The 110,720-nt window shown below is 37.6% G+C and overlaps 1 protein-coding gene across 4 annotated transcripts; it reads left to right on the forward strand.

Annotated features, from left to right (window-relative positions):
• Positions 1 to 12,956: 12,956 nt before the first annotated feature.
• LOC126822586 (NGFI-A-binding protein 1) lies at positions 12,957 to 100,636 on the forward strand. 4 transcript variants are annotated; one of them, XM_050551551.2, is made up of 13 exons: positions 12,957 to 12,971; positions 16,641 to 17,238; positions 59,424 to 59,540; positions 72,567 to 72,704; positions 76,895 to 77,127; positions 79,054 to 79,227; positions 81,510 to 81,629; positions 82,317 to 82,450; positions 88,765 to 88,809; positions 91,295 to 91,370; positions 92,559 to 92,755; positions 93,411 to 93,454; positions 94,780 to 100,636. In XM_050551551.2, the coding sequence occupies exons 3-13, from the start codon at positions 59,441 to 59,443 to the stop codon at positions 95,205 to 95,207; spliced, it is 1,689 nt and encodes a 562-aa protein (XP_050407508.2). In that variant the 5' UTR covers positions 12,957 to 12,971; positions 16,641 to 17,238; positions 59,424 to 59,440; the 3' UTR covers positions 95,208 to 100,636. The 4 variants fall into 4 exon arrangements, with proteins under 4 accessions (XP_050407508.2, XP_050407505.2, XP_050407506.2 ...); XM_050551548.2 differs by lacking the exons at positions 12,957 to 12,971; positions 16,641 to 17,238 and adding an exon at positions 42,451 to 42,675; XM_050551550.2 differs by lacking the exons at positions 12,957 to 12,971; positions 16,641 to 17,238 and adding an exon at positions 51,056 to 51,301.
• The last annotated feature ends 10,084 nt before the right edge of the window (positions 100,637 to 110,720 follow it).

The following is a 110,720-nucleotide window of genomic DNA, read 5'->3' on the forward strand; positions in this document are numbered from 1 at the left end:
TCATTAGCCAAGTCGGAGCAGAACAGCAGGACGTTAAACTCCATTTCATTTCATTTCATTACACGAAGATCTGACAAGTTGTACTCGAAGGTCGTGTCAGGTATCGTAGTAGCGGCTTTTGACCCTATGACGTCATACATTGATTAATCAATCAGCGTTGACGTTTCTAGGCGTTTACCCACAGTTCCGTGCATGGCACGAAAAGAAGTTGTCGAAACAGACTGTTTCATTGGCTAATCCCTCACATCAATAGGAAGTTCCTGTTAGAAACATGGGTTATATAACAACTCTTCCAGATCCCAGTGTAGTAAAGACAAGTAAAACGAAATTTTGAACTATAAAAAACGAGACGAAATAGAATCTGTGTTTTAACCAGATTGTATCTTCTCAGGGTTAACAGTTCCCAGACTTATCCGAATTAAGAAAAATCATTACCCACAGATCCGTCGCCAAAATAAAAGAACGCTTGGTAGTTGAAATTCGATAGGATAGACGGACACGCCATTTCCCTGGCAAAATTCACTTTTAGATAATTGCACGCGTGACAACAGGAAATAATTAAGCGTGTGTGGACGAGACATTAATTCATTGTAAATTGTCGGACCTAACTGTTAAAAGATGAGGGAGAGGGAGGGAGAGAGAGAGAGAGAGAGAGAGAGAGAGAGAGAGAGAGAGAGAGGAGAGAGAGAGATAAATGGGATTTAATAACGTCCACTCGACACAAACTAGGTCATTTCGGGACTAACATATGGTTCAATTTTATTTCATTAATTCGCTTGCGCGTAGGGGTCTTTAGCAGTGGGAGGAAACTGGAGGACCCGGAGAAAACCCTACGAGGTTGGACGGGCGACCCTACTTCTTGTCACGTACAACCGGGGAATCGAAACCACGCCAGTTGACTCAATGACAGACCTTATGATACAACACGCACGTGCTAACTATTCGGCCATCCACCCCCCCACCCCCGTTAAAAGATGCACTATGTAAGAATTAAATCTGCCTCGCAGGTCTTTAATTTGGCTTTAAATGTTATATAAACTATTGCACGTAAATGATCCCTTGGCAGTTGGAAATCGATATAAGAGTAGGCGATAGTGCCGCTGCCCGGGCAAAATTACCCTCATAGCACACTGTATGGCGTATGTCTGTCTTCATTAGCCCAGTGTAGGAGCAGAACAGTAGGACGTTAAACCCCATTTCATTTCATTTCATTTCATTTATATAAACTATTATTTAGACAAGCCTATAATCAAGTCTCGGTTGTCAAGTATCGTTGCTACGATAATGGACGATCTACGCTACATCTTCAAACAGTCACAACTTCGCTCAGAATAAATTAATTTGAATGAAATTTTCAATTTATTCATTTTACATTATCTATTATTGAAAGGTCAGCTCTTTATCTAAATGTTAGATCATTCTAGTCCAAAGGGGGGGGGGGGGCTGGATGGCCGAATGGTTAGCGCGAGCGCGTTGTATCATAAAGTCTGTCATTGAGTCAACTGCAAGGTTTTGATTCCCCGGTTGTACGTGACAAGGAGTAGGGTCGCCTGTCCAACCTCGTGGGTTTTCTCTGGGTCCCCGGTTTCCTCCCACTGCTAAAGACCCCAACGCGCAAGCGAATTATTGAAATAAAACTGAACCATATACTAGTTCCGAAATGACCTAGTTTGTGTCGAGTGGACGCTAACCCCCCCCCCCCTCTCTCTCTCTCTCCCTTTCTCTCTTTCTCATTCTAGTTCAAGGACAATGTCTAGTCGTTCGGATGGGACGACAAACCGAGGTCCCGAGTAGGCCTTCGCGTGAAAGAAACCTACTCACATGTCTGCCAAAAAATGGACTCGTATGAAAGGCAAATTATGATCAATATTCATAATTGTACTATTTTCTTCTGTTCAAATGTAAAGTTAAAATATCCAACATAATGCGGCAGGTGTCGGAAACTTGTGTTTTCCTATTTCCAAATTTATTGTTTAAAACAGAAAAAACAACGTCTTGAAAGACTTCACGTTTTTCAGAGCAAAATCTGCGATCGACAAGTCGCCCTAAAACACACAGAAATTTCGCCTCCACGTGGCAGGGAAGAAAAGAGTTGTAGTTTTTTAGTGAAAGAAATGTGCTGCGGGTATGTCGAATGGAGACGGGTGTGTGTAGTTTTGTTTAAAGAAGTATTCTAGCTTAGTTTACCCGTATCGACAAGAGCGCGAGCCAACTGGAATTGTGTTTGCAGACGTATCGACCTGGAATGCTGGCGCGCGTTCTCGTGGGTCGGGAAGATTGGCACGCACCCCAGAGCCGCGTGCACGAGATGGAATGAATTAATTTTGGAGTAGAAAGGCGAGGGTTGTTTTGTGTTGTATGTGGTAGAGAGATGCCTGGGATATAAATGATTCGATTGAACTCGGCTTCATGTTACACACTAACAACAGGCTGCCATTTATTTCCTTTTACTCTCCCCTCCCTCATCAAATTACCGTAATACTCCAACTTGTAGTACACCCATAAAACATGGTGTTTTTGTTGTTTTAAATATAGAATTCATAATGGTGCATACAATATGGTCTTTGTAATTTATATGTTCTCTCGTGCACAATTAGGTCATCTGTTCTGTTGCACCTCTCTAAACTTTATTTACAGCAATCGTATACTCCATTTTGTGCATAACGGGGGGTCAGAAAAGGACAGCTGTCTAGTCGTTCGAATGGGACGCAAAACCGAGGGTCCGTGTACACATTGGCGTGCACGAAAAAGATCCCTTGACAGCTGGAATTCGATATAAGAGTAGGCCGTCCTGTCTAGTCGTACGGATGGGATGCAAAACCGAGGGTCTGTGTACACATTGGCGTGCACGTAAAAGATCCCTTGACAGTTGGAATTCGATATAAGAGTAAGCCGTACTGTCGCTGTCCGGCCAAATTTCCCTCATAGCACACTGTATGGCGTATGCCCGTCTTCATTAGCCCTGTTCGGAGCAGAACAGTAGGACGCTAAACCCCATTTTATTTCATTTCATTTCATATTCTCTATTTTGTCCTTTTAACACTTTACCTGTATGTCGCAACGTGGTGCTGCCGTGTCAGTACACCACTAATGTCTGACGCAAAATAGCCCTGTCGATGCTGTCGTGTCAGCAAACACCATTTCATTTCATTCTCCGCGAAGCTGACAAATGTATGCCCGTGTACACATGGACGTGCACGTAAAAGAACCCTTGACAGTTGGAATACGATGAAAAGTTAGCGGAAATGTCACCGCTGTCGGGGCCAAATTCTCCCATGGGATTGTAAATGAATTTTAACAAATCTTATGAATAATGTTTATATAAAACATGAAATTTTATACGAATTAAATCCATATATAGAAATTGTTGATGTTAAAAATCCTTGTGAAATTTATGTACGATTACTTCAACATACATTATACATGAGCTAAATCTGCCAATTGCAGGTCTTTCTTTAGGCCTAGAATGTTATATAAATTATTAAACATACATTATGCAAGAGCTAAATCAGTCTATTGCACGTCTTACTTTAGGCTTGAAATGGTATCTAAATTATTAATTAGGCATTAATTAACTTATCCAGACCATAATCAACTCTTGATGGCATCGCTAGTCTGCGATATTTACTGGATTATAATCCCATTTGCTGCTCGACTTCCATTCATAATTAATCATGAAGTGGATGATCGAGACTATGTTATTTATCGTACAGACTTTAGTAATGATGATCAAGGCTAGGCCGAAATTTCAATCGCTTAATTCTCGGTTCATAGTGAATCAATTTGACTGAAATTTTCAACAAATTCCCTTTACATTATTTCTTATTTTATGCAAATTCTTGTGCCTTTTTAGTGGTTGATTTTATCATTCAGAATTGTTTTATATTTTGACTATGATGAATAAAGTATTTATGATAGTAGAAATATTAATCTGTTTATCATGGGCTACGGGGGGGGGGGGGGGCAGACAGCGGCGCTATGGCTAAATCTATTTGTTAAGGTCAGCTCAATTTTTGTCAAGGTCGCTGAGATGTAAATAAGGTTAGAAGGTTAGGGCACGTGATTGTTGGCGAGATTGTAGGTTAGGGTTAGGGTAAGCATTGGCGCCAAGTCTAGGGTTAGGATTAGCGCTAGCCCTGTTTACATCTCGTGAGCTGGCCTTATCATTTAGCAATAACCGCGGCGCTATAACATACTCTGGGGTTTCATTTACAACTGCCAGGGGATGTTTAACGTGTTGCCTATAGTATACAAGGCATATAGGTTGTTTTCGTCCCATCGGAATGACTAGACACGTCTAGTTCTTGTCAGGTTTCGCGTCCTGACATGGTGAAGCCATGTAAGAACATCCCGAGGAACTTTCGCAGTCACCACCGGGATTGAACCCAGGCGACTTGGTTAGTGAGCAAGCACCTCACACACTGAGCCACTAGCGGGTCTATTTGGAGAGAGACAGCTCTCCCCACCCCACCCCCACCTCTCTCTCTCCCTCTCTCTCTCTCCCCCTCTCTCTCTCTCTCTCTGTTGTAATATAGGTCAGTTACCCGGTTGTTGATTACCTATATAGATATTGTTTATGACAATGTATAGCAGGTAGTAGAGGGTGTGATATATACAGTTACAATATTGATCGGTAATTAAACAGAAATAAAATGGGGTATAAAGGCCCCACCTTGATCAACGTTTGAATATACACAGGAACGGACCAAATAGAATCCATTTGTCAAAATTCCTGAGGGCTGGGCGCAACATTAGACTTACGCCTTTGTTCTTTATCCCCCCACCCACCATGTACTTGTCCCCGTTCCCCTAAGCTTAATCCGGTCCTTGCTCGCATTTATTTTAATGGCGGAGGGCGTTAATTGGGGTTTAACGTCCACTCGACACAGACTAGGTAATTTCGTGACTAAAATGGTTCAATTTATTTAAAAAATTCGTTTGTGCGAAGGGGTCTTTAGCAGTGGGAGGAAACCGGAGAAAACCCATGAAGAAGGATTCATGGCAGAGAGAGACAACATCATAATGTTGACCAAGGTTGAGAAGGACAAGTTTGACATCCCCCAGTCAAGTTTGACATCCCCCGAGCCAAGAATCGATCAGTCCATTTCTTTGTCCTCTGGGTTATTAACATTGATAAACATATCCTTACGCCTGGGAGGTTAGCAAAGTTTACTCCAGATTATCAAGCCAGGGGAGGTATTTGTTTTTCATCCAACCGAATTAAAGAAACCCTGTGTTCACCATCTACAACTTGGCCTGCTATTCGTTAGATACCCTTATTAAAGTCACAGAGAGAGAGAGAGAGAGAGAGAGAAAGAGAGGGAGAGAGAGAGAGAGATACGGTTCGATTTTATTTCAATAATTCGCTTGCGCGTAGGTGTCTTTCGCCACCTGATTAAAATACAGATCTTTATTTCGTTTCGTTTTTTTTATACTTTTGATGGCCTACACTACATGAAGATCTGACAAGTTCTACTCGAAGGTCGTGTCAGGGGTCGTACAAGCGGCTTTTGGCCCTATGACGTCAGACATTGATTAATCAATCAGCGTTGGCGTTTCTAGTGGTTTACCCACAGTTCCGTGCCTGGCACGCCAAGAACTCCCGTAACAGGCCGTTTCATTGGCTTATCCCTCACTTCAACCAAAATGCCGGTCATATAACAACACTCCCAGATCATTGTGTAGTTAGGAAGTAAAACGAAATTGTGAACTATAAAAAAACGAAACGAAATAGGATTTGTGTTTTAATCAGATTGGTGGGCAGTGAGAAGATACACACGACGTAGGACAGGCGAACGTACTCCTTGACAGACCTTGTGATTTCACGCGCAATCGAGGAATCCTTACAATGTTGCGAAAGTTGAATCTCTAAAAGGGGTATCAGTATAAAAGGGGTTCAATTTCGTCCGTATTTACAAAGTGCTGGGAAACATCTGTTGATGGGCCTCGTTTTCATCCGATTTAATCCACATCAGGAAATTATCGTCCGTGAACAATCTCCCCCCCCCCCACCCCCTTTTGAAAAAATTGTCGATCATAAAAACAATAGATATACATTGTCCGTCAATTTTACAGCACCCCTGAGAACACTTCCCACCCCTTCGTTGCTCTGGGCTAGTTACGGCCCTGGGACAATTAAATATTGTCCTAAAATAAAAATGGTGATAATTAGCTTTCATAGTTAAGCTATTATTATTGGAGTCATGACAAACTACGACTGTTAATAAAAAAGAAAACGTCCCCAAGAAGGAGAGAGAGAGAGAGAGAGAGAGAAATGGGGTTTAACGTCCACTCGACACAAACTAGATCATTTCGGGACTAACACATGGTTCAATTTTATTTCAATAATTCACTTGCGCGTAGGGGTCTTTAGCAGTGGGAGGAAAACGGAGGACCCGGAGAAAACCCACGAGGTTGGACAGGCGACCCTACTCCTTGTCACGTACAACTGGGGATTCGAAACCACACCAGTAGACTCAATGACAGACTTTATGATACAGCACGCACGTGCTAACCATTCAGCCATCCAACCCCCCTCCCCAAGAAGGCAGGCATAAGCTATGAGGTATTATTTCTTTCTGGTGATCGTCCCATTTGACCGAGTAAACCTAGGCCTAGGACTAGGCCTTCTGTCCTGCTTCATCGTCGAGGGGAAACCGGAGTTAGACCTACATCTATTTCATCATAGGTCACGAGATGTAGACAGGGCTAGCACTAACACTAACCCAAGACCTAGACCTAAGCCTTACAATCAAGTTTCCTAAACCTGTTTATGTCTCGTGACCTTGGGGGAATCTGCACGTCTGTAACCAGGGGTAACCAACGGACAGATGGGAAGACGAGGATGTCAATAAGTAATTACCCAATCTCCATTATCCCGGTTGGTGCAGAAAAGTAAAACGTTAAACCTCATTTAATTTCATTCCATGGCTCAGCGAGTAATGTGCTCGCTCACTTATCAGGGAGTCCAGGTTTCGATCCCGGTTGACCGAGAAAGTTCCACTTTGGTTTTCCCTGGTTAATCTGGAAATGAACAGCGTAGGGCGGGACAAAAAACACTTTGGCGTGCACGTAAATTAGAGAGAGAGAGAGAGAGAGAGAGATGGGGTTTAACGTCCACTCGACACAAACTAGGTCATTTCGGGACTAACATGGTTTAATTTTATTTACATAATTCGCTTGCGCGTACGGGTCTTTAGCGGTGGGAGGAAACCGGAGGCCCCGGAGAAAACCCACGAGGTTGGACAGGCGACCCTACTCCTTGTCACGCACGTAAATTAACCCTGTGTCCAGGAAAAATATCCCTCATAACCCACTGTATGGTGTATAGCCCGGTTGGTGCAGAAATGTAGGACGTTATTCATTCATTCATTCAGAATGTTATTTGGGTTTTATTTCCTTAATGTACGAGTACATGGGGTTTAAAACTGAATGTTGCGGGTGGGTAGTAGATTCGTGCCTTATCAAGTAGTATTATTTTATCGATCGTCCGAAATGTAGCTTGGTTTTTTTTTAATCTGTACTGATATCAGTTGTCCTATCGAGAGGATGTTTACGGTAAAATATAGCTTATCTCTTTAACCTGTTCTTACATCTGTTGGTCTTATCGAGAGGATGTATACGGTAAAATGTAGCGTATCCCTTTAAACTGGACTGATATCAGCTGGTCCTATCGAGAGGATGTTTACGGTAAAATGTAGCTTATCAGCCGGTCCTATCGAGAGGATGTTTACGGTAAAATGAAGCTTTCCCCTTTAACCTGGACTGACATCAGCTGGTCTTATCGAGAGGATGTTTACGGTAAAGGGTAGCTTGTCCCTTTAACCTGGCCTGACATCAGCTGGTCATATCGAGAGGATGTTTACGGTAAAAGCTAAAGTAATTTTCATGGCCTCTCCGTCAGTCAGCGAGAATCCCTGTTAGAAGAGGTAAAGTAACGTAGGTTCCCTGGAGTCGTGTTGCTGGTGGCCACCGACTTGGATAAATCAATAATTAGGTTTAACTGACTTCTGGCAGCTGAATATAACCAGTACCAGCCTGGCTTTCATTTTCGCTCTTTTCCTGTCCACACAGTTTTATAATATAACATTAACTCTTCAAATAAAATTCCAAAATGGCTTCAACAATCATAGAAAAATACCATATCAAATTTCACTGATGCTCAAGACTCCATCTGGAACAAAATAGAAATAAACGAACAAATCAATAAATAAATAAACAAATAAAACAGAAAAATGGAGATATTACAGAACCGATTCACCAAAATTGAACTTTAACCCCTGATCACAAGCACGTGCAATACTAATAATAATAGAAGTGATGGACAGCTTCTGCGTCGAGGCACAATGAATGATTGAAATGAAATAAAATGAAAATGAAAATGAAATGAAGTGGGGTTTAACGTCCTACTGTTCTAGCTGCCCCGACTGGGCTAATGAAGACGGGCATACGCCATATACAGTGTGCTATGAGAGAAATTTTGCCCGGACAGCGGCGCTACGGCCTACTCTTATATCAAATTCCAACTAAGGGACCTTTAACGTGCATGCCAATGTTTACACGGGACATCGGTTTTTCGTCCCATCCGAACGACTAGACAGCTTGCCCTATCAGGCCCTCCGTCCTTCACCTTTGGCAAGAGGAAACCACGCCGGAAAAATCCCAATGAACTTTCTCGACCAACACTGGGAGCGAACCCGGATTTCGCGGGTTCGCCCCGCCTACCTTGGGTCGATTTCCAACTGTCGGTTTTCTTTTACGCCTACTTCAATGTGTTCACGAGTGGACCTTGAATTTAACGTATTATCCAAACAACTAGACATATTTCCCCTGATTCGGGCCAGCAATATTCCAGTCTAGCGTTCGTTTTCCTAACTGGCGTGGTTTCGATTCCCCGGTTGTATACGTGACAAGGAGTAGGGTCGCCTATCCAACCTCGTGGGTTTTCTCCGGGTCCTCCGGTTTTCTCCCACTGCTAAAGACCCGTACGCGCAAGCGAATTATGGAAATAGAATCGAACCATTAGTCCCAAAATGACCTAGTTTGTGTCGAGTGGACGTTAAACCTTTCTCGTTTTCTTAACTCCATGTATATAAGGAATCTCAAATGTAATCGCTGCGATATTCGAACTCATCGACAATCTTCTCTCCTCGATATATTCCGGTAATAAAGAGAGAGAGAGAGAGAGAGAGAGAGAGAGAGAGAGATGGGGTTTAACGTCCACTCAACACAAACTAGGTCATTTCAGGAATAACGTAAGGTTCAATTTCATTCCAATAATTCGCTTGCGCGTAGGGGTCTTTAGCAGTGGGAGGAAATCGGAGGACTGGGAGAAAACCCACGAGGTTGGACAGGCGACCCTACTCCTTAATTGTCACGTATACAACCGGGGAATCGAAACCCCGCCAGTTGACTCAATGACAGACCTAATGATATACAGCAGGCACACGCTAACCATTCAGCCATTCAAACCCCCTTTTCCGGTAATAACGGGGTATATTTAAATCTTAGACCTTTAACAGCCCCCCCCCCCGAGATTTAACCAACGGTGTTTATAGATGACCTAATCTTCTATAAATAGCTTTATAAACAAATATCTTTTGTGAATCTGCGTCGTTTAATTCACACCCCACCCCATCCCGCCGCCCATCCCAAAATGTCGTGGATTCAACAACCAACGGCGTTTGTTAATGACATTCTATAAATAACACTGTAAGCAAGCGTGCTTTATATAGCGCATTATTCATAAAACTGGCTGCATTAAGCCGGGACATCTTGCCCTCCACCACCCTCTCGCCCCTCCTCGATTTAAAGTAGCTAACTCAATATCATCCAAAGTCTTCCACATTGAAAACGGGGGATCACGTGGCTAAGTGGGTAAGACGCAAGCTCGCTAGCCTGGAGGTCGGGTGTTCGATCCCTGCATTGGCCGAGAAAGTTCATCCATATTTTCCGGCGTGGTTCTCCCTTGTCAGTGATGTCGGACGGAGGGAGGGGCTGACAAGGAAAGCTGTCTAGTCGTTCGGATGAGACGAAAAACCGAGGTCCCGTGTACACATTGGCGTGCACGTAAAAGATCCCTTGGCAGTTGGAATTCGATATAAGAGTAGGCCGTAGTGCCGCTGTCCGGGCAAAATTTCCCTCATAGCACACTGTATGGCGTATGCCCGTCTTCATTAGCCCAGGTTAGGAGCAGAACAGTAGGACGTTAAACCCCATTTCATTTCATTTCATTTCCACATTGAAAACACGAATTATTTGTCAATTTAAATCAACTTGCGATCTTATTGGGAAAAGATGGGCTTCTCTCTGATATCCTTTGAATAATAGCGCCTAACAGGCAGCTGTGTTTAATTATGTTCTCCTGATTTTGATTGTTTCTGTGTGTTTGAAGTATATGTTTGTGATATGCGCTTAGAAACACTTCACGTGTAATGAAGCGCTATATAAATCGAACAATAATATCCAATATTTACCATTGGTACACGAATCCTGTACTATAATGCGTTTCAGTGCCATTTGTAACAAGGGACTCGAAGAACGAGGCTTGACATATTCCACAAGTCATGTCAAACGGTGACGTCATATTCTTATCTGGAGAGCATGCGCAATAAATACTATTGGTGTAGACTGGAATAATCAGACGCTAGAGATTGTCATTTGATGGGGACTTTTGGCGTATTTTGCCGTATATAACTGATTAGAAATTACAGTAAAACGAAGCGATTTAATGTAAATCAGTTTATTTACATTCATATTAGGCTACATTATTATATGCGTTGCGACCCATTTGTGTCAATTTCTGGGTTCCAAATATTGGCGATGTGGTTCCTTTAACCAATAACTTAGGTAGATGACCTCTTAACGTCTATAAATAGGCAAATATGATTTCTATATAATGCGGTTATTCATAAAATCGACAGTCCCCTTCCCTCTCCTCCCTATCCCACCATCCCTTCAAGGATTTCGGGGATTCCCGCAATGACATTAAGTTTATGGATGACCTATGGTTATAGTGCTAAATAATAAGGCCAGCTCAATTTTCCGTCATAGGTCACGAGATGAAAACAGAGCTAGCGCTAATCCCAACCCTAAACCTGGCCCCAATGCTTACCCTAACCGTAACTTACAATCTCGCCAACAATCACACGCCCTAAAATTATTTACATTTGACAAAAGTTAAACTGGCCTTAACAAATAGATTTAGCCAATGACGTATCTAAATTTCTATAAACAACCCTATACGTTTATACAGGGCAGTATTCATGAATCGTGTTCAAATAGGATTATTACAGTGCAGTATTAACAACATTAGTCGTATTCAACTATAAGATTGTATCGAGTGAATATAGGTCAACTATTAAATACAGATATAACTGATATGATATATAGGTCAATATATAATAGATATTGATTATCGATTTATAATAGGTGCATATATCATATTATATAACACAGGTGTGTTATTCACACTTATAACATTTTACCTGGGCAGCGTCATTTTACCTGGGCAATGTCATTTTGACTGGGTAATGTCATTTTGCCAGGACAGTCATTTTGACTGGGTAATGTCATTTTGCCAGGACAGAGTCATTTTGCCTGGGCAGTGTTATTTTGCCAGGACAGAGTCATTTTGCCTGGGCAGTGTTATTTTGCCAGGACAGCGCAATTTCGCCAGGAGAGAGTCATTTCGCCAGAGCAATGCCATTTTATCAGGGCAGTGTCATTTTTTTTTTAAAAGCAGTGTCATATTTTTAATGCTGTGTCAGTTTGTCAGGGCAGTGTGATTTTACCAGGGCTTATATTTGAATATATATTATTGAATATTATACAACTAATGGTTATTGAATATTATATAACTGGTGGTTATTGGCTGTAATATAATATTAATATATCACACCTTGTGTCATTGTATTACATTGTATACGTGTATAATATTACCCCATGATTTACCTATACACAGGTACATAAAGGTTGTAGTCTTTTTTATATACCGTTTATAAGGTAGATATTTTATACAATAGATTAGTGACAGGCGATTAGGTCTTTTTTTACTTTGTAAAACTCGGGTCGGGAATATTTGATTAGCAAAAAGTAGTGGCATATGACGTCCATAGAACAACGGAAACAAAATAGGGTTTAACGTCTTCGTCTTTTGCACTAAATGAATGCATGAAATCCCATAAACTGTCAGCGGTTCTTTACGTGCAATTGGGTGGGGTGGTCGTCATTGTCATTGAGTTAAGTGGTCTGGTTTCAATTCCCTACATGTACGTGACAAGGAGTAGGATCGCCTGTCCAACCTCGTGGGTTTTCTCCGGGTCCTCTAGTTTCCTCCCACTGCTAAAGACTCCTACGCGTAAGGGAATAATTGAAATAAATTGAACCATGCTAGTCATATATGAGCGGCTTTTGACCTTATGACGTCAGACATTGATTAATCAATCAGCGTTGACGTGTCTAGTGGTATACCCAAAGTTCCGTGCACCTCACGTCAAAAACTCGGCGTAACAGATCGTTTCATTGGCCAGCTAATCCCTCACAAAATCCAGGATGCCTGTTGTATAACAACTCTTCCAGATCCTAGTGTTGCAAAGACAAGTAAAACGAAATTTTGAATTATAAAAAACGAAACGAAATAGGATCTGTGTTTTTGTACTATTACATCGACTATACACTGTTCCTTATCACGTCCACCAATCTACATCACTGATAAGGAAGGAAACGTGATGTTTCTTGGTCAGTACCGGGATCAAAAAAAGGGACGTACTGGTTAATGTATCTGGCTTACTCACTGAATCACTGTGGCTCCCCTAGAACACCTTATAACTTTTCTCATATCTAACGTGATTTGAGTTCACAACTTATAATTACCATTAAGACGAGGGAAAGCGGGAACACAATCGGTAGTCGGTTACCCATGGGAACTCCCTGTTTTATACTGAATGGGTCAGCTGTCAGGCTGGAGTCAAGTAAGACGTTAACAAATCGATATTATCATGCATAAACAGGCTCGTTTGGGGCCATTTAGTGATCCTGTATAAGGCTATAGGTCACGAAGCTGACCCTTTGTTTGGCGAATTATTCTCTGTATTAAATTAAATGAAATGAAATGGGGTTTAACGTCCTACTGTTCTGCTCCTAACCTGGGCTAATGAAGACGGGCATACTCCATGCAGTGTTCTATGAGGGGAAATTTTGCCCGGACAGCGGCACTACGTCTCATCTAAATAACTAGACAGCTGTCATTGTCAGGCCCTCCGTCCTACATCACTGACAAGGGGGGAACCACGCCAGAAAATCTGGATGAACTTTCTCGGCCAATGCAGGGATCGAACACCCGACCTCCAGGCTAGCGAGCCAGCGTCTTACCCATTTAGCCAGCGAGATCCCCTCTCTGTATTAAAGGGAAATGGGATTTGACGTCCTCTCGACATAAACTAACACATGTTTAAGTTTCAATTTTATTTCAGTAATTCGTTAAATGTGAGAGGAAACAGGGGGACTCGGAGAAAACCCACTTGACTGGACAAGCGACCCTACTCCTTGTCACGTACAACTGGGGAATCGAAACCACGCCAGTTGACTCAATGACAGACCTTATGATACAGCGCACACCCGCTAACCATTCGGCCATCCAAACCCTCAAGATTTGTCAGAGAAAAAACCCATGGTAAAGCAGGGGATCACGTGGCTAAGTGGGTAAGACGCTGGCTCGCTAGCCTGGAGGTCGGGTGTTCGATCCCTGCATTGGCTGAGAAAGTTCATCCAGATTTCCCGGCGTGGTTTCCCCGTGTCAGTGATGCAGGAAGGAGGGCCTGACAAGGACAGCTGTCTAGTCGTTCGGATGGGACGAAAAACCGAGGTCCCGTGTACACATTGGCGTGCACGTAAAAGATCTCTTGGCAGTTGGAATTCGACATAAGAGTGGGCCTTAGCGCCGCTGCCCGGGCAAAATTTCCTTCATAGCACACTGTATGGCGTATGCCCGTCTTCATTAGCCCAGGTTAGGAGCAGAACAGTAAGACGTTAAACTCCATTTCATTTCATTTCATTTTGCACTCGTTCAACCATTCGGCCACCCAAGCCCCTCTCTGTATTAAGTATCCGGTCATAGATCATTTGAGGGATTTTGCGCCATATTGTCCGAGCGTAATTTTGATTTCTTACCGATATGTAGAAGCACCTGATTAACAACAAAGAATAGAAAGAGCCTCGAGCGGACCCAGCCAAATAAATTTATTCTAACTCTTTGAATCTTGATATATACAAATATACTTTTTACGTTTATATATAATAAAGGACATGTTGATTGTCGTGTCTTTTGAGATTTAAGTACATTTTATCTTTGAAGCTTGCACGATCTGTGAGTTTTATGTTTGTAAACTGACCTATAATGCGAATCACTGTTCTTAAACATACATAATGCAAGAGCTAAATCTGCCTATTTCAGGTCTTTCTTTAGGCCTGAAATGTTATCTAAATTATTAATAAGACATTAATTAACTTATCCAGACCATAATCACCTCTCGATGTCATCGCTAACCTGTGATATTTACTGGATTAAGATCCGATTTCCTGTTCGATTTCCATTCAAAATTTGATCATGAAATGGATAATCGAGGCTACGTTTTTTTTATTGTATTGACTTTAGTAATAATGATCGAGGCTAGGCCGAACATTCAATCGCTAAAATCTCGGTTCAGAGTGGATCAATTTGACGGAAATTTTCAGCAAATTCCCTTTACATTATCTAGTTTTTAACTATTATAGTGAGAACTGCCAGCTCTTTATCTAATCTTCCATAATGTATCTTTAATATCAGTTACATTTTAAGTATCCAAAGGATCGGCTCACCGGAAAAAACCCAATCCCAACTGTTCCCACAGTCCAGAATAGTTGAGCAAATTTAGTAGAACGACAGCCCAAAATATGGATAAATAAATAAATGAAGAATACAGTTATAGAGAGTTGACAAATAAATTGATGAGGATAATATCGTGAAGGCATATTTCAAACAGAGAGGAAGAGAGAGAGAGAGAGAGAGAGAGAGAGAGGAATGAGGTTTAACGCCCACTCGACACAAACAGGTCATTTTGGGACTAGCATATGGTTCAATTTTATTTCAATGTACACTTGCAGATAGGGGTCTTTAGCAGTGGGAGGAAACCGGAGAACCCGGAGAAAACCCACGAGGTTGGACAGGCGACCCTACTCCTTGTCACGTACAACCGGGGAATCGAAACCACGCCAGTTGACTCAATGACGGGCCTTATGATACAGCGCGCTCGTGCTAACCATTTGGCCATCCAACCCGACCATATTTTAAACAACATAGCAAATATAGAAGGGAGTGTCCAACTCTGCCCCACCCCCCCCAACCGCGCCTGAGGTTAACATCTTAAACTCTGTCTCATTTGAACGATGTGGGGTGGGTGGCCGAATGGTGAACGCGTGTGTGTTTGATCACAAGGTTTGTCATTGGGTCAAGTGGCGTGGTTTCGATTTCCCGTGGGTATTCTCCGGGTTCCACGGTTTCCTCCCACTGCTAAAGACCCCTATGCGCTAGCGAATTATTGAAATTAAATTGAACCATATGTTAGTCCCGAAATGACCTAGTTTGTGTTGAGTGGATGTTAAACCCCGTCTCTCTCTCACTCTCTTTCTCTCTCTCTCTCTCTCTCTCAAGAAAAACAATTCTCAATATTATAGTCGCATGGTTTCGATTTCCCGTTGGTTTTCTCCGGGTTCTCCAGTTTCCCGTAATTGTTAGTCCCGAAATGATCTAATATGTGTGTCGAGTGGGCGTTAAACCCATCTCTCTCTCTCTCTCTCTCTCTCTCTCTCTCTCTCTCTAATTTGAACGATAAACCACAGTAGAAATTGAACATTATGGTCGACTAAATTCAGTTAAAAAAGGGTCTTCGTCGCTGCCTTGGCAAAATTTACACAACATCTAATCAAGATAAAGAGGCTTAAGAATTAATTTATATTAAAAAGAATTAATTCGCTACAAGATTGTCTTTTTTAAAGAATATTTCTAATATTAGATCAAATAATGAAAAGGATAAAGTATATAAAAGTCGTTTATTTAAGAATAATAAAGATCCGTGAAAATAAAAATTTCAACTGCACGAGGATAATTAAATCCAAAAGGTACACGGAATAAAAAATTAACAATAAGCATACCTTGTCTCGTGTACGTCACTAGTAATTACACAACAAAAAACATTGATTTTCCGCATAATATTCGTTACAAAAAAAAAATGTGTATATGTTGTAAACGTATTTGTCTTTATCGTATCGATTTCATTTATTCAACAAATTTTTTTTTTTTTCTTAAACCTAACAAACTATATTTATTTTAAAATGTCATGTGTTCGGCAGTTAAAAAGCTTTATTTTTCACACCTACCACTACCATCGTAAAGGTCGTTTTTAAAAATTGCATATGATAAGTTTTAATCTTTTTCAAGTATTGCTGTTGTTTACCACAGTTGTGTCAACGCAAGTCCGAGACAGGTTGACAATTTAACTCCACATAAATCGTTAAAAATAGACTAAAAGTTCAAAAAAAAAAAATCCCACCCCTTCCTTCTACACAGGCCTTATATTATATTATTATACCTACATATTATATAGGTCTAGCGAACAGGTGCCCGTGGCTACAGGCAGGCGTTATGGATACATCCAAACATCGTATATAATATATACTAGCGGCCATATATCAGCATACAGACGTAGTGTGTCCGTCATGCTTCGTGATTTTTCCTTTTCCTTGTGTGTGAACTACCCCAGCCTGCCTGAAGCCGGTGTCTAGCGAGTAATCTTTATGCGGCTAGAGTACTGACTGTGTATATTATGGAGAAGTGATTGTGTGTAACGTCCCTGAGTCTCAGCCAACTACGCTCTAACTAGCCAACTATATATAAACACACCATACTACTAGTGAGGAGTGAACTCTGCGTTATATCCATTAGTACACGCCCTCCAGGGGAAATACGTCATTGCCACACGGTGCCTACCCACGACTCACAACACTCTTATTCACGTGGGTCGGCTACCCAATCAGGGCAGGGGCAAACGCGCGTGACGCAGATATACAGCCAGCCTTATATGGAAATCTAGTTGTCCGACCCCCACCCTACAGAGAAGAAACGGGGGACGGGATACGAATACACCTACACGAAAAAATATACGAACCCCAGGGATAAAGTGAAGAAGGAGCTATCGATATTTGGTGAGTACATTATCTTCATCATGGTTAAAAACATCGAGTTGTGGACGGTATAACTTATACGCTATCTCTCTCACTCCATCGACCGAACGGCAATATGGTTGCACGAGCTACAGCATGCACGAGGCCTGGGGGGTCAGGCAGTTAATATGGTCGCCATAGCAAAACGAGAGCTAACCGAGCCGATAGAAGGGACTTGGTTTCATTTATTAAATGGGGTAAAACTTCATTTGTTTTAAATTCTCTGTCATCATTTTCTCACAGTTCGGTGAAGGGAAAGAGTAAATATGGCCGAAGCTGAGCGGAAATCTGTTGAGAGATTAGTCAAAAGTGGGTGGGTAAGATAAGAACGTAGCGATGGAGCGAGGTGGTAGGGAAAGGCTGAATCGACCGACTCGACAACACCGTGGCCTTGACAAACATTTACAAAATTATTACCAACATTTCTCCATTTTGAATAAAAACGAAGTGTTTAAAACTTAGGAAAACAATGTATTATGCTATTGTTAGTGTAAAATCAATGGTAATCTAAGGTTCCACGTGTTGGAGTTAAAAATAGTAACAAATTACGTAGTATGTATATAATATTAAAGATGGGAAATACATCAAATAATGCACAGTTAATATACCACATTAATTTAAATACTTTTTGTACTGAATAATCAATTACATTATTCAAAATGAAAAATATATTACCCATCACGGTGTCTCCACTGTGAACCAAAGGTACAAATTATAAATAAGATAAAAAAAAAAAGAAAAAGTGTGATTTATTGCTGATAATGCACAGTAATTACTGTGATATATCACTCAATATGTAACAGTTGGAATTAATAAAATGGAGGCTTATTTTATTTTAATGTGTTAGAATAGACACTGGTGGAATAGAACATAGTCAAGTGCATTTATGATATATCGTGACCCCAGTTGACCCCAAATGGTTACAATTTTTTTTTTTCTCTATCAGTCAATTTTAACTGTGTTTTATTCATGACTTAGTTGAACAGGACTAGGTTGTTGGTTCATGCCACAAGGATAGGAAGTGGTTTAAAAATAAAAATATGCACTGCCCTGAGTTTTAGGAAGTGGTTTAAAAATAAAAAAATATGCACTGACCTAAGTTTAGTTGGACGAAATAAATGCTTAAATGATGGATCACATGACTCGAACACGACATTGTGCATTTGGGAAAAAATAAAAATCAGAATAACATATGTAGGGCCTAACTTTATTTATTATAAATTGGGCCTACAATCTTGGGTTATTTTGGGGTTTTTTTTACGGGTGGCGGGGGGGGGGGGGGGGGGAGGGGGGTTGGTGAAGCTGGGTTTAGAAACTGAACAGATTAAGATTATGAAAACAATTTTATAGAAAATACACAATAATGACAAGAGAACCATTATAGTAACTAGTATATTTATTTATGAATTTATGGCAGATTATATATAGGCCTACGATATATATTTTTTTTTTGGGGGGGGGGGATGGGACAGTGTTTAGCAGCGTTTAGTAATTGAACCTATTATAGTAATGAAAAGAATTTTATGGAAGACATAATTATTTGAAAATGACATAAGAATTATTATAGCAAAGACATAGCTCCAATTAAAATTGATTTATTGTCTTCCAGAAAACTGTTGTAATTGTTTTTCTTTCGTTTTGAAATAAGGATTCAAATTAGCTCTGTTATTTTTATCTTGGGGGGGGGGGGGCGGGGATGGAGAGCTTGTTTCCAACCTTTTCTTTGTTTTGAATCATATGCTAATCCAGAAATAACTAAGTTGGTGTCCAGTGGAGGTTAAAACATCATTTCTCTCTCTCTCTCTCTCTCTCTCTCTCTCTCTCTGAGATTTTGTTTTTCTGATTTCAGTTTTGTCAAGGAATATGTATTTTGCCTTTAAAGAGGTGGTTGACACGGTGGCTAAGTGGGGGGATCACGGTGGCTAAGTGGGTAAGACGCTGGTTCGCTAGCCTGGAGGTGGCGTGTTCGATCCCTGTATTGGCCAAAAAAGTTCATCCAGACTTTCCGGCGTGGTTCCCCCTTGTCAGTAATGCAGAAAGGAGGGCCTGACAAGGACAGCTGTCTAGTCATTCGGATGGGACAAAAAACTGAGGTCCTGTGTACACATTGGCGTGCACGTAAAAGATCCCATGACAGTTGGAATTCGATGTATGAGTAGGCCGTAGTGCAGCTGTCCGAGCAAAATTTCCCCTCATAGCACACTGTATGGCGTATATGCCCGTCTTCATTAGCCAAGTTCAGAGCAAAACAGTAGGACGTTAAACCCCATTTCATTTCATTTAAAGAGGTGTTGTCAAATTAAAGAGGTGCTGTCAATAATATTCAGGCTAATTAAAGATTTGTTTTTCTGACCTAAAAAATAAATCAAATTAATTTTCAATATTCCTTTAGAGGCATTTACAAACTGGATTGAGTAAAAAAAACCTATAACACATACTTATTGAAGAACAATTACTGATTTATTTGGGTGACGTTTTTCTCTCCGCGTTATCAAGCATATTCAAAAAAGATTTAAATTCTTGTTCTGTAATGATCGAAAATTGAAACTCGTTCCAGGTTAGACAACTCTTTAACGAATGTTTGGAAAAAAAACTTGATATAAAAATAATAGAAGTTTATGTAAATATGGGAGACCTGACTGACAGTGTGTAGAGAGCAGTTCTTGGCTATTTTAATGTGGAACTGTCTAGGAGGGAACATGGTAGTTTTATAGAGTGCGGTATGGGGAGAGACTATATTTGGCCGGACGACAACTTCAATAATTCTTTGTCAGACGTGAAGTGTTAGCTTTCTATAATTGTGTGCTTTCCCATCCTCGATTATTTGAACAACCAAATGTCCCTTCGTGCTTCAAACAGGGGTTATAAGTTTTCAAATTTTTTTACTGTTCTTTTCGATTGCCAAATTTTGCTGTCAGGGCGTCAAACTTTGTTTTTTTTTTGCTGGGTGTAAATTTTGAAATTTGTTTATTAGCGGACGTTTGGTAAAGAAGGGAGATAATATTGATTCATGAGATTAAAAGATTTTCTCATATCGTTGTTTGTCCTGCGTTAGCTTTGTTTTATAGTTTCTATGGAAACATTATTTTGTCGAGCTAAATGCTGAAAAAGACATAATTTTACATAATTTGTCAACCTGATTGTTAGTCGGGCGATTTTAACTCCTTTACAAACTACAATATTGTGAAAGTTGAATCTCTCAGGTCAGAAATGAATTAGGATAATAGTCAAAACAAGAATAGGATGAATTATAGTCAAAACAAAGATAGGATGAATTAGGATATATAGGATAATAGTCAAAACAAGGATAGGATGAATAAGGATAATAGTCAAAACAAGACTAGGATGAATTAGGATAATAGTCAAAACAAGGATAGAGTGAATAAAGATAAGAGTCAAAACAAAGGATAGGATGAATAAGGATAAGAGTCAAAACAAGACTAGGATGACTAAGCCACTAAGGATAATAGTAAAAACAAGGATAGGATGAATTAGAATATATAGGACAATAATAATTAAGTAGATTAGAACAGTTTGGCCATTTAATGATTTAATTTAAAAAAGGAGAAGTGAGACTAGGCCTGGAATATATACCAGTACCATGGTAACGATAATAAACAATCAATGCACATATTCTTGTTAAAACTACAAACAGAAATAACTTAAAGTAATCTGAATGAAATTTTCAATATATTCATTTTTCATTATCTAATTTGGAACTATTAATATTATGGCAAGAACAACTAGGTCTTTATCTCAATCTTACATAATGGATCTCTTTTTAATCCGGGGGGGGGGGGGGAGGGGGTGTGGAATGGCCGAATGGTTAGCACATGTGCGTTGTATCATAAAGTCTGTCATTGAGTCAACTGGCGGGGTTTCGATTCCCTGGTTGTACGTGACAAGGAGTAGGGTCACCTGTCCACCCATATGGGTTTTCTCCGGGTCCTCCGGTTTCCTCACACTGCTAAAGACCCCTATGTGCAAGCGAATTATGTAAATAAAATTGAACCACATGTTAGTCCCAAAATGACCTAGTTTGTGTTGAGTGGAGGTTAAACCCCATTTCTCTCTCTCTCTCTCTCTCTCTCAGATTGTGAGGTTATGATTTTATTTTGCTGATTCATCAAAAGAACGATATTTTCGGATAAAATTAAGTTTTTGTATGGATGAGAGGGCTTCATTATCTTCGAAAGAAGACCTTTAAATTTTATTTCAATTCAAAGGAAGCCATCTTTAATGTGTAATTTCAGAAAATCTACATTTTATAAAAATTTAAATTAGTAGGCCTAAGTATTTGTTCTGATGCAGAAGTGTACACACGTAGGTTAACGGGGGACCGCCTTCTTTATATATCAAATGTAATTATTATTTATGAATAGTCGCAAGTACTTTAAAATGTTAAAATGTTACTAAACCAGTGTTGAAATCAGTTTGTGTCGGCATACCTTTTATCTTTTCATCGTTTACCGTGAAACAAAGTAGTGCAGTTTTACGGTTGTGCTAATATTTTTGGATATATAGATATAGATATAAATAAAGTAAGCAGACGGGTAAATTCCCAGGGTGTGTCGTATGAAGTTTAGGGGTGACGTTAGCCTAAGGATTGGCAAGTCACTATATCAAACACAAATCTTTCTTTTATTAGAATAGATACTGTTCGTGATGACTTAAGTAGACATGATCATAAAGACACACTTCTTCTGTAGTTTAAAGTAACAGTTTCACTAGAATATGATTCTATGCTAGACACCTTGGTTATATCTACAGATGTAGGCCTGATCATCAAGACACACTTCCTCTGCAGTTTAAAGTTTCACTAGGAATAGAAATCTGATTCTATGCTCGACACCTTGCTTATAACTACAGATATTTTGTTAAAAATATAAATTTGCTATCTAATGTTGCATCTACTCATGTTCATCCACTGTATAGTTTGTAACGTCCTTGTTTTGTTCAACAGTTTTCCTGTATTTGTATCAGCTCTAGGAATGTCAGTCTAACCAGACCATCTTTATTGTATCATCTAAACTTGTACGTGACAAGGAGTAGGGTCGCCTGTCCAACCTCGTGTGTTTTCTCCGGGTCATCCGGTTTCCTCCCACTGCTAAAGACCCCTACGTGCAAGCGAATTATTGAAATGAAATTGAACCATATATTCTCTTGATTTTTTGTTAAATAATAAATTTGAGCACTATTTATAAGGAATATAGAAAAAAAAAAATTGATTCTTTTAATGTGGCCGTGTATATGTTAGCTGCTCGTAATACGTATTTGTTCGTTAAGCAGGATTTCACTGTAGGTTTTAGCGTGAATTAAGCCATGAAATATTTGATATTCAAATATAATATGACTGTGTTAGATATCATCCGAAAACAAAAGAAGGATATATGAATATATTATGACAGTATTCATTTATCTTGGAGCTAATATCAACACGTTGCGTGTTTCAGTCAGTCCATCCTAAATTTAGGGGTTTTCCCAATTATTAAATTTTATTTTTTATGTACTGAGATGACCACTGAATTCAGAGAAACACATAAATAGTCTTAACAGACATTTCCGTTATTGTGTAGGGTGAGCCAGTGTAGGGGAGAGGTCCACACTGTTATATAGTAATTAGTTTATAGCAAATGTAGATGAGGCACTCCTTTTCTCCTCAGGGTGGTTGGGTAGCCTGAATGGTTTAATGTGTCATTGAGTTGTGGTTTTCGATTCCCTGCTTGTACGTGACAAGGAGTAGGGTCGCCTGTTTTCTCCGGGTCTTCCGGTTTCCTCTCACTGCTAGAGATCCCTACACACAAGCGAATTATTGAAATAAAATTGAACCATATGTTAGTCCCGAAATGACCTAGTTTGTGTCAATGGATGTTAAACCCAATTTCTCTGTCTCTCTCTCTCCCCCCCCCCCACCCCTCCCTACTTCCGCCCCCCACTTTCTGTATTATTGTACTACATATATTTTAGTTTCAATATGTTATTTTGTGAATGGACTGATATGAATAATTTTGGGACAGAAATAAGCTTTAAGTAAAAGTACTTTTGGTTGTGGATGGTATGAATCTCTACATTGAACCTTTATTCTTGTATGTTGGGGCTTTAATCACTATGTAATAACCTTTATTCTAGTATATTGGTACTTTATATTTAACTTTATTCTAGTATATTGGTACTTTATATTTAACTTTATTCTAGTATATTGGTACTTTATATTTAACTATATTCTAGTATATTGGTGCTTTAATCTCTATATTTAACTATATTCTAGTATATTGGTGCTTTAATCTCTATATTTAACTATATTCTAGTATATTGGTACTTTAATCTCTATATTTAACTTTATTCTAGTATATTGGGGCTTTAATCTCTATATTTAACTATATTCTAGTATATTGGTGCTTTAATCTCTTTATGTAATAACCTTTATTCTAGTATATTGGTACTTTAATCTCTATATTTAACTTTATTCTAGTATATTGGTGCTTTAATCTCTATATTTAACTTTATTCTAGTATATTGGGTCTTTAATCTCTATATTTAACTATATTCTAGTATATTGGTGCTTTAATCTCTTTATGTAATAACCTTTATTCTAGTATATTGGTGCTTTAATCTCTTTATGTAATAACCTTTATTCTAGTATATTTGGGCTTTAATTAATTTTATTTGGTATGAACAGATGTATTGGTGCAGTAAATAAATCATGCAATTGTATGCTATATTTACATCAATATTACCCTGATAATCAGGTCTACAGTCTTCATTAACCAGACAGAAATGTAAATAGTTAATCAGCACGGCATGCATGTTGAATATCATATCATCCCAGTTTAAAAAATACCTTGGATAAAAAAACTAAAAAACACCAAACAAACTCCGGTTCAGAAGCTGTTGGCTGTTTGGTCGATAAAGTTCTATTAATTTTTGTAGTTGAGGAGTATTGAGGGAGAGTGCATTGTATGGCTTGAGTTTAGCTAGGGAGGGGTCGGTTTATTGAGTCACTGATGCGTGACAGTGTCAGCTTTATTTGTGAACCGCCCCACAGCTGTGGTATGAAGTAGTAAAATGTCGACAAGCCCCGGAGTCATTTATATCTAACAGCTACAAACGACATTAAACGCTATCATTTCTTCCTTTTTTATGCATTTTAACACGAGTTGTCATTTTAAACCCAAACAACATGGACTATATTTTATACTGAGAACAGTGTTAAATATTTTATATACCACGACAGCGAGCAGATATTCAACGCTTTTGTCGATATGACTTTACAAGTTTATTTACCAGACAGAAAAATAAAATAGGATTTTCAGGAATTGTAACATTTGATATTTTAAGTTCATTTTGCCATGGCAGCAACAATATACATGTATCCCTTTCTGTTTATTTTTTTTGGGGTTAGATGGCCGAATGGTTAGCGCATGCGGGTTGTGTCATAAGGTCCGTCATTTAGTCAACTGGCGTGGTTTCGATTCTCCGATTCTCCGGTTGTATGTGACAAGAAGTAGGGTCGCCTGTCCAACCTCATGGATTTTCTCTTGGTCCTCCAGTTTCCTCCCACTGCTAAAGAACCCTACGTGCAAGCGAATTATTGAAATAAAATTGAACCACATGTTAGTCTCAAAATGACCTAGTTAGTGTCGAGTGGACGTTACCCCCCTCTCTCTCTCTCTCTCTCTCTCTCTCTCTCTCTCTCTGTTTATTTTTAGGAAATAACTCTTTTGTTTATGACTGGATGCAATCAAACTAATGAGATCAAGAATTAATATGTTAGTCTCAATATACTCTAGTTGTTTTGAGTGGCTGTTAAATTCTGTCAAATTGTTTCTTATAAATTTGATAACAATTCCATAAAGATGGTCAAGAAACATTGTGCATTGAGCTGGAACTCCCAGATAACTTGCTTTCCGTTAACCTAATATTTCGCATCTCAATTAAAACAAGCCCATACAATTTCTAAACATCTTTTTTCCGGTCTCAGATTTCACCATTTACCCATCCCCGATACAAACTAGTCTTCGTGCGTCAAGTGGACTTAAAATTTCTTAGCTCAGGAACCAATTTGAAATATAAGAGGCGTTGCCCTGGCAACATTCGGTCTCTGTCTCCCACTACACCTGAATTGGAAAAAAAAATCAATATGGCTCCTTACAAGCGGGAGTTAACTGCCACAGTTGATGGGTACCATATATACATCATGTGTTTAGATGAACAGACGGGCAACGCTAATCAGTACAGTAGCCATGACGAAATATGATAGAGACAATGGTCAGGTTGTAGTTGGGTACAGTGATATAGAGGGGTTTAACGACGTCCCGGGTTAATTCGTTAATTGTACAAGTATAAACCCAAGAGTAAATAATAGGGGCCTAATACTTAGATATGCGAGAAAGGAAGCCATTTTAAATAGGCTATGGTAAAACAGTTAAAAATTAAACATATACATTATGCAAGAGTTAAATCTGCCTAGTACAGGTCTTTCTTTAGGCCTGAAATGTTATTTAAATTATTAATTAGACATTTATTAACTTGACAAGACCATAATCAACTCTCGATGACATTAGATACTTGAGATTTTAACTAAATTAGAACGTTTCAGCCATTTGATGATTAAATTTAAAAGTGGAGAAACCAGGCTTAGACTCGAATAACCAGTACAGTAATTACGATCAATGCACACATCTTGTCAAACCTTCAAAGGCTAATATTATCTTCGCTCACAGTAGAGTAATTTGAATGAAATTTTCAATATATTCATTTTGGATTCTCTATTTTTGAAAAATTATAGTGAGAACGGCCAGCTCTTTATCAAAATCTTAGCAATGCCCTTTTGAAATAAAGGGCATTATGCAAAGTTAAGGGTGAAAACTTAAAAAAACAAAAACTAGATTTAATATAACTCTTTGATTGGATGTTTCTCCGTGAAATGACCAAGTTTGTGTTGAGTGGACGATAAACCCCATTTCTCTCGATGTTCATTGTCTGTTCCCTCTGTATAATAGTGTGCAGTTCTCCAGAATTATTAAATGGAGATTACTGTAAATAACGTGGGTAGTTTTTAAGATGAAATCATGCAATTTGAATGAATTGTGTGATTTTTGTCTCCCAGAACGGTTATACAGATTTTTCCGTGGTGATGTTTTTGTTGATTGTGATTTGGTGAGTCACAATACAAGGATGTTACAGTGAAGTGATTTAAACCTAATAGTATAGTCATGATAACATCTGGTGACAGGTTCTAACAGTTCATTCATTCATTCATTCATTCATCCATCATTCATTGGCAATATTAATACTCTCATTGTACATTGCAGAACTTTAAACAGTTGTTGCAAGTTTAACCCAATAAATACTCAAATTGAATTTTTAACTAAATTACAAAATGGTTGGCGATGTGACATTGACATTTGTCATACATTTAAAGCCTTTGGATGGGATGAAAATAAACCAGGTCCTGTGTATACCGTTGGGTGCATGTTAAAGATCCCCTGATAGTTGGTCATGTGTATACCATTGGGTGGACGTTAAAGATCCCCTGATAGTTGGTCATGTGTATACCATTGGGTGCACGTTAAAGATCCCCTGATAGTTGGTCATGTGTATACTATTGGGTTCACGTTAAAGATCCCCTGATAGTTCGTCCTGTGTATACTATTGGGTTCACATTAAAAATCCCCTGGCAGTTTAAATTAAAAATAACAGCAGATCCCCGAGCAAAGTATCCCTCACAACACACTGCATGATATATATCCATCTTCATTGGTGCATGTAGAATGTTAAAATTGAACCATGTGTTCCCGAAATGACCTAGTTTGTGTCAGTGGACATTAAACCCCATTTCTCTCTCTCTCTCTCTCCCACCCTCTCTCTCTCTCTCTCTCTCTCTCTCTCTACTCTGAATACTCCCAATTTAACTGACCGAATCCTCCCAATTTAACTGACCGAATACTCCCAATTTAACTGACCGAATACTCCCAATTTAACTGACTCAATTCTCCCACTTTAACTGGATTAAGGATTTACAAAATGGTTGGTGGTCAAGCGATCTATTGCGTTTGATTTGATCATAAGGTCTGTCATATTACTTGACGTCACTCATGGAAACTGCCAATAAAAGGACTGACATTTGAAACTTTGTATATTACATAATAACATGAATCATGACAATAGTACAAGACAATCAGGAATATGAACTCATCAATCATCGGAGACCATTTATGTCTATTTCGAATCAAAAACAGCCATGTTTTAAATATCAAATGAAACGATTAGATGGATAATCAAGACTTTTAGTCTCTATTGTCAAGTACATGTACCATAGCTACGATGATGAGCAATCTATGCTACATCTTGTCAAGACTTCAAACACTCATAATTTTTGTTGATAACGACTTGTGAAATCTTGTTGAAATGTACGTCACAGTAAAATAAACCATAGTAATTGTTATCCATAAATCGTATGTTATTTGACTCATAACTTTGCTCAGAATAAAGTAATTTGGCTGAAATATTCAATATTGTCATTTTTCATAATCTATTTTTTTTGGGGTGGTTGGGTGGCCGAATGGTTAGCACGTGCGTACTGTATCATACAACCTGTCATTGAGTCAACTGGCATGGTTTCGAATCCCCGGTTGTACGTGACATGGAGTAGGGTCGCCTGTCCCACCTCATGGGTTTTCTCTGGGTCCTCCGGTTTCCTCCCACTGCTAAAGACCCCTGTACGCAAGCGAATTAATGAAATAAAATTAAACCATATGTTAGTCCCGAAATGCCCTAGTTTGTGTCGAGTGGACGTTAAACCCCATCTCTCTCTCTCTCTCTCCCTCTATTACCCGGTATCTATTTTTAAATAACAACCCTGTGATTGACACTTTCGATAACCCACAGATTTCTATCTTCACTAATTTTCTTCGAACTTTTAAGGAAGTTAAAAAAAACCCAACAACAGAATGTAGGAGAAATAAAAAGCGTTAATTCCGAGAATTATTAATAGGAAAATCTTGTTCTTGCTGGATGATAAATGAGGAGGTAAAACCAAAAAAATGTGTAATTAAGAAAAAACGGTAAATGTACGTTCAGCAATTACCTCCAGGATAAAATCCAGGAATAAATGAGGCAAAAAAAAATAAATAGTAAAATAATGTTTAAATAAAATAATTTTATTTCTGTCGTTTCATCTATAGAGGCTAAATTGATTAGAATATTCCCAAAAAAAAATTCTTACGATAAATTTATTCAGATGTTATAAAAAATAAAATACAAAAATTTCTAACAGAGTAATAAATTATATTTTTTTTAGAGCCGAACATTTTATATTTGAACTCTTTCATGTCCGTTCTGGATACATTTTTTTTTTTTTTTTTGCTGAATGAGGTTTTTCTGCGTGGTCTTATTAATCATAAGAGCGAAATTAGAAAATCAATTACTTGATGCTTGAGTGTCTGCTTTTCTGTAGTTTGTAATTTTTATTTAATCTTTAATTCAGTACATGAATTTTTTTCAAAAATTTATATTTTATGATGCAAGCAACACAAATTATATGTTAATACATGATTTTGAGATTTCTGATGAGTGCGAAATTGTTTTGTGAATGGAATAATGTAAAGATATTTGTACATGTATGTCAGTCGGGGGGGGGGGGGGGGTGTGGATGGCTGAATGGTTAGCACGCGCGCGCTGTATCATACGTTCTGTCATTGAGTCAACTGGCGGGGTTTCGATTCCCCGGTTGTCGCCTGTCCACGTACAAGTTTTACACACACATAGGCCCACGGTAGTAGTTACATGTACAAGTTACACAAACATAGGCCCATAGTTGCAGTTACATATAGAAGTTACACACACATAGGCCCATAGTTGCAGTTTGATTTATGCATTTCGTTAGTTTAACAAAGATCAGAACCAGGACATCATCATACATTTGTTACGGATAATTTGATACAAACAAATTGATGAAATTCAGAACTTTTGATGAATAAACCATATGAAGAGCCCCGGGGAAGAACAATCTAAGTCACTTTTTCAACGAACCCCAGTTAATGGCGCCATCTGGTAGCAAATTGTATAAGCTTTCCACGGAACAATCAATTTCAGGTAAAAACGATGGGAGTCACATCAAACCAAGGCCCTACTGAAATGGCCTTCCGGACAAATGCAAGTCCATCGTATTTATTTGACCATAATTTGGCTGAAAAGTGGAAGTCAGTTGTTGTACTGTAGTTGTACTGGTAATTATGATTCGTCTTAAACATCATTTTGAAGTTGTAATTAAACCCACTCGTTGTTTTATTCGCGTCAAGCATTCTTGTCCTAAAGTCTGTTTTGCCTTTTATGTGAAAAGACAAAAAATGTGACTTAGATCGTTCCTTCCCTGGACTCTTCATATGTAAATCTGAGATTATTTGTTAATAACGACAAGACAATTCGTGTCTTTAAGTAAAAGATGTAGAACTGATGTTTGACGTCTGCTTCTCCTTATTTTTATCACTGACAATATACAACAACAGGGGTGCTGTATTTTACAATGGAGGAGCTGAAAACTGGTCCACTGATGTGTGGAGGAGAGATTACACCCCATTCAGCCGTTTGACTGGTCATTTGTTGAAGATGTACAACAGATGTGACTGATGGTTGAGCTTGTAAGTCAACAAGGGGGGGAGTCTGGTGGTCGTTTAACTCTTTAATCTTTTGTCTTGGTGGATATATTGGTGGCATTAGCCGTCAGTATTTAACGTTTCCATGGTTACATGTTCTCATTCAGACAGATTGGGAAATAAGGGTCGAGGGGAGGGGGCGGGGATAATATAGATTAAAGAAAAGCAAACAGTAGTAGACAAAAGCGATTTTTTTTTTCCTAACTCACATTGTTAAATATGATTGTAGTTTGTTAGAAGCTGTACACCCCTGTCTGTCCCCTTTCCTATCCGGGGGGTCGGGTGGCCGAATGATTGTAGTTTGTACACCCCTGCCCGTCCCCTTTCCTATCCCGGCCGGTGGGGTGTCCGAATGGTTTAGTACACCCACTTTAGATCACAAGTTCTGTCATTGAGTCAGTTGGCCTGGTTTTGCTTCCTTACTTGATGTGGCAAGGCGTAGACTGCCTAACCTTATGTTTTTTGGGGGCGGGGGTCCTCTGGTTATCTACAAGGTTAAAAGAGACACAATCGAATTATTGAAGTAAAAAAATGTCCCCATATAATAGTCCCAAAATGTCCCAGTTTGTGGTTGGAAAACCTCTCTCTCTCTCTCTCTTCTCTCTCTCTCTCTCTCCCCCCCACCCCTCCCCTCCCCTCCCCTCCCCTCCCCTCCCCTCCTCCTCCTCCATTCTTTTCCCCTCAGAAACCCAGTGTTAAATGTACAATAATGTATGTGACGAGGAGTAGGGTAGCCTGTCAAACCTTGTGGGTTTTCTCCGGTTTCTGCCCACTGCTAAAAGACCCCTGGGCACAAACGAATTACTGAAATAAAATTATACCACATTGGTCTCTCTCCCCCCCCCACCCTTTCTCTCTCCCTCCCTCCCCTGAGACAGGAAGTGTTAACAGTAGAACAATTAGCGGTATTAGTGTCAGACATATAGAACAATGAAAATAGTGAACCATGATAATTTAATTGTACCTGGACAAAGGGACAAAGGGCTGGCTTTCCTACACCTGGTTGTGTTTATAAAGACCCCCACCAATAAATCAATCATAGTACAGCGACCATCATATATTATTAATCAGGTATAGAAGAGGGGATGGAAGCTTACCTTGAATTATTAATTAGCCCTAAAAATACCTGTCAAAGCCAATAAATCCATACTAGAGAGAGGTGAGATTAACGTCCATTCAACATAAACTAGGTCATTTAGGGACTAACATATGGTACCATTTTTATTTTAATAATTTGCTTGTGCATATGGGGCTTTTTATTTTTGAAACTTAATAACAAAATTTGAAAACTTTTCAAAATTTAAAAAAAGAGGTTGAATTGAAATTTGTGCATTTTTTAAAAGAGGAAATACATGTACCAGCAACAAATTTTTTTTTTTTTTTTTTTTTTTTTAGAATAGTACATTTGTAGAAAAGTAAGGTATATATCAGTATGAATCATTACTGTTAAAATTGATCAAATTATATACAGTTGGAATTTGATAGGTCATTCGGATGGGACAAAAAAACGAGGTCCCATGTATACATTGGCTTGCATGTAAAAGATCCCTTGGCAGTTGGAATTCGATATAAGAATAGGCCGTAGTGCCACTGTCCCGGCAAAATTTCCCTCACAGCACACTGTATGGCGTATGCCTGTCTTCATTAGCCCAGTTGGAGCAGAACAGTAGGACGTTAACCCCATTTCATTTTGTATTGAATCCAAGCCAGGTTATTATCAACCATGATATTTGGATTTTATATTCTTAAATGTTCAATAATTAATTTCAATATATTTTAGATAAGATAATCCTGTGGACGTTAAACAATGGAAATAAACAATATATTTGCTACAATAATAAGCGATCTACATTACACTCATAACTTTGCTCAGAATAAACTATTATCTATAAACTAAATATCTATTTTTAAACTGTTATAGCAATGACTGTCAGCTCTTTATCTAAATCTTACCTGATGCAAACTTTAATAAATATGAACGAACATATTTGCTATGATAATAAACGATTTAAGCTGTATCTTCAAAAAGTCGGAATGAAGTAATTTGAATAAAATTTTCAATATATTCATTTCGCATTATCTATTTTTTAACTGTTAAAGCAAGGACTGTCAGCTCTTTATCTAAATCTTACATAATGTATCTTTAATAAATAAATATGAAAGAACATACATATTTAATAATTGGGGAATATTACAATGTTTATCAGCTCTAGTTATACCGTTAACCTAAATCAAATTATATACATTATTTTCTATCGTATTATTTTTTATGACTAAATCCCAACACCACCCGAGGCCGTCTTAATTATTCCCTTTCATAAAAAAAACCCCGAGAGAAAAGCTTGTCTTGTGTTTTGATGGGGCTATATTAAGGGCAAGAGTTTTCTGACCCCAGGCTTAAGGTGAGAATCATAAAAAAAGGGAAAGATTGTTAAACAGGATTAGCGGAGACAAAGCCTTTGTATGAAGGGTGGAAGTTAAAGGGATTTTTGTTGTTAAGAAGAAAGGAAAAGTTTCCTATTGAAGCGGAGATCAACATATGGAATAAAGGGTTCGGTATTGTTTATAACGCTTTGTCAACAGGTTTTCGTGAAATTGTCAACAAGGGAACTGTATAAAGATGAGATTAGGGGTCAAACCATAAAAAGATTAAAGTTAATTGTATTATGACACTTATGTCACAGTGAATGATGTCATTATGACTTCACTTCATTGAACTTTATTTATTTAAGAGGTTAGAATTGGCCCCTATTTAACTTTATTAAGTAGTACTTTTGAAATGAGACATTTATTGATTTTAAATGATTGTTTGTTTGTTTTCTTCTGATGAGATTGGCTTACAAACTTACTCTTGGTGTTAGGGGATTGTTAAACCCCAGTTTATTGTAGGGGTGGGGGTGGTTAAACCCCAGTTTATTGTAGGGGTGGTGGTGGGAGGGATGTCATTGACTTGATTGTATCGAAGTTGAGCCATTAGTTGATTGTGTACATATAGATCTGACAGATGGTTTGTCCCAGTTTTTAAGTACAGGTACACGTACAAGCTGTTGTTAAGAGTAATTAATATAGTCCGTAATATACCTGAAACAGGTAGGTTATTTGGTTAGGGAAGCAGGTGGATTTGTTGGTCGAATGGTTTCGATTCCCCAGTTGTATGTGACAAGGAGTAGAGTTGCCTGTCCAACCATGTGTTTTCTCCGGTTTACTCCCACAACTGAAGATCCCTACGCGCAAGCAAAATATTGAAATAAAATTGAACCATTTGTTAGTCTCTCTCTCTCTCTCTCTCTCTCTCTCTCTCTCTCTTTCAAGGGATCTTTTACATGTCCACAAGTTAATTGTCCACGCGAGATGATTAATGCATGTTTAAATTAGCAGTCAGAGGAAACCGAAGGACCCGGAGGAAACCCATGAGGTTAGGCAGGCAAGCCTACTTCTTGTCACATACAAGCTTGGAATTTAAACACCACTAGATCCAGACCTTATGATCTAAAGTGGATCACTCACCAAGTCTCACAAGGATGGACAATTTGACCAATGCAGCAGTACACAATGGCAAATCCTTTTTTTTAGACCACTTCATACCACTTCTTGTTCACCTGAGAAATTCACATAGCTGATTTTTATTATCTTGGTGGCATGTTTTATTTCTTGTGTCTATGAATAAGAAATTTGGCAATTTCCCTCGGAGGTATGTTTTTATTGTGTATGTTGGCTGTAAGTTGAACATATTATTGAGGTGATCACAAACTCTCCTGTCATAATAAACACATAAATTATACGTTGTATACAGTCTTCAATATTCATATTAATACTGGTTTACATATACTATATGGTGGCAATCAGATTAAAACACAGATCATATTTTGTTTCGTTTTTTATAGTACAAAATTTCGTTTTACTTGTCTTTACTACACTAGGATCTGGAAGAGTTGTTATATAACCCGCGTTCTGGTTGATGTGAGGGATTAGCCCATGAAACGATATGTTACAGCGACTTCTTGAATCCACTAGAAACGTCTACACTGATTGATTAATCAATGTCTGACATCATAGGGTCAAAGTCCACTCGTACGACCCCTGACACGACATTTTAGTACAACTTGTCAGATCTTCGTGTAGTGTAGGCAATCGACAGTATAAAAAAAAACGAAACAAAATATAGATCTGTATTTTAATCAGGTGTTTTCGAGAAAACGGTCTTCAATAAACACAGCAGAACAGTAGGATGTTAAACTCCATTTCAGTTTTACGTTAAACCCCCATTTCATTTCCGTTTCGAGAATCTGTAAAAATATGGACATGGTTGTGGTCCTGTCTCCGTGATATCCCTTGATTTATATAAACTTTCCAATCTTTCAATGATTTCTTTCACTTTCAACATATTTCCAAAATCTTGTGAATTTTCCCGAGAAAATTGTTTAGTCAGAAATATTAAGCGTTTGTTAAAGAAAAAAGCCCAAAATTTAGAAACAACTTTGCATGAATTTATACAAGGCCACATACGTGAGTAGGGTCACCTGTCCAACCTTGTGGGTTTTCTCCGGGTCCTCCACTTTCCTGCCACTGTTAAAGACCCCTACGCTCCAGTGAATTTCAATAATTCACTTGTGTGTAGGGGTAATTAGCAGTGGGAGGAAACCGGAGGACCCGGAGAAAACCCACAAGGTTGGACAGGCAACCCTACTCCTTACCACATACAACCAGGAAATCGAAACCACGCCAGTTGACTCAATGACAGACATTATGATACAGCGCGCACGTGCTAACCATTCGGCCATCCAACACCCCTTAAATAAACATTAAAAAGAACCTAACCTACTATATCACTGTTTTGTCATCCCCTGTCACGTCTTCCCCTTTTTCTCTTCAACACAATCTCGTTTATGTTTTAAACATTTCTCCAAATAATTCATATTCTTCACAACTTGTCAAAAATTTTCTTAGCCTTGTGGGAAAAGAATTTTTGCGTTGAACTACCTTGCAATGTTATCATATTTATCGTGTTTCTGAAGATTATCCCTAGGGGATTATGGGTAAAGGTTTTTCTAGATAGATCCGCAGCCAGACCGGTCATATTGTTCTGCAAATATTGATTTAGAAATCTGCTTGGCAGAATTCACTGGTGAAAAATTTACCTTTTAAAAACTAAAACAATCGACACACATGATTTTTTTTTTGTTTTTTTTTCGGCAGTCAGCCATTTTAAGAAAATATTTAAGACGGTTTTGTTAAAAATAAAAATCTATTATAAAGATAAAATGGGATGCCGAGAAATAATATAGAATGGGGTTTAACGTCCTACTTTTCTGCACCAACTGGCTATATGTCAGACAGTGTACTTTGCCTACTCTTTTTAAATAAAATAAAATGGGGTTCAACATCTTAATGATGATAGAGGGATTCTGAGAAGCAACATGGGGATTAAATAGGCTTTGCCTGTTTCCCAATCCTAAAATTAAATAAATTAATGAATAATGTTTATAAAAAAAAAATTTGTATTAAAGAAATGGTGAAAAATTTGAAACAATTTGTGTTTTTACTATTAATTGGTGTCACTTTTCAAAGGTTTACTGGTTTTCCCGAGGGGCACTAGATCATTTATAAATTTAATTCACGTAAAAATATGTTCGTATTGAATGATTGATCGTCTTTTCTGAGTTTTAAAATTTATTGGCGATATATTTACTGATTTTCCGTGAGCATGAAAAAATTTGTTTCCAAAATACTGGATACAAACCTATTGTTTAATCTTGTATATTTCTGAAATAATTTAATAAAAGGTATTCAAGGGGCCATAGTAAGCAAAACCATACTCGCTTCAAGTTACTGTGTGTTATTTGCATATTTTGGAAAAAAATATCTAATCTTTCTACGACTTTTATCCACGCTAACTGAAATAAGAAAACAAAATCAAAACATTAGTGGAAGATTATCTTCTCAATGCCTGGGTTCATCGTGATTAACGTGGTTTCCCCTTGTCAGTGATGCAGGACGGAGGGCCTGACAAGGACAGCTGTCTAGTCCTTCGGATGAGACGAAAAACCGAGGTCCCGTGTAAACATTGGAATGCACGTAAAAGATCCCTTGGCAGTTGGAATTCGATATAAGAGTAGGCGATAGTGCCGCTGCCTAGGCAAAATTTCCTTCATAGCACACTGTATGGCGTATGCCCGTCTTTATTAGCCCAGTATAGGAGCAGAACAGTAGGACGGTTAAACCCCATTTCATTTCATTTCATTTCATCGTGATTAATAATAGGTATAGTCGGTTAAAGTTGGCCATGACTTTGGCGATGTCCGATTTATAACGTCTGCAGATCGAGGATTCTGGACGAAATAATAGGTATAGTTGATTAAAGTTGATGAGGACTTTGACGATGTCCCATTTATAACGTCTGCCGATCGAGCATCATATCTTCGTTAATACGGAACGAAATTAAAATTTTTTGACTGATATTCATTTTAGAGATTCAACTTTAAAGCGAGAATTTCAAATTTTCTAAGAAAGTCAAAACATAATTATTTCTATGTGTTTTGCTCAATAGTTTATCAAACTCACTATTATACGACCATGGGCATTATTTCCCACCCTTAAAAATCATTGACACAGGAAATAACAACACAATTACCTCCCCTGTTTTGCTATTGACAACATGGGGCAGCCATTTTCAGACGTTGGAATTTGAAGTTAAAAATGATATTTTTGCCAATTTCTCAGCTGGCAATAGCGAATTATAGGATTAATAGGATTATTCTTTAACAAGGTAGGACTGTTTATGGATACCATCTATTTTAAGGCTTTATTTTAATACATTTTAAAAATATAACTTGAAAACTTGCAATTGCAACTTTAACGATATTATAGTTAGTACAAGGTACAAATTTATGAATACACAATTACTGAGTTTAATATACTAATCAATGTTTGCTTGATAAGAACGATAGTATCCTTGTCTAAAAGCCGCTTAATATTAAACTCAATAATTGTGTATCCATAAAATTGTACCTTGTGTTAGTATGTTTAATTACTAATTGCCAATCAAAGAAGATATTGTAGTTAGTAAGGGATGATGAATCCCTTAATTGATGCTCAGAAATATTTTCTCCTCTTGTACAACAGTTTTAGGTGTACCTGACAAAATGTCAGACACTAGTGAAATAATACCTGATATTTTCAACTTATTGCCGGACTTGTATTAATAATATCAATAAAAAAGACAAATCAGTGGCGGACAAAATGACAGGCACCAGAGGTTTAGTGCCCGACAAAGCCTGAATCTGTGCCTGACATTGTCTGTGACAGGTGCCTTATTTCCAGGCTTGGGACACTGAAGCGTTTGAGCCTCTAAGCTTATGTTTATCAGATAGTAGGATATTGGTACCAACCAGAAAGACTCCAGTTAAGATTTAGCGGGTCAAATTGCCGAATAAGTTCAGAATGAATTAAACAAGTAAATTGTAAAAATTAATTTTAGGTTAAAAACTCATTGTATCTAATGGTAACGAGATAAGTTCCAGTGAATTAAATACTAAATCTAAAAATTAATTTTAATTTAGATTTCACTATGTTAGTAACTAATGGAAACAAAATATTAGTTTTAAACTCTAATCAATAAAAATAGAGTTTTCTTAAGTAAATTCATTAAACTCTTGACTCTATTAGACTTTATAAATTAGGTTTGAATTAAACATAATACAAAAGAACTGGTCAGACTTAAAGTAGCTAAGTCTCTAACTCAATATCATTCAAAATCTTCAACATTGAAAACACGATTTATTTGTCAAATTAAATCAACATTAATGTTGTGATCTTACTGGAATAAGATGGGCTTTTGATATCCAATATTTAAGACAAAATAAACATTTTACTATTGGTACACGAATCGTGTACCATAATGCGCTTCAGCCCCAGTTGTAAAAAGAGACTCGAGGGACGAGGCTAGACACATTGCACCAAATCGAACGGCGTATGTAGACTGGAATAACCAGACGCTAGAAATTTGCACTTGATTGAGACTGCTGGCTTATTTCGCCGAACATAACTGATTTGAAATTGGAGTAAAAACAGAAACCATTGAATGTAAATCAGTTTATATACATTCATATTACAGTATTATATGCGTTGCGACCCACTTTAGTCAATTTCTAGGTCCCAAATGTTAGCGATTTAGCTCCTTTAAGTTAAGAATTTACTCCATACTGTTGGCCTTATTTTAACTAAAATATAGCTCTTTATAAAACTTTTGTTGTTTTTATATACATCAACAAGAAACTATGTGAACAGTTTGGTGTTTCTGGATCAAAGATATTTCTCATAAACAGTGATTGAAAGTTGAATAAATTCTTAACGGAAGTCTGAGAATACTTTGTGATCTCGGAACCTGTTCTTTAAATTAGACAAAAAAATTTGAAACTTAAAAAAAAAAAAGTACAATGATAAATTTTGTTTTATTTTCATAAATTAAATTTATATTAAACTGTGCATATTTTCCTTGTTACAAGAAAAACTTGTTCTTTGAAATAGACAAAAAAATTTTAAAACTTAACAAAACAAAAAATATGAACAATTTGTTACCAAACCTGTTTTGTTTTTCTCGTGGCCGTATTAAAGATATCTTGATATGGACACGCCCCTTCCTGAGTGTGAGAAAAACAAATGTAGACTTTCAACCAATGGGGTTTGTTGTTGTATTAGCGATATTTTCGTTTACTCGGTAATAGAAACAAATAATCAATGAGCCGAGTTCTCTTTGCTTTCGTTGTTTGTCGTCAAGTTAGAAATGCACGGAGAGAGGAAATATTATTGCTATTGTCTTCATCAAATAAGATTTTATTCCGTTTTAACGTCAACGCTTCTTGGTTATTATTCGTCCACAAAGTTTGCTACTCCATTCGTTGCTATAGGCTAGATTTTAAAGTTCCCCGTCACCAGGCAATAGCAGACGGGACCATGTTTGCTTCTAATATTTGAAATTTCAAGGGTGCTTTTTGCCAGATGAAATTTGCTGCAGTTTTTTGGGTTGCATTTTAAATTTTGTTCTAAATTAAAATAAGTAAAATTAACTTTTGAGTCTTGGTGAATTTAAAGTACTTTATTTTTTTTTTAATAATTTACTTTTTTTTTTTACATGTATCAGAAGTTCATTAATATTAATTTTTTTGACTGTTTATATACAAAAATGTTTAATTTAATGCATCTGTGCATTGATGACTTTATTTTTCAACCAATCAGATTAAAGGAAATTAGCTATTTCTGCTACAGTTTACTGATATCGTAATAATTATTCGCTAGACAATACTTTCAGAAATATTTACTATAAATACAGAGTTCAAAACGATTGGCTAAATGAGTAGTTTTTAAAACAGAATCCCTCGTGTGTCAAATTAGATTAATTTGGGATTTATATGAAATGTATGTTGCCTGTGGGATTTTATAATTATTATCTAAACGTAATTTAATTGTTGTCTTCCTGATATTTCGTCAGATATTATCTAAATATTACGCTAGTAGCAAATCTCATCACCTTAATGTATCAATCTTCGTTTCATTAGCCTGTCCAACCTTGTGGGCCCTCAGATTTCACCCCATTGCTAAAGACCCCTATGCGGATGCGAGTTATTAAAATAAAATTGAACCATATGTTAGTCCCACAATGCCTAATTTGTGTCGAGTGGATGTTAAACCCCATTTCATTTCATTCCATTTCTCGAATAGATTGCACGCACATTGCGAATTCATCCACACAGTTGGTGCTGTGTCATTTCATTCCATCCATCAATTAGCTCAGTTACTACACACTGTAACCCAGGTACCGTTTAATCTTGTGTATCTAGCACTTATTTCTTTAACATTCGTTTAATATCAAATCTTTGTTTAAAAATTCGTAAAAATCGTTTAAAATCACCCAAAATCATCTAATTTGTACTTTTGTCCAGTTTAAAGCTGACCATTCAATTTTGATAATGAGTGTCCAATTAAAGTGACAGACAAAGTAAGATGTTACACCCCCAGGTCATTGATGTGGAATTTAAAATTTTTATTTTGATATTTAAGAATAAAGTTCTGGCCACGGATTGGGGGGATTGCAGAGAGTAATATTTCCATAATGATCAATATTTAAAAATAAAGTTTGTGGCCAGGGGTTGCGGAGCGTAATATTTACCCAATGAACGATATTCCCACACATTATGTGTATTATAACGATTGTTCCACCTGACAAATGGCCGTATGCTTGGTTACCGTGGATATCGTTACAAACCACCTTGTCATCATGTTACTTTCCACACCACGTCATGTTTGCGTTAACAATTTAGTACACAACTTCTAAACCCTGAGTCCACTCTCGACATTCCGGCCGATCACCGGTCATTTTCCCAGCCACTTAAAAGTTAAAAGTGAAGAGTGTGATATCCATTGATCCCTTCACAAGATTTGATGATTAGTCGTAGTTTTTGATCTGCCTAGTTCCGTGTTAATCATTCCTCTCGTAAAGGCGTCCATGTTTGGCAGTTCTGTAAAATAAATTGGTTTGCTTTCTCTTTGAGGTGATATCATTTTCTAAATTGACATTTGGTGACTCAAAGATCTTGTTTTCTTGTTCATGTTAGGTTTTGGTTGAGGAAAAGAAAAAAGCAAGGAGAGAAGAACTTGTTGAGTTTTGTGTGTTGAAATGATATAAAAGGAAATGAAATGGGGTTTAACGTCCTACTGTTCTGCTCCGAACTGGGGTAATGAAGACGGGCATACGCCATACATTGTGCTGTGAGGAAAATTTTGCCCGGACAGCGGCACTACGGCCTATTCTTATATCGAATTCCAACTGCCAAGGGATCTTTTACATGCAAGCCAATGTATACATGGGACCTCGTTTTTTTGTCCCAGGCACTACAGCCTACTCTTATATCGAATTCCAACTGTCAAGCGATCTTTTACGTGCATGCCAATGTGTACACGGGACCTCGTTTTTTTTCATCCCATCCGAACAACTAGACAGCTGTTTTTGTCAGGCCCCCCCATCCTGCACCACTGACAAGGGGAAACCACATCAGAAAATCTGGATGCACTTTCTTGACCAATGCAGGGATTGAACTCCCGACCACCAGATTAGCGAGCCAGCGTCTTACCCACTTAGCCACTGTGTTGAATATATGTGATGGTTTCTTTACCCTGGAGAATACAACCCTGAAACAAATAAACAAATAAATAAACACAAGATGGTTGGTGTGAAATGTCATTTATTAAATGGGGAGGGGTTTGATGGCTGAATGGTTAGTGTGCGTGTTGTATCATAAGGTCTGTCATTGTGTCGACTGGTGTGGTTTTTCGATTCCCCAGTTGTATGTGACAAGGAGTGGTGTCATCCTCATGGGTTTTCTCCCAGTCCTCTGGTTTTCCCCCACTGCTAACGACCCCTATGCACAAGCAAATTATTGAAATAAAATTGAACCATATGATAGTCCTGAAATTACCCCTCTCTCTCCCTCTCCCTCTCTCTCTCTCTCTCTCTCTCCATTGATAATTTATCAGGGTACTGACTGCAATGTACTGTTTGTTTTAGCTATGTTTTTTAACAATTTAGGGGGGTTGGATGGCTGAATGGTTAGCGTGCGCGCGCTGTATCATAAAGCCTGTCATTGAGTCTACTGGCGTGGTTTCGAATCCCCGGTTGTACGTGACAAGGAGTAGGGTCGCCTGTCCAACCTCGTGGGTTTTCTCCGGGTCCTCTGGTTTCCTCCCACTGCTAAAGACCCCTACGCGCAAGCGAATTATGTAAATAAAATTAAACCATATGTTAGTCCCGAAATGACCTAGTTTGTGTCGAGTGGAGGTTAAACCCCATTTCTCTCTCTCTCTCTCTCTCCCTCTCTCTCTCTCTCTCTATTTGTTCATCCCCTGTTAAATGTTAAACTCTATTTCATTTGATTTTATTTATTCATCCACTTTTCATCTTCAGTCATTCATGCATGTTAGTAACAGTTTGTGAAAACAAACAAAATATAAAAAACAGCCACAGAGAAACAAGATGAAATGAAATGAAAGAAACCACTGACTTCGACCTAATAACTATTATGTATTTGATGCCCTATAAATGTTTGAGATATTTGATAATGGCACATGTTTAAATTCAAATATATCATTCAGAGTTATATTTTCCTAACAAGCCATCAATATAAATGAAGCGATGAAAAAAAAAAACAAAACAAAACCAAAAAATATAAAAAAAAACAGTTAAAAGTTTGCATAATTTATACAGCAAAAATCTAAACAGAGAATAAAGCCAGAGAGAGAAAAAAAAGTCCATCACTCGACTTGAAACATTATGAGTCAAACATTTTGGTTTTTATTTAACCTGATTTTAAATGTTCATAGTTTTGGCACAGCTTTAACTTCTGCTAGCAGTGTTGTTTTTTTTTTGTTGAGTGTATTTTTTTTAAACCGGTTTTTATTTCTCTGTTGAGCTCATATCTAAAGCTCTCGCGCAAAAGTAAAAATAAAACAGAAAGTGATTTGGATTTGTAAGAAAAACAAGAAAGTTATTATTTATTATGAGTTTTGACTGGTTTGTATGAAGATCATGTTGTGATATTAATTTCTTACCCGCGATATATTCTCAGTCGAGGAGTCATGTTCAGCATGGGTATTTTACATAATAAGAGGAATACAGATTATTGTTACGAAGTGGAGAGATACTGTTGTCCACCGTCTGCTGACATGGTTATGTTTAACCCCAGCCCGACCCCACCTTACGTTGTCGGACAAGGTAAGAGGAGGGAGTTATCTGTTCCATCATACCAAAGAGTAATTAAATAATTTAGGGTTTAACGTCCTAATAAAGAGGGACATTTTGCCTGGACAGTGGCGCTATGGCCTACTCTTCTATCGAATTCCAACTGTCAAGGGTTCTTTTAAGTGTACGCCAATATTTGTCTATGAATACATTCTACTTTTCTGCACTAACAGGGCATACGAAGACAGGCTTGCACCAGTCATTGTGCTAATAGGGGAATTTTGCCTGGACAGTGGTGCTACGGCCTACTCAAGGGTTCTTTTATGTGCATGCCAAGTTCGTACATGAATACTTCTACTTTTCTGCATGGACTGGACGTTTGAAGACAGGCTTACAGTGTGCTATGAGGGAAATTTTGCCCGGATAGCGGCATTACGCCCCATTCTTATTTCAAATTCCAATTTACTCCCTGAGCCCTCGACTCTATGTTAAAGAAAATAGAGTGTAATGTTTGTGAGGAGTGAAGCTGGATGCTTAATGTTTGACGTCAGTCAAGAGGTAAATGACTTGGCAGCAACAAGTGTCTGTAATAAGTATATATGGTTGTAAAATGTTAAATAGATGAACGAGTTTCGCCTTGTTCTAGAGTTACTGGGCAGTGAGTATGACGTACCAAAATAATTTTGACATCATTAGAAAATTTTTTTTTTTTTTTTTTGAAATCAAAACACAGGAAGGTCATGAGAATAAAGGTGGATATATGTCAGTGTTATTAATGTTAATTACTTGTCCACCTATCCGTAGGACTATACACTTTTTTTGTGACAGTTCCACAGATGTTACCTTCACTTTTCGTTTTTGGTTGCGGGGTTGGATGGCCGAATGAATGGTAAGCATGTGCACGCTGTATCATAAGGTCTGTCATTGAATCAACTGGCGTGGTTTTGATTCCCTGGTTGTACACAAGGAGTAGGATCGCCTGGCCAACCTCATGGGTTTTCTCCAAGTCCTCCAGGTTTCCTTATGCACAAGCGAATTTATTGAAATAAAATTGAACCATCTGTTAGTCCTAAAATGACCTAGTTTGTGTTGAGTGGAGGTTAAGGAGATTAAACCTCTCTCTCTCTCTCTCTCTCTCTCTCTCTCTCCTATGCACAATCTTCATTCTGTTATTCTGTTTCAATGTACAATGTGTATATGTATATACAGTATATGGCTATTGGATATTTATAATATGCAACACCTTCCACTGTTTCAACAGGCTATGTTAAATATGTGACCCTTGACCCGATAACTGGTTTGAAAGGAGAAAGTATGTTATAATAATTATTTTAATGTTATTCAATGTTTTATACGGTCTATATATATATATTGGTACATGTGTACATAATGTTATAGATTTTCAAAATGAGAGAGAATCTACTAGCTTGTATTCAATCAAGTCAGGGGTGGGGATAGGGAGAGAGAGAGAGAGAGAATCTTCTAGCTTGTATTCAATCAGATCAGGGGAGGAGCGATAGAGGGTGAGAGACCCCAGAGCAAACCCAGGCGGTTTGATAAGCTACCCTACTCCTTGTCACATACATTGTTGTAAACTTAACACTGGGTTTCTAAGGGGGGAGAGAGAGAGAGAGAGAGAGAGAGAGAGAGATGTTTTACGTGACTATACCTTTTGTCAACTTTCATTGAAATCATTACGGGACTAACATATGGCAGGGATGTTTAGCAATGGTAGGATACCAATGGGTCGAAAGAATCCCTACGAGGTTGGACAGACAACACTACTCATTGCCTTGTAGGTACAAACTAGGTCATTTTGAGACTAACATATGGTTCAATTCTATTTCATTAATTCGCTTGCATGTAGAGGTCTTCAGCAGTGGTTGACTAAAATTTATGCTTTCAACCACTCGGCCACCCAACTTCTCTGTCGAATAAAATACTTAGGCCTAGAGGTTAAATAACAGAATTCGGCCTAAATATTATAGATGTGAGCTGTAAAAGGAACCGATAAAGTTGAAGAGTTCAGAGTGCGAGGAGGGGAAATGATGCACAAGTAGGAAGGGTTGTGACAGGAAGTACTAGTCTATCTATGTAAATTGACCTAGATTAGATTATCCAGTTTCTGTTAATATGATAAATATACGATATATGAAATTAACCAGGTCATGATGTTGTCGTCTTCGGTACAGGAACAGAAATGAAATGACGCACTGCTTATATAAGCGGGATTTTACTAACTTGCGTAACCCCAAGCGATTTTCTTCCACCTAGTGTTTAATGGAGTTCAGACAACATATTACATGTTAGTCCTGAAATGACATAGTTTATTTGGATGTTGTCAGTTCAAAAACAGAAATAAAATTACGCACTGCTCACAAGAGGGCTTTTACTAACTTGTATAACCTCGAAAGTTTTTCTCCCAACAAGCGTTTAATGGAGTTCAGACAACATATTATATGTTAGTCCTGAAATGAAGTAGTTAATTTGGATGGAGATTATTAAACCCCAATTTTTATAAAATGAGCTTTCATTTTCTGTACCAACTGGGCTAATGAAGGCGGACATATGTCGTGTGATGTGACGGAAACTCCGTCTGGACCACTGTGTGGCCTCCTACTCTTCAAATTTCATCTGTAGAGTGTTCTTTACGTGCAGGTCAATGAGGACATCATGTAAAACCCAGGTATCATGTACATGTTGGTGTGCACGTAAAAGAATCCTCGACAGTTGGAATTCGAAATAAGAGTAGGTCATAGTCAGTCATATACTGTACGGGATATGCCTCTTTTCAATAGCCCAGTTGGTGCCGCAAAATAGGACGCCATACTGCATTTCACTTCAGTGGCGTGCAGAGGTTGGATAAGGCTCTGGGGGGCGAAAACTCCTTGATTCATGTATAGGGCCTAGTATTCATATTAAACTTGGGCTGTCTATCTACAGTTAGCTCCACTTGAGTACAGACACTAAGCTAGTTGACAGACATTTTGAGTCCTAAATCAACGATTTTAGTCGAAAACACGAATTATACTTCGTATATTCTCCTTTTATTTAATTAATAAAATTAAAAAAGTTTAATTAGTCTTTGTGTATATGACAGGTGTGAAACGGAGTAGAACCACATTACAATACAATCATAGGCGTACAGGAAAATTTTTGACTGAGGGGGGGGGGGGGGCGGTGGTGGTTGGTGCCCAGAAAATGTAGTTAGGTTCTTAGTATGTTACATAATAATAATAAATTCGCTGTTAAATTGGACACATTCAAGAGTGCAATATTATTGTATACAACTTTTACAAAGTACAATTGTGTGCCCAAATTTTCCCAGCATTTGGTGCCCAAAATGGGGGGGGGGGCAGCCGCCTCCCCACCCCCCCAGCTGTACGCCTATGAATACAATATACCGTACTATGTTTTTTTAGATATGGCGGCCATTTAGGACAGAGATCTATTCTCAAAGTTTCAAGTAGATGGAACTCAACGTGCATAATTAATGCCCATAAGTTTGATAAAGAAAGACATTTTGAATCGGGGGGGGGGCGGGGGGGGTGAATGGCTGAATCGTTAACATGTGGGTGCTGTATCATAAGGTCTGTTTTTGAGTCAACTGGCGTGTTTTAGATTCCCCGGTTGTACGTGAGAAGGAATAGGGTCGCCTGTCCAACCTCGTGGGTTTTTTCCGAGTCCATTGGTTTCCTACCACTGCTAAAGACCTCCCACGCGCAAGTGAATTATTGAAATAAAATTGAACCATGTGTTAGTAGCAAAATGACCTAGTTTGTGTCGAGTGGCGGTTAAATCCCATCTCTCTCTCTCTCTCATATTTTCAATTTGTCAAATCAGATGATATAAACATTTTATTCAAATTCAGTAGGGATATTTAGTTTTGCTCTTTCATTGGACGCTACTCCCTTAATAGATGATCGAAGTCGTTGCCCCTTCTGACCCTCTATTCTATTTTATTTCGGTGTCACAGTTTTCATACTCAGTTTGTTCAAGTGTTAATTTTTAAAATACTTTTATAATATTCTAAACCCAAGTATCAACATCTGACTCTTTTAATGAGCGATTTCCGGTCTTGTATCCTGACATCTTTATCATTAGTACTCTCACTGTGACTGGCAAATATTATCTTCAATCTGGGTCTGTGTGTTCTAATTCTACTGGGGTTGTTGGATGGCCGAATGGTTAGTACGTGCGCGCTGTATCATAAGGTCTGTCATTGAGTCAACTGGAGTGGTTTCGATTCCCCGTTTGTACGTGACAAGGAGTAGGGTCACCTGTCCAACCTTGTGGGTTTTCTCCGGGTCCTCCGGTTTCCTCCCACTGCTAAAGTACCCTACGCGCAAGCGAATTATTGAAATAAAATTAAAACATATGTTAGTCCAGAAAAGACCTAGTTTGTGTCGAGTGGAGGTTAAATTCCATCTCTCTCTCTCTCTCCATCTCTCTCTCTCTCTCTCTCTAATGGGACTGATTTTGTTCTGTCTTTAGTACTGTCATCTAAATATTATCTAAAATTTTATTTTTATCCTGGGTCTGAGTTTTCTCTACTGATTTTATTCTAGGTCTGAGCATTCTCAACTGATTCTATTCTGGGTCTGAGTGTTCTAATTCTGCTGATTTTGTTCTGGGTCTGAGTGTTCTAATTCTGCTGATTTTGTTCTGGGTCTGAGTGTTCTAATTTTACTGATTTTATTCTGGGTCTGAGTGTTCTAATTTTACTGATTTTATTCTGGGTCTGAGTGTTCTAATTCTGCTGATTTTATTCTGGGTCTGAGTGTTCTAATTCTACTGATTTAATTCTGGGTCTGAGTGTTCTAATTCTACTGATTCTATTCTGGGTCTGGGTGTTCTAATTCTACTAATGTTATTCTTGGTCTGAGGTCCTGCATACGCATTGGCTTGCATGTAAAAGATCCCTTAGCAGTTGGAATTTGATATAAGAGTAGGCCACAGTGCTGCTGTCCGGACAAAATTTCAGTCACAGCACACTGTATGGCATATGCCCTTCTTCATTAGCCCAGTTCGGAGCAGAACAGTATGACCTTAAACCCCATTTCATTTTCTCATCCCAAAGAGCAACTTTCTAATATCTCGGGAAAAGATCGTTTAATGTTATTAAGACAGAATCACATTTTTGTTTTAAAAACATTTTTATGTTAATTATATCTAATCAGAAGGTTTCTTTCTACGCGAAAAATCTGCATGTTCAAGTTTGTTTGAGAAGAAATAGAAAGAGCGGGAAAAAATGGAATTGTAAGGTCAATTGCTGTTTTCTTAGAATGCCAGAAACGTTTTTTTCCTTCCTGGTGAATTGGTATCGTAGGTTTTACTTTCGACAACTATATTGTAATCACGGTTTTTCGTTTCCATCACTCATCTTATGCAATATCGCATTTTGTTAAAGGGACTTTTACACAATATCTCATATCTTATCTTGTTAAAGGGGCTTTAACACAATATCTCATCTTGTTAATGGAACATTTAATCAATATTTCATCGTGTTAGGGACTTTTACACAATATCTCATCTTGTTAAAGGGGCTTTGACACAATATCTTATCTTGTTAATGGAACATTTAATCGATATTTCATCGTGTTAGGGACTTTTACACAATATCTCATCTTGTTAAAGGGGCTTTGACACAATATCTTATCTTGTTAAAGGGGCTTTTACACAATATCTCATTTCAAGTAGCTATACTTCGAATTCAATATTATTCATAATATTTGTGATTAAAACCACACATTAATATTAGTCCAATTCAATCAATATTGATATTGTCATCTTGCTGTGAAAATAATCAATTATTTAAGACACAATGAACATTTTAAAAACAGTCTGCGACCCCATTTTCGTTACTTTTTGATCAAGCACCATTTGTAATAGTGTGCCTTCATGGCGACTGCCATTTAATTTGAACTGCTTGTGTATTTCGCTGGATATTACTGATTAGAAAATAAAATAAAAATTTAAATATTAAATGTAAATCAATTCATGTACATTCATATGTGCTTTTTGATGTATTTCGTTCTCTCTCTCTTTATTCTCTCTCTCTTTCCTACCCTCCCTCTCTCGCTTTCCAACCCTCCCTCTCTCGCTTTCCTACCCTCCCTCTCTCGCTTTCCTACCCTCCCTCTCTCGCTTTCCTACCCCTTTCTTTCCCTCTCACCATCTCGCTGTACCCCACTTTCTATCTCTCAATGACAGAAACAGTTTTAAAAACTTTTACTAAGTCAACAGATAGAAATACGGATAGTTTTCTCACAGAGTATTAAACCCAATCATTAAGGCATTGTTCGTTTACAATAAAATAAAATGTAGGCGTGGAATAAAAAATGGAAGGCTATTACATGTACATGACCACGATCAAACCGATCTCTTGTATTGACATTTAGATTTATATTTTTCAAACGTTCAATATTTTTTCACAAATAAATCATTATTACTATCAATGTTTTACACAAATTTTAGTTCCTAGGAGATTTCGTCATTTTTTAAAACTTTATAGTAATTTTGCTGAAGTTATGTAAAAGGCTTATTAACAGTTTTATGAGGAGGAAATATTATTTTGTTTTTGGCATCGAGAAATTAAATTTGATAAAACATTCCAATAGCTTATCTTTTTCTGATTGAAGAGTTAATAAAGGGGATTTTTATATTTTTGCGGAATCAACTAGATACAATCACCGCTGTGATAATAGTGGTAGAAATTTTAACAAGTTGACATTTATTTAAAGAATGATCCTGTTCGATGATTTGTTTTGAAATATGAAAGCTATTTAAAGATATATCTTTAGAAATGAGTGAAGAGTTAAGAACAACAAAATAAAATTTACATAAAATGAAATATCTAAAATACGAAAAAGACACCATAAAAATATTTATGCCTAAAATTTCACAGTCATACATACAAATGTTAAAATGGTTGAAGATTTCCCTGAAAATATGTTTTCAGTTTTGATTTAAAAAAATTGTGTGAAAACTCTTGCAATGTGTAGAAATTGATTACTGCTAAATATTCTCAATGATGATATTGATGATGATGATAATGGTAATAATGATAATGATACTAATAATAATGATGATAATAATGATAATAATAATGATGATGATAATGATAATAATACTGATGATAATTATGATAATAATATTAATGATGACAATGACAATGATAATGATGATAATAATAATGACAATGGTAATAATGATAATGACAATAATGATAATAACAATAATAACTATGATAATGATAATAATAATGAGAATACTAATAATAATGATAATGATGATAATGACAATGATGATAATATTAATGATAATGATAATATTAATGATAATGATTATAATACTGATGATAATGATAATAATAATATTAATGATAATGATTATATTACTGATGATAATAATTATAATACTGATGATAATGACAATGATAATACTATTAATGGATAATATTAATGATAATGATAATAACAATAATAGTAATAATAATAATGACAATGATAGTAGTATTAATGATAGTGATTATAATACTGATGATAATGACAATAATAATAATAATAATAATAACAATAACAACAATAACAACAATAATAATAATAATAATGACAATGATAATGATAATAATGACAACAATAATAATGACAACAATAATAATGATAATAATAATGGTGATAATGATGATAAAAATGATAATACAAATTTTAAACCTTGAAATTATATCAAGATAAGTTTAAACCTTGAAGTTGGTTAAAATTCATCAAGATAAATGAAAAAAAACCCACCATGACTTTTGTTAATAATTTTGTCTGCTTCCCCCCTTAATTAAAATTCAATTGATTTAAAACAGAATAAACTAAACAGATAATTTATCGTGTGGAATTGTTTTAAGTTCGTGGATTGAAATAGTTCAATTCAGCAAGATTAATAATGTTCCATTGATTTTAGTCTGCTTCCCCCTTTAATTAAAATTCAATTGATTTAAAACAGAATAAGCTAAACAGATAATTTATCGTATGAAATTGTTTTAAGTTCGTGGATTGAAATAGTTCAATTCAGCAAGATTAATAATGTTCCATTGATTTTAAATGGAATCAACCGAAACGATAATTTATTGTGGGTAATTGTTTTAAATCGGTGGAATGGAGAAATTAAATAAACACTTGATGATGTGGTTGTAGACATATCAAACAGTCTTTAGCCAGAAGTTAAACCCGTTACCTATGAATTTATCGCCGACTGTACAAGCGAACCCACTCGTTGTTTTTTGATTGTTTTTAACCAGTGATGTTGTTCTTACGTTAAGTGAAGAGGTTTAAAGGCTGGGTTAAAACTGGAGGGCCCCGAGTCACCCTTACTTTGTTTACTCTCGATGTAAACCCTGTCATCCAGCCAAAGGGATGAAGATACTCTTTGTGGATGACATTCCTTCGTTTCTAGCTAGGCCAGCTTTCTGTTTGTCTCGGGACATTTCACTCACGGGACGGACAGTTAACGCGAGCTGTGAGTATTAGATTGTCAGAGAGGCACGTTTTCTTGCCATTCCGGGGTAAATTACATCGGTTTAGTCACACGGTATCACAGTCGGGCAGGCTAATGGTAATAACAAACCGACCACCCTTTCCCTTGGCCATATTTAGCGCCACCTTAAAAGGTAGGATTTTTGTGATTTTTTTGTTTTAAATGATAACTTATCGTTGAGTTTATTTTTTAGAATATTTTAACATTTTAGGAAAATGTCATTCTTTTTTGGAGAACGATCATTTCTTAGATTATTTCATAGTTTTAAACTCTTCAGGTTTAATTGGAGAGTTTTGGGTTTTTTTGGTTGTTTTTTTTTTTTTTTACATAGGCCTAGATTCTCACCTTGCTGTCTGTCATATTTACTGATAACTTACATTCTCATCCTCTCTTGGTCAAATATTTACTGAATAAAAATTGTTTATGGATAAATAAACCCTGCACAATTAAAGTCTATTTCAATTCTCATTCAAATACAAGATACCATACACAACTTAATAATTTAGGAACAATTTAAGAAAAAATATATTACCGGTACCAGAAAAGTTTTTATGGTACAGTACTGGTACACAGCATTATTACTTATCAAAAATTTAAGAACAAATTCTGGAAAACTTTTTAAAGTACAGAAAACAGTTTCATAATTTAGGAACAATTTAAGAAAGAATATAATAACTAGAAAACATGTTAGTGTACAGTTCACAATTTTATAACTTACAGAAGATGTAAGAGAGAATGCTGGAAACATTTTTTTAAAGTACAATAAACGACTTTATAATTTAGGAAACTTTTTAACGTACAGAACACATCGTTATAACTTACAGAAAATTAAACATACATTATGCAAGAGGTAAATCTGCCCATCGCAGGTCTTTCTTTAGGCCTGAAATGTTTTCTAAATTATTAATTAGATATTAATTAACTTATCCAGACCATAATCAATTCTTGATGTCATCTTATGTGTCTGATTTTCACTGGATTTGAATCCAATCTGCTGCTCAACACTCATTGATGATTAAATCAAAAAATGGATAATCGAGACTATGTTTTTTACTGTTCCGACTTTAGTAATGATGATCGAAGCTGGACCTAAAATTCAATCGCTAAATTCTCTGTTCAGAGTGGATCAATTTAAATGAAATTTTCATCATATTCCCTTTACATTATCTAGTTTTTTAATTATTATAATGAAAACTGCCAGCTCTCTATCTAATCTCCCATAATGTATCTTTAAATCTTTTATAAAAATATTTTATTTCCTTTTAAATTATTTTTTTCCTATGAATATACATAGACATGTATTATCATTGCGATTAATCTAAAATCAAGAACTTGAACAAAAGTAAAAAATAAAAAAAATCTTTTATAAATTATTGAATATGTTTTTAGATGTTTGCCTTATTTTTTTTATTGTATTCATATTAATATGGTGCATATTTTACCAACTGATTTATTCGTTTTTCTCGGTGATGGATCTATTTGTATATAACAGAATTACGCTACAATAAAAAAAAACCCATCTTGATTTCTAATTTGAGATGTTACGTAAAATCCTAAAATCAAAATTTGGTATCGAGTTTTAGTGATTAATCCCACCATCAATAGAAAAATGTTCAGGAATTTGAGTGGGAGGAACCGGGGCAGAGGTCAGGGGGAATAACCTGAGAATTTTATAAAGACAGAAGCTCTGAGACAATATGTCTGTTTATTGAGGTACATGTATAGAGTTCAACTTGAGTGGGACCAAAACACCGGCAGCGCGACGTTATCTCCATGAATGTTGGCGGAAAAAAATATGCTTTGCTCAGCCCCCCCCTTCCCTCTTCTCTCTTCCATGGACACTCACCTGATTACCCTGCGCACATGATTTTAACCACGAGCGTCAGTCATATATACCACAGATTATCAGTTCGGTACCTGTCTTGAAATATTCCTTTAAAGTATGTTTCGAATTAAAGATACATTAAGGGAGATTCGATAACGAGTTGGCAGTTCTCACTATAATAGTTAAAAACTAGATAATGTAAAGGCAATTTGCTGGAAATTTCATTCAAATTGATCCACTATGAACCGAGAACAAAGCGATTGAATTTCTGCCTAGCCTTGATCATCATTACTAAAGTCAATACAATAAAAGGCATAGTCTTGATTATCCAATTAATTGTTAAATCGTGAAGGAAAGTTATGCAGTAAATCGGCTCACAATCCACTAAAGATCGCAGGCTAGCTTGACATTGAGAGTTGATTACGGTCTGGATAAGTTACTAAATGTCTAATTAATAATTTAGATAACATTTCAGGCCTAAAGAAAGACCTGCAATAGACAGATTTAGCTCTTGCATAATTATTATTATTATTATTACAGCATATATATATATAGTGCACCCTTTCATATAAAATGTTCAAGGGCACTTTACAAAGTGACAATGTAAATCATACATAAACAACAAGATTATGGACATGTTAACGATTGTATACAGAGTCAGTTTAAAGCCTGATTAAATAAATGTGTTTTAAAATGTTTAATATAAAACATGTTTGTTCATGCATAGTCGAGAGGGCCAAAAGTTTTCTTGGAGTCTCTTCCCGCCCACAAAGAATAACTAACTAGTAACTAGATCTTTGCCTGTAAACTTCAATGTGGGGGGGGGGGGGGGAGGGGTAGATGGCCGATTGGATAGGGCGTATGCGTTGTTTCATAAGGTCTGTCATTGAGTCAACTATAGTGGTTTTGATTCCCCGGTTGTACGTGACAAGGAGTAGGGTCGCCTGTCCAAACTCGTGGATTTGTTTTGGGTTATCCGGTTTCCTCCCACTGCTACAGATCCTTACGCACAAGAAGCGAATTATTGAAATAAAATTGAACCATATGTTAGTGCATACCTAGTTTGTGTCAAGTGGACGTTAAACCCCATCTCTCTCTCTCTCTCTCTCTCTCTCTCTTTCAAATTTACATGGGAATAAGGTTGGGGAATCAGAGGTCCTTAAAGGGAGAGGAAGAGGTGGAGGGGAAAGATCCTCCTGTGACAGACTATAATGAATATTATTTTGTTATTTTGGGTGATATCTAGTTTTATTTTAACTCTCTCTCTCTCTCTATGGTGATATCTAGTTTTAATTTAACTCTCTCTCTCTCTCTCTCTGGTGATATCTAGTTTTAATTTAACTCTCTCTCTCTCTCTGGTGATATCTAGTTTTAATTTAACTCTCTCTCTCTGGTGATATCTAGTTTTAATTTAACTCTCTCTCTCTCTCTCTCTCTCTGGTGATATCTAGTTTTAATTTAACTCTCTCTCTCTCTCTCTCTCTCTCTCTCTCTCTATGGTGATATCTAGTTTTAATTTAACTCTCTCTCTCTCTCTCTGGTGATATCTAGTTTTACTTTAATTCTCTCTCTCAGTAATATCTAGTTTTATTTTAACTCTCGTTATTTTGGGTGATATCAAGTTTTATTTCCCCCTCCCCCCTCCTTTGCTTAGTATAAAGTTAATATACCACAATATTAAATGCCATGTTTGTCATGTCATCAGATAAAACAAGAGATTCACTTGTTCCGATTTAATTGATAATGTCACAATAAAAACCCTTCAGTTTCAATCTACAAAAAAATTGAAGTATAATTTATTTCATTGCAGTTTTATAAAAAAAACTAATCAAGAACAAAAATAAGTTTATAGAAATGTCATGGCGATATTTTGTTTGAGAAATTTAATTTATATTCATTTGTTATTCACAATAAAAGAATGAATTATTTAATTTTTTAATATTAAGTGCATTGAGGAAATGTTAGATAGAAGCCACAAGTTTCTCCTAAAAATAATTTTTTTTCTACTGAGTGGTATGTACATGTACCATACACAAAGTTGATTTTTAATTATGCTTAAAGGCTCAATACCACTCTTGTTGTAACTGAATAATATGTCCCAATCTTTATTCTGGTCAACAAATTGTACTATTTTACAATATTCCAATTAATTGATGATACAAATTTCATCTTAGCACACCTAATTTAAAAAATTGGAAAAATTCAACTAAATGATTTGAAAAGCCTGACGTAAAGCTTTTCAAATGTGACTTGGATTAAAAAATATTTTTGAACCCTCTGGGCCCTGTTTCACGAAATTTTAACTAAAGATAAAATCCAAATTTTAGTAGATACTTCAATTTTGATTGGCTAAGCACTAAAATCAATCTAATATTCTCCAATCAAATTACTAAAATTTGGATTTTATCTTAGCTAAATTATCGTGAAACAGGCCCCTGGACAAGTAAAATAGGATTTAATGGATAATTTACACAACAGGTAGGACACTAACACATCTAGTACTTAGAATAAGGCTATTTTTTATTTTCTGGTGCTGTCAAGCCAGCAAGAGTGTTATTGTCCCTTTAAAGAGGCATTATGTGAGATTTAGAGAAAGAGAGAAATGGGGTTTAATGTCCACTCGACACAAAATATTTCATATTGGGACTAACATATGGTTCAATTTTATTTCAAAATTTCACTTGGACCATATCTAGTCCCGAAATAACCAAGTTTGTGTCGAGTGGACGTTAAATCCCATCTCTCTCTCTCTGTGTTTAGAAATGAAATGAAATGGGTTTAATGAAGATGGGCGTCAATCTTTATGACACTATGCAGTGTGCTATTCGGGACATTTTGCCCAGTCAGCGGCAAAATGGCGTAATCTTATTTCGAATACTAACTGTCAAGGGTACAAGTAAGGGGCCTCGACTTTTCGTCCTATTCGAACGACTATACATTGTCCCTTGCCAGCTCATCTGTTTTGCACTAATAACTAGAGGGAACCTCGCTGGAAAACTTGTATAAACACTGGGATCGATTGTCTGCGATATCACATCGGTGGAAGCGGATATTAAATAAAGCTATTTCACAAACACACACTCTGGGATCGAACACAGGACCTCATGTTTACTGAGCAGTGGGGGTTGGATGGCCGAATAGTTAGCACGTGCACGCTGTATCATAAGGCCTGATATTGAGTCAACTGGCGGGGTTTCGATTCCCGGGTTGTACATGTACGTGACAAGGAGTAGGGTTGCCTGTCTAAGCTTGTGGGTTTTCTCCGGGTCCTCCAGTTTCCTCCCACTGCTAAAGACCCTTACGCGCAAGTGAATTATTAAAATAAAATTAAACCATACGTTAGTCGCGAAATGACCTAGTTTGTTTCGAGTGGAAGTTAAACTCCATTTCTCTCTCTCTCTTTTACTCACTGAGCCACCGTGGTTACTTGATGTTTGAGATCGGAAGATTTATGAATAAGTGATTCGTTTAAAACTGTAACTGACTCATCAAATAAAATACGAAAAATTTCTTTTCCCCATTTTATACGATTATTTGGTTTTTATATGCTTGATAAATTTGATTCTGCAGAATCCACGCTCGCTATCGAACTACAATAGTGTAAAAAATAAAATACTTATTTATCTTGACAAAATAGAACTAATACTATTATTTAGAAGAAAGAAAAAATTTAAAAAAAAAAATAACATGGATTGTGAAAAAGGAAGTTATTTAAGAGTGGAGAAAATGGCTATGACAAAATTACAAATAGATGTATTTATTAAGTGAACATTAAGACCCATATCTCGTCTATTTTGTGTCTATTTTTTGACCATTTAACCAATATATCATTAGATCTATCTGTAGAAACAAGATTTTTTGTGAGAAATAAAAAATATAATATATTTTTTTTAAAGTTCAATGTGTAGAAGCTGATAGTTGTATGTGATTTATTAATAATTTCTAACGGGAGATGACAAAAGAGTTCTTTAAATAGAAATCAGAGAGAGAGAGATGGGGGAGGGGGAGGGGGAGGGAGAGAGTCATTTCGGGACTAACATATTGTTCGATTTTATTTCAATAATTTGCTTACACGTAGGGGTCTTTAACAGTGGGAGAAAATCTAAGGACCCGGAGAAAACCCACAAGCTTGGACTGGTAATCCTACTCCTTGTCACATACAACCAGGGATTCGAAACCATGCCAGTTCACTCAAATAAAATTATTTAGCAAAAGGATAAAAAATAAGCTCATAATTCCATCTTAAAACTTTGTCCATAACCAAAAAATGAATGAATGGCCAAAGAGATGACTTGTTGTCATGTCGTGCCCAAACCCTAATAATGTTTTTTTTCTGAATCATGGACCCTATTTTACGTTTAAACATATATTATAGACTAATGCTAGGTTCCCCACTATCACGATTCATGCTGCAAATGAAATTGTGGTTTTAATTGTGGAGATCCTATCAGGTCTGGGGGGGTGGATGACCGAATGGTTAGCACGCGCGCGCTGTATCAAACGGTCTGTCATTGAGTCAACTGGCGGGGTTTCGATTCCCCGGTTGTACGTGACAAGGAGTAGGGTCGCCTGTCCAACCACGTGGGTTTTCTCCGTGTCCTCCGGTTTCCTCCCACTGCTAAAGACCACTACGCGCAAGCGAATTATTAAAATAAAATTAAACCATATGTTAGTCCCGAAATGACCTAGTTTGTGTCGAGTGGACGTTAAACCCCATTTCTCTTTCTCTCTCCTATCAGGTCTTACCATAAATTGAGGTCAGTCGCAGCAATCATGTTGATCATATAGAACGTATCTGCACGAAGCAAATTGTGGGAACCTCATATTTGGAAAAATAAATTACTAAGAAAATAAATTTTTTTCCTCATTTAAGGTTTCAATTGAGCCTTCAAAAGATTTTTGACAGAAAAGGTCAACACATGGCCATTTAATGGGGTCGAGTTCTAGTGGGTATTATACATTCGGGTTCCACAAACTATCCCCATTCCTGCCTTAAAGATACATTATGGGAGGTAAGATAAAGAGATGGCAGTTCTCGCTATAATAGTTAAAAACTAGATAGTGTAAAGGTAATTTGCTGGAAATTTCAGTCAAATTGATCTACTATGAGCCAAGAAAGAAGCAGGTGAAATTTTTGCATAGTCTCGGTCATCATTACTAAAATCATTAATATAAACAGCTAGTCTCGATTATCCACTTTTTCTGATTTAATTATCATTGGCTATTAGCTGCATATAGGAATCTAATCCAGCCAACATCGAAGGCTAGCCTTGACATTGAGAGTTTATTATGGTCTGGATAAGTTAATTAATGTCTAATTGATAATTTAGATAACATTTCAGGCCTAAAGAAAGACTTGTAATAAGCAGATTTTGCTCTTGTATAATGCATGTTTAACTAAAAGTAACCTGGACTAAAATATCCCCAGTCCTACATAAACTATCTCCTAAAATATCCCCTGTTCTGAAACTATCCCCTGTCCATCCCCTGTCCTGCCTAAACTATCCTCAGTCCCGCTTAAACCACCCCTGTCCTGCCTAAACTATCCTCAGTCACGCTTAAACTATCCCCAGTCCTGCCTAAACTATCCCCAGTCCTACCTAAACTATCCCCTATCCTGCCTAAAGTATCTGTCCTGCCTGCCTAAACTATCCCCTGTCCTGCCTAAACTATCCCCTGTCCTGCCTAAACTATCCTGTGTCCTGCCTAAACAATCCCCTGTCCTGCCTAAACTATCTCCTGTCCTGTCTAAACTATCCCTTGTCCTGCCTAAACTATCTTCTGTCCTGTCTAAACTATCCCTTGTCCTGCCTAAACTATCTCCTGTCCTGTCTAAACTATCCCTTGTCCTGCCTAAACTATCTTCTGTCCTGTCTAAACTATCCCTTGTCCTGCCTAAACTATCTCCTGTCCTGTCTAAACTATCCCTTGTCCTGCGTATACTATCTCCTGTCCTGTCTAATGTATCCCCATCAAAAACAAAGAGATAAAATTAATTAAAAATGAAATTTGGGCTAATGAAGATGGGCATACTCCACGCTATGAGGATCATTAAAAAAAAAATCCCAAATACATCTGGCAGTGGATCTTTAACGTGCTGCTCATGGTATACACAAGATGTCATTTCTTCCGAAGGACTAGATAGTATACTTTTCTTTGCCAGGCCCTCGATCCGATCTTCCTTCCAATCTGCTGACATTTGTAAACACGGCTGGCTAGAAAATCCTGATGAACTTTCTTGACACCATTATCGAACCCGAGACTCCTTGATCGTAATGTTTCGCACTTGATTTCAAAACAACTCAGAAGAGCTTTCGATATTTTTTTTAATTTTATTTTTTTTATTTTTTACTGAATTGTCTCTGAATTAAATATTTTTTGATTACAATTAAAATATAAAACCTAATTTTACTTTTTTATTTTTTTCTAGGAAATATAGGGGTGACCATGACGACGGCACAGCCATCGAACTCTTCGGAGTGGCAGCTATATCGTGTCTTACAGAGGGCAAACCTGCTACAGTATTATGAAATTTTTATAGCCCAAGGTGAGCGTTTGTTTATATTTTCATATCAAATAAATATTGAGAGGACTCGGAATTCACACCGACAAACATAGTGTCGTCTGTTTGAGGCTTGTATTTCCTCGGCAAGAATTCAGAACTTTTTCTTTTACAGGATATCATATTTGATTTTATCCTCTATTTTTAGAGTTTTATTTTCTTTGTGTCTTAAAAGATGTATTATGTAAGATTTAGATATAAAGCTGACAGTTCTTGCTATAATAATTTAAAAAATAGGTAATGACAAATGAATATGTTAAAATAATTTATTTAAATTAGTTTTTATGAGCAAAGATATGAATAGTTACTTTTATTGGCAGTTAATGTAATTAAATTTATATTTAACTTATATATTACGTATTGTTTAATGGTCGAGTGCGAGTTATTGTGTAATATATTGGTATTGTACGAGTGCGATAGCATGAGACCATTAAACACCTTAAAATATAGACACTATCCAGCATGTGCATTTCAATGAAATACGTCATGCGGGTCCAATAAACAGCTTGAAATACAGACACTATTCGGCACGTGCATTTCAATGAAATACGTCATGCGGGTCCAATAAACAGCTTGAAATACAGACACTATTCGGCACGTGCATTTCAATGAAATACGTCATGCGGGTCCAATATTACAACTAGTATAGATAATGTACGATTGGCACATTGCTCGTACCATTATTTGAAATAATGATACGCCAACATCAAAGGATGACGTCACATCTGTATTTTAAATATATATAAGAAATGAAATGTGGTTTAATTTCCTACTGCACTGCTCCGACTGGGATAATGAAGAATGGACTTTCTCGGCCAATATCGGGAATGAACCCGTGACCTCCAATGTTCCTGAAGCAACGACTGCGAGTTTTACAACATCTGGACGTTGCTAGATTACTTAACAATTCCCGAACTTATAGCTACGTTATCTACAGGCACGTGATCAGTAACGTCCAATCAGAGGTTGTGACAAAAGGACCTGCTTGAGACTTGGTATTCGCGACGATCGAGGAATGTGATAGACTCCCAAGATGAGCTTGTACCCAATCGAAATATGCAGGGTATTGCGTGAAGGCCTTCATAAGATGTACGTAGTTAAAGTGAGATCAAGCCTTCTATTGAAGATGGTGACCTCCAAGCTAGTGAGCCAACGTCTTACCCACTTAGTCAAAGTGCCTCCCCTAGGCTATATATATAAGAATGGAAGGTATAAGTCTTATTGTCAGGTCTGTTATCAACCATATCCAGGCATTTTAAGACATTTTTTGAGACAGTATTATTTTGGTTGATTAATCTATATAGCACATCTATTAAAAAAAAATGGAAGGAGAGGTTATAGCTGATTAAGGTTAGGGGTCATATCTGAATACGGAGAGGATCATGGTCCAGATGGAGTGAGAGGGTCATGGCCGCTTGGTCATTGATTTACATACGAATAAAATAAAATGTAGGGTCAAATCTAATTGAAGTCAGTAAATGATTACCATGTAGATTAATTGTTGAGAATAGTTATATCATTTAGATAAGGGCAAAACAATTATATACAAGTTAAAGAGAGAGATAGAGACAGAGAGAGGTTTAACCTCCACTCGACACAGACTAGCGCATTGCTGGACCAACATATGGTTCTATTTTATTTCAATAATTCGCTTCCGAAGGTAGGGATCTTTAGCAGTGGGAGGAAACTGGAGGACCCGTAGAAAACCCACGTGGTTAGACAAGCGACCCTACTCCTTGTCACGTACAACCGGGGAATCGAAACCACGCCAGTTGACTCAATGACAGACCTTATGACACAGCAAGCACGTGCTAACCATTCGGCCATCCACACACCCCCAAGTTAAAGGTGCACCAAGACGAAATAAAATGAAATGGGATATAATTATCTACTTTTCTGCACCAACTGGGCTAATGAAGACGGAAATGAAATGGGGTTTAACGTCCTACTGTTCTGCTCCTATACTGGGCTAATGAAGACGGGCTTATTCCATACAGTGTGCTATAAGGGAAACTTCCCCCAGGCAGCGGCACAATGGCCTATTCTTCTTATATCGAATTCCAACTGCCAAGGGATCTTTCATGTACATGCCAAGGATCTTTAATGTAGCTGTCAAGGCCTTTGTTCTGCACCACTGGAAACCTCGTTGGAAAATCCCGATTAATTTTCACGGCCAATGCAGGGATCGAACATGCGACCTCCAGACTAGCTAGCCAGCGTCTTGCAACTTAGCCACCATGGCTCCCCTAATGGGAGAACGCTAGATCAGAGACGGTCCTGCTCATTTTATGACGTCATATGTGGATTATGGGTTAGGGTAAGGGTTAGGCTTGGCCCAGGGTTAGGGCTAGGGCTAGCCCTGTCTACATCTCAAGACTATGGCGATATCTGAAGGTCCTAGCCCTTACCCTAACCCACAATCCACATATGAAGTCATAAAATGCCCAGGACCGTCTCCGATCTAGCGTTCTCCCCACTAATGAAGACGAACATAAGCCATACAGTGTGCAGGAGGACTGCACCACACACAAACAAATATACAAGACAAATCTACGAACAAGACACAATATACGGACATCACAAACAACAATCGTACACATCAGATGAAGTGAGGGAAACTGTAGTTGAATAGCGATGCTACGGCCTACTCTTATAACGACTTCCAACTGTTAAGGGATCTTTTACGTGTACGCCAATCTGTACACAGTACCTCGTTTTTTTGTCCCATCCGAATGACTAAACAGCTGTCCTTGTGCACGCCAATGTTTACAAGACATGTCTCCAAAATAGGAAACTTTGCCCGAATAGCGACGCTACGGCCTACTCTTATAACGAATTCCAACTGTCAAGGGTTCTTTTACGTGCACGCAAATGTTTACAAGACATGTCTCAGAAATAGAAGTGGTCAAGTTGTCTAATAACTGAACTTTATATCATAAGGTCTGTCATGGAGACGAGTGACGCGGTTTCGATTAAAAGCTTGTATGTTACAAGGAGTAGGGTTGCCTGCCCAATCTCCTTGGTTTTCTCCGGGTCCACTGGTTCTCTCCCACTGCTAAAGACAATATGTTTATCCTAATACTACCTAATTTTTGTTGATTGGTTGTTAGACTCTCTCTCTCTCTCTCTCTCTCTCTCTCTCCCACACTCTCTCTCTCTCTCTCTCTCTCTCTCTCTCTCTCTCCCACACTCTCTCTCTCTCTCTCTCTCTCTCTCTCTCCCCCCCCCCTCTCTCTCTCTCTCTCTCTCTCTCTCTCTCCCACCCTCTCTCTCTCTCTCTCTCTCTCTCTCTCCCACCCTCTCTCTCTCTCTCTCTCTCTCTCTCTCTCTCTCTCTCTCTCTCTCTCTCTCTCTCTCTCATCCCATCTCTCTCTCTCTCTCTCCCACCCTCTCTCTCTCTCATTCTCTCCCTCTCTCTGTCATCCCATCTCTCTCTCCCACCCTCTCTCTCTCTCTCTGTCATCCCATCTGTCTCTCCCTCCCACACTGACAATGAATAAATCAAAATGTAAACATTAATTCATCCCACTGCCTCTTTAAACCACATGTTATCTCTGAGTGAAATGTACCTGATAAAAACCTTGATGAGATATATATATATATATACACCCTTTGTTTAAAACACATGTAATTGTTCGACCATTCCAGAGATTGAGTTGAATAGGTTCAAGATTCCAATCAAACTCAAAGACTTGCTGGCAGTTTGATCCCAAGATTCCTGCAACTGATTCTCTTGTGGAAAAAAAGTTTGCAAACTTTCATGTCAGTTTCAAGGTCATCTCACACTGCCTTGTTGCCGTGGCACTACATTATTATCGCGCTGGGGAAAAAATAAAAGAAATGGACAGTTTTCTGAATCAGTGAAATCATTAAAAGTATGCTATTGGTTAAAATAAACACTGAGTTGAAACAATTACAATTAAATTTCTGACCACGACAGAAAGAGTTATAACGTGAATACTACTCTATGCAATGTTGTACAATAAACCTTTAAATTCTTCTGCAGCTCAAAACAGTATCTGCAAAACGGTATAAAAAATCATGCAGCACAACTTGGACCATAAAAACACGTGGAATTGCACATCACGTAAAAAATGCTTGCAGCTCATGACAAACTTAAATTGATTAATAGTTTCTTCTACAGCCATTTTTTCTTGGAAGAATTTCTATTTCCATGACAACCAAGCAGATAATTTGCAAAAAAGTGTGCAACACACTGGTGTAGTAATGTTTTACAAAATATTCGCAGCTTGTGAAAAAACAACGCAATGTTCTCCTAATAACATTAATTCACAAGAGTAGTTATTCATCTTAGAAATTGTTTCAGTTTTTGAAATGAATTTAAACGGCCTACACAGTCTTTTTAATACTCTTTTATTAATTGATGTTGGTTGGTTTGTAGAATTCTTAAAAGATGTGCAGATAAAAATATCAGGCCAATAACAAATGACGTGTTACAGAAACAACCTCAATAAATCTTTTAAATATTGTTTCCGAGTTGTTATCTTTATTTCTGTCCGGTTTACGATTTAAGTACAATTCAGTGTTTGTTTTAATCGGGTTTAAATGATTTGAAGGGGGGAAGGAGGGGGGAGGGGGTTTTAATATAGGATTGATTGAAAGGTATACCAAGGGGAGAGAGACAGAGAGAGTTTTAAAATAGCTTTGAGAGAGAGAGAGAGAGAGAGAGAGAGAGAGAGAGAGAGAGAGAGAAAGAAAGGGAAGAGGAGAGAGGGTGTTTTAATATAGTTTAAATTGAGGGAGAGAGAAAGGGATACCAAGATATCGGGGATCGACCGAGGGGGACCTCTGGTACTTTACAAACTAGGTTCTCACACATCAGATTCTCTGACATATTAGTCTCAAAATATCTTAGTTATCAAGGAGGAAATGAAATGAAATAAAATGGGGTTTAACATCCTACTGTTCTGCTCCGAACTGGGTTAATGAAGACGGGCATACGCCATACAGTGTGCTATGAGGGAAATTTTGCCCGGACAGCAACGCGCTACGGCCTACTCTTATATCGAATTCCAACTGCCCAGGGATCTTTTATGTGCATGCCAATGTGTACACGGGACCTTGGTTTTTCGTATCCATCCGAAAGACTAGACAGCTTTCCTTGTCAGACCCTCCACTGACAAGGGGAAACCATGCCGGAAAATCCCAATCAACTTTTCTTGGCCAACACTGGGATCGAACCCGCGACCTCCAGGCTAGCGAGCCAGCATCTTACCCACTCAGCCACCATGGCTCCCTTTGCAGTCAAAGAGACATTAAACCCTGATTCTGTTTTTAGCTTTTCTTTGATTAATGTATTGTTGACACTCTGTTGTTTTTGCATAAAAGGAATTGATAGATGGAGATAAATTCTATTAATTACCGAGGATCATGTTTTTATCATGTCTTAATGACGTGAGTGTGTCGCAAATAAATATGGTTGTGTCACATTTGATCGGCGGATTTTTTAATTTAATGATTTATAAATTCTGTCATTTTTAATTGGATAACAAGGAAATCACGAGCCTGGAGACGTTTTCATCGAATTTAAGAACATTTCAATTTTTAAATTTTTTTTATTATAAAAATTATCGCGTTATAAAATTATCGCTTTATCTGAGGGAAAAATTGAGTGAATATGTCATACATCACGCTATCTGTGATTCTCTTGCACTTAGCTGGTTTAAGATTCTCGGAAAGTCATTCTCTGTGTCGCTAAAGAGGGAAACTGTTTCTAATATGTCAGCACAAAAACCATGAAAATAAATTGCTGTGAATATTCATCAGGAGTCAACAGAAACGAAGTCAAGTTGTTTTAAAGAACAGTAATACATTTACATTATCACTTCAGTAACAACTGGTAAACAGAGACTACATTTATATTCAGTATAAAAAGGACTTGATAATTGTTCTATTTCTTAAGCAATATGAATGTCAGGGTGACATATTTTTTTTTTAGTTGAATTTATATTTTTGTTTTGTTTGACGCCTGACATGATGTCAGGCTAAGAGTTGTTCGTGTTTAATTTTTTTTTTTTTTTTTGCCCCCTTAACTTAGTTTATTACATTATGAAACCTCGCGTTATTCGTGATCATCGTAAATTTTATTCCAATCTTTTCTTTTCAATCTTTATGCAACATTTAAATCATCTTTAAAGACATTGTAAATTTTTGATCGCCCAGTCATTTTTTTTTTTATATCTCCATATTTTGATTTTTACTGTAAATTTGGTCTGTTTGAGTCAATCAAATTATTTGTTTTTTCTCTCGTAAATTATGAAGAAAAAGGAATTTTGAAAAGTACAATATTTAGGATAATAGAATACTTGTGCTTCTAAGAGCAGTATAGCCGGGTTGGATGGCCGAATGGTTAGCGTGTACGCGCTGTATCACAAGGTCTGTCATTGAGTCAGCTGGTGTAGTTTTAATTCCCCGGTTGTACGTGACAAGAAGTAGGGTCGGGTCGCCTCCTCGTGGGTTTTCCTCTGGGTCCTCAGGTTTCCTCCCACTGCTAAAGACCCCCACGCGCAAGCGAATTATTGAAATAGAATTGAACCATGTGTTAGTCCCAAAATGACCTAGTTTGTGTCGAGTGGATGTTAAACCCCATTCCTCCTCCTCTCTTTCTCTCTCTCTCTCTCTCTCTCTCTCTCTCTGTAATAGAGTACATTGTTATTAAGAGCAATATGTCCTTAGTGAATAAAATAAATTATGGAATAATTGAAAAACATTTCACAAGATGCTTCTTGTTTTAAAGGAAACATGTTTCGACATCTTAACCTAAAAAAAACTTTAACATTATTGTAAGAGTTCAGGTTACTCTCTCGAACGATTTCTTTTTGCGTAATTCTTGGGAGATTTTTTTTCATGATGAATTAATTTATAAATTTCTGGATAGTTCGAATCTTGTGTTAAATTTTATGCTAAGGGAATTGTGGAACTAACGCACTGTAATCATTACATTTTATCTTCACGTTGGTGGCATATTTTTTTGTGGATATTGTTCTGTTTGTGGGCGATTTGGACTTTTTTCTCTGGGCAGCATGTGAAATATGTAATGGCATAATTAAAGGAGCATTATGGGAGATTAGATAAAGAGCTGACAGTTCTCGCTATAATAGTTAATAGATAGGGGGATCACGTGGCTAAGTGGGTAAGACGCTGGCTCGCTAGCCTGGAGGTTGGGTGTTCGATCCCTGCATTTTCCGAGAAAATTCATCCAGATTTCCTGGCGTGGTTCCCCCCTTGTCAGTGATGTAGGACGGAGGGCCTGACAAGGACAGCTGTCTAGTCGTTCGGATTGGACGAAAAACCGAGGTCCGCTGCCCGGGCAAAATTTCCCTCATAGCACACTGTATGGCGTATGCCCGTCTTCATTAGCCCAGTTTAGGAGCAAAACAGTAGGACGTTAAACCCCATTTAATTTTTATTCCAGGTCCTCCAGTTTCCTCCCACTGCTAAAGATCCCTACGCGCAAGTGAATTATTGAAATAAAGTTGAACCGTATGTGAGTCCTGAAAGTGATTCCTGAAAGTACCTCGTTATATCCAGTGGACCAGTGGACGTTAAACCTCTCTCTCCCCCCCTCCCTCTCTTCTCTTTCTCTCCCTCCCTTTCTCTCAATCAATAAAAAGATGCTAGTCCCAAAATGACCTAGTTTGTGTCGAGGGAATGTTAAACCCCATTTCTCTCTCTTTCTCCCTAAAATGACTATTATGGGTTTTATTATGAACGATGTTGAAGGGCGCTGTTTATCATTCAGTATCCAAGAACATTTACTTCACATCAACTTGATATTCGCTGATTGTTCAGAAGAAAACTATGATTGAAATCACACGGCATTTTAAAAGAAGATAAAAAAAAAATATGAAAGCATTTCTCTCAGATGAATAAATGTTTTTTTCAGAAAATTAATTATTTCCTTGAACATTTTTGTGGTGGGATTTTTAATTGTTGTAAATGTTTTAAGTTTTATAGACCTGACCTTCCAGTAACACTGATTATAGACCTGACCTTCCAGTAATGCTGATTGTAGATAACCTTGATGTATTATCACTTGACACCAGATTATTGAACCCATTGTAAAACAATTAAAAACTTCACACAAAACACGGGGGGGGGGGGGCTGTATCATAAAGTCTGTCATTGAGTCGACTGGCGTGGTTTCGAATCCCCGGTTGTACGTGGCAAGGAGTAGGGTCGACTGTCCAACCTCGTGGGTTTTCTCCGGTTTCCTCCCACTGCTAAAGAGCTCTACACGCAAGCGAATTATGTAAATAAAATTAAACCATATGTTAATCCCGAAATGACCTAGTTTGTGTCGAGTGGACGTTAAACCCCATTTCTCCCTCTCTCTCTCTCTCTCTCACACAAAACACATGTAAAGCTGCAGATCTTATACCAAGCCACATGTTGGAAGAGTCAGAACTGTCTATTACCACGCTGTCTATTACTGGACCCCCAACAGCTCCTGGTTGCCATACTTGACCCCCCACAGCTCCTGGTTACCATACTTGACCCCCCACAGCTCCTGGTTGACATACTTGACCCTCCCACAGCTCCTAGTTACCATGCTTGACCATCACAATTCACAACCGCTGGTTACCATGCTTGACCACCACAACGACTGGTTACTAGGTTTGACCACCACAACAACTGGTTACTAGGCTTGACCACCACAACCGCTGGTTACTAGGCTTGACCATCACAACCGCTGGTTACTAGATTTGACCACCACAGCAGTTGGTCGCCAGGTTTAATGACCAACACAATTAATCTGTTGTTTGAAATGGTCAACCGGGGGGGGGGGGGGGGGCCGAATGGTTAGCGCATACATGTTGTATCATTAGGTCTGTCATTGAATCAACTGGTGTGGTTTTGACTCCCCCGTTGTATGTGACAATAAGTAGCGTCGCAGGAAACTGTGGCAAATCCTTTGATTGACAGATGGAATTCGATATGAGAGTAGGCCATAGTGCTGCTGTCCGGGCAAAATTCCCCTCATAGCACAATGTATGGCTAAGCATGTAATGATTACCCCAGTTTGACGGATAGAGTGGACATTAAACACCCTTTTCATTTCATTTCCTTTTTTTGAAATCTTAAGTGTATGCTACAAAATAAGGTCAAATTTTTAAAAAGTATAAAATTAATTAACAGAGAATCTTTCTTCAATCGTTGAATCGAAATTTTTCACATGTAAAGTACCGTAATAAAAAGAATTGCTTTTAGGCTATTAAAGAAATGATTTTTTTTACCTGTTTGGTTTTTTTTTTACCTAATTGGTTTTGTACCTGTAATTAGTGCGGTTATCATGAATAGCAATCTGTATTTTGTGGTTTATAAGAAAAATAATTACCTAAAGAATTTTAAACTTGTTTTTAAATCTCTTTCTACGAAATGAAGAGGTTAGAAAGATAGAAAATATTGTATTATTTTCCGTAAGCAGCTTAAAGCGTTATTATTTGTTTATTTATTTTCTTGTTGGGTATTTTAGATAGAATTAAAATTCTTCTTCTCAATAAAATTATGTAATTCTTAAACAATATGGTTTTTTTGGAGATAATGCTTTTCTTTGGAAAGGTCACAATGTAATGACATCATAAACGTGAACTGATGGATCTGTTGTGAGTGTATTTCATTATCGTCATTTGAATCCTTCTCTTTGTAACTGCATCTAGTTTTTTTTAATCCATTCAGCTCAGCCTCGTGGGATTTCTCTGGGTCCTCCGGTTTCCTCCCACAGCTAATTTAAAGATCCCTACGCACAAGCGAACAATTGAACTAAAATTTGGAATAACTAGTCGACAAAGACTGCCATTCAATTGGGACTCTTTGCGTATTTCGCCGAATATAACTGATTAGAAATTAGTGTAAAAACAGAAACTATTGAATGTAAATCAGTTTATATACATTCATATTACATTATTATATGTGTTGCGACCCTTTTGTGTCCATTTCTAGGTGCCAAAGAATAAGGATTTAGCTCCTTTAAACTCCATTTCATTTCTAGATGCCAAAGAAGAGGGATTTAGCTCCTTTCAACCCCATTTCATTTTTAGTTGCCAAAGAAAAGGGATTTAGCTCCTTTAAACCCCATGTCATTTCTAGGTGCCAAAGAATAGGGATTTAGCTCCTTTAAACCCCATGTCATTTCTAGGTGCCAAAGAATAGGGATTTAGCTCCTTTAAACCCCATGTCATTTCTAGGTGCCAAAGAATAGGGATTTAGCCCCTTTAAAGTAATTAAAATAAAAGCACCTGTCACAAAGACAATTTGAAGCCATAATCTCTCTCGCACCTGTCATTCTTGGCTCGTACAGATGCATCTATGTTACATCATAAGTTCTGTCGTCGAATCAACTGGTGTGGTGTCGATACCCAGATCGTATGTAACAAGGAGTAGGGTCGCCTGTCAAATCTCAAGGATTTTCTCTGAGTAATTCCTGTTCCTCCAACTTTTAAAGATCTCTACGGACAATTGAACTATTGAAATGAAATTGTACCATATGTTAGTCCTGAAATTACCTGTTTTGTGTTGTAAAGATGTTACCCCATTTCTCTCTCTCTTGATATCAATTTGAAATCAGGGATGTATGGTGTGTGTATTGAAGGATTTGTGCGATTCTCATATCGATAATCTGTTTGTTGAGGTCTGCGGGTTCGAGTAAATAAGTTTGAATTTTGTGTGATCAGAGCTTGGGGTGTCTACATGTGATTTCAATTATACATTGTTCTGGAGTTGTCTAGTATTAAACTTACAAATCTTTGTCTGCTTTTAAAAAAAACGCTTCCATGTACTGCAGTATGGTGTTTAATATTCTTCCTTTCAATCCAGATTTAGTTTTCAATCAAAGTGTTTAAATTTTTTTTGACATATTTTTTTTAAAAATTTGGTTTATTATGTTCTGAGAATCAATTCTAAGTTAAAATCCATACTTTACGAATGGCCGTTTGCTATGGTAACCAGAAATACTAATATTAACTTTCAATAGATTATTATCAACTCAAGACAGAAAGTTACAAGTTTATCTTTTAAAGTTTTACAAGCTATTAGCTGGAGACAAATTACTGAATACTGTTGTATACGGCAGGAGTGAGTATTGAGTACTGTATTATACGGCAGGAGTGAGTATTGAGTACTGTATTATACGGCAGGAGGGAGTAGTGAATACCGTATTATACGGCAGGAGGGAGTAGTGAATACCGTATTATACAGCAGGAGGGAGTATTGAGTACTGTATTATACAGCAGGAGTGAGTATTGAATACCGTATTATACGGCAGGAGGGAGTATTGAATACTGTATTATACAGCAGAAGGGAGTATTGAGTACTGTATTATACAGCAGGAGTGAGTATTGAATACCGTATTATACAGCAGGAGGGAGTATTGAGTACTGTATTATACAGCAGAAGGGAGTACTGAATTCCGTAGTATACGGCAGGAGGGAGGAGTGAGTACCATACTAGACGTCGGGAGGGAGTACTGAGTACTGTATTATACGACAGGATGGATATTTTCTATTCCCTAGAGGATCTATACACTGTATGTAACCAGGGTATCATTTAATCTTGTGTATTTAGCATTAATTTCTTCCACATTCATTCAACATCAAATCTTTGTTTTAAAATTTGTAAAAATCGTTTTAAAAATCATCTAATTTGTACTTCTGTCCAGTTTAAAGCTGACAATTCAATTTTGATATTAAGTGTTCAATATACAAGTGTTTAATATCTCGATCACTGTTAAAAAATAAAAACCCAAATTGATACACACTAATACTGTAAATAAATATCTTGATGACAACTTGTCAAAACTTTGTGAAACGTTGCAGAGTAATAAACCATAGTAATTGTTATCCATAAATAGTGTTTTATTCGAGAAGTGAATTCGATCCCTGCATTGGTCGAGAAAGTTCATCTGGATTTTTCGACGTGGTTTCCCCTTGTCAGTGGTGCAGAACGGAGGGTCTGACTAGGACAGCTGTCTAGTCCTTCCGATGATACGAAAACCGAGGTCCTGTGTATACATTGGAATGCACGTAAAAGATCCCTTGGCAGTTGGAATTCGATATAAGAGTAGGCGATAGTGCCGCTGCCCGGGCAAAATTTCCCTCATAGCACAGTGTATGGCGTATGCCCGTCTTCCTTAGCCCAGTATAGGAGCAGAACAGTAGGACGTTAAACCCCATTTCATTTCATTTCATTTCGAGAAGTGAAATGAAATGAAATTGGGTTTAACATCCTACTGTTCTGCTCCTATACTGGGCTAATGAAGATGGATATTCGAAAAGGTGTATGTATTTATTGGTAATGTTCATGATGCACAATTAACTACTTTTACCTATTTATACAGAATCTGTTTATCCTTAGTTTTAGGGAAATTGTCGTTTTATGTTTTAAGATTTTTGAGTTTAAGATTGTGTATTCTACCAGGGTTTATTATTTTTATTGGTCAGAGTTCCATAATATTTTTCATGGGATTAATTAATATTTGGGGGGATTAATCAAGTTGTATTTCCGAAAGATTGATTGAGTTGTAGTGTTGAGGGATTATTCGAGTTGTAGTTTTGAGGATTAATTGAGTTGTAGTTTTGAGGAAATAATTGAGTTGTATTTTCGAAAGATTGATTGAGTTGTAGTTTTGAGGGATTAATTGACTCATAGTTTTGAGGATTAATTGAGTTGTAGTTTTGAGGGATTGAGTTGTATTTTCAAGGAATTGATTGAGTTGTAGTTTTGAAGGATTAATCGAGTTGTAGTTTTGAGAGATAAATCGAATTGTATTTTTAAAAGATTAACCAAGTATTATTTTCAGTGGATTAATCAAGTTGTTTTTTACAAGATTTTTTGAGTTGTATTTTCATGGGATTAACCGAGTTGTATTTTCACATTTTGTATTTTTGAGAGATTAACTGAGTTGTATTTTCAGTGGATTAATCAAGTTGTATTTTACAAGATTTTTTGTATTGTATTTTCATGGGATTAATCAAATTGTATTTTATTCTTCAGGCGGAGATGATGTACAGCAATTATGTGAAGCAGGAGAAGAAGAATTCCTGGAAATAATGGCACTTGTTGGCATGGCGAGTAAACCATTACATGTACGCAGATTACAGAAATCATTACAAGAATGGGTGACTAATCCAGGTACGTACAGAATTTCAAGTTCTTCCTTCGGAAGGGCTGTTAGCTGACCGAATGGTTCCAGACGTGCTCGTTAGATCACAAGGTTTGTCATTGAGTCAAGTAGTGTGGTTTCGATTCCCTGTTTGTAATAGGGAAAGGAGTAGGGTCTTGGGTTTTCTCCGGGTCCTCCGGTTTCCTCCCACTGCTAAAGACCTCTACGCGCAAGCGAATTATGAAAATTAAACCATACGTTAGTCCTGATATGACCTAGTTTGTGTCGAGTGGACGTTAAACCCCATTTCTCTCTCTCTCTCTCCTTCCACTGCCAAAGACCCCTATGCGCAAGCGGATTATTGAAATAAAAATTTAACCATATTATGTTAGTCAGTCCCGAAATGACCTGATTTGTGTGAGTGGACATTACCCTCCTCTCTCTCTCTCTCTCTCTCTCTCTCTTTCTCTCTCTCTCTCTCTCTCTGCAAATCATTTTATTTTGAGGCTAACTATTCAAATTGAAGTCTGATGTGAAGGATGTCGTGGACCCTCAATGCACAAGTTCTGTAACTCTACTGCTTATGTGATTCTAAGGGCAACTGAGTTCGATGATATATAAATGGAGGGAGAATTACTATTTTGTCAGTTTTCAACAGTATTTTCCATTCCTTTGTGTTATAAAAATGAAAATGAAATGAAATGGGGTTTAACGTCCTACTGTTCTGCCCCGTTGTCGCGGGGATCACGTGGCTTAGTGGGTGAGACACTGGCGCGCTAGCCTGGAGGTCGGGTGTTCAATCCCTGCATTGGACGAGAAAGTTCATCCAGATTTTCCGGCGTGGTTTCCCTTTGTCAGTGATGCAGGAAGGAGGGCCTGACAAGGACAGCTGTCTAGTCGTTTGGATGGGACAAAAAACCAAGGCCCCGTGTACACATTGGCGTGCACGTAAAAGATCCCTTGGCAGTTGGAATTCGATATAAGAGTAGGCCGTAGCGCGGGCAAAATTTCCCTCATAGCGCATGCCCGTCTTCATTAGTCCAATTTAGGAGCAGAACAGTAGGACGTTAAACCCCATTTCATTTTTATGTTGTCGCCAGAGGAAGTCGAATGTTTTCCAATTTTCAATTCATCATATGTTTGTAAGAACTCGATGGAATTGAACCATAGAGATTCAACTTTTTGATGAAACTTAAAGCGGAAATTGCAAATTTTTTAGTTAGATTTTTAAAATTTATCAAAATAAAGCCTGAAAATAGATGGTATCCATAAACAGTCCTACCTTGTTAAAGAATAATCCTATTAATCTTATAATTCACTATTGCCAGCTGAGAAATTGGCAAAAATATCATTTTCCTCTTCATTTTCAAACGTTTGAATATCGCTACTCCATGGTGGAGAATAGAAACAAGGGAGGTAATTGGGAGGTAATTTTGTTATTATTTCCAGTGTAAAGATGTGTAAGTGTGGGAATGACACCTATGATCGTATAATTGTGAGTTGACAACCTATTGAGCAAAAGACATAGAAATAATTATGTTTTGACTTTCTTAGAAAATTTGCAATTTCCACTTTAAAATATAAGTTTTTATCCCAAAGATTTTGGTTCCTCTTAATACTGTATTAGCACAGATTTTAACAGTCGATGTGAAGCATTAATTGGGACAAAGAATGGATTAAGCCTTTCATTTTCCCTATACTCCATCCATGTGGACAAAGAATGGATTAAGCCTTTCATTTTCCCTATACTCCATCCATGTGGACAAAGAATGGATTAAGCCTTTCATTTTCCCTATACTCCATCCATGTGGACAAAGAATGGATTAAGCCTTTCATTTTCCCTATACTCCATCCATGTGGACAAAGAATGGATTAAGCCTTTGATTTTCCCTATACTCCATCCATGTATTGAAAAATGTGGGCATGTATTAAAAAATGTGGGCATATCTTGCATGGCATTGTTTAGCAGTTGTAAAAGATTCAACTTCCACAATATTAAAGTTTGTAAGGATTAACAATTCTTCAAATTACGATCCGCAGCTTTAGCAAAATTCTCTCCCAAATGATCTTTAATGTCCTACTATTCTATTCTGGGCTAATGAAGACGGAGAGCCATGGTGGCTATGTGGGTAAGGCGCGTGTTTGATCCCTGCATTGGCCGAGAAAGTTCATCCAGATTTTCCGGTGTGGTTTCCCCTTGTCAGTGATGCAGGACGAAGGGCCTGACAAGGACAACTGTCTAGTTGTTCGGATGGGACAAAGAAAACGAGGTCCCATGTACACATTGGCGTGCACGTAAAAGACCCATTGGCAGTTTTAATTTGATATAAGAGTAGGCCGTAGTGCCGCTGTCTGGGCAAAATTTCCCTCATAACACACTGTCTACGTTAGCCCAATCGGAGCAAAACAGTAGGACGTTAAATCCCATTTCGTTTCATTTCATTTCATTTCTAAAGAAGACAGGCCTTTAATCATGTTTAGGGACCACAAAATAACAATGTTACTCGTTCATATTGTTTTAAATTTATTCAGGTTTTTTTTGGTTAGAATACAACAATAGCTTTGTAATTATGAATATTTTATGAATTTTTAAAAAATTGTATTTTTCCTTGTATAAATGTCAGAAAATGAAGTGAAAACTGTTAACTTGTTGTTGTTATATCATAGTTTTCAAGTTTTACTTCCTGTTAAAGTTCGTTTTTAAAATAATATCAGCATAGATTTTAGTTAGGGTAGAAAAAGAAGCGTATTTGAGAAGAAAAACGTGAATGTAGCCCAGAGAGATAAATTCAGCTATTCACATTCAGTTGTCAACCTGTCTTGCTTGTCTGACTCATATCCTGCGTAAATTTTTTTGGTTACTTTCAAAAACTATTATTTTGTTAGCTTTACTTGTATGGTAGACATTTTCATTTTTGGATATTTTTTTTTTAAATTTAAATATTTTAAAAAAGTTTTAATTTTGGATATTTTTTGTTTTAATTTTGAATTTAGATATTTATAAAAAAAATTATATTGATTTTTGAAATGTTTTTCAATTGTTTTTTTTTTTAAATTCGCTGTAAATGTAAGAAATTTTAATTGTGGTATTTTAAAAAACATTTGGTTTCATTTTTGGATATTTTTTAAAATTTTGATTTTTGAATAGATTCTATTTGAAAAAAAATATATATTGATTTTTTAATTGTTTTTTTTAAAATTTGCTGTAATTGTAAGAAATGTTATTTTTAAAAAACATTTTGTTTCATTTTTGGATTTAAAATTTAATTCATTTTTAAAATTCTCTTTAAATATAAGTAATTTTATTTTTGCTATTGTTTTAAAAAGTTCTCTTTAGTTGAGTTATCATTTCCTTTATAGTTGAATGAAAAACTTTTGTAATATGCATGTGTTACTTGGTCCACAAAACAAGAAAAACGTAAAATATTTTTTTGAATCGTAGATGATTTACAAAATTTAAAAAAATATGTTGAAATTATTTGCTGTGTGGTATAGTGTTTGCCAGGTAGAGCAGATAACTTGATTGTACAGACTAGCACAAATTTCTTCAAATAATTATCTGTTCAAACTTTGGAAACCGTATTTTTTTTTAGTGGATGTTTTACTCAAGATTCATAAAGTTTAATTTCGGAAGTTTTAGTGTTTTACGATCTTTGTTTTCATGTCACGATGAAGATCAATATTAGATACCTGTGTTTGTTAGATGGTTAGATACTGGTAATATGTTGTAAACTATGATACACATACCTGTAATATATTATACACACCTGTAATATATAATACATATCTGTAATATATTATACACACCTGTAATATATTGTACACTACATACCTGTAATATATTATATGCTATGATACACACTTGCAATATATTATACATACCTGTAATATATTATACACTATAATACACAACTGTAATATATTATACACTAGATACCTGTAATATATTATGCACTATGATACACACCTGTAATATATTATACACTCCTGTAATATATTATACACACCTGTAATATATTATACAATCTGTCTTCACAATCACAATACTGGGAACCATATTTATACAGAATAATGAACTACCAAAGTGGAGTCCAATTATCGTTAGCATGTGCAGGTGAGGCCAATGATATACAGGCAAAAGACTCCTTAAATTCTTACTTCATCTCAAATGTCCTAAAATGGTTATTTAGTTGTAAAATGAATATTCTTGTATTTGCAGGTAGTTTCCAGAACACAACTTCCACCAACCAGCCACCTGCTGCTGGTAGCATTACAGCCGTCATGAGGGACCAAGCCATGAATTACCAATTACATTCCACGACACCCAACTCGGTAGTCAACGCCCCTACTTGGAACCCCACACCCCGTAGTATAAGTCCAGCTAGTCAAGGGAATGCTGTCAGCCCCTCCTCGTCATCCCCACAAACGGATCAAAAAGATTCTATTTTATCGGTAAGTAAATGATGAATTATTTATGTCTGGTAGGGACACATCAAAACGACTCGTTGGTTTATTTATGTCTGGTAGGGACACATCAAAACGACTCGTTGGTTTATTTATGTCTGGTAGGGACACATCAAAGCGACTCGTTGGTTTATTTATGTCTGGTAGGGACACATCAAAGCGACTCGTTGGTTTATTTATGCCTGGTAGGGAAACATCAAAACGACTCGTTGGTTTATTTATGTCTGGTAGGGACACATCAAAACGACTCGTTGGTTTATTTATGTCTGGTAGGGACACATCAAAACGACTCGTTGGTTTATTTATGTCTGGTAGGGACACATCAAACGACTCGTTGGTTTATTTATGTCTGGTAGGGACACATCAAAACGACTCGTTGGTTTATTTATGTCTGGTAGGGAAACATCAAAACGACTCGTTGGTTTATTTATGTCTGGTAGGGACACATCAAAGCGACTCGTTGGTTTATTTATGTCTGGTAGGGACACATCAAACGACTCGTTGGTTTATTTATGTCTGGTAGGGACACATCAAAACGACTCGTTGGTTTATTTATGCCTGGTAGGGACACATCAAAACGACTCGTTGGTTTATTTATGTCTGGTAGGGACACATCAAAGCGACTCGTTGGTTTATTTATGCCTGGTAGGGACACATCAAAGCGACTCGTTGGTTTATTTATGTCTGGTAGGGACACATCAAAGCGACTCGTTGGTTTATTTATGTCTGGTAGGGACACATCAAACGACTCGTTGGTTTATTTATGTCTGGTAGGGACACATCAAAACGACTCGTTGGTTTATTTATGTCTGGTAGGGAAACATCAAAACGACTCGTTGGTTTATTTATGTCTGGTAGGGACACATCAAAACGACTCGTTGGTTTATTTATGTCTGGTAGGGACACATCAAAACGACTCGTTGGTTTATTTATGTCTGGTAGGGACACATCAAAACGACTCGTTGGTTTATTTATGTCTGGTAGGGACACATCAAAGCGACTCGTTGGTTTATTTATGTCTGGTAGGGACACATCAAACGACTCGTTGGTTTATTTATGTCTGGTAGGGACACATCAAAACGACTCGTTGGTTCATTTATGTCTGGTAGGGACACATCAAAACGACTCGTTGGTTTATTTATGTCTGGTAGGGACACATCAAAGCGACTCGTTGGTTTATTTATGCCTGGTAGGGAAACATCAAAACGACTCGTTGGTTTATTTATGTCTGGTAGGGACACATCAAAGCGACTCGTTGGTTTATTTATGCCTGGTAGGGAAACATCAAAACGACTCGTTGGTTTATTTATGTCTGGTGGGGACACAACAAAACGACTCGTTGGTTTATTTTCAATCATCCTGATTAAAATACACATCTATATTTCGTTTCGTTTTTTTATACTTTCTATGGCATCTACTACATGAAGATCTTACAGATTGAAGTGAAAGGTTGCATCAGAAGTCATACGAGCAGCTTTTGACCCTATGACATCAGACATTTAATTAATCAATCAGCATTGATGTTACTAGTGGATTACCAATTATTTCGTGCAACTCACGCCAAAGACTCGCCGTAACAGACCGTTTCATTGGCTAATCCCTCACATTAAACAGAACGCGTTTGAATTTTAGGTCTAGCCTCGATCATCATTACTAAAGTTGTTACGATAAAAAACATAGTCTCGATTATCCATTTTTTGATTTAATCATCAATGAGCATTGAGCAGCAAATCAGATTCAAATCCAGAGAAAATCTGACACACAAGATGACATCGAGAGTTGATTAAGGTCTTTTCATGTTAATTAATGCCTAATTAATAATTTATATAACATTTCAGGCCTAAAGAAAGACCTGCAGTAGGAAGATTTAGCTCTCTGGCATAATGCATGTTTAATTGTCATTTAACTTTTCAGTCACATCTCCCTCCATTACCCAATCTCTCCTCCCTGTCACCCATGATGACTCCAGTTCTCGTAGAAAGTCAAATCAACGCTATCGCTGATGCTGCCGCCAAATTTGCCAAGGAAATGACAAATTATGAACCAAAAGATTTAAATTTGAAGAAACAAATTAATAGAGAAATACAGGTATTGTTTATTTTTAAATTTTCTTTTTAAATTCCAGGGGGTTGGATGGTCGAATGGTTAGCGTGTGCATGTTGTATCATAAGGTCTGTCATTGAGTCAGCTGATGTGGTTTCGATTCCCTGGTTGTACGTGACAAGTAGTGGGGTCGTGGGGTCATTTGTCCAACCTCGTGGATTTTCTCCAGGCCTCTGGTTTCCTCCCACTGCTAAAGACCCCTCCGCGCAAGCGAATTATGTAAATAAAATTAAACCATATGTTAGTCCCGAAATGACCTAGTTTGTGTCGAGTGGACGTTAAACCCCATTTCTCTCCTCTCTCTCTCTCTCATTTCCAAAAATTTTGAAGAAAACGAATCAAAAGTATTATTCTGATCTAACTTTAAAAACTGTTTTGTCATTTTATTTCAATTTTTGTAATTAAAAAATCATATCCTTTATTTCAAAATTTTATATAATTATTTTCTTTTGACTTTCAAAATCATTTTCGACAACTTTTTTTCCGGATATACGTATTCTTCATCTTGTAGTGCTACAAAAACAATGTTAAATATTTGTTTTCAAAGAAATCTGCGATATTACTTCCTGTTTTTTCTGCACATTCTTTGTTCCCGAGATAATTCTTTGTGACGTTAATTTCAAATTAACGTCTTCTCGCAAAGAAAAACAAATTTTCTTTGAGTCTGTATCTTTGTGTTTGGTATTGCTTTTTAAAAAATAATTTCAATTCCAACTTGGTTACTTCGCAAGTTTTCTTTGCTTTTTCATCTGTTCTGCAGATTTATCAAAAAATCCTGATTTTCATAATCTTTCAAATTGACAGCAAGTGCTGTAGACTAGAGTTACCTCCCTTGAGACTTGAAAACATATATATTTTCTCACTTTTCCTAAATAAACAACACTGCTAAACATTGGTCTGGTAATTTAATTATTGCCGCGGTTAATTAATTGTTTGTTTCCCAGGTCATGAGAAACTGACAATTAATTAACCGTGGCCTTATTGCCGAGTCTTGCAGTTGCGTTAGAGGCTGTTGTTGGGGTTAGTACCTCTCAGACATGACTCAAACGATATCACTCACGACGGAACGAGGAATTTAACCCACACAAACCAACCTTTAATTTCGAAATGTTGAGATCACCCACAAAGGAATATCAAATTTGGTAAAAAGAATATTAATCAGTGACCATAGAGACTGAATTTTCTGTAAATATTGTAATTTTAAAATTTTGTTTTTGCTGATGGTCGATGGAGCTAGCTGAGAGAATTAACCAGGAAGAAGTTTTCTGTTTTAATGGCTTATAAATTAAAACTGAAATCACTAGAATCCATTCGTAATGTTTTTTAGATTATATTTTAATCTTCAAATTCTTCTTTCTGATTTAAAGTCTTAATATCTTAAGGTGATTAGGGACATATTTTTTAAACATGTAATGGAGAGAAATAAATCATTTTCAATTTAATGTGTTTAATTTAAATTAGAGAATAAACTGTGGTTTTTATTTATGTTGTATTAAATATCTTTTTGATTATTTCTTAAATAAAACAAAACATTATCTATTTTTATATTTCTAAAAGAAAAAAGTATAAAGAGATTGTTTTTTCTGCTGGACTTTTCTTTTTTTTTTTTATGTATGTCCAGATTTAAGTGGTTAAAACTATCTTTTATAGTATTTAACGGTTCGTAAAAACGTACTTCCTCAAGAAAACACATGTACGCAAATGTTATTCAAATGATTTTGGATTTTTTTGGTCTTTATTTTGATTCAGATTTGGGTCGTGTGTTCGATACCTGCATTGGCCGAGACAGTTCATTGGGATTTTCCGGCGTGGTTCTCCCTTGTCAGTGGTGCAGGACGGAGGGTCTGACAAGGACAACTGTCGAGTTGTTTGTCTTGTCAAAATTTCCCTCATAGCACACTGTATGGCGTATGCCCATCTTCATTAGCCAATGTTAGGAGCAGAACAGTAAGACGTTAAACTCCATTTCATTTCATTTCATTTTATTCAGACTTGATATGAAGTATAATGTCGTCAGTCCGGCATCTGGCGTCATTTGGAATATTTGACATGTCAGATTTCTGGATGAACTTTCTGTTTTGTTTGACCAAATGGTCAATGTGTGCGCGTTGCATCACAAGATCTGTCATTGGTTTCGATTCCTCGATTGTACGTGACAAGGAGTAGAGTCGCCTGTCCAACCTCATGGGTTTTCTCTGGGGTCCCGTATACATATTAGCGAGCACATAAGAGTATAATTCTGACATTTGATTTTTGTTATTTTGCAGGCAGTGATGTTGTTACCGGAAGATGATCCGAATCGAATGGAGGAACTACGTAAATATGCTGCCATATATGGTAGATTTGATTCCAAGCGTAAAAACGATAGACCAATGTCTCTACACGAAGTATGTATAATAAACTTCCCTAACATCAAAAATGTAATGGGATCGTTTCCATTAACCCCCCCCCCCCCCAAAAAGAAGGTGCCTGATGAGCAACTTTTTCGCAGCTTTTCAGGGATTACCCAATCTTTTCGGAGGCGGATTGGATGGTTGATTAATTAGCATGTTCACGTTGTATCATAAGATCTGTCATTGAGTCAACTGGTTTCGATTTCCCGGTTGTACTTGACAAGGAGTAGGGTCGCCTGTCCAACGTCTTGGGTTTTCTCCGGGTCCTCCAGGTTCCTCCCTCTGCTAAAGATCCCTATGCTCAAGTATATTATTGGAATAAAATTAAACTATATGTTAGTTCCGAAATGATCAGGTTTTTGTCTTGTGGATGTTAAACCCCATCTCTCTCTCTCTCTCTCTCTCTCTCTCTCTCCTGAAGACATGTTATTCTCCAATGACACAGTAAAGCATTTTTGCAATTTTCTTGGACATTTGAACTCTATACAGATCTATATTTCAGTTCGATTTTTTTATACTTTTAATGGCCTAGATCACATGAAGATCTGACCGGTTGTAGTGGAAGGTGGCGCTATAGGTCATATGAGCGGCTTTTGAACTATAAAAAACTAAACGAAATAAGATCTGTTTTTTAATTAGATTAACCCCATTTCATTTCATTTCCTTGATGTTTTTCTTCAGATGTCTGTAAATGAAGCCTCTGCTCAGCTGTGTCGGTATATGCCATCGTTGTTGACAAGGAGAGAAGATTTATTCCCCTTGGCGCGACAAGTTGTACGAAACAGTGGCTATCAGTATTCCAAAGGTCATTCCAGGTGAGTCTGCAAAAACGAGTTTATTTATTCTATAGATAAGGTGTACCAGAAAGATTTATATCTGAATCTGTTCACGATTAATCAACAAAAGAGGTAATATTACTTCCATGAGACTACCTGGTCTTAAGTAAGTCCGATGGGGTTGTTGTCGGTTAAGACAAGTACTCGGGATACCCTTTGACACCACTGACAAGTACTCGGGATACCCTTTGACACCACTGACAAGTCCCCGGGATACCCTTTGACACCACAGACAAGTCACTGGGATACCCTTTGACACCACAGACAAGTCCCCGGGATACCCTTCGACACCACTGACAAGTACCCATGATACCGTTCGACACCACTGACAAGTCCCCGGGATACCCTTCAACACCACTGACAAGTACCCATGATACCGTTCGACACCACTGACAAGTCCCCGGGATACCGTTCGACACCACTGACAAGTCCCCGGGATACCCTTCAACACCACTGACAAGTACCCATGATACCGTTCGACACCACTGACAAGTCCCCTGGATACCCTTCGACACCACTGACAAGTCCCTGGGATACCCTTCGACACCACTGACAAGTCCCCGGGATACCCTTCGACACCACTGACAAGTCCCCGGGATACCCTTTGACACCACTGACAAGTCCGCGGGGTAACCGTCGGCACCATTGACAAGTCCCCTGGATACCCTTCGACACCACAGACAAGTCCCCTGGATACCCTTTGACATCATTGACAAGTACCCGAGATACCCTTCGACACCACTGACAAGGGGAAACCAATCCAGACAATCTTGAGAGACTTTCTCAGTCAACACCAGGATCAAACCTGTGACCTCCGGGTCATATGCAGATTGTGTATTAAGGGTTACGCTTGGTCCAGGGTTAGGGTTAGCAAGGAGAAGGCTAGATTGGAGATTGTGCGTTAAAGGTTAGGCTTGGTCCAGGGTTAGAGTTAGGGGTAGCACTAGCTCTGTTTACATCTATTGGACGAGATCTGCAGGTCCTAATCCACAATCCACATCCACGTCATATGTGCTAAAATGTGCCGGACAGCCTTTACGATCCAGCATACTCGGCTTAGCAAGCCACTGCTGCACTGACAATGTTAGGTTCTTGTCATAGCGTGACTTCTGCGTTACAATATCTGAGGGGTTTTTTGGGCTGGGATGTTGAAACTTTCTATTTTGAGATTTTAATTCTTAGAACTTCATTTGCTACCAATAAATGAAATTATTAATGAAAGTTGAGTGAGGTTGAAATACATCTTTCTGGTACATATTTTTAGATAGTTCACAATTAAAAACCAAAAAAAAAAAAAATTGTTTTCTGTCACCTGCTGTTTAAGTGAAAGGAAAGTTCCGCACATTCATAACAAAAAAAGGAGAGGAATGAAACTTAACGTCGTGCTTGAAAAGAAGAAATTGTTATATTTTTATTCCTTTGGTGATGGGATTAGGATGTCTAGTGGTTTAACGTGTACACATGAAAACGCATAGTCTGTCATGGAGTTAAGTGGTTGGATTTTATTGCCCGCTTGAATGTGACAAGGAGTAGAGTCACCTGTCCAACCTCATGGGTTTTCTCCGGTTTCCTCCCACTGATAAAAAGACCCCTACAAGCAAGCGAATTATTGAAATAAAATTGAACCATGTGTTAGTCCCGAAATGAACCCCATCTCAATAGTAAAATAAATTCTCGGTCAAATATTTTATATTACAATTTGTAATAAACTATAACACATACTTATGGAAGAACAATTACTGATTTATTTGGGCGATGTTTTGAAGAGTATTCTCTCAACGTTTTCAAGCAAGTCGCCTAACAATTACTGATTTATTTAGGCGACATTTTGAAGAGTAATCTCTCAAAGTTTTCAAGCAAATGTTGCCTAAATAAATCAGCAATTGTTTTTTTCCATAAGTGTGTGTTATGGTTTATTGCTCTATCCAGTTACTAAATGCCTTTAAAAGATCATTACAATTTGTGGATGACAGAAAAACAATTTAGTTTTTTTTTAATTTAATTATGGTTAGCTTGAATGTGGTCTATATATTTATATACATATAGCTTTTCTTTTTAATTTTAATTAGTGAGGTTCTGCAGGCAGTACAAACTCTGAACTATGAAGTATTTTTGTGCCAACGTCATTACTCCATGTGGTGTCATTGACATAAGCAACGTTCGGTTCGTCCATTTTCTACAAAGAAATTGGGACAAGTTGGTGGTTAAAAAACGAAGTACAAAATCGTGATTTTGTCGCAGATTTGTAGATGAAATTCGTATTTTTGCTGATTTATGGAAAGCTTGAACAATTCAGTGGAAGGTTGATCAGCGTCAAAGTTGTTCTGATTTTGGGCATATTTTCGGTCTGTGAAATTTGTTTTTTTTCGACAGTCGGCGATATACTGTGGAACTAAACATCGTACTTCGTAAATGAAAATCTGTCAAAAACAAAGTAAGAGTACAAAGCCGTGTTCGTAGTTCATACTGGTTGCGGAACCTCTCTATTATTAAATATGTAACTCTTAATTCTTTTGTTTAATACTATCTAGTCTGTTCAGTGTTTTATTTCTGTTTCTCGAAACAAACAGATTCTGCTTTCTAGAATCATATTATTTAAATATTGTTGGCATGTCCTTTAACAAAATTGATGCATTTGTTATTTTTTCTAATCTTTATATATATATGGTTATAACACAAAATAGATAGGAAGCGTTATGTTTATTATTTTAATTATTATCAAATATGGGTTAGGGTTAGTTAATCTACTGTGATAGATGTCAACAGATATGTACACGAGTAAAAAAAAAAGTATATTGCATTATAACAAGAATTTGGGTTAAACATACATTATGGAAGAACTAAAGCTGCCTATTACAGGTCTTTCTTTAGGCCTGAAATGTTATCTAAATTATTAATTAGACATTTATTAACTTATCCCTGCGATGTTTAATGAATTAGGTTCCTATTTGCTGTTCGACGTCAATTCCTGATTTAATCATGAAATGGATAATCAAGACTATGTTTTTTATTGTACCGACTTTAGTAATGATGATCGAGGCTAGGTCGAAAATTCAATCTCTAAAATCGCGGTTCAGAGTGGATCAATTTAACTGAAATTTTCAGCAAATTCCCTTTACATTATGTAGTTTTTAACTATTATAGTGAGATCTGCCAGCTCTTTATCTAATCTCCCATAAGGTATGTTTAAGGAATCCCTGATTTTGATGTAAGCATATTTACAGCATATATAGAGCACCCTTTCATATAACATGTTCAGGGGCACTTTACAAAGTGACAATGTAATCATAAATAAACAACAAGATTATGGAAATGTTAAGAAGAAATATACATAATCAAAAATAGGCCCTAAAAGTATCCATTACATCTTAATGTACAGATATTTGGGTTAGATAATATCCTGATGTTGATGTAAGCAGACATTTAAATATGGTCTAAATAGTATTTAATACATCGTAATCTTCGGCCTTGGATGTCAACAGACGGTTAATTAGTTCAGTTGGGAGATTGAGTTTTCATGTGATCGAACAAGGATTTGAGCGTCGTCCGCCCAAACGTGCGTGCTTTCATCGTATCATATACCTAAAGTTAGTCCTGAAACGACCTGCTTATAGCGGATCGGTCTTGAACATTTCAGGGGGAATAACAATCATCTTGTGTTAATTCGAAAGCACATTAGCTCAGTGAATATGACGCCAATTCTATAATCAGGATTTCTCGGTTTCAATCATGTCCGTGGTTCGGGGCCTGGCAAGGAATAAATTGTTTAGTTGTTTGCCTAGATTGGACCTGTTGATTGCGTCGGGGGAATCACTGTGGCTATGTGGGTAAGACGCTGGCTCGCTAGGCTGGAGGTCGGGTGTTCGATCCCTGCATTGGCCGAGAAAGTTCATCCAGATTTTCCGGCGGGGCTCCCCCTTGTCAGTGATACAGGATGGAGGGCCTGACAAGGACAGCTGTCTAATCGTTCAGATGGTACGAAAAACTGAGGTCCCATGTATACATTGGCGTGCACGTAAAAGATCCCTTGACAGTTGGAATTCAATATAAGAGTAGGCCGTAGTGCCGCTGTCCGGGCAAAATTTCCCTCACAGCGCACTGTATGGCGTATGCCCATCTTCATTAGCCCAGTTCGGAGCAGAACAGTAGGACGTTAAACATTTCGTTGATCTCGTCAGAGTTCAAATAAACGAAACTCTTGCGCGCGTTGGAATTTGATTAAAAGTAGACGGGAATGCCGCTGTCTGGGCAAAATGTCTAAAGTATGCTCATCATCATCCTTAGGATGTTAACCTCCGTTTCATTTCATTTTAAACCCGGCATTATGGGACATTCTTTATTTGTTTTTTTCTTACTTATGAGTTAATTGGCATGTGCATGATTTCTTTGTCAGTAGATTTAGAAATAAAATTATTATTTTGTAAAATGTATTAATTATGTATATATTCTGTATTTACACATGTTTTCATGATTTGATAATTCTACTATTATGTGATCAGGTTCAAGGAAATATTTTAAGAATAAAGTCATTTCATTGGTTGAGAGATGAGAGTGGTTTTAAATCCTAACCAATGAAAAGATTGTATTCTTACTACATTGTAGTTCAGGTTTCTTGAATAAGGCTCCCATGACACTCACCGAGTTTCTGTTTAAAATCTACCTGTATTTTTACTATTCAAACAATTGGTTTTATTTGTGAGGTATTTTCTCTTATTAAACAAGGGGGTGGTCTAACACATGTGCTTGGATCATAAGGTCTGTCATTGAGTCAGCTGGCGTGGTTTCGATTCCCCGGTTGTACATGACAAGGAATAGGGTCGTCTGTCCAACCTCGTGGGTTTTCTCCGGGTCGTCCGGTTTCCTCCCACTGTTACAGAACCCTACTCATAAGTGAGTTATTGAAATAAAATCATAGCTTATGTTAGTCCCGATATGACCTAGTTTGTGTCGAGTGTCCTAGAAATAGTAAGACTGCCCTAGCTCATGCTCGAAACTTGGCGATTGAGGGGGGATTTTATCCAAAAAGGTAGATTTTAGAAAGAAACTCTTGGACTGCAGATGGCGTGGTTACAGGGTTCACAAGGAATTTGTGTCGATTGTTTATAAATTGCATGAAAGATCCCTTAACCCCTTGTTCCCATCGTTAGTGCACATAAAAGATCCCTTGACAGATTAGGCGTTGAGTCGTTACCATATAGATAACTATGATCAACCCAGGGAAATTGTTAGAGAGACATTGGACCATGTTCCATTTTGATTTCTTATAATACGCTGAGTCAAATTTGTTTAACCCTTTTCAAGATTTCGGAGTTTGTATAACAGGAAATTAGATTTAAACCCTTCCACCCCCCACTCACCACACCTATCCCCTCCATGTTCCCACCACACCCCACCCCTCCATGTCTTGATGTGTCCAGTAGGGTGGAAAGTACTTACAAGCTATTACGTCCAAGCCCATGTAAATTTGACACCCACGCCGATGCAGGTGACGTCTAATTCTTATAGAAATTAGACTTAAATTCCTTGGAACCCCTCCACGCCCCCCCCCACCCACAAAACCTATCTCCACGTCCCCACCTCACCCCTGACACAGTTCATGTTGAATTAACTGATATGATTGTATTAGTAAGTGCAGGATGACCGCACACCACACAAACAAAACCCAATAGTAAGACGAGCGCACGGACAATAGGATGAACAAACATTGCAAGTAAATCAGATAAATGGATCCGGACGCCAGCCGTTGGCGTCCACTCCTGAGCTTGTAGTTGTATTCAATCTGATTAAAACACAGATCCTATTTCGTTTGGTTTTTTTATACTTCAAAATTTCGTTTTACTTGTCTTTACTACACTAGGATCTGAAAGAGTTGTTATATAACCCGCGTTCTTATTGATGTAAGGGATTAGCCAATGAAACGATCTGTTACGGCGAGTTTTTGGCGTGAGGTGCATGGAACTGTGGGTAAACCACTAGAAACATCAACATTGATTGATTAATCAAATGTCTGACGTCATAGGGTCAAAAGTCGCCCTTACGACCCCTAACGCAACCTTCCACTACAACTGGTGAGATCTTCATGTATTAGAGGCCATCGGAAGTATAAAAAAACAAAACGAAATATAGCTCTGTATTTTAATCCGATTGACCAGAAAGAATTATTTCAGTTCTAAGAATTGAGGCTTACGTTATTGAAAATTCCAATTTTTTTTTGTTCAACTGTTTGTTGATAACGTTAAGACAGATATGGCTGTTTTTAAACGAATATGTTATTTGTAAACTTTTGTATCTAGGTTGAAATCTTACGAGAATGGATTCAATGAAGCCACCACAAAAATGTAAGCGGATAATATTAATTATTTATCAATGTACTTTTGTATCATTATTGTTTCTCTATCTCTGTCTTTTTCGGCTAAAGTTTTTAAAAAAAAAAAATGGAAATTAATTTTTCTGTTTTTTGAGAATCCAGCTAATTGTTTACTTTGTTGTTTTTTTTCTCTTTTTCGGCTAAAATAATAAATTTTTCTGTTTTGATTTTAAAATAAGATATGTATTTTTATATGAGAAGCCAGATAATGGTTTCGTTTGGTTATTTTGATCTATTTTCCTCTTTTTCGGCTAAAAAGAAACTGGAAGTTAATTTTTTTTTTCAGTTTTTGGTTTAAAATAAATCTGTATTTTTTGATGGATTATTTTGATCTATTTTGTTGTTTCTATTTATTTCTAATTAACCGTACTCTCTCTTGTTCAATTATTGTCATGTTCCAAGTTTTTTATTAGAATGTTAATGTTAATTTCTTATTTGATGGAACAAATAAAATCAATGCAAACTGCTTTTTAATTGAATTCAAAACAGATTTTTGTTGAATTACGTTTTTTTAATTTCATTGTAGACATTAATTGTAGTTAGTCTGAATAATGATGTATGTAAAATGTTGTAATCCTTGAGCAAACCAAATGTATCTGATCGTCATTTCAGTGATCCGACGTGGTTCCCCTTGTTAGTGGTGCAGGACAGAGGGCCTGACAAGGACAGCTGTCTAGTTGTTCGGATAGGACGAAAAACCGAAGTCCCATGTATACATTGGAATGCACATAAAAGATACTTTGGCAGTTGGAATTCTATATAAGAGTAGGCCATAGTGCCGCTGCCTGGGCAATTATTGCCCTCATAGCACACTGTATGGCGTATGCCCGTTTCCTTTAGCAGAACAGTAGGACGTTAAACTCCATTTTATTTTCATTTCAGTTGAGTTCAATCTCTAAAAACATTATCCATTAAAAAAATGGTTCAATTTCATTCTTTATTTACAAAGATATTGGGGGGGGGGGGGGCTTCAACACTCCTAGCCCCCTTTGGTTCTGACGGCCCCACTGCAGGAACTGGTTGTTCTTGAGACAAATTTTAAAATGATATGGGAACTGGTTATTCACGGGAGGTTGGATGGCTGAATGGTTAGCAATTGCACGCTTATCATAAGGCCTGCCATTGAGTCAACTGGCGTGGTTTCAATTCCCCAGTTGTATGTGACAAGGAGTAGGGTCGCCTATCCAACCTTGTGGGTTTTCTCCGGGTCCTCCGATTTCCTCCCACTGCTAAAGACCCCTACGCGCAGGTGAATTATTGAAATAAAATTGAACCATGTGTTAGTCCCAAAATGACCTAGTTTGTGTCAAGTGGATGTTAAACCCCATCTCTCTTTCTCTCTCTTTCTCTGGTTATATAAAGGGTTAATTCTACATTTATCTATCCATGACAATATTTCATATTTTACAGAATTCACTATTTTTATATTTGTAAATTATTGGTTGACAAGCCAGGACAGGGGTTTATTGTTTAATTTGTTTTTCGTACAAATTTATAATAAGGGTTATAAAAGCATCAATTTTGTTTTAAAAGGACATCAAATTTAAACATTGAACTTCATAAATGCATTTTTCTTGTATTTAATTTGAAGTTAATGTTTCTATCCAAATATATATTATTGTTTAAGTTCCGAAGTAATGCTGATTTTTTTTTGTGTTCGATTTTTGTTTTGCTGTGTGCTTGTGTTTCTTGCAATCGTCTTCTTCATCCAGATTCTAGCTTCCTGAAACTAAACGAAATACAGAGGGATGCTCGTTTGTCAGTCTGTAACATTCCAAATTGGCGGAATTCAGTCACAGTTGGGTGGGGGCGTTGGGTTGGGGCGTTGGGTAGTCTACTGGTTTCATAAGGTCAATCACTGAGTCAGGTGGCTTCGGTTCCCTGCTTATATATGACAAGGAATAGGGTCGCCTGTCCAACCACGTGGGTTTTTTCCTGGGTCCTCCGGTTTCCTCCCAGTGTTAAAGACCCCTAGCGCAATCAGATTATTGAAATAAAATTGAAACATATGTTAGTCCCGAAATTACCTAGTTTGTGTCGAGTGGACGGTAAACCCCATTTTTCTCTCTCTCTCTCAGTTGTTGGGACTGGCAGAAGTGTGACAGAACTGACTTCCACACCGCTCCATGTCAATTCAGGATATTCGTGACTGACAATGAGCATCCCAAAAATCTTAATTCTTAGTCCAAGGGAGATAATTGAGAAATGTATTTGGTTTCATTCTTTCCAGAGTGTATGTTACATTTTCAAGTGGGACCACAGCAGATTTTAAGGATAACTGGGATTAAAGTTCAGACTATGCTTACAGTTATGTAGTTTGTTCTTTTCCTTTCAGAATTTAATGTTTTGGAAAGGGCTGCACACTGTATTCATCCTAGAGTTTCCATGGAGATTTCTTGTACTCCATTTTGTTATTATTTACGTTGAATAACATTATTTATATTTTATATTTTCAGGGGAGCCGATATAAAGAAGTTAAAACCCGACAGTATGTCCCCGAAACAATCAGAATACGATAGATTACAGAGAGAGGTAATTTCATTGTCCCTTTAGATCAAGTGGATTGGTTTCGATTCACAGCTTGTACGAGACAACTGCATGTTTTTTGTAGCTGGGTCCTCGGATGTCCGGGGGGTTGGATTGCTGAATGGTTAGCATGCGCGCGCTGTATCATAAAGTCTGTCATTGAGTCGACTGGCGTGGTTTCGAATCCCTGGTTGTACGTGACAAGGAGTAGGGTCGCCTGTCCAACCTCGTGGGTTTTCTCCGGGTCCTCCGGTTTCCTCCCACTGCTAAAGACCCCTACGCACAAGCGAATTATTGAAATAAAATTTAAAAACCATATGTTAGTCCAGAAATGACCTAGTTTGTGTCGAGTGGACGTTAAAACCCATTTCTCTCTCTCCATCCCTCCGGTGTCCTCCAACTGCTAAAGACCCCTATGCATAACGTTTAGATCATAAGGTCTGTCATTGATTCAAGTGGATTTGTTTCGATTCGCAGCTTGTACGTTACAAAGAGTAGTGGTCGCCTGTCCTCCAGCTTCCTCCCACTGCTAAAGAACCCTACATGCATCTGAATTATTGAAATAAAATTGAACCATATGTTAGTCCCAAAATGACCTAGTTTGTGTCGAGGGGACGTTAAGGGCAATTGACTAATATGAATATAAAATACAGCAAGACGACTTGATCATCAACATCTTACCCAATATAGATAACAAAAACTAATAAAAGTCAAATAAGTTGCCATGGAAACACAAAAATCATTTAATCCGAGAAACTTCTAACCTCAAAAAGACCAAACTGTGGACATAACAGACAAGATACACAGACGACATTACAAGCAATAAACAATAAACATCAAATCATGTGAATAGATATTATGTTATGGATTATTGTTTTATGTGATTGGGGGTTGGATGGCCGAATGGTTAGCGTGCGCATTGTATCATAAGGTCTGTCATTGAGTCAGCTGGTGTGGTTTTAATTTCCCGGTTATAGTGACAAGGTTGCTTGTCCAACCTCGTGGGTTTTCTCTTGAGTCCTTCGGTTTCCTCCCACCCTGAAAGTTCCCTACACGCAAGGAAATTATTGAAATAATTTGAATCAGACTCGAAATGACCTAGTTTGTGAGTGGAGGTTAAACCCTCTCTCTCTCTCTCTCTCTCTCTCTCTCTATCTCTCTCTCTCTATTTATTTGATGTGTTTTTGTTCCCAGGAGAGACTGACCGCCATTAATACAGAATTTCTCAAACTGAAAAGTCAAGTGAATAAAGTTGAGAGAGAAATTGAGGAAACACAGGAATCAGGAGACGTAGACAGACTACAGAAATTAAAAGCCGAGATGGATTCGTGTAAAACGCAACAAATGTACTTGATGAAAGAACAGAGTGAAATAATACGCAGACAGAAAAGGTATGATCTGTTTTAAAAATGTCTTCCTATAACACACCGACTGGGCTAATGAAGATGGTATGGTCAGTTTTAAAAATGTCTTTCGATACTGTGCCAACTGGACCGAAGAAAATAGTATGGTCTGTTTTCCAAATGTCTTCCTATATCGCGCCGATTGGGCTAATGAAGATGGTATGGTCAGTTTAAAATAACTTTGAATTAAATAAGATAGAAGTGTTCTCATGGGTGCTGTAAAATTGACCGATAATGTATATCTATGTATTTAATGGTCGACCATTTTCTCACAGGGCGTGCGAAACTTTCTGCAAAGCCCCCCCCCACCCGCCCCAGTTACGGGCCTGGTTTGAAAGAAATGAAATACTGACGAACATCCTACTTTTCTGTGCCGACTAGACAAGCGCTATGCTGTGTGCTATGCTGTGTCGACTAGACAAGCACTATACTGTGTGCTATGCTGTGCAGACTAGGCAAGCGCTATGCTGTGTGCTATGCTGTGCAGACTAGGCAAGCTGTGTGCTATGCTGTGCAGACTAGGCAAGCTCTATGCTGTGTGCTATGAGGGAAACTTTGCTTTGACAGTGTCTAACTCTTATTTCGAATTACTTTGTGCTTATTACTGATATATAAACAACAATAATATGTTTGTTTATTTCAGATATTTAATGAAAAGAAACGGTGAATTAGGTTATGATGGTGAAGGTACGTTTAAAATTGTTACACATTATTGTCCCCTGCCTTTCAAAGAAAACTGTTAGGGACTGTAAAAAGGAGTTCATCTTTCTGTCTGTGACATTTTTTAGGACACAAAGTGAGCTAGAATGTACAAATTTGGTGTAGGTATCCACATGCCTTGACTACGCAGTGATAAGCCATTTTATTGGTCGAAACTAGTTGCACATGTATACGTGAGTGAAGTATAGTGCCTTCAGTCCAAAATTACACTCATATTCAAAGTTGGTAAAAATTAGTCAAAGTACACAGACTTTATGATCACCAGGGTAAGACACCCGAGTAGCTAGCGTTTCCATGACTATGTTGTGTAAAGTATACACATCACTAGTGTAAGCTTGGCTTTAATGGTGTACATTGCTGATAAAACAAAGTTAAAGATACATTATGTAAGATTTAGATAAAGAACAAGCCATTCTTGCTATAATAGTTCGAAAATAGATCATGTAAAATGAATAATTTGAAAATTTCATTCAAAGTACTCTTTTGCGAGCGGAGATATTAGTCTTTGAAGGTTTGACAAGACGTCTGCAATATTTTCAACCATCGTACTGGTTTTTCGAAGCTAAGACTCGCTCCTCCATTTTTAGCTTAAATCAAAATATGGCTAGAATATCGGAGAAATCCGATGACATTGAGAGTTGATTAAGGTCTTTTCATGTTAGTAAGTGTCTAATTAATAGTTTATATAATATTTAAGGCCTAAAGAAAGACCTGCAATATGTAGATTTAGCTTGCATAATGTATGTTTAATAAAGACGAGCATACATCAAGTAGTGTGCTATGAGGGATCTTTAACACGCAGCACTGAGGGACTAGACATTTTGATTTGCCAGACTCTCCTTATGGGAAACCAGGTTTGAAAATCTTGAGAAATTTATTTTGGCCAGCACGGGTCCTCGAACCCAGGACACATCATAGTTAATAAGCCATACTGACTAAACCAATGTGGGATGTGGCTGCCACCTATAAGCACAGTTGCACAGAAATGAAACAAAAATTGAATTTGACGCTGAACCCCATTACTTTTGAGGATATGGGGTTTATCGTCCGACTTATCTCCGCCAAGTGGGCTAATTAAGACAGGCATACACCATACAGTGGGCTACGAGAGAAACTTTGACCAAACTGTCAAGCGCTTTTTTAAGAGCACACCAATTTGTACACAGGACCTTGGTTTTGCATCCGATCCGAATGACTAGACACTGTTTCTTGCTACGTCCTCTGTCATGCACCACTAACAAGGGGAAACCACTTCAATGAAAATTATAATTGATCAAATTGTATGTTTTCAGATTATTCCTCCAGTCGGTCTCCTAATAATTCTAACGACAGTTTTAGTTCGTACTACACGGCCATCGCTGACAGTACACAAGCTACAGGACGATTTTTACAAGATACGCTTTTTGACGAAGGATTACGCATTGCTCAACAGTATGGAATGTCTGGTTTCGCAGAGGAATTAAAAGAGCTGCAGTCATCGAAACCAGCTTCTAGCATTGATGGAGAGAACTCCGGCAGTAGTGACGATAATTCGGATAGCGGGATGGAAGACGGACAGAATAAGAAACGGAAATTAGAAGTTGAAGAGGAAGAGGTCAATAATATAAAGCATAGTAAATCAGGCAATGGTGCATTTGACGTTCCGAAACAAAATGGTGAACATTTGATAGTGTGTAATACAAACTCAGTGAAGGTTGAAAACGGTGATTTAACGATTTAACGAATTGCCTGACCTCTTGTCTCAATATTACGTAAATTACGTGTTAAATGTTTTTGTTTTTCTCTCTTGTAAATGAACATCCTACATCGTCGCGTGCTCATTTCTATTCATCTATATCGTCATGTATTGTCACCATGGTAACTAGATCAAGATGGTGGATATTTTGATGGTCGTTCTTCCAATAATTGTCATATATATATATATTATATTTATCAATCAACCAATCAAATCAGTTGATATAATCACAACTCTATCTATATCACGATTATGTCACGATTTTCCTTGTATTCAACTTTGAATTTTTTTTTTTAAATTTAGTAACTTTTTGTCAGGTTGATGGAAAAACAAAAATGAACCTTAATCTTCACTTTACTCATTCACGCTGTTTGGTGAGTATTTGGTATAACTTCCAAATGGCAACCAGCGAACTACAAACTGCATGTCGTTCAGTTTGTTTATTCTGTTACTGCGACACCATTGTTAATGTCGCGAATTACGGACGACCAAAACAAAAAGGATTATGAATCTAATAATTTTTTCACAGCAGTTTGTGGTTTGGAAATTTGATCAAACGCCAGATTGTACATGTACTCTGTAGGACTGGTCGTACTGTAGGCGTGTGAAGATCATCCAGTCCATCGTACTGTAGACGTGTCAAGTCCATTGTACTTAAGACGTGTGATGATCGTCCAGTCCATCGTGAACACATGTATCATGTTCCCTGTAGGATTGGTCGTACTGTAGACGTGTGAAGATCATCCAGTCCACTGTATTTTAGACATGTGATGATCATCCAGTCCATCGTGAACACATGGGGCATGTACGTGTAATGTAGATTGTAAACGAGTACGACACGGACCAGGAACCAAGCATCACGCCATTGCCACCATCTTGACGTTATATCAAAAATCGCGTCAATCAATGCGCAAGGGTCCAAGGAACAGGTGTACAAAGTTTCATGTCGATCGTACTTCAATTGGTGGGACGTTAGGCTATTTTTCATGAGTAGCGGTTGGGGCATTAATTTAACACATAAACACATGGATCGCCAGAAACTGCTTCATCTACAGCATCAAATCGCTCTGTCAAGTGAATAACTGTGTGTTACAACACTGTAACCCGGGTATCATTTAATCTTATGTATTCAGCATTAATTTCTTTCACATTTGTTTAATATCAAATCTTTGTTTGAAAATTTGTAAGAATCACTTAATATCATCTGATTTGTACTTGTGTCCTGTTCTGTGACTTGGCGCTTTGAGACATTGTCTAGGGTGAAGTCACACTGATCAGCAGTGAATTTTCACTAGGCCGCTACAATCACTGATCAGGATGACATCGATGTGACTTAATAAGTCCCAAATATTAACTTTTTTCCTTAGACAAATATAATTCTAAAACATTTTTTTTTTATGTATTAGAAAAATAAAGACAGACGTTTGAATTATTTGTAGGTAAAAATTATTTCCTATTGAGAGTAAATGGGTATTAAAATAAGTATAATTCACCATTTAGCCTGAATCAGTAACGTCTTATGTAAACAATGCATGCGCTAATGATTGACGCCGCGTGATGTGACGTCACATGTCGAAACAGTCATCTGTTACAAAGATATTAGAAGATTGGGGTGAAGTAGTTTTGGGCGATTTCGTGAAATGGGCTACAAGGAGCTGGAGTACTCTATATCTACTTGTACCAAATACGAAAGGGTTAAAAATGTTGTACGACTTTCTTCACATAACTTGAACAAGCCTGGATATAAAGTACCTGTCACAGATTATTATATTATAACATATACCTTATATGATGACCGGGGGTTGGGTGGCTGAATGGTTAGCATGTGCGCCCGGTACCATAAAGTCTGTCATTGAGTCAACTGACGTGGTTTCGAATCCCTGGTTGTACGTGGCAAGGAGTAGGGTCGTCTGTCCAACCTCGTGGGTTTTCTCCGGGTCCTCCGGTTTCCTCCCACTGTTAAAGAGGCCTATGCGCAAGAGAATTATTGAAATAAAATTAAACCATGTGTTAGTCCCGAAATGACCTAGTTTGTGTCGAGTGGACGTTAAACCCCATTTCTCTCTTTATATGATGATTTCTGCCTGACAAAGTCGATGTTGTTCTTGGCTGGCACTGAGAGTGATATCGCAGACAAATTGTCATATTTTCATTATGATTATCATAATGCACGCTCACACCAGGGATCGAAACTATGACCGCAAGCCAAAGATGACCGGTCAACTAGAGCTTGAAGTGTGACACTCTACGCCATGGCAATACCCCGCCTAACAGGTGCCCTATGTCCAGGCTTGAACTTGAAGCTGTTTTTATACGCCCACATTGAAATGTGGTTGTATATTGTCGTCGCCCCCGTCCGTCCGTCCGTCCGTCCTGCGTCCACAATTGCTTGTGGACGCTCTAGAGGCTAAAGTTAATGTCCGATTGACTTTAAATTTATATACAGTGTTTCAGGCCATGAGACGAAGAAGCCTATTGATTTTCAGCGATTTCCGATCATTACTGCCAGAGTTATGGCCCTTGATCACTTCAAAAAATCTTGTGGACGCTCTAGAGGCTAAAGTTAATATCCGATTGACTTTAAATTTATACACAGTGTTTAAGGTCTTGAGACGAACAAGTATATTAATTTTCAATGAATCTTTATGACTTGAACAGCTAAATCCATGATGTTAAAAGTTTCGTATGCTTTTCTAATGGTTTTCTGATAATTACTCAATGAGTTGTTACTCTTAATCAGATTTTAATGTATTATAAATGTTTCATTACCGAAAAAAGTAAAAACATGCGACAACTCTTGTTGACTGCCCGGACGATATAGCTGCTGTGGGCATATGTTTCGTTGCCTGGCAACCTATCTTTGTTTTTATTATTCTCCGACAGTGAGAGAAATTTTAAAATGTCTTATGTAGGTATATTTTATTGACGACTGCTGTGGATGTAAATGATTAGTTACGATGTTACTAAAAGGAGATGTTTTATTTAATAATATGTTGATGGTATTATCCTGATTGTCATGTGATTGTCATGTGATCGTCATGTGATTGTCATGTGATCCGTTGTTTAATCATCAGTGTGATTTGTGTAAATACAAGGAAAACATTATATTTACATAATTTAAAAAAAAAAATATGGGTGTAATCGGTTGATGCCAACATCAGTTTTATAGTGACGTCGTAGTGTATTTATTACCGCTCGACTCATTTTATTATCACATGAATATTTCTTCGGCTTTATTCTCTTAAATTTTAAAAGTTTCTATTATTAAATGAAATTGTTTGAGATTATATATCAAGGCCCTGTTAATTGCCAGTTTTTAAATTTCTTATTCAGTTTTGCTGCCTTCTTTTGCGTTATTTTTTTAATTTATTTATAGAAAACACTTTATTTATCTGTAAGAAATTATGTAGCCAGTTATTTTTATTTATTTTTTTTTTTCATGTGTAGTTGGACAAACAGAAACAGTAGATTATATAAATATATATATTAACTTATAAACAAACAAACGTACATCAAATCGTGGAAAATTTTGTCTCAAACGTTTTTAAAACTTTGTATTATTATGGTCGTGTAGTAGCTACATGTATGTACTGTTTATATTTCTAGTAATAATTTTATTGTACAGACACCCCCCCATTTCCCCCTCCCCTCCCCCCACAATCCCCTTTCTTTCATCCCCTATTTCATCCCAGCCACGGCTCAGTTATATTTACTATTCAGACCTGACCGTTATTGAAGGTGACTGAGAAAATTATCTTAACTTTCAGACATGAAATTGGATTGTTTTTAAATCGAATTAACAGTTCAATGACATAAAGTTATTGGATAATTGTGGGCCTGGGGCCCGTTTCACGAAATTTTAACTAAGATAAAATCCAAATTTTAGTAGATTGATTGGATAATATTAGATTGATTTTAGCGCTTAGCCAATCAAAATTTAAGTATCTACTAAAATTGGATTTTATTTTTAGTTAAGATTTCGAGAAACGGGGTTCATTTATATGTGTAGATCTATAAGTGGGTTTTTTTTTTCATTTTTTTGTTAGTTTGGTAAAAAAACTTCAAATTTGGTTTAAAACTTTCAAATATTTATAAAACAACGAAAATGTGGCTTAATTTTCAGTTGTTAAAATTTGATTGATTAATTAAATATCTGACGTCATAGGGTCAAAACCGCTTGTATGACCCCTGACTCGGCCTTCCACTACAACCGGTCAGATCTTCATGTAGTGTAGGCCATCAAAAGTATAAAAAAACAAAACGAAATATAGATCTGTATTATAATCAGACTGTATACCTGACTTCATGTCGCTTGTCTCAAGTTCTAAATATAGAATGTTTTAAAAATGGTGCAACATTTTAAGTTCTATATCTTTTTTTTTTCAATGTTATTAACAGAATTAAAAAGAAAAAACCTAGTCATTTGTAATTATAATAATATATTAAAATAGTTGTCGTGATGATATCTTCACTTGGTTGTTAGCATCAATTATATTTTAGTAAAATTCCGTCTCTACATGGGTACCATGTAAAAGTATTTGATAAATATAATTATTTATTTTATGATCAGTAGTGGAATACCGCGTTTTATCAGTGAAATAAAAGTGTTATTCCACTGGCTAGAAGCGGACAAAGTAGTCCATGTTGCTTTTACCTAAAATGATTGTAAAATCATAAAATAAATAGAACATTTGTCGTTTTGTCGTGAATAACATATCTTATTTCATCTCTAAGCAAGAAAACGTTTATATTTTCACTCATGCTACGCATTCGTGAAAATATAAGTTTTCTTGCTTCTCGATGAAATAAAATATGTTATTCACTCTAAAACGACAAATATCCTCTATAAATTCTAAGGTATAACTGGCTTAAATATGGTTATAAATTCCAAGCTATAACCGGCTTAAATATGATCTGCTACAACCGGCTTAAATATGTTTATAAGTTCTTATCTAAAACTGGCTTAAATATATTTACAAGTTCTTAGCTAAATCTGGCTTAACTATATTTACAAGTTCTTAGCTAAAAGTTTATTGGTTAAGATTTCATTCCCTCACTGAGGAAAGTAACAAACCAAATAAACCTAATTTCAACCCTTTATGGTCCCATTTGGGCTTTAAACCTCCTTTCATTGGATTTGGGCTTTATTTGGGCCTAAATCAAAGAGGTTCAGTTTGTTTTATATCTGTCTTTGTAACTTGAAAGCATGCAAATATATCTGCTTTGACCTTTGTCTTTTGACCTTTGACCTATTGCACCTATATGTAAGTGTGTCAGTGACACCTCCCTACCCCACCCCCACTATGTGACCTATAAATAATTAAATGAATTTATATTGCATAATGACCAGCCAGTAAATATATATCATATTGTATATGTATAAAATAATTTATAAAATAAATTTATTCAAACTTCGTATATTGTTGAGTCAGTTTTTTTCTTACACAGATGGGTGATGTGGTGAGTTTGGGGCTGTCTAACTAAGCAAAGGGGAGAGAGAGAGAGAGTTTAGGGTCCACTCCACACAAACTAGGTTATTTTGGGACTTACATGGTTGAATTTTATTTCCATCGCTTGTGCGTAGGGGTCTTTAGCAGTGGGGGGAAACTGGAGGACCCGGAGAAAATCCACAAGGTTGGACAGGCGACCCTATTCCTTGTCACATACAACCGGAGAATCGAAACCACGCCAGTTGACTCAATGACAGACTTACTGATACAGCGCGAACGTACTAACCATTCGGCCATCCGAAACGGTCGTTCAGCGCTGAACGTAAGTCTCTCTATTCTATATGTTGAGTGCAGGGTCGGATCCAGAAGGTGGTTTTGGGGGTCCAAACCACCCCCTGTTCAACTACATAAAAGCAATTGTAAAACAACACTTTTATGAGAAAAGTGTCACGGCCGTGTGATTTATCCTTTATCATCAGATGGTGGGATGGGATTGACATTCAAAGCGCGAGATAATGATACTGATATATGTGATATCACAATTAATAATTTGCATCAATGAAACTGAATCATCAATGAAACTGAATCACAATGTAATTGTATTAATTCATAATAAAACTTGACGTCAAACGGGGTGTTGAATTTCTCTCTTTAAAAAGTTCAGTGTGCATATACGCCTACTTAATTTAGAGATGATGATGGCATCATGCATTGTCAACTCAAATTTTCATAACCGGAACCCTGCAAACCCCCTCCTGCAAAAATTCCTGGATCCGCCCCTGGAGTGTCAGGAGACGTGCGTTCCATACGAAATCAGTGAAACAGAGGCGGATCTACATAAAATTCCCCATCGACATCAAGGTTAATTCTCGTCTCTTTTCCCTACTCATTCTATTCCCAAAATCTTCCTTGGGCTGAATACTTTTCAGTAACAGCAGAGCAACAAATAGTCATGCCTTTGCACAAAAGTTTGAATTAGGTTGACTACTGAAATTTTGAGATGCACAAACTTTAAGAGGTATAGCATTAAACTATAATACATACTGATGGACGATAATCAACGTTTTCAAGTAATACTCTTCGAAAAGTCGCCAAAATATATCAGTAATTGTTCTTAGGCTATAGTTAAAGTAGCTAAGTCTCTAACTCAATATTATCCAAAATCTTCAACATTAAAAACACGATTTATTTGTCAAATTAAATCAACATTCATGTTGTGATCTTACCGGAAAAAGATGGGCTTTTGATATCCAATATTTAAGACAAAATAAACATTTTACCATTGGTACACGAATCGTGTACCATAATGCGCTTCAGCCCCAGATGTATCAAGAGACTCGATGGACGAGGCTAGACACATTGCACCAAATCAAACGACGTATGTAGACTGGAATAACCAGACGCTAGAAATTTACACTCGCTTGAGACTGCTGGCTTATTTCGCAAACATAACTGATTTGAAATTGGAGTAAAAACGGAAACCATTGAATGTAAATCAGTTTGTATACATTCATATTACATTATTTTATGCGTTGTGACCCACTTTTGTCAATTTCTAGGTCCCAAATGTTAGCAATTTAGCTCCTTTAATCACAAACTTGAAGTAGCATACTAAAAGCTATACACATGGTTAGATCTAATTGATAAGGTCAACTTCAAGTTTGGTCAAAGGTCACAAGATGTAAACAGGGCTGGTGCTAATTCCAACCCTAACCCTAACCCAGGACCTAGCCTTAACGCTTACCCTACAATCTCGCTAATAATCACGCGCCCTAACCTTATTTATATCTCGGCGACCTTGACGAAAATTGAACTGGCCTTAAAGGAGCTAAATCGCTAATATTTTTGATCTAGAAATTGACACAAATGGGTCGCAAAGCATATAATAATGTAATATGAATGTATATAAACTGTTTTACATTCAACCATTTCTGTTTTTACTGCAATTTCTAATCAGTTATGTTCGGCGAAATACGCCAGAAGTCTCAATCGAATGGCAATCTCTAGCGTCTGGTTATTCCACTCTATATGGATTGTATTTATTGCGCATGCTCTCCAGATAAGAATATGGCGTCACCGTTTGACATGACTTGTGGAATATATCTAGCCTCTTTCTACGAGTCCCTTGTTAAAAATGGCGCTGAAATGCACCATGGTACACGATTCGTGTACCAACGGTAAAATGTTTATTTTGTCTTAATTATTGGATATCCTTTCTGCCTTTATTGTCAAAAACTAGCAGAAAATGTCAATCGTAACCTTTATTGAGAGGATTAGGCTACAATTAATGGTGGTCTGAGGACCACGTGGCTAAGTGGGTAAGACGCTGGCTCGCTAGCCTGGAGGTCGGGTGTTCGATCCCTGCATTGGCCGAGAAAGTTCATTCAGATTTTCTGGCGAGGTTTCTCCTTGTCAGTGATGCAGGATGGAGGGCCTGACAAGGACAGCTGTCTAGTCGATGGGACGAAAAACCGAGGTCCGGTGTACACAATGGCGTGCACGTAAAAGATCCCTTGGTAATTGGAATTCGATATAAGAGTAGGCTGTAGCGCCGCTACCCGGGCAAAATTTCCCTCATAGCACACTGTATGGCATATGCCCATCTTCATTAGCCCAGGTTAGGAGCAGAACAGTAGGACGTTAAACCCCATTTCATTTCATTAATGGTGGTCTGCATCCAAATCGAGTGTTTTAAAACAAGAGTGATCTCCCTTATTCCGGAAATAGACGTCTTAAGATTACCCGTAACAATCCCAGGAAAAAATTGTGTTTTCATAAAACTGTTTGTGGAAGTTTTAACAAACAATAATCGCGCGTGACAAATAATTGCGTGTTTTCAATGTCGAAGATTTTGAATGATACTGAGTTAGAGACCTAGCTACTTTAATGTTATGTTAGTAACAAGTTAGTGCGCATCTGCATGATGCGCGTTAAATCGGAAATCTTCTGCACTCAAAAAAGAGAATAGAATATGAATATCATTTTTGTACAGTAAAGAAACAGCCTTGCGTACGTGCAACATTCCTCATAAACTGTTTATATTAACATGCCAGTAGCCGCCTTCATAGGCGCACGGGCTCGATAAATGTTAGGGGGAGAACTTGAATTATACCCTAAAAAAGTTCGACTTACAGACGGCGGCACCGGTCGTCTGCAACAGGTAACTGAGCGGAGCTTACAACCGCAAACGCGCTTTCCTGCCAATTCAAGGTGGTCTAATCGAATTCCAATCTAGCAATCAATCGTTCACAGTCCACGGAGACGGGAGAACATTTTAACTGCCGCAAACGCGTATCCCTGTTATTCCAGCCCGTGAATACAGCAACTCCCAGAAGTTAAAGTAGCGTATCCCAGCATTTCGTGGATTTAAATAAAAAAAAACTGTACAAAACATGCAAAAAAAGATAAACATTTATAGATAGATCAAATAAAGATAACATTTATTGGAGAAGAGATAAAAACAAATTGAAAAACAAAATATGATATATATCACTTTGTTGAACATTGTGAGTTTATTTCCAAAAAATAGGGTGTCTTAAAACCGGGTAAAAAATAAATGTTTTTCTTAAAAGCGATTTAGAAATAGATATGCATAATAAAATTTTGTAGGCTAAAAACTGGGAGTTTATTATATAAAAAAGAGGGTCTTTAAAAAGCGACAATTGAATGAGCTTGCGTTTGGTTGACGATGCAGAAACACGTCTGATAACGATCATAATTTGCTAGGATGGGCCGACAAATGATAACAACAATAGTCTCCGATTTTTAAAGTTGTACAATTGGCGGGGATGAATGTTTTGTAGTAATAGAAGAGAATCGACTATAAATAAAACGAAACGAAATAGGATCGGTGTTTTAATCAGAATGATCATCGGTGGCTTGAATATTCTATTTTCCAATGCTTTAAAGGAGCTAAATCGCAACGCATATAATAATGTCATATGAATGTATATAAACTGATTTACATTCAATCATTTCCGTTTTTACTGTAATTTCAAATCAGTTATGTTCGGCGAAATATGCCAGAATGGCAATCTCTAGCGTCTGGTTATTCCAGTCTACACCGATAGTATTTATTGCGCCTGCCTTCCAGATAAGAATATGGCATCACCTTCTGTCATGACTTGTGAAATATGGCTAGCCTCGTTTTTCGAGTCCCTTGTTACAAATGGCGCTGAAAAGCATTATGATACACGATTGGTGTACCAAAAGTAAAATGTTTATTTTGTCTTAAATATTGGATATCAGAAGCCCATCTTTTCCCGGTAAGATCACAGCATCAATGTTGATTCAAATTGACAAATAATTCGTGTTTTCAATGTTGAAGATTTTGGATGATATTGAGTTAGAGATTTAGCTACTTTAAGACTTGCCTTGATGCATTATATACTCACATTAAGATGGCACATACAGTTCGGATTGTTTGAAACACTGCCATTCGTCTGGTAGAGAATCGCCGACTTGTGGGTGGATAGGCGGAGAAACCGCTGTTTGGGCAAAAATACCCTCCCTAAAGCATCGATGAGAGCTTGATCGATGTAGCACACTGCTGTGATGCCGCCTCCTCTCCCGGACCAAGATTTTGGAACACCAAAGGACCCACTCTCTGGTTCAGGCCGATTCCACCCCAAACCATTATGCTTGGACCTCCCCATGAGTCTCGTTCCATGACACATTGGTCAGAATAATGCTGGCCACGTCGACGCCATATTCTGGCCCTGTCATCTGCAGTTGATACGCAATACCGACTCTCATCTGTGAACAGAAAAGTTCTCCATTGCCTGTGTCGCAAGTTTTGGTGTTGTTGGGCAAACTGTTGACGTTCACGTCGATGGCGAGGGGTGGGGATCGGTCCACGGTAAGGTCTACGGCAATGGATGTTCTCTCTGGTGAGACGTCGGCGCACTGTATCGGTACTGATGGATCTTCCATGTGTTCCCACTGTCCGACGTGCTGTCTCAGATGCCTGTGTGAAGGGATTCTGCACGTGCTGTCGCACAACATGGTGGTCTTGTCGCCATGTAGTAACCCTTGATCTATCAGTTCGGGGCGATTATCCGTGGTCTTGGTGGCCCGAAAGCGTTGCTGAAGCCTGTAGATGGTCCGAGCATTGACCTGGAAGTGATTGGCAACGGCTTGGGCAGTGTGGCCAGCATCGAGCTGTCGTGAGTCGTGGCATGCTGCTGACGTTGTAGTGTAAATGATTCAACCAGGTATGCGGGTAGATTTTATAGGGCTGGTCCCGGTGAACAGCACGTGCATCTCAGAAGTCAGGTTGCGTTTTTGAGAACATTTCCTGGGTTCAATCCTGTGTTTGGGAATGAGTCTTATTGCTCAGGTAAAGTTGGAGATGAGGTCACAAATATACAAAAAAAAACATTTGGTAAGTTTTATTCAATGCGTCTATTCAGAGTAACATACCAACCTGTCGTTTCATTTGCTGCTTAGTATATAAGCAATAACACGTAAACCACTTGAGAAGTGCTTTTTATGATCCTCAAAGTTTGTGGGTATGGGTTCAACGCGGCAAGAATATTCATTCACTTTGATTCACCCACTCCGTTCGTTTGCCACCTCCCTCTCTGTTCGGATAAGCTGGTGATTTGGCGACAGACAGTATGTGGTCAGCTCTATTTATCTTGATGTCAAGTTTCTGAAATACTGACAGAGTGCATTTCCGGCTGTCTATTTCTCAAAATATCTTGGCAAAAATTTTCATTTACTTTGATTCACTGACTCCGTTCGATTGTTTGGCACTTTCCTCTCTGGTCGGATAAACTAGTGCTTTGGCGATAGGCGTTATTTGCAGTAAGCTCTATTTTTATCTCGACGATCAGTGCCTGAAATACTGCCAGACTGCATTTCCGGCAGTCTATATTAAATTTCCGAGGGGTTCGTTGAGGTCGGCAAGTCCGTACGTTTGACAATTTCTTCTCTGGTCGGATAAACTAGTGATCAGGCAGCAGGCGGTATCTGATCAGCTCTATATATCAAAATGTTCTGGTGGAGGTCCCCCCATAAGGGCTCGCTACTTTGGCGCCCACGAGGGACCTTCGTCGAGGTTCGTTTCTTGATACTTTCCGCTCTGGTCGGATAAGCTAGTAGTCAGGCGACTGGTGATATCTGGTAAGCTCTATTTATCTCGACTATCGGTGCCTGACTGCATTTCCGGCAGTCTGTTTACTTTTTAAATATTTCTGGGGAGGGGGGGGGGCATAACCCTGGTTGAAGCTCGCGCCTTTACCCCCTTAACCTTGAACTTTGCCCCGGCTTTGCCCCTCCATCCACTGCTTGGGCTTATACTTATTATACAGGGGCCACATACCCAGGATCCTATACTTATTGTACAATGGCCCTTATGGGTTTCAATATATTATATAAGGTTTTTGTTACGGTTATACGCACCGCAATAAATTAGTTTCAGTGGGCGCCCAGATACCCGTGGACCTTAGTCTAATGGCCTACTACGCCTAGTGGCAAATCCGGCCCCGCCCTCCTAGAATTGTACACTTATAGTAATTACATCAATCGTGTCCCCATCATAAATGAAAAACTACAAAGTCCAGTTTACAATATTTCTTTTATTTTAACATACATTTCATGTTTTTGTTCCAACAATTGCACTATGAGTAATCCCTCTTTATTTACAGTATTTACATAAGATAATATACCATCTTTCATAGATCCTCCTTAAAGATATATTCCCTCCAGCATAATTAGGTCACAGATCCTCCTTAAAGATATATTCCCTCAAGCTTAATCAGGTCATAGATCCTCCTTAAAGATATATTCCCTCCAGCATAATTAGGTCACAGATCCTCCTTAAAGATATATTCCCTCAAGCTTAATCAGGTCATAGATCCCCCTTAAAGATATATTCCCTCAAGCTTAATCAGGTCATAGATCCCCCTTAAAGATATATTCCCTCCATAATAATTAGGTCATTTATAGAGCATGTCGTTCATAACGAGTCGTTGCTTGGTAACGCCGACGATCGCCAATTCATTGTCATGCGAGTAAACTGCTATAACAGCCGTTACATAAAACTTTGTAGATTGTCAAAAAACAATTATCTTTATTCATTTACGTTATTTATTAAAGATTGGATAAAAGCTATAAAAGTTCAAAACTAGACTATGCTGAAAATTTCAGCCAAATTACTTCACTCTGGACCTAGATATTAGCGACAGAATTTTAGGCGAGCCTCGATCGTCATTACTATCGTTGTTACGATAATAAACAAAATCTCGGTTATCCAATTTTATAGTAACCGCATCCACCAGAAAAATATTTGAATCCACTAAATGTCGCAGGCATCCGATGGCATCAAGAGTTGATTATTGCTTTGGTAAGTTAATTAATGTCTAATTAATGATTTAGATAACATTTCGGGCCTAAAGAAAGATCTGCAATAGGCAGATTTAGCTTTTGCATAATGCTTGATTAATATAAACTTGCTGTAATGTTTAAAATTGTAATGTTTATAACTGATCCTTTTGATAGACCTATGTGTCAATAAGTCAAACTAAACAAAAACACTTTGTTGAAGACATAATGTTTTGGGTAGGAAATATAGTTTTCCGCCCTCCTTGGTGTAATTAGGACCAAGACTGTTGAGGAAATATATCTTTAAAATGGCAAACAGTTTATTCTTTAAACGTTCTTGAGACAATTTGAGCAATACCAGTTTTTTATGATGTGTAATTCATACTTAAATAAATATTTTAATATAATTTTTTTTTATTTATATATAATTTTAAAAAACAAAATCTTGAATATAAGGCACATTGGTTAATCTTAAACATAACAAATATGACGTTTTCCCGTTCCGAACATATATTCGAGATATGCAAATCGAGATAAAAAGACTCATGTTAAACGTTTTTACAAATTTGAACACAGAAAATGGTGTTACCATGTTCTAACCTTTTATTTCTAATACAAAGTTTGAGCATTTACCGATAATGAATTACACGAGCTGGTTAGTTTGTTCCAGCAAACTTAATAAAACAATAAATTAATAAAAACGCGAACGCGGCGATCGCATTCGATTGATTAACTACTATATGAACGCCGTCGAAATTTTATTTGCGTGGAAAACCAAGGAGATTGAGTTAGAGACATAGCTACTTTAAGACTTGCCTTGATGCATTATATACTCACATTAAGATGGCACATACAGTTCGGATTGTTTGAATCTGGTAGAGAATCGCCGACTTGTGGGTGGATAGGCGGAAAAAGCGCTGTTTGGGCAAAAATACCCTCCCTAAAGCATCGATGAGAGCTTGATCGATGTAGCACACTGCTGTGATGCCGCCTCCTCTCCCGGACCAAGATTTTGGAACACCAAAGGACCCACTCTCTGGTTCAGGCCGATTCCACCCCAAACCATTATGCTTGGACCTCCCCATGAGTCTCGTTCCATGACACATTGGTCAGAATAATGCTGGCCACGTCGACGCCATATTCTGGCCCTGTCATCTGCAGTTGATACGCAATACCGACTCTCATCTGGGAACAGAACAGTTCTCCATTGCCTGTGTCGCCAGTTTTGGTGTTGTTGGGCAAACTGTAGACGTTCACGTCGATGGCGAGGGGTGGGGATCGGTCCACGGTAAGGTCTACGGCAATGGATGTTCTCTCTGGTGAGACGTCGGCGCACTGTATCGGTACTGATGGATCTTCCATGTGTTCCCACTGTCCGACGTGCTGTCTCAGATGCCTGTGTGAAGGGATTCTGCACGTGCTGTCGCACAACATGGTGGTCTTGTCGCCATGTAGTAACCCTTGATCTATCAGTTCGGGGCGATTATCCGTGGTCTTGGTGGCCCGAAAGCGTTGCTGAAGCCTGTAGATGGTCCGAGCATTGACCTGGAAGTGATTGGCAACGGCTTGGGCAGTGTGGCCAGCATCGAGCTGTCGTGAGTCGTGGCATGCTGCTGACGTTGTAGTGTAAATGATTCAACCAGGTATGGGAGTGGATTTTATAGGGCTGGTTCCGGTGAACAGCACGTGCATCTCAGAAGTCAGGTTGCGTTTTTGAGAACATTTCCTGGGTTCAATCCTGTGTTTGGGAAGGAGTCTTATTGCTCAGGTAAAGTTGGAGATGAGGTCACAAATATACAAAAAAACCATTTGGTAAGTTTTATTCAATGCGTCTATTCAGAGTAACATACCAACCTGTCGTTTCATTTGCTGCTTAGTATATAAGCAATAACACGTAAACCACTTGAGAAGTGCTTTTTATGATCCTCAAAGTTTGTGGGTATGGGTTCAACGCGGCAAGAATATTCATTCACTTTGATTCACCCACTCCGTTCGTTTGCCACCTCCCTCTCTGTTCGGATAAGCTGGTGATTTGGCGACAGACAGTATGTGGTCAGCTCTATTTATCTTGATGTCAAGTTTCTGAAATACTGACAGAGTGCATTTCCGGCTGTCTATTTCTCAAAATATCTTGGCAAAAATTTTCATTTACTTTGATTCACTGACTCCGTTCGATTGTTTGGCACTTTCCTCTCTGGTCGGATAAACTAGTGCTTTGGCGATAGGCGTTATCTGCAGTAAGCTCTATTTTTATCTCGACGATCAGTGCCTGAAATACTGCCAGACTGCATTTCCGGCAGTCTATATTAAATTTCCGAGGGGTTCGTTGAGGTCGGCAAGTCCGTACGTTTGACAATTTCTTCTCTGGTCGGATAAACTAGTGATCAGGCAGCAGGCGGTATCTGATCAGCTCTATATATCAAAATGTTCTGGTGGAGGTCCCCCCATAAGGGCTCGCCACTTTGGCGCCCATGAGGGACCTTCGTCGAGGTTCGTTTCTTGATACTTTCCGCTCTGGTCGGATAAACTAGTAGTCAGGCGACTGGTGGTATCTGGTAAGCTCTATTTATCTCGACTATCGGTGCCTGACTGCATTTCCGGCAGTCTGTTTACTTTTTAAATATTTCTGGGGAGGGGGGGGGTGCATACCCCTGGTTGAAGCTCGCGCCTTTGCCCCCTTAACCTTGAACTTTGCCCCAGCTTTGCCCCTCCATCCACTGCT

Source organism: Patella vulgata, chromosome 5, assembly GCF_932274485.2.
Source record: "Patella vulgata chromosome 5, xgPatVulg1.2, whole genome shotgun sequence".
Lineage (NCBI taxonomy): Eukaryota > Metazoa > Mollusca > Gastropoda > Patellidae > Patella > Patella vulgata.

What these genes read in the sequence shown, in the direction of transcription:
- LOC126822586 (XM_050551548.2), top strand. Translation starts at nt 42,540, where the DNA reads ATGTTCAGCATGGGTATTTTACATAATAAGAGGAATACAGATTATTGT. An exon ending in AAATTAATAGAGAAATACAG is followed by an intron (nt 79,228 to 81,509) that starts GTATTGTTTATT and finishes GTTATTTTGCAG; the next exon opens with GCAGTGATGTTGTTACCGGA. An exon ending in AATGAAGCCACCACAAAAAT is followed by an intron (nt 88,810 to 91,294) that starts GTAAGCGGATAA and finishes TTATATTTTCAG; the next exon opens with GGGAGCCGATATAAAGAAGT.